At 44.0% G+C, this 103071-nt stretch overlaps 3 protein-coding genes across 16 annotated transcripts; 1 reads left to right on the top strand and 2 right to left on the bottom strand.

Annotated features, from left to right (window-relative positions):
* Window positions 1-5200: 5200 nt before the first annotated feature.
* On the bottom strand, window positions 5201-23420 carry SSR1 (signal sequence receptor subunit 1). 2 transcript variants are annotated; one of them, XM_061398920.1, is made up of 8 exons: window positions 23211-23420; window positions 20677-20789; window positions 17915-18002; window positions 16456-16718; window positions 14620-14696; window positions 13782-13860; window positions 12348-12441; window positions 5201-7458 (listed from the first exon to the last, which is right to left on the bottom strand). In XM_061398920.1, exons 1-8 carry the CDS (start codon window positions 23287-23289, stop codon window positions 7391-7393), a joined length of 861 nt encoding a protein of 286 aa, XP_061254904.1. In that variant the 5' UTR covers window positions 23290-23420; the 3' UTR covers window positions 5201-7390. The 2 variants fall into 2 exon arrangements, with proteins under 2 accessions (XP_061254904.1, XP_061254903.1); XM_061398919.1 differs by having other exon boundaries at window positions 7372-12065; window positions 23211-23399.
* Window positions 23421-29002: 5582 nt separating this feature from the next.
* Window positions 29003-66710, bottom strand: CAGE1 (cancer antigen 1). 10 transcript variants are annotated; one of them, XR_009733006.1, is made up of 16 exons: window positions 66622-66710; window positions 61597-62117; window positions 50865-51764; window positions 48019-48168; window positions 45696-45803; window positions 40097-40216; window positions 39543-39623; window positions 39246-39353; window positions 38028-38130; window positions 37657-37722; window positions 35805-35911; window positions 35137-35222; window positions 31637-31705; window positions 31033-31063; window positions 30106-30264; window positions 29003-29990 (listed from the first exon to the last, which is right to left on the bottom strand). XR_009733006.1 is itself a non-coding variant. In XM_061398902.1 (15 exons), the coding sequence occupies exons 1-15, from the start codon at window positions 66632-66634 to the stop codon at window positions 30552-30554; spliced, it is 2505 nt and encodes an 834-aa protein (XP_061254886.1). In that variant the 5' UTR covers window positions 66635-66710; the 3' UTR covers window positions 30284-30551. The 10 variants fall into 10 exon arrangements, 8 of the variants coding, with proteins under 8 accessions (XP_061254886.1, XP_061254890.1, XP_061254887.1 ...); XM_061398902.1 differs by lacking the exons at window positions 29003-29990; window positions 30106-30264 and adding an exon at window positions 30284-30593; XM_061398903.1 differs by lacking the exons at window positions 29003-29990; window positions 30106-30264 and adding an exon at window positions 30286-30593 and having other exon boundaries at window positions 35137-35207.
* Window positions 66711-66793: 83 nt separating this feature from the next.
* On the top strand, window positions 66794-90548 carry RIOK1 (RIO kinase 1). 4 transcript variants are annotated; one of them, XR_009733008.1, is made up of 18 exons: window positions 67128-67360; window positions 70082-70286; window positions 71094-71184; window positions 72038-72107; window positions 73458-73500; window positions 75238-75330; window positions 76516-76628; window positions 76735-76815; window positions 78017-78103; window positions 78502-78639; window positions 79044-79147; window positions 79357-79463; window positions 79704-79769; window positions 80974-81093; window positions 81876-81929; window positions 83143-83295; window positions 84322-85959; window positions 85996-90548. XR_009733008.1 is itself a non-coding variant. In XM_061398911.1 (17 exons), exons 2-17 carry the CDS (start codon window positions 70161-70163, stop codon window positions 84430-84432), a joined length of 1557 nt encoding a protein of 518 aa, XP_061254895.1. In that variant the 5' UTR covers window positions 66794-66875; window positions 70082-70160; the 3' UTR covers window positions 84433-90548. The 4 variants fall into 4 exon arrangements, 3 of the variants coding, with proteins under 3 accessions (XP_061254895.1, XP_061254894.1, XP_061254896.1); XM_061398911.1 differs by lacking the exon at window positions 67128-67360 and adding an exon at window positions 66794-66875 and having other exon boundaries at window positions 84322-90548; XM_061398910.1 differs by having other exon boundaries at window positions 84322-90548.
* The last annotated feature ends 12523 nt before the right edge of the window (window positions 90549-103071 follow it).

Raw genomic sequence — 103071 nt, 5'->3', positions numbered from 1 at the left:
AGCAGGGAGTGGGGGGAGCAAGTGAGGACCACATCGCCCGTGGGTGCCAGCCGCCTCCCTGTCCCCTCACCGGTCTGCCTGCGGGCACTGGAGGGTCTGGCATAGCGCCTGGCACGCACCCAGACGGCCATGCAGGTGGTTTATTAACAGCTGAGAAGCAGGCCTGGGTTCCTTCCAAGGAAAGATGCTTTTATGGATTTTCTACCCATCTACCTTAATTTTCTCTGAATGTGTAAAAACGACAAAAACGTCTAAGTTTTAAATGGGCTAACTTTCTTTATGGGCTACAGTGAAGCTGTCCGCAGCCACTGGGACTTTTACACTCATCATAGGGGGCTCACGTAAATTTAACACATATGTTTATTTTTTCCATTATAAAATATAAGCACATTACAAACACTTCGAAAAGAAAAAAATCACCACCACCCTGCCACAGAAACTGCTTTCGCCGTTTTGCATATTTCTTTTCAGACTTTGGCGTAACCTGACGTTTATTTAATACTGAGTATTTCAAGTGCTGTAGAGGAAAAATTAAAATGCTGGTTCTTACTGCCCTAATATTTTTTTAATTCATTCCTTTTAGCATACAAGACTGAAAATATTACATAGTTACAAAGATTAAATCCCCTAAATATGCACATCTTCTTATCCAAGGTTACTTTTTCTATGAAGAATACCATTAATTCAACAAATCCTGAAGGAAATTTTAGGTGATAGTGATAGTGAGTCAGTACTGACTCTGGTGACTTGGTGAAACCAGAGATGTATCTCGGCTTACTTAAGAACATTTGAACAGTCAGGGTAAGCAGTCTCTAATCTAGGAACCAAAACTTAATACACAAATGCGTGTACGTGTGTGTGTGTGGGGGGGGAGGTGTCTTATGGCCTTAAACAGTCACGCGGCACGTGTAAAGCTCATCTTCAACCATCTTCAGTCTCAAGGGAGACTCTGTAACTTGAAAGGTCTAAGTTTTAGAAGCTGAAAATATGTGAAGCTTTTTACAAATTCCAGAGGGAAGTGAAGATCAAGATTCTAGTTTTCCTTTTGCTCAATATTTTAGACGCACTTTGTGCTTCTCAAAGACCCTGAAGCCCAGCAGTGAAACTCACTGGCACTTTATCAATCATTTTGTATTGCGTGAAAATCCTTTCACAATCAGCTTGAATTAGGGATATGCAAATAATAAAAGGATGTGTTTTGACAGCCTATAAGACCAGTGCAGGGGGCAGACTGGACTAAGGGAAATAACCAAGGGAAAAATGGTGTTCTTGGGTTTACCAAGCTGGGAAAACTTCGACTTCCAGATGCTCAAGGAGCAGGAATTAACTCAAACGCTTCATGAACTAGTCAGTTCTGAAAGGTGGCCGGGTAACATTCTCAGACACAGTCACCGATGAAATGCACACTGCAGAAGAACAGTGTCATAAACAGCCTGACTAACACCCAGGGCTGCTGGGGCTAACACGGCAAATACCCGAGTCCTCCTGAGCTGAAGCAGGAAACGGAAAAAGAAGCGTTCTGAACCAGAGACATTCCCCCTGTACTGAGTGGATTCAGATTTCTTTAAAAGCCCTTAAATCTCTACAATTTTGAAATGGAGAGAACTGAGATCTAATTTAATTCATGTGTGCTCTCTGCTGAGTTGTGTCCAACTCTCTGCGACCCCATGGACTGTAGCCCACCAGGCTTCTCTGTCCCTGGGATTCTCCAGATGAAGCGGGTTGCCCTGCTTCCTGCAGGAGATCTTCCCGACCCCGGGATGGAACTGCGTGTCTCCTGCCCTGGCATGCGGATTCGTTACCACGGTGTCACTAGGCAAGCCCAATTTAATTCACAGCAGAGGTAGAATTATTAAGACTGTGTTAAATACTTTAAAGGCAAATCACTGACCTTGGGCCTGAGATCTGACGCTGGATAAACCCGTCATGTTACTGAAGAAAGACAAGAAGTCAGATCGGGAGATTGATGGAGGGGTATGGGGTGAGGAGAAAACGTTTCTGCGAAGGTGAGCCACAGGCGGTTAGAACAGCAGGGGACCTGAGGGCCAGGGGGCAGACTCGTGGGTCAAGGCCAGGAACGGACCGCACACGCGGCCAAGGGGCGAGCTGAGACCCCGGGAGAGGTCTCTGAGGTGGAAGCCGAGCTGACGGCCCAGCGAAGAAGGGGACCTGGAGCCAGAACCAGCTGACGCGAGCTGAGGCCGGAAAGTCTCCGTGCGGGGCGCCCTGGGGGGCGGCCATGTCCACCCAGCAGGCCGCCGGCCTGGCCACAGCCCACCCGGCTCCCCTGGGCGCCCCGTCAGGAGAGGCCCCCAGCCCGCGGCGCAGGGACGGCAGGCCTCGGCCTCGCCAGGTCGCACCTCCGCTCGCGGGCCGCAGCCAGCGCCGCGAGGGGCGCGCCCTCAGATCACAGCAGCGGGAGCCCAGCCGCGCGGTGGCTCCGAGAGCAGGGTGCGGCGCTCGGGGCTCCGAGGACGGCCCGCCAGGAGGCGAGGAGTCCCCCGGAGTCGCAGCCGGCGTCCCGGGCACCCTGACTCCCGGCCGCGGAGGAAGCGCCTTGACGGGCGTCTGGAGGAGGCACAGGAGGGACAGGCGGTGAAGGGGGCGCGTACGGAGGCGCGAGGCGGGGCGAGGGTCCCGACACACGGGCTGAGGCGGGCGCCTGAGGCCGCAGGGCGTTCCGCTGGGCTTTCAGGAGCGTTTTGGGGCGGCTACGGCACTCGGGGCGCTCGTGCTCAGCAAGGCGCGCAGGTGCGGACCCACCCGGGCCAACGACCAGAGCTCCCGGGGCGGCCCTTCACGGTTAAAGCCAGAGCTGGCCGCCCGACGCGTCCAGCTGAAGGCGTTCCCGCTCTCGTTAAGAACGAACACCGTTCAACTTCTGTCCTCCCAGACCTGCACCGTCAGGCCACCCCGGAGCACCGCCTCTCCTCAGCCTCGTGTCCCCACGACGCGGCAGCACCCGGTCACCTGCTGCGGGGCCTCAGCACCACAACCCTGGGGGCACAGGGGGCAGGCTCCCCAAGCCAGAGCCCAGGGCCCCCAACCAAGGAGGGCGATGGGATTTGAACCTAAGCAGACCCAAGGGATCCTAAACTAGTTTTAAAGAGAAAAAACCCACTGAACATTTAAGGACACAGGCCTGTGTCAGTCTAGGAAACCCGCTGGGCCTCGAGGGACGAGCTGCCGTCTCGCGGTCACCGCCGGCTCCTGGCCAGGGCCGCCTGTGTCCCGACCCCCTGGCTGGCCCACCACAGCGACCCCGACCCCTCCGAGGCACCTCGCGGAACTGCGAACTGGCTTATCCGCAGAACAACATCTGACCAGACGGCCAGGGAATGCTAGCCCCGTTTCCTTGTCTTCTTTAGACCCCATTAGGTTTCCACACGACTGTGAACTAGAAGCTGGGGGCAGCAGGCCAGCGGAGGGGCGGACCCCTCCACGAGGTGACCATCACAGACGCCTGCCTGAGGGACAGCAGACAGGGCCGTCAAGCCGTCTTTCGCTGGGATCTATGAACCGGAAGGCTCGTCCTTTACGTCACTCTAGGGGATGCTCGGTTTTCCTGGGAACCCCATCTGCACAGGGGACGGGACCCATGACTCCCTGCGCCCCGCCCTGGGCAGAGAGCACGGGCATCTTCACTCTCGCCTCCAACACCAAGATGAGCTTGTCAATCCCTGAAAACAAACATCTATCCTGAAGTGTTTTTAACCACCATGATTTTGAAATAAATAACCGTGAGGTTATCTGAACTTGCTAGCTGCCAGATTCTACAAAACCCAGTATTTGTAAGCTGCCCCAGTGCTTGGTTTGATGGCTTCCGCCTTGACCCCGGCACAGGGAAAAGGATGTGAAGGTCGTAGAGTCAGTCGGGCCAACCCCAGAGGCAGTCTGTAACCTCATGCGAACTTCTTCAACTCCGGAGGTTTGGTTTTTTCCTGGTGCGTAAAAGGAACAGCGTCACCTTTCAGCAGACTGTTGTGAGGGTTTAGGAGATGAACGGAAAGGCCCAGCAGAACACAGCATGTGGTTGACGTTTTCTAAGTTCTTTCCCTGCCGCCTTAATGGAGCCTAAACCCTAGTCGTATTCCTGTGTGAAAGTGAAGTCACTCAGTCGTGTCCAACTCTCTGTGACCCCATGGACTACACAGTCCATTGAATTCTCCAGGGCAGAATACCGGAGTGGGTAGCCTTTCCCTTCTCCAGGGGATCTTCCCAACCCCGGAATGGAACCCAGGTCTACCACATTGCAGGCAGATTCTTTACCAGCTGAGCCACCAGGGAAGTCATACTCCTACATGATTCCAAAGTCTGAAACTTCAGATTACATAATTAACTACTGTTGAAGTCCAGCCTTTTGTGTAAAAGGATAAAATCATAGGAATCCCGAAGAAATTTCAGATGCTGGCAAGTCAGTCTCCAAGTTTTGTTACTTTTGCCTGCTCTCTTGTAAGGATGACGATCTTAGCAATACCGATCAGCTTGACTAGAGAACCTAGAACGCTCCCTAGACAACCAGGGTCTCATTTATACATCAGGCTGCTCTTCACTAAGCTGGGGATACTAGTTCAAAGAAAAGTAGGACTTTACTTAACAAAATTAGAATGAATTTAATGGTTTTACAGTTACAAATGATGCTGTCCAAAACTCTGGTAAACTACTTCACATCTGGAAATGTCTTTAAATGGAAGGGTGTAATTTAGCAAAATCCTGTAGAAATGATGTGTACTGCCAAGTTCATTGGTTAAGAAAAATCACATTACTTAAATGCACTAGTCTTCCCTCATGCCATGGGAAGGGGGATCACCGATCCACACGAGACATGTGCTGTGCGAGAGCCGCACGTGTCACGGTTATCCACGCCTGCTCCTCTAGAACATCACAAGTCCTTAAAGAAGGGCTCCCGGGTCACCCCACTCCTGCTTCCGCATAGAACCGAAACGCAGCTTCAGGCTTGTGAAAGCGAGCACGCCTTTAGGGCAGGAGCGTTTTAATTTTTTAAGATCTAAATGTGCCTTTTTCTCCTATCAAAGTGACTATTTTCTGACACTTACTTAAAATTAAAAACTAAAGTCAATCAATGATCCTTCCCTTCTGATTTCTCCTATCCCCAGGCGTCTACCTCGGAGTTCACGGGAGAGGAAGTCTCTCAAGTCCCTGTAGTCAGAGCGTGAAATAAGCGATGCAGCTGCACACGTGAGGTGAGATCCATGCTTTATCAACACGTTACTCTCACAAGTCCCAGTGACAGGCTCGACACACAAGACTCTCAGTTCATTTTACAGACTCTGGAACCAAGGTGTTCAAAAGGTGAATTCTGAAACCATGGTTGGTGCAGCAAATTAATGTATCAAAACAAACAAAAGCTTCATCCAAATATTTACATTTAAAAAAGACATTTAAAAAAACAGGCTACTTATTAAGTGTGCTTGAACAAACCATGTGTGGAATTGAATTCCATTCATTATGGAGTTAGTTTCTGCTAAACACTGACACTACAGAGACCCCTGGCATCTGAGGATTTAAGAATTTTCAAGTGTTCTCAATCTATGCTAAGAAAATAAAACATGACAGATGGTTTCCGTGCGCTAATTTGGACCTCAGAAGTGGAAGGGCTAGTACATAAGGCAGGTTACTCACGAGCCAGAGGCCCGGCACCCGTAACTGGGCCTGGCTTTGCCGCTGCCTAAGTATCACCAGGAATTCAATAAAATGCTCCGTAGAGGTCACTGAATTTTGTAGTACACCTCACTTCATTATATCCCTGTAATTTCACAAACCTGGGACATTCACAAAAATGTTTTGAAATATATTCCTTCCGAAGGCGGAGGGTCTCCTATATTACATCAAAGTAAAACCCATGCAGTTTCTTAGAGCTCACAGAGCTTTTCCAAAGTAAACTATTGATCGTACAGCCCAATTAAAAACTCAAACACTGTTTCACAGGCACAGAAAGTCACAGCTCAGCACAGCCAATGCAGTTAATCTGACACCTCAGCCCCGCTTGCAAAGCGGTTCACAGCTATACAGTCACTCGCTTCCTTGACGTCAGCTTTGGCTCAGATGTTTAAATACTTAAGCAACTTGGAAAGATTTTTCATTTCTGTTCTGTTATTTTCTTGTGTAAGCATGGGTGTAGGGGGAATTATAATAAAGAGGGATTAAGTTCATTATAATGAAGACAGATCAGGAATAAAACAGCTACTAAAACTTCATTTACCATTTCCTTACAAAATATATGTAGAAGAATATGGCTTAAGGACAGAGGGGAAAAGCCTCTTATTTGTTCGTACTATTTTACTCTGGTGCTTACCCAGTCTGACAATGTCAAACTTAATTTACCGTCAAGGACAAGGGAGACTAAGAGGAATTTTATGAAGTCCAATTCATTTTGGTTTTGAGATTCTAAGTGCTTAAGATTTTGGAGTTTTTCAGATTAACTTAAAAAAAAAATCAGTAACCAAAATACCCCAAAGATTAGACAGAAAACAACTGGTTAACCATTAAAAATTATCCAACTCTTATTAGAATTTTGCTTAGTCTGCAGACCAAGGCAACGTTTCTTAAGCAAGACACTTCCGTTGAGAAAAACGATCTCTTAGGGGAAAAACAAAACCAGAGTGGTCTCAGCCACTCCACTGCATCTCTCGGGTCAGAAACAGAACAACGGACAACAACTCAGTCTCCACAAAGGTACCATTTTCTTTTTTTTTTTTTTTAAAAGACAGTGACGTTGGTTTTATGGATCAAAACCAGAATTTTCATGTTTCACAATTTTGGTGCTAGAGATCCCCAAATTGCCTAACTCACTGGGGAAGGTTTCTGAAGGTGTGCATTATAGTAAACAGCAGCAAAATACCCAACAACGTTACTGCTAAAAGCAGCTGCTCCTGCTTGCGCCTTTAGAATACTAGCTGTAAAACAGCAAAAACCCGCACATCTGTGTCAGCAGTTGGGATGTGAGCTATTCTAAACAAGAAACAACTGTTAACAGTCCAAGGCAGGACCTCTACAATCATACTGGGCAAGCGCTGAGTTGTGGGGAGAAAATGTCAGCACATGCCCAAGAGGAGACAATGCACACGTTTAGTATTCTAAAGGCTGCTTCAGGCAGGCCAGCAATGATTCTGCTAAGACCAACTGCTCACATACACACGCACGCACACACATAGATTTTAATGGTTTAAAAAAAACCAAATTTGTTACTTTAGAAAAATAAATGCAGTGCATTTTCAGCAATATGATCGCCACAGACTCTGATTGCTCAGTCCACACATAAGTAGTAGCCGCCTTCTATGGTGATATGGCTTCTCTGCACTAATTCCCATCAGGCCGAAAAACATTAGGGCGGGTTAAGTAAAGACCGAATTGTTGCACAAAGGAACATTTACTCATCAGATCCCACTGATCTCTTCTGTGCCCGTTTCCTGGGCAACCTTCTTGGTGAAGCTTTATCTGGAAGAAAAGAGGAAGTTTTAACTTGCCTGACTATATAAATGTGTTCAATAGCATTTTTCTTCAATTTTACCATTTAGTTCAAAAAATAACACACATGCAAGAAGACCATCACCAATAAACGTCTCTTACCCAGCACAGGTTTCTAAACTGAATGTTCAAGTCCTTCAAGAGGTTAACTCAAAATGAAAAGTCTACATACTTGTAAGTTGCTAAGTAAATCTTAGAGGTCATTACCACACACACACACTTTTCTGGGTAATCTTGTGTGGTGACAGATGATGACAAGGCTTACTGCGGTGACCACTTCCCAGTGTACACAGATCTCTGTCCTTAGCTGTACACCTGAAACTGACAGGCCAGTATGACTGCCCATTAAAACTCTGCAACTAGGGCGGGAAAGGTCTAACCCTGGTCACGGTGACAGTGAAGCTACCATGCAAAACCTTCCTGCAGTCTACAGCTGAGCATGTTTATACCTGCAAAAGGACAATCTTTACAAACAGCATAAACAACTGACACTGGTTACAAACTAAGACAGGATTCACAGACACAGCACCACGCACTTGGCACAATGTTCAGCAGTTTCACAAACCACCTGCAATGAACGGCAGGTTAGAGGAAACCACACAGAACAGTGTCAGTGTTAGAACCATTCTCCACAAGCAGGGTTTCGCCTCTTCTCTGACGTTAGTCTTAGTGTGGTCAATTAGACCAAACAACCTGGCGCTGTTCCTTTCACTTTCATCCGATGGGAGGAGTCATCCTGAAGTTTATTTAACAAGTAAAAGATTGTCTTCTCTCTGACCACTGTCCTTTTTATTTTCTAGGAGCACCTAACCTATTAGGAATGTAAGTTCTTTATGGAGTAAGTTACAAATTATCTTCCCAGTATAAAAAACACATAGTAAATGTTTACAACGAATGTTTACAAGCTAAAGACTGTGCTTAAGAATTAAACGCCTGAAGTATCACATGAGAGCTGGCCTCTGTGCTTAGGCAGCAGGTTGGTGATGAGGGGCTTCAGGGGTCGGTGCCTGACAGCAAGCACAGACGCACCTTCTGGTGAAGAAAGCCCACAACTTTCACCAGGTTTCCAAAAACGCCAGACTATGAATTAATTGCCTTTTCTACCTCTATTTTATTTTTTAAAATAAATAATAATAGCTAATTAATTAGTGTTCACCACCCCCACCCCCAACAACAAAAATACTTGAGAAATCAGCCATTTACGTGGACACAGCTGTTACTATAGATATGAAATGGTCATTACTGACTCCCAATGTCAACCCCTGCAGCAGAGTTTTAAATACAGAAGTACACGATAAAAGTCTCTAAGAACCTGCAAAGCCTATTTGTTCAACAAGTGAATTTCACTCCAACAGTAGAACGGCCCACTCCAGCTTACCTTTAACAGTGAGTCTAGAACCTTGCCCACCCACCTGTCTGCCCATCAGTTAAGCAGCAGACACATGAAACAGAGAGCGGCCTGGAGTCATCCAGCTTTGGGGAAAGCGGCTCCAAACGCCACAAAAGCCCAGAAAGTGGCGTTTCATTTCAGCAAAGAAAACTGATGCATATACCACGCCTCTCAGTCTCCAGAGGAAAACCACCACCTCACCACTCCCCTAACCCCCGCAAAACCCAGTGCCCAATCATGACACCTGAAGCCAAGCCTCATGTGTGCAGTTGCATCAGTCGTGTCCGACTCTGTGCGACCCCATAGATGGCAGCCCACCAGGCTCCCCCGTCCCTGGGATTCTCTAGGCAAGAACACTGGAGTGGGTTGCCATTTCCTTCTCCAATGCATGAAAGTGAAAAGTGAAAGGGAAGTTGCTCAGTTGCGTCTGACTCCCAGCGGCCCCATGGACTGCAGCCTACCAGGCTCCTCTATCCATGGGATTTTCCAGGCAAGAGTACTGGAGTGGGGTGCCATTGCCTTCTCCAAAGCCTCATTTTAACTGTAAATGAAAAATAAGGTACCATTCCATAGCATACTGATAGATTAAACATGTGGGAACAAAGCCAGTGGAGGTGATAGAATTCCAGTTGAGCTATTCCAAATCCTGAAAGATGATGCTGTGAAAGTGCTGCACTCAATATGCCAGCAAATTTGCAAAACTCAGCAGTGGCCACAGGACTGGAAAAGGTCAGTTTTCATTCCAATCCCAAAGAAACGCAATGCCAAAGAATGCTCAAACTACCGCATAATTGCACTCATTTCACACGCTAGTAAAGTAATGCTCAAAATTCTCCAAGCCAGGCTTTAGCAGTACGTGAACTGTGAACTTCCTGATGTTCAAGCTGGTTTTAGAAAAAGCAGAGGAACCAGAGATCAAATTGCCAACATCAGCTGGATCATGGAAAAAGCAAGAGAGTTCCAGAAAAACATCTATTTCCGCTTTATTGACTATGCCAAAGCCTTTGACTGTGTGGATCACAAGAAACTGTGGACAATTCTGAAAGAGATGGGAATACCAGACCACCTGATCTGCCTCTTGAGAAATCTGTATGCAGGTCAGGAAGCAACAGTTAGAACTGGACATGGAACACCAGACTGGTTCCAAATAGGAAAAGGAGTATGTCACGGCTGCATATTGTCACCCTGCTTATTTAACTTATATGCAGAGTACATCATGAGAAACGCTGGACTTGGAAGAAACACAAACTGGAATCAAGATTGCCGGGAGAAGTATCAATAACCTCAGATATGCAGATGACACCACCCTTATGGCAGAAAGTGAAGAGGAACTAAAAAGCCTCTTGATGAAAGTGAAAGTGGAGAGTGAAAAAGTTGGCTTAAAGCTCAACATTCAGAAAACGAAGATCATGGCATCCGGTCCCACCACTTCATGGGAAATAGATGGGGAAACAGTGTCAGACTTTATTTTTCTGGGCTCCAACATCACTGCAGATGGTGACTGCAGCCATGAAATTAAAAGACTCTTACTCCTTGGAAGAAAGTTATGATCAAACTAGATAGCATATTCAAAAGCAGAGACATTACCTTGCCAACAAAGGTTCGTCTAGTCAAGGCTATGGTTTTTCCTGTGGTCACGTATGGATGTGAGAGTTGGACTATGAAGAAGGCTGAGAGCCGAAGAATTGATGCTTTTGAACTGTGGTGTTGGAGAAGACTCTTGAGAGTCCCTTGGACTGCAAGGAGATCCAACTAGTCCATTCTGAAGGAGATCGGCCCTGGGATTTCTTTGGAAGGAATGATGCTAAAGCTGAAACTCCAGTACTTTGGCCACCTCATGCCAAGAGTTGATTCACTGGAAAAGACCCTGATGCTGGGAGGGATTGGGGGCAGGAGGAGAAGGGGATGACAGAGGATGGGATGGCTGGATGGCATCACTGACTCGATGGACGTGAGTCTCAGTGAACTCCGGAAGCTGGTGATGGACACGGAGGCCTGGCGTGCTGCGATTCATGGGGTCGCGGAGAGTTGGACACGACTGAGCGACTGATCTGATCTGATCTGAACACTTGAGGATGATTAGTGAGAGAGGAAGAGAAACAGGAAACATCATACACTGCTGACACTACCACCTTTGGGGAGGGAACAGGAATACTTTCCACAAAGACATACATATGCTTAGACCTAGCTATTCTTTTAGGAAATTATCCCGGGTGGAGAGTGGGCAAAATAGGAGCCTGGGGCCAGATGGTACAAGTGCCAAGGATCTGATACACGGAAGGCGACTGGGCTGCCACCTGGACACGGCTGAGACAGCATACCGCAAAAGGGTCTCATCTCATCATAAGGAAACACCTGTGTCGGACGGTGCCGACTAGGTGACACGATCACTTCATCAACACCAAATCATCATGGTGTACATGCAAAACTAACGTCCCATGTCAACTACACCGCAATTTGGAAAATTATCCCATCATCTTATTTTTAAGAATATTCATTGGAGAATTAATTTTAAGAACCAAAAAACCCTGCAAACAGAAACTGTTCTATCCTTCAACACGGAACAGGCTTAATCAATCCTAACACATTTAAATAAAAGAACTGTAAAAGAATACTATATGGTTGGTAAAAACGAGGTAAGTATGTAAGTAATCACCACAGAGACACCCAAGGCACGAGAACTCAGGCTATAGAACCATGTGCCACACGACCCCACCTGTGAACACAGACACAGAAGCACCAGACATGCACACTGACACGCGTGTAGAAACCGGCTAGAGTAACACGTGAACACAGTGACTCATGGAAAATGGGACTGGTGGAGCCAGCAGGTGGCGTGAAATTTTTCACCTTAAAAAAATGAGGTCATACTGCTTTTATAATGTTTTTTAAAAAGTCTGCTTACCACTGGAGAGAGGAAAAAAACTACATTCTCCTATACAGATTAGTATTTCACCAACTGCATATATAATAAAACTGAAATTATATTAGATAAACTCTCAGGCAGTATGGTAGGTTTATTCTTTCAAATACAATGGGTAGCTGGCAGTTTGTTTTCTAATAAACAGTGGTAGAAAACTGTTGTTCATTAAACTTACTATACGATATTCACATGCTGCACAAGAGCTCTCAATACTGTACCAAATACCATTAAAAAAATTAATTGCCTCACCTCTTCTACTCTGCACTGAAGCAACAGGAAAGAAAAAAAAGATAGGGAAAGGTTAGGAATATAGAGAACTCACACATCTGTACACAAACTGCAGATGTGGAAGTATTTCTAAATTAAAAGTATACATACAGCACACAGTAAAAATGTAAAGCATTCATTAATCACATCAGACTCCAGAAGTAACGAAAAGGTAAGTGCTAAGTAGCATCAACCAGGCTTTTTTTTTTTTTTTTTGCTAAATCTAAGACATTTACTTCCATTTAAGAGAAAAATTTCCAGCCAAATTTGAGTACTTACTGATCTGGTTCAGAGTTTCCTGAGGAATCCAGCTCATGTCGACGTCGTTTTGACTCGAGGTTCCCATCTCTACCTTCTGAATGGGCCTCTTGCGCTGAGAGAACACAGAAGCACCACGTTACAGGAGCCCCAGCAGCGTTTTATTACTGTCATTTAAAACGACCTCTATCAAGCTACCTGCTGAACTGTCTTTAGATAAACATGTTCTCTGCTAGTTCTAAAACGTATTCCTCAATTATTTTTTTAACTAGACAGGGGGAAACCATATCTACAGCAATTATAAAGAATAAGGAATAAGTCTTCACAATTATTTATTTCCAGTCTTTAACCTTTTCCTCTGCTCTAAGGCTTCATATGTTAATACAACTGGTAGACCAAGTAAGAACTACTATTTATACAATGATTTTTCTCATTTTGGGAATCTGAAGAATACATTTATTTTCACATTCAACAAAATGTGGGATAATTACTGAAATGTTGCATGCGGATTCCTGCATTGTATCTAAATACACTTAAATAGCTGGTATAAATAAAACAAAAACATGCAATCTCAGTTAAGCTAACAGCCTCAAACTTTGTTCCTTGAGTATTTGCAGCAAAACTGCAAGAAGAAAAGAGACGGAACTCTACCCTTCAATCCTATTCTTTAAAAAATAATAAACCCCATCTAATTATTTACATAAGAAGCCGAATAATTAATTACAGTCTGAAAACTCAATCTGAATACACAGAAAGACAACTGAAAAAAATGGTTTATCCCTAATACATAAATTTATAGCAAAAATGCTATTTTATGAAAATGAGGTAATGAACGTTTAAGCACTACTTCTCTTTAAAAGATAATGACTTAACATGTACTACCAATATCACAGAGATTTAACTGCCTGACTAACTGCTTAATAAATAACTGTCTGGAGCCAGTGGACATCAATATATTTGACACAAACCATGTTACACACTGAAAGGAACAGTATGGATTATTCCATTTTGGGGCTTTTGTTTGGAGGGTGGGGAGGAGAGGGAGATGAGGACGCAGGGGAAGAATTACCCACCGTGTTCAAAGCCAGGAGGCCATGAGCACACGAGGGCCTTCAACACTAACACTCCACTACTCCAGCAAGAGCAAAATTCGGCCAATCTCACTCTTTCTTTGTCAAACCAAGACTCATTTAACTGCTAATTAGAAATGGGCCCTATGATCAAGAAGCTGCATGGCTAATAAGTAAAGTAACACATCCATTAACTGCATGTGGCAGAAAATTCTAAACAAACCCAAACACACCCCCAAGGTCTCATCTTCAAGCTTCATTTTAAAAAGGTGTAAATCTATAAACCCACAGTGAGAGCAAGCAGGCACAAATACGGAGACTGTACTTGGCACTGTACCGACTTCGGAAGACCCCAACAGGAGCTGCTTAGTTCAAGCGTATTTACCTTTCTAGATTCCAGGAGCTGATGAAGGCCAACGACAACCAGCAGCCCGAGACCAGCCAGGAACATGTACATAAATATGCTGATGTCAAAGGAGAAGACAGAAACCTGCTTCAGTTCGTAAGAAATACCACAGCTAATTAAAACTACAACTGAGTTTAACTCAGAAGACCTGTGAGGTAACTGCAATGATAATTCTAATACAACGTATGTTTTCCAAACAATTTGTGGGGAAAAAAAGAGTAAAATATTTTAAATTCAACTAAGATGAAGGTAATAGTTTCATGAATTTACCTTTATCTTTAACATCAATTAGTCTCCCCCCTACTCTGCCAAAAGGCACATGATCTACAATGAATGACTTCATGATTTGTTATATTCTAAGCTCAGTTAAAATAAATGCATTAGGTTTTGTTCCTCACAGATTTTGCACGATTTTATTTAGAAACTACTCTTTGTGAATCACAAGTATACACTGAAAAATGATTCGGTATTCACGAAGAATACATTTTTCAAGATAAAAATCTCCTAATATATTTTCAGTAACAATTTTGGAGGCATGCAACTTCCATTAGGCTGTTGACTGTAAAACAATTTAAAGACAGGAAGAACAAAAAGTGAACTATCTTTCTAAATCAATTTTTGTTAGTTTTAACCACCTTTCCTAACGTGCTGTTATTAATCATTGTTGTGAGAATCATCTAAAGTGTGGAGTTAAGTGGTCAAGATTTCACCCCATCCACAGCAGGCTCCATTTTCACCATGAAACACCAGGATGAGACACGAGCCTCCCAGTCCTGCCTTCTGAGACCAAAATCTACATCCGGCAAAACTCACTTACGTTTCTCCATCTAACCCATCTTCTCTCTCGATAATTGTAACCGTTTGATTGAAGACAGCATCTTGGAAAACATTACCCTGTTAAGAAAAAATAAATCACAAAAATCTGGAATGCACTAGAATAATGAAAGCCTGTAAGATTTCTTCAAACTGTCATCCTAATATGCACTACAGCTCTCTAATCACTTACAATATCCTAAGACTCAACAGAGTCGTGCCTAAGTGTACTAAGTCAGGGACTCAACATTATGACGTTACTTTGTCCTACAAAACAAAGAATGACTCCAACTTTGCTAAAATTGTCCCCACTTTCTTTGAAACCAGGGAAGTGAATACACAGTAAAACGTACAGAAAGAAGCAGAGAACACAGAACACTCTTCAGCTAGAAGCCCTGGCTTCTGCTGTATGTAACCCTTCAAACAAGAAAGGAAAAGCATGAACGTGGGCATTCTGCAGTAGAGCCTTGTTTTAAGAACTAGACTTGAACAAAAGTCAAATCCATACTGAAAATGGGTTGGAAATCAATTTACATTAAACGGTCAGTGACATTCACAGTATCAAAATCTTTTTTTTTGGTGGTCTCGAAATAATTTTGTCAGCTCAATACAATTTCAGTTTTCAAATACATGAGACTCACTGAGACAACACACAGCCGTGCTCCGTGTTCTGTGTGAAGCACTGAGGTAATACTTTTCCAAACTGTCACTATTTATTGTTGAACTGTAACGGTTTAAGTCTTTTTTTTTTTTTTTTTTCCGGTTTAAGTCTTATTTCAAGATCTTTCGATTAGCAAACCAAGATGAAACAGACATTCAAACAGAACTGAAACTACAGGCATGCTTTTGGATCAAGTTTAATTCTGCTTAAAAACAAGATGAAATATATAATCCTGCAAGCTACTAAGCTGTAACATTGAGGAAATTTAGTACATTGTTTTGAAAATAAGGAAGGGGAATTCTTGGCAGTACAATGGTTACAACTCAGTGCTCTCAATGCCGGGGCCCGGGTTCAAACCTGGTCAGGGAACTGAAATCACAGAAGCCCAGGAGGTACAGCAAAAAAAAAAAAAAAAGATGGAAAAATCTTTTCCACATTCTACTAAGTAGTTTAAAAAAAAACAAAAAAGGAAAACTTAATGGTAGCATCAGAAATTTAATGCAGACGTAAGATAAATACACTGACACCAGGGTGATGAGAAGGTTGATTTATTCCACAAAGGATGAGATTTCCTTTCCTGAAAGCCTTTTAGATGTGCTCTCATCTGAAGGAGGACCTAACAGTTGGCATCTGGAGGTCAATTCCTGGCAGCAAAACCCTAGTGGGCTCCTCTCACTCACTCACTGGGCACACCTACACTATGGAGGTAAGACACCCGAGAGGCTATTTGGGTCTCATAAACCATAAGCCTTTTTAATATCCTAAAAATATTCGGTTATATTTTATGAATGTATAAATTGACAGGAAAATAGTCACAGAAAGTCCTTAAAACTTACACCCAGTAGTAGTAAAATGGGCAAAATGCAAGTGACAGAAAGCACAAAGATCACTGAATATGTATGAACACACCTGAAGAAGCCGTGGATTCCACTTTCTTTTCTAGAACTTTCCTAGCCTGCACTCACTCGTCTCCAGGACGCAGCACTTGTCACGCCGTGATGTCTGTTTACACTCCTCTGGCCCACTGCATTACAGACTCGAAGACAGATATGTGTAATCTACCTTTGCCTGCCCGCTGCCCATCAATTTCAACCACCAAACAGGCACTCGAACGAATAAACACAATAGTACTTAGACGTCAACTGTCCTCACGCACCCCTAACTTAAGGAGGGCCTTACGTTCAGATCCTTGTAGTTCAGGTTGATGACCAGACCGAAGGGCCGGCCCCCCATGGGCTCTGCGGGGATGAAGGAGTACTCAAAGGTTGCCTGTCTCTGGGGCGGCACGACCGTGTTCAGAGGAAGAGCGGTGAAATTCTGGATATAAAACTGGTAGTCCTGAGGGTAACGGAATGAGGCGTCCAGAGACTCGACGATAAAATCTTCTGTACCCTTGTTTGTAAAGCCTACCAGGAACTTCACAATGTTATTTGCTGGAAAATCTACGAAACAAAAAAGAGGAAGGTTAGAAAACATTTAAAAGGTGCAAAAGACACAGACATTACAAATGGATTCTGACGTCTGTTCCTGCTGTGTATGGAATTGGTTTCAGAACCCATTTCAGGAGAACATTGCAGCCGTGCTCCAGCAGCTTCAGTGTAAGCTGAAACCCTTGTTGACATGCCAGCGCTCCAACTGAAGAGCTCAATGGAGCTGCCAAGTCGCCAGGAGCAGCGGGCGCTGTGCTGCAGCAGTCAGGGCCCCCAGGGCGGCTGCGCGTGGTGCAGAGCTCACCAGCGGCGCCACTCAGGCTCTGCCGGCTGTGCAGACAGTGGGGAGGAGAGTGACAGGGAAGGGACACCTGAGATTCACCTGCAAACTGTAACGTCTGTCAGACGTTAAAAAAAAACCCTTATCTACTTTAGGCAGTTACTCAGAATGCAGATCTGAAGGTTAAGACCCACGGAGGCAGCTACAAAAAAAAAAAACTAGGAAAACAAAAACCTTTCAATCAAATCACACTTTCTGCAGACATAGAGCTGGAATGTACATGGGAATAAAACAGAGAGCCTGAGAAGGCCCCTCAAATGAATAATCTCCAATAAGTATCCGATAATCATTTACAGAGCTACTAATCCGCTGAAGCACAGGTTTGGGGCCAGATGGACCTGAGTCTAAACCGTCTTCACAGCCTGTTCACTGAGAGTGACCCTGAGCAGCAGTGACCTCTGAATCAGTTCAGCAACTCTTCTCTTGGGGTTCCCGTTAGGATTCAGTGAACACACACAAAATACTCAAAACGTCAGCTCTCAATAAATGTTAGCCATTTATCTTCTTCTAACGCAACACAGGCGTTAATAAAAAAAAAGATTTATTATTTCACTAGTATTTACACTCAAAATATGAATGTTAATTGTACTGTGGCAGTTTGGATAAAGTTTAAAAACAGTATCTTTCAAGGGGACATTTAATTTCTAGTTAAAATGGATAGTATTTATCTTCCCCTTTAGTTTCAAAGCCAGAAACGATACTTTACAGATACCCATATTCACACATATATTAGCAGATTTTTTTCCCCAAAATGTGTCTGCACTATATTTGCAGAAATAAAGATCTTTATCATTATTGCTTCCCCAACAAGTGAGCTTGTCATTTAAAACACTCCTGTGTCTGAATTACAACCACATCCCCTGCTCACCTTCTCCTTTCACAAACAGGATGGTTGTATCTGCACTTGGCGAAGCTTCAGGTTCACCCGATACATCATCTTCCTCTTTATCTTCAGCCTAAAAGAAATGCTGAAAACCGATTACTATGGGGAAAAGCACAGCATCATGTAAGAATAGTGACTTCACTGGATTTGGGACAATATATTAGTATACTGCATCTCCAAGGCTGTGCTGAGATCAGTAGTGGAATGAACAGTTACGTGCATATAGATCCCCCAGGGATTCTGCAACTGTAACTGAGAGTGAAGCCTGAGATTCTGTATTTCTAACAAGGATCCACCAAATGCCCATGAAGCTGGTACTTAGATTACACTCTGAACTGCAAGGTTCTAGAGCCCAAGTGGGTAAGTTTTCTATAAAGTCTGAAACTTTGAAAACCATATTTTTCAAAAGGACATATAATTTCTAGTTAAAATGGACAGTATTAATTTTCCCCCTTAAATGCCAGGAACACTACTTTCCAAGAAAAGAAGTAGTCTCAAACACAGTCTTCAATTCCCTCCCCAACAAAGGGGAAAGGAGGGGCCGGTCTAAGGACTCAGATATCAAATCCTTTCAGCTTTGGAACCGAGGTTCCCCCTGCGAGTATGCAGCTGCAGGCGCAGGAGGCGAGCAGCCAGAGCCAACATGGAGAAGGTGGCAGGGCTGGCGCGGGCCCGCGGGCTGCTTCTGCCGCCCCTGCTCCAGGCCTGGTTATGAGTCATCCAGTCCCAATTTACAGAACGACCTCCCTGTGAGAAGTCGGCACACCATTGGGAAGAAACGGTCTTTAAAAAAACGTGACTAGGGAAATAATGAGGTGGCCAGCAAGCGATCGCTCAGTTGTGTCTGACTCTTTGCGATCCCATGGACTGTAATCTACCAGACTTCTCTGTCCATGGGATTTTCCAGGCAAGAAAGAGTACTGCAGTGGGTTGCCATTTCCTTCTCCAGGTGATATTCCTGACTCAGGAATCAAACCCAGGTCTCCTGCATTGCAGGTAGACACTTTACCCTCTGAGCCACCAGGGAAGCCCCATTATGAGGTGGAGATGTCCTGAAATTCAATTAAATTTGCACGACTCAGAACATTTACTACTAATCACTGAATCGTATGCTTAAAGTGAGAAAGTATCATGATATGTAAATAATATTTCAATAACATTGTTTTAAAAAGGTCAACAGAGCAAAGACTATCTTACATTTTAAAATTTCTCCACACCCACCTCATATGTTTAAGGGAACGTAGTAACCATAAACTTGTCAAATACGGGGAAAAGGAGACACTTGAGAAACAAGAGAAATCACCCTATGACCTGATCACAGGAGTCATCAGCATTAAGAAGTGAGGAGGCAAAGGAGGCAGCGGAGCAGGCAGCAGCGGCAGAACCAAGAAAACCCGGAAGGGCCATGAGGCCAGCGAGGAGGGGCACTCAGCAAAGGCTCAGGGCGGAGACCGGGCCAGGAACCTGGCCAAGAGGCCACGGGCGCCACAGCAAGATGGGTTCACGAGATTCGTGGAGCTGAGCGACCACTGTGAGAGAACGAACGGGAAACGAGCAGAAGAGACAGCTGTACAAAGCGCTCTTCTAAGAACTGTGCTGGTAAAAAGGAAACCTGTTAGCAACTTAAGGTGGAGAACACCAAGTGGAGGGGTGTGGGCACATCTGTAGCTTAACAGAAATAAGTCACCGAGAAAAATCAACGCTGGAAGCCACAGGAAGAAAGAGGATAATAAGCAAGATCCCACAGGACCAGACAGGGAGAAGGTGGGATGGCCCACCCTAGAGGAGAGTAAAAACAACTCTCTGAAGGGAAAGACGCAGACAAGACGGTGAGTAATCTATTCAGAAGAACTCAAGTTCTACTTGACAGAGTTCACACTGATGGCCTTCACTCTGACGTCAAAGACCACATTGTTGTGAAGACTTCAAAGAGAAACTAATTTTGGAGTTTGAGAGTGGTTCAAGATTCTTCGTAGGATAAATTACAGTAGTCTGAGAGAGAAAATAAGCTAGAAAGTGGAGTGAAAGTGTGAGTTTCTGAGTCATGCCTGACTCTGTGACCCACGGACTGTCGCCCACCAGGTCTCAGCTACCAGCGTGCCACAGTGATCCTACTTGTAGCTCAATGTGTCTGCTGTCATACTGGAATTTTATAGTAAAAGCTTCAAAATCAGACAACTTCTAGATCTTTTCCAAGCCCTCTCTATGAGGAATCTTCATGGCACATAGTTTACACATTGTTTTTTGTCTACTCCTCACCCCTGGCAGCAAAACGCATACATGCTGTCCCAGAACAGAAAGAGCACGGGAAGAGAGAGGCTGTCTGGCCTGTTCACCCAGGGAATCCAGAACAGCGCCTGGTACACTGCAGGAACTCACAGATACACTGCTTATGGAGGGAAGGAAGGAGAGGAGAGGAAAGGAAGACCCAGAGAGGTAAGCTGCCCAAGGTCAGCAAGTTAAGCGGGGTATGTCCCAAACCCACCAACCGGTCCAGCGGTCCTACTCCGCTGCCTTAAAGACTCCTGTCCATGTCATCTTGGACTGTTCTGTTTCATGTCTCCTTCCTTCTGCCCAAAAATACTAAGGAATTATCCTCAGTGACTGGCCTCATTCTCCCAACTTCAATCCACTCTGATCCCAGTCACAAACCTCTAAAGGCAAACAGTTTAATACCATATTTGTCTATAGAAGGGATAAATTCTAAATACATTATATACATGTAATAAACCGAGCACAGCACTAACCAAATCTGTCGGTTCATCTTCTTCCACCTCTGCTTCATCGTCTTCATCTTCAATTATAGAATCTTCCACGGTTTCTTCATCTTCTGTAAGATCCTGCGCCACTGCCAATGAGCCTAACAATAAAACACGAAACAAGCAGTTAACCTTTACCCTGGAATACCAACTTTTCCTTTTGTAAAGGCAACAAAAATTTTCCCTCAGAACAACTCAATCTCCCAGTCCACTCAAGTGATGACAAATTACAATGCCTCTAAGAACATTCAGATGATCTTATCTTACTGCCAGTCTTACCAACTGCACATTAATTTTAGCGGGAAATGCTGTTTAACTTTAAAAAGCAGCTGGAAAAATGAATTGCTAAAACTACAGATGCCGTAAAGGCCAAATAAATAAATTCAGGCAATTTTGTTAAACATATTAAAAGTAACAAAGTAAGTTTGTTTTAAAACTAAAAAGCTCTACATTTTAATCCATCATTAACCATATAAAACAAACCAAAAAAAAAAAAAAAAATCCAGGCCTAAAAGAAAATAGCAATCTAAATATCTAGGCAAGAAACTGTTTATTAAAGTTCACAACAGCTCAAAACTCTTAGTACTTTATAGCATATAACTCCAAGGAACAAACATCTGTATGACACCTATGGTAAAAACTAGCTCTCATAAAACACATTTGATTTAGTAAAAACTATATCGGCAATTTCAGAGTTGAGAGCTGAGAAAGCATGCATTTATTTTTGCATACAGCTTCAAAAATGTTTTAAGATACTTCTTATAATCCCTACACTTAAAGTCATAGTGAAAGTTAAGCATAACTTTAATCCCAAAAAATTGTAAATCCTAATTTTATAGGCAAAAGTACATGTCACATTAAATCTATTTCAGGCAAGGCCCTCAGAAGAAATTTCAAAGTTTCAGAGACTCTTCCAACACTTCTCAGAAAGAATGATGATGTGGCAATTCAGTATAGGGGGGAAAATGAAAAAGCATGTGTACACGCTGTAAACCCAGAAGAAACAGTAAATTCTAAGAACTCTGCATTTCAAGCCTTTTCCACCTCCCTGAGTTCTTACCACAGTTAAGATTTAAGTCAACTGTTAACACTGAACCACATTTCATGAACTGAAAGTCAGCTTCTACTGCTTCTTGAACAAACCGAAACAGTGCATTCATAATTTACAATGAAACTAGTAAGAAGACTACATCTGACATGATAAAGTTATACTTAAATTTCAAGACTTCTCAATAAATGCACTGGCTTTCACCCAAAATTTATTGAACGTTTTTATGCTAACCAGTAACAATTTTGTGCCTTAAAAAAATCTAACACTTTTCTATTGGAAAAATTAAGAGAAAATATGTTTTGAAAGACAGACCCTAAGGCACCCAAAAAAAAAAAAAAAAATCAAAGATACCCAGTCAGATAACTGATGTTTCTTAAGAAAATGTTCTAAAGCCAGAAAAAATTCAGTCCAGATTCTAGACAAATATGATCACCAAATTTTCCTAAAGAAAATAAAAACAACAACCAGGAAAGCAACTCCTAAAGGAAAAGCATTCCTATTCAAATTTGCAAATGAATTAACAATTGTGGTTAATTCTCAAACTTGGTTTTCTATCCATTAAACAGAAATCAGTCAGTTCACTTTTCTTTGCAAAAAGAACACGTAAAGGGCTGTCACTATCATTCACTTTGCCACACAGCTTGCTTAAACTTACAGGAATTCTAGCGATCATATGGTCAGACTAACGTCCATGGAGAAAACTGCAGTTCAAGACAGAATCAGGGCAAGAAGCCAAGTCTCCACATTTTTATCGTCCCCTGTCACACCAGATAAACTGTAGGAATACATCCAAATAACGAAACAGACTACATTTTTTTTCAGGACTATGCGATGCATCCACGAAACAAACAAAAAAAGTTAACAAAAAAAGGGGCGCAAAAGGAGGGCTGGAATAATGGACGTGCCCAAGGATTCCGCAGCCCGTCTGGACGCAGGGCTGCTGCACTGGCAGACGAGCACGGGGGGTTTGGTGAAGCCAAGACACCCGGGGACGCAGACGGCTGCGCTGATACACGGGGGAAAGACCGGAGGCCGAGCAGTGTGCCCGGGCCCGCAAACACCCCGGTTTCGGCAAATGAATGGAGGACGCCTGGCCTGGAAGCCAGGGACACGTCAGCTCAGCGCCGAGGGGAGGGCAGGGCAGGGGGCGGAGCGGCAGCCGCGGGCGGTCAGCGGTCCCAGAGCGCTCCGGCCGGCCCGCCCGCCGCCCCCGCCGGCCTGGGCTCCGGGCGCCCCCGACCCTCCGTGCCGGGACCGGGCCCCTGCGGGGCCTGGCGCGCGGGGCCGCACTGCGCGCCGGGGGCGGGGATGGGGCCCACGGGCCACCGAGGGAGGCCGACGGGGAGACTCCGGCCCCGGGGGGACCCCGACCCGGGGGGCGCCGCGGCCGCCTACGGCCTCACGCCTGCCTGGTCCCACGGCGGCTCCCGCCCACCAGGCCGAACCCCTCGACCCACGGCCCCGGCCTCACCTCCTGGGCCGACTCGGAGCAGGAGGGTGGCGGGGAACACCAGCAGGAGAAGCAACAGCAGGCGGCGAAGGGAACTCATGGCGCGGCGGCTCCGGCGTCCAGGGCCCGACCGGGAGAGCTCTCGGCCTCTCCGGCGCGAATGGCGTTACTCTTCATCCGGGCTCCGGGGGAGGGGCGGGGCACGCACCGCGCACGGCCTTCGTCACGCTCCTCCTACGTGAGAGGGGCGGGGCACGCACCACGCATGGCACTCGCCACGCCCCTTCCCGACGTGGCGGCTGGGTCCCAGCGGTGGGGGAGCGCGGGCAGCCCCGGGAGTCACGTGACAGGTTGCTAGGTCCTCCGAGATTCCCGCGAGACCTCCGAGAATCCCGCGAGAGTCCGCCTCCCACCACGGCCAAGGGCTGGCGGCGAACTGCCCTTTTGCCGCTCACCGCGCCATCCATCCCTCTCTCCCAGTTAGCGGTTCCTTTATTTGACGATCAGCTTGGAAGTCTTTGTGCAATTGAAGAGTAATGCCGCTTAATATAAGGAACATGAACTGCCTGTTTTACAAACTATGCCAAAGCCTTTGACTGTGTGGATCACAATAAACTGTGGAAAATTCTGAAAGAGATGGGAATACTAGACCACCTGACCTGCCTCTTGAGAAACCTGTCTGCAGGTCAGGATGCAACAGTTAGAACTGGTTCCAATAAGAAAAGGAGTACGTCAAGCCTGTATATTGTCACCCTGCTTAATTAACTTATATGCAGAGTACATCATGAGAAACGCTGGGCTGGAGGAAGCACAAGCTGGAATCAAGATTGCCAGGAGAAATATCAATAAGCTCAGATATGCAGATGACACCACTCTTAAGGCAGAAAGTGAAGAGGAACTAAAAAGCCTTGATGAAAGTGAAAGAGGAGAGTGAAAAAGTTGGCTTAAAGCTCAACATTCAGAAAACTAAGATCGTGGCATCTGGTCCCATCACTTCATGGCAAATAGATGGGGAAACAGTGGCTGACTTTATTTTTTTGGGCTCCAAAATCACTGCAGATGGTGACTGCAGCCATGAAATTAAAAGACGCTTGCTCCTTGGAAGCAAAGTTATGGCCAACCTAGACAGCATATTAAAAAGCAGAGACATTACTTTGTCAACAGAGGTCCGTCTAGTCAAGGCTATGGTTTTTCCAGTGGTCATGTATGGATGTGAGAGTTGGACTATAAAGAAAGCTGAGTGCCAAAGAATTCATGCTTTTGAACTGTGTTATTGGAGAAGACTCTTTGAGAGTCCCTTGGACTGCAAGGAGATCCAACAAGTCCATCCTAAAGGAAATCAGTCTGATGTTGAAGGTGAAACGCCAATACTCTGGCCACCTGATGCGAAGAGCTGATTCATTGGAAAAGACCCTGATGCTGGGAAAGATTGAGGGCAGGAGGAGACGGGGATGACGGAGGATGAGATGGTCGGGTGGCATCACAGACTCAATGGACATGAGTTTGGGTAAAGTCCGGGAGTTGGTGATGGACAGGGAGGCCTGGCGTGCTGTGGTTCATGGGGTCGAAAAGAGTTGGACACGACTGAGTGACTAAACTGACTGACTGACTGAAACTGCCTGTGTGTGGCACTGAAAAGCAAGAATATGCTTGGAATATATAATTGTTAAAAAAATCCAAAGCATAAAAAATACACATTGGAAAATCTTGTTTCCACACCACCACCACCACCACCCCGCCCTTGCAGACACCCTCGTCCACAGTTAAACAGTAACAGTTCTTAAATTCTTACCTGACAGTCCAGTGCTAGAAGTCACCTGGTACAGTGCCTACCATAGAGCAAGTGTTTAGGAAATACATAATGTGGATGGCAGTGGCTGTACTCTTTGCTTCTCTTCTAGTGTGGACTTTGAGTTGCTGCCAGCAATCTGGTATGTCATGCAGTCAAACAATGTGAACTCCAGGTACCAGTGGACGAGACCTTCTGGAGAAGTCACAGGGATGATGAAACAAGCTAACCCTTGGTGTGCTCACTGTTGCCATTCCCTGTCATTCAGTCGCTGAAAATATTTATAAGCTGTGTATTGTTAACTGAGACACATTAAGCTTAGTAACTTCCCCAAGGCTTAAAAGCTAGTCTAGTGGCAGATGCTAAGATTTGAACCTGGCAGTCTGATTCCAGCAGTGGACACAGGACTGGAAAAGGTCAGTTTTCATTCAAATCCCAAAGAAAGGCAATGCCAAAGAATGTTCAAACTACCACACAATTGCACTCATATCGCACGCTAGCAAAGCAACGCTCAAAATTTTCCAAGCCAGACTTCAACAGTATGTGAACTGAGAACTTCCAGATGTTCAAGCTGGATTTAGAAAAGGCAGAGGAACCAGAGATCAAGTTGCCAACATCTGCTGGGTCATAGAAAAAATAAGAGAATTCCAGAAAAACATCTATTTTTGCTTTATTGACTACACCAAAGCCTTTGATTGTGTGGATTACAACAAACTGTGTAGAATTCTTAGAGATGGGAATACCAGGCCACCTTACCTGCCTCCTGAGAAATCTGTATGCAGGTCAAGAAGCAACAGTTAGAACCCAACATGAAACAATGGACTGGTTCCAAATTGGGAAAGGAGTTCCTCAAGGCTGTACACTGTCACCCTGCTTATTTAACTTATATGCAGAGTACATCATTGGAAATGCCAGGCTAGATGAAGCACAAGCTGGAATCAAGATTGTTGGGAGAAATATCAATAATCTCAGATATGCAGATGATACCACCCTTATGGCAGAAAACGAAGAGAAATTAAACAGCCTCTTGATGAAAGTGAAAGAGGAGAGTGAAAAGGCTGGATTAAAACTAAACATTCAAAAAACTAAAATCATGGCATCCAATCCCATCACTTCATGACAAATAGATGGGGAAACAATGGAAACAGTGACAGGCTTTATTTTCTTGGGCCCCAAAATCACTGCAGATGGTGATTGCAGCCACCATCACTGCAGATGGTGATTGCAGGTGCTTGCTCCTTGGAGGAAAAGCTATGACCAACCTAGACAGCATACCAAAAAGCAGAGACATTAACTTTGCCAACAGAGGTCCATCTAGTCAAAGCTCTGGTTTTTCCAGTCTTCATGTATGGATGTGAGAGTTGAGTATGTATGGATGTGAAAGAAAGCTGAGTGCCAAAGAATTGATGCTTTTGAACTTGGGTGTTGGAGAAGATCTGAGAGTCCCTTGGACTGCAAGGAGATAAAACCAGTCAATTCTAAAGGAAATCAGTCCTGAATATGCTGAAGCTGAAACTCCCAATACTTTGGCCACCTGATGCGAAGAACTGACCCATTGGGAAAGATCCTGATGCTGGGAAAGATTGCAGGCGGGAGGAGAAGGGGACAACAGAGGATAAGATGGTTGGATGGCATCACCGACTCGATGGACATGAGTTTGAGCAAGCGGCAGGAGTTGGTGATGGACAGGGAAGCCTGCCGTGCTGCAGTCTATGGGGTCACAAAGAGTTGGACACGACTGAACTGAACTAATTCCAGGCTGTCACTGGCCTGCTTTTTCCTGCACTGGCTCTGCTCAAACTGTTTGTCTCTATATGTCATCATGCTGTGTATTTAGAATCACCTCTTCTCTCTGTCCCTGGACCAGGGCTATCTCCCTGACTCTCTTCCCTTCAGAGGGCTCATTTCTGGCAGAGGACTGTCATTCCTGATATTAAAGAGATCCCTAGTAAGGTCTGTGGCTCCAGTTCTCAGGATGTGTTTCTCCAGAGACTGAACATACGAGGATAATGCAGTTTAGGCTTAAACTGGGACTTTGACTCTAGTTTTATTATTAAATGGTTACTAATAGATTTTTATTTGGGACTGGAATTTTAGACAGTTAGCCACTAAAGGTGCAACAGGGGCAAAGTGTGCCTTCTTGGGGTGGGATTGATGTGAAAATCAGATCATACAAACAGAAAACAGATCTGTGTGACTGTCCAACTGGCACAAAAATAAAACACAGTAGCCTATGGCTTATTGAAGTAAAATCCTAGCCCTGATCTGGGTACCCACAAATTGTGCACTGTTGCCATTTCCCTTCTCCCCGTAATGAGCAGTGTTCCCTGGGAACCGACCCAGAGCCCTCCCCCTCGCTGGATCCCCACACCTCTATGCTTTATTTCTCTTGCTTACTCATCTACCTCCTTGAAGATCTGTGTTTTCCAGAAATACACCGTACCCTGGTTATTCCCATTCTTATAGCTCAGGCAAACTCACTGTGGATTCTCCACTTCTGTTATTTTACTTCCTTGGCAGAACTTTCTTTTTCTTTCATTTCTTAAGATTTCCCTCAGCATCATTAGATGCTGTCTGTTAAACCTTGGTTTTTGTTCTGGGTGTTCCCCAGGTAGCAGAGTAGCTAAATAACTTTCTCCTGACCTTAAGTCTTAGCTCAAGGACCACGTCCTCAGTGAGGCTCACCCTCACTCCCAGCTTAAAATTACAACCCCCAGCCCTTCCCTTGCACTCTCCATTTCTTTTCTCTGTTCTCTCTCTCTCTTTTTTTTTTTATAGCTCCTTTTGTCTTCTAATACAATATACAGTTTATTACATCGCCTGTCTGTCACATGTTGGGACCAGGGATTTTTGTACCTTTAGTCAATGATATAGAACAGCATCTGACATTGGTGATAACTCAGAAAATATCTGTTGCATTTGTTGTACTATTACAAGTGACATCTTTCCCTCACAAATTTGCAACCTAAGTTCAATCGTAGACTTAATAAGAAGTGAAAAACTATCAAGCAAAAAAAAAGTTACATTTATTATATGCAAGCAAAGACTTCTGTGCTCTTTCACCCAGCAAGGACGTCCTAACCGCCTCCCTGTTTCACTCTCAGAGCTAAAGATCACCTATCCTTTTCATTTGTCTTTGAAATCGCTTTGCACACGTAACTTCCCTTTTGTTTCCTCTGTCACTGTTTTTGTTTCTGGCCTCCATTTTTCTTGTAGCATCTTATCTGGTACTTTTGATTCTAGCATCATCCACCATCACTACACTTCATACATCACTATTCAAAATGCATAATGTTTTTCTTTTTTTTTTTGACCATGCTGCATGGCTTGTGGGTCTTAGTTCCCTGACTAGGGATAGAATCCAGGCCGTTGGCAATGACAACGTGCAGTCCTAACCACTGGATTGCCAGGGAAGTCCCTCAAAATGCATAATCGACCACATTACTCCTACACGTAAAATCGCTCAGAGCTTCTCACAAGGACAAGGTTCACACTTCTTCACGTGGCATGGAAGACTATTGATGATCATGGTTATCTCCTGCCGTATGAAGAAGGCAGGTTTTAGATTTTACCTGTGGTTCAGAGAGTATCACAGGGTACCTCGGGCTGCTGTGCTATGTGAAAGGAGCTTCCTCTTCTGTCTACCTGGGGAACATCTAGTCAGCGAGAAGGATCGGGCTCAGGCATCATCACTTCTGCAAAACCTGCCCTGAGGTTTTCTCATCATCATGTCCAGGGCCAATTCATCTATGCTTCTAGAGCATCCCACATGGTCAGACCCATGTGCCAATCGAGAAAAGAATCAATTATCCATCTCTCCGATACATCGTGTGGTCCTTGGCCATCTCTGCCTGGCTTTTCATGATACCTTTGGCATCTCTCAGTTGGTAAAGAATCCACCTGCAATGCCGGAGACCCCGGTTCAATTCCTGGGTTGGGAAGATCCCCTGGAGAAGGGAAAGGCTACCCACTCCAGTATTCTGGCCTGGAGAATTCCATGGACAGTCCATGGGGTCGCAAGAGTCGGACACGACAGAGTGACTTTCACTTTCACTCTGGCATCTAACATAGAGGCTGTTCACATGGTTTGTTGAAAGTCACTAAATGTTTATAGGGAGAAGCCCTGGCTTAGATGCTGCATCCCTGAGCCGTGTGCCAAAGGAGGTACGTTCACTGTGAGACAGCCTGGAGGTAAAGGTCATGAACGTCTAGTAGCCCATGTGGTGAGTGCAGCACTTAGGCACACAGCCCTGCGTGTGGACAGCGTGTGTTAACCTGTCCCTTCCAAAGATCTCACCACGTGTGTGTGCAGAGTCCAGATGCTATGTTAGCCATGACAATATTTGTCTTTCTTGTAGCACACCTTAACTTTCCCTAGAGAACCCCATGGAACTAATAATAATGTCTCTTTTTAAAACTTGATCACTTCCAAAGCTTTCAGAGCTTACATTTTTCAAACAAAGCATGATTATAGCTGCAACTTCATTTGCATTTCTCATGGTTTGTCTTAAAGTGTATTGCAACTTCTTAAATTTGAGAAATTAACTTTGTTTCAACATTCATATAAGATGTCTTATAAAATTCCTCAACAAAAATAATATCAATAATAATACTTTTTTTTTAAATTATTCATCACTTCCTTTGGGGCCAGATTAGATTCTCCATATATTTCCCCCTTGTAACTTGCCTGCCTAATTTAAGTGCAAAGCTAATTTCAGTGAGATAAAATAATTTCTTCCCCTCCATTCAAGGTATATCTTCATTCAATAATTAAACCTCCACCCTGGCTCTGGGATTTATCAAAAAGATAATATATTTGTTATGTACATTCATTTTTCCAATACATATTACAAAATCAGCTTCTCTGGTTCATTTTTTTAAACTCGGAACTAATTCCTCAAAATATGTTAAGGTGGAAGTTACAAGGGTCAGATCTCCTGTCACCTGGGTTTTAATTCCAAACGATTTCAGCATTAGTCTTTTTAAATTTGATTGATAGTAGAGAGAGATGCCTGGCCAGAGAAGAAAAAAAAGTTGGGGTGAGAGAAGAGAACAATTTCATAATGTTATTAAAGGCCTGGCAATAGGCTTTCCTGATAAAGATTCAGTGGTAAAGAATCCACCTACCAATACAGGAAACGTGGGTTTGATCTCTGGGTCAGGAAGGTCCCCTGGAGAAGGAAATGGCAAGCCACTCCAGTATTCTTGCTGGGAGAATTTCACGGTCAGAGGAGCCTGGCAGGCTGCAGTCCATGGAGTTGCAAAGAGTCAGATGTGACCTAACGTCTAAACAACAATAATACAAGACTGTTGTGCTGTAGGAATGAAACTTGGCAGGTATTCAGAAAAGAAGACACTGTATCCACTTGTTTATTTTATATTAGAATATGTTTGATTGATCACAGGAAGAAACTAGAAGAAAAATAATCACATACTTTTGGATTGTAAAGTTTCACTACTTATACAGATTTTAATGTATCATTTGTGTGGATCGATCTGGGTACAGTACTCAGTAATGACTCTGCTCCTGGAGAGGCTGACAAAAATGATTAACTGTTAATCTTCAGTTCTGTTTAATCTAAATCATTTCTATTTCCTTCTAAAATAACTGGCATCTAAAAATGAAAGGAAAAAAATAAGTTTGCAGGACAGACATTTGGGAACAGAAGAGCTAACTCTTGATTACATGTGAATTCTTGATCACATACAGAACTCCTATTCCATAAACAGTGTGTTCTTGATTACATACAAAAAAACGGGTGCAAGGAAAACCTACAGATAAACTCCACAGATAATACTAATACTATATTTTAATCAACATTTTTGTTTCAAACTGTTGGGACATCAAGGGGACTAATACAATTAAGGGAGGGGCTTCCAATTGCGGGACCAGCTATAATCACAGCCCAGAGGCCCTTATCTGGGGCAGAGGGGTAAGCTGTGCTGAACATTACTGAAATATAACTTTAGGAACTCTTATTTAATCTTGTGTAATTTGACAATGACATGGAAACATCGCATTCTTTATAATGATCGTCAATCAGTATGACCTACCACGGTCAGGGGCTTCGGATGACTTCTCGGTCTGCAGGAAACAGAGAGAGCATAACGTCAAAGAAAACAGAAGCAAGTGGGGTGGGGGTGGAGGAGGGTTAAGACAGAGAACTGGTGAACGTCGAATGAGCATCTTAGGAACTGGACCAGAAAGAGTTCCATTTCAACATCCTACGATGGTTCTAATCAACCCCTTAGGGTTTGGGCATACACCTTGTAGCGTCGAATACTGAGAGCTGAGAGTCTTCTATTAATAACATAACAGATTATAAGATTTCATACCAGTGGAAGAAAATCTGATCATAAGATCTGGGTAAGCTGTTTTATTGTAAACTAAATCTTAGTTCATAATCTGCATAGTATTTTTCTTAGAAATGATCATAAGTTCCCTGAGGGCAGTGAACCTTGCTTTGCAATTCAGGTCCTACAAAAAGACATGAAGCAACTATTTCACGCTAGGCAAGATACCAAGCACTTTTACATAATTTATCTTGTTTGTCTCAAATTAAGACAAGGAGAAAGGTGTTTTTTAAAAATGTTTAACATTATTATGCATATATTCTAAAGTTAAAGACATTATCATTTAGAAAAAGAAACAACTTACCTTGGTTTTCTGACTCTCTCTCTGGACCTTTTAATTAAATCTTCCAACTGTTTATTTCTCTCTTCTAAACTGAAAGAAGAAACAACTGAAGTTTATGATTAAAATGGACTTTTCTAAGCTAACCTCACTGGAGGATTTGAGTAGATAAATTTAATGATGGTCTAGCTTTCTATACATCATCCACCCATCTTGTGTCTATTCAGGAGTTCAGTTGTGTCCAACTCTTCGGGACCATGGACTGTAGCCCGTCAGGCTCCTCTGTCCATGGGATTTTACAGGCAAGAATACTGGAAGTGGTTGCCATTCTCTCCTCCACATTTTCCCAACCCAGGGGTCAAAACTGTGTCTCCTGCATCTCCTGTTTGGCTGGCAGATTCTTTACCACTGAGCCACCTGGGAAGACAGCTATATGGGAACTTGGAATTCTTTCCTAGCAACTCAAATTATTTTATTAATTTTTCCCTTTAAAGGTTCCAGTGGTGAAGAAGGAGAGTGATCCCTCCTTCCCAGCCCTCTTTGCCCCCACATCCTGGATAACCACTCATCTGCTTTCTTTCACTATAGTTTTGCACCATCTAGAATTTTGTGTAATGAAATCTTACACTCAGCCTAATTATTTTGCAATTCATCCACACTGTTGCACCTACCCAGAGGTCATTCTTTTTTTTATTGTTGTATAGAATTCCACTGTGTGGCCATGTCACAATTTGTCTGTCATCTCACCATTTGAGGGACATTTAGGTTGTTCCTAGGTTGGGGCTATTACAAATAAGTAAGTAAGTAAGTAACTGTTAGTAGCTCAGTCATGCCCGACTGTTTGCAACCCCATGGACTGCAGCCCACAAGGCTCCTCAGTCCATGAGATTTTCCAGACAAGAATACTGAAGTGGGTACCTTGAAATTCTCTTTTGTGTTAACACATGTGTTCTTTCTTCTTGGATCCATACACAGGAGTGGGTTGGCTGAATCATACATTGGGTATATTTAACTTTTAAAGAAGGCACCAAATTGTTTTTTAAGAGGTTGCTCCATTTTACATTTCCACCAGGAGGCTATGAGCATTTCAGTTGCTCCATGTCCTGCCAATACCTGGTATGGTCAGTCTTTTAGGCACACTTATAGGTGTGTAGTGGTCTTCACTGGGGTTTAATTTGCTTATTAATGATGTTGACTATCATTTAATGTACTTACTTGTCATCCATGTATCCATCTTCTTGGTGAAGTGTCTGTTCAAATCTTTGCCCATTTTTATGGGGTTGCTTTCTTATTCTTGGGTTTTTAGAGTCTGTTATGTATTCTGATTACAAGTTCTTTAGCAGATATATGACTTGTACATATTCTTTCATGTTAGTCTTTTCATTCTCTTAATGATGTCCATGGAAGAGCCAACGTTTTTTAATTTTGATGAAGTACGATTATCAAAATTTTCTTTTATGAATCATGTTTTTGGTATCATATTTAAATCACTGCCTAACACAACATCAACCCAACATCAGAAACTTTTTCCTATATTTTGAGAATGTTTTACACTTTAGCTCTTTCATTTAGGTCTAGTATCCATTTTGAGTTACTTTTGCATGTGATACAAGGTATAAATCAAAGTGTTTTTGTTTTTTTTGTTTGTTTGCAAATGGATGGCCAACAATTTCAGCATCCTTTCCAAAGAATGTGTGTGTGTGTATATATATATGTATATACATATATATATGCATATATATGTATAACTGAATCACTTTGTTGCCCAGCAGAAATTAACAGAACATTGAAAACCAACTATATTTCAATAAAACATATTTAAAAGATAAAAATAAAATCTAGATCAGCTTGGGGAGAAATAAGTCTTAACAATATTGAATCTTAAGATTTCTGAAATAAGTACACCTCCTTATATATTTGTCTTTATTTTATCTTTATATTATTGAATGTACTATTTTATATTTATATTGTCTTCTTTATTTTTTTTACACATCAAAGATAATTGTTTTATTTAAAAACGGAAATATTTATATGTTTGTGTTGCAGCCCTTATGGAAAAAAAAATTTTTTTTAAGTCCTTTGATTTGAAATTCAATGTAAACAAGTACACAATCTTAAACCATAAATTCCAATTTTTTTTCCTCTGTGTTTAAATGATGTGAAAGCTTTTGTTCTGTTCAAAGGGATCTGTATATTTGAATTACAGCAACTTCTCAGTAACTTCTTCTCTGGTCTTGTCTGTTGTTTAGTCACTAAGTGGTCTCCAGCTCTTTGGCAACACCATGGACTGTAGCCCGCCAGGTTCCTCTGTCCATGGGATTTCCCAGGCAAGAATACTGGAGTGGGTTGCCATTTCCTTCTCCATTCTTTATTTTTTAGTGAGGTAAAATTGGTATATATTATTATATAAATCTCAGGTGTACGGCATTATAATTTGACCTCTGTATGCACTAATACCGGAGAAGGCAATGGCACCCCACTCCAGTACTCTTGCCTGGAGAATCCCAAGGACGGAGGAGCCTGGTAGGCTCCAGTCCCTGGGTTGCTAAGAGTCGGGCACGACTGAGAGACTTCACTTTCCCTTTTCACTTTCATGCATTGGAAAAGGAAATGGCAACCCACTGCAGTGTTCTTGCCTGGAGAATCCCAGGGACCGGGGAGCCTGGTGGGCTGCCGTCTCTGGGGTCGCACAGAGTCGGACACGACTGAAGCGACTTAGCAGCAGCAGCAGCAGCATGCACTACTACAGAGCATTACCACGGAAGTCCAGTCACCATCCGTCGCCACACAATCCACCCCCTTCACCCGTCTCCCCCGCTCACCACTCCCTTCCCCTCCGGTAACCACCAGCAGGTTCTCTGTATTGATGACTGCTTTAGTTTTGTGTGTGTGTTTTATCTACAATTTATTTCAGTTATCTTGTAGTGAGTTAGCACTATACAAAGCTCCTATTTTAGGGGGTGTAAGATTAGACCTTTTGCTTAAGCTCTAATGACAGCAAGCGCTGTACAAATGAAATTGGGAGAAGGGTGGAGGAAAGAGCATGTAAGAAATAAAGAGAATAAATAAGTGGAAAAACTTTGCAGAGTTTAAAACGCTAATTTTGGAATATTTCACTCTGAATCTCAATAAATGAGAAAATCTATTTGGTACATGATACGTTTCATTTGGGGTGCATTCAAAACCTTATATGGATAAATTCTAAGGATAGCAAGGTTATTTTACTCGAACACTGTGGTGATAATCTTCTAAAATTCTTGGATGTTTCTCACTAATTCCTTAACCTCGCTCCCCACCCACCCACCCCCACATCAAAGGGAGTTCTGAGAAGGAAGAGGAAACTCTGGGTGTTCAAGTAATCCAGACATTAAATAGAATAAACACATTATTGAAGAATGGTCTTCTTTACTTACAAAATGGCACATTTCCCTCTTTGTAGGAGTCTAAAAGATGAACTCAGCAAGTCAGAAAGTGACATACCAGCAAATGTTTACAAAATTAAAAATAAAGTTTTTTGAACTTACTGTGCAATCTGGGAGTGGGATATCACAAGTCTTTGGTCAGCACATTTGATTATTTCCTCATAAGATGTAACCTTGGGAAACATTAGCTAAAACAATTATTCTGTGATCAATTCTAAGATATTTACTTAGTTTTGTTCATTTTTTTGCTTTTCAAGAATCTGCACAAGTTGAAGTTCAATTATATGACTCCTGTGAATGAAGGTTTTACAACTGGCAGAACATCTTCCTTGTATTTTGAAATCAGGAATATGGATACAAATAGAACTGAAATGTGCCTGTTCACCATGCAGAAAAAGTATCAAAAAAAGGACAACTGTAGTGAAACAACTGTGATCCATACAAGTAGTGTATGTGTCAACCCAGGGTCAGAGTCCACAATGAGGTTTTAAAAGGTAAACCAGAACACTATGTTGGCGAGATTTAGAAGGACCCTCCAAGTGAATCGGTGAGGCTAAGACTAAGAAATTGCTGACAACAGAAGGCTATATGCACACATACAGTTCTTTGCTAGCTTTTAGCTAAAAGGAAAATAACACAGTCATGATGAAGTGAATGGAATTGAGACAAATGTGTTACGTCATCCTTCAGATCCCTTTTTTGCATCCAAATTCTAATGTTTTAATATTTGACATAGTTTAAAAAATATATGTGCATAAGAAAATCTGTACCTTATTTATTAAGTTGCCTAAATGTCTTTGATACGTGTCATTTTCTTCAGTGAGTCTGTTGCAGTGGTCTTCTTTTGTCTCTAGAAGATTTTCCAATTTTGCAATCTATGGAGCAACATCAGCAAAAATGATAACTTGGAAACTGCCATGAAAATCATGTATTGATGTTAAGAACAATGAGAACAGTGAGCTATACTTTATTTCAATATTCCCTTACACTGATTTGTACCATAGGTGAATTGAGAGAGGCTGTTAGTTAGACTGCAGTTAGAACACATGAACAGAAATTTAAACGGTGTTTCAGCTTTTCTACATTTTAATACAATGAAATAGCTTTGCAAACAACTAGACACTTACTAGTAAATACAAGTACTTATTAGTCCCAAGTCTTTTCTTTCCATTCATAACCAATGGATAGACTATCTTCTTTCCATATATAACCAATGGATATTTGATTGTCTCTGAAGCACTGATGTGCTGCTTGATGACACATTTTCAGGTTTCATCAATATTCTCACGTGTATAAATGAGAGTTTTTAAAAGGTCCAGCTCAACGTGTGTCACATTCTGACTTATGGTCCAATTTTTTAGGGGGGGGGTTTAAATTTTTGGGGGGTCCAATTTTTATTTGCAAAAAATTAACATTAACAATTTAAATATTGTATTCTTGCATTAACAATTTAAAGTTTGTATTTCTAAAAATGATATGTAGGATAAATTACCAAGAAAGAGTATTCACAAGTTCCCCCACAGTTACCTTAATTTTCAAAGCAATTATAGAAGAAAAAAGACAGAAATGTTCCCTTTAAATAACAATGTTAAGAGTGGCCGTTGATGTTCTAATGTTTATTTAAACATATTTATCTACATATGTTTACAAGTCTGCCCTACAGGAAACAATAGCGGAACAAGCTTTCTTGCTCTTTCCCTTTACATAGATATATTAATGGGGACAATATCAAATCGGGGTCCCATTCCTCTGACTGCACATGTTACTTAAAGCAGGGAGTACAGATATTACCTCAGTTTAACAGATAAACCCAAGGTGAAGAGAATTTAAAACGCTTTTTAAAGGACATGGCTAGAAGTAGAGAGAAGAGGGTGGCAGAGGCTAAGATTGTTAGCACCACTGACTCAACGGACATGAATCTGAGCAGAGTCCGGGAGACAGTGGAGGACAGGGAAGCCTGGCGTGCTGCCGTCCACGGGGCCGCAAAGAGTGGGACACAACTTAGCGACTGAACGCCATCACCTTGAACCTCTGTGTCGAGAGCAGCTCTTCCTTTCCTCTCCCTCCCTTTCCGTGTGCCAGTCCTTTAGGGACTAGCATTTCTCACGTTTGGAATTTTTATCACGGTCAGCTTGATGTGCTTCTTTACCCTCTCAGGAGTTGTGTGGTCTAGAAGCTTGCTTTCAGGTGGGTTCAGGTGAGACACCACGGACAGTGCCCGTTCCATGCCTCAAGCAGTCAAGGGCACACCTCACCTTTTGTGCGGTTAAGCTGGACAAGAGGGCTCTGCTGTGGGTCATTAAAAGTTTCTTGTAAGTCTTGAACTTACAGGTTTTAGCAGCCATTCTAAGTGCCTAGATGCCTTATTTTATTCAGGGATGCAAGATGTAATTTTCTATAGGTGTGTCTTCTGCTTTTTTTTTTTTTTTCTTCTGCTTTTTTTTAATGTGGACCATTTTTAGTCTCAGTTGAATTTGTTACAATACTGCTTCTGTTTTCTGTTTTTTTATTTTTTTGCCCGAGAGGCAAGTGGGATCTTAGCCCCCAACCAGGGATCCAACTGGCACCGCCCTCCTTGGAAGGCGAGGTCTTAACCACTGCACCATCAGGGAAGTCCCTCTTCTTCTGCTTTTAACAGCTTACATTCTCCAGCGAAGAACTCTCCCTCATGAGTTATTCGGTTCCTCTGAAATATAGTTTGTACAACAAAGTCTGCAGCACATGTAAGAGGCAACATAGTGTGTCTGAGATGCTGCCATTTGTGAGCGTTTTCTCACTTCAGCTTCCCACCCCAGGGGAGACCGCGGTCCATTCCAAACCTCTTTTGTGCCTGAAGCTCAGAAGCTGCTGACAGGGCCTGCCCCCCTTTCATCCGCCCCCTGCCAGCCCGTGGGCTCTCCTCTGCGCTTCTCCCACCTGGATGTCACGGGATCCTCCTCTTTTTAAAAAGGTTCCCTTTAGTCCTTGCAAACAGCTATCTATATATCTCATCTTTTCTAGATTCCTTGGAGGCAGGGCTTCCGTTTGATGTAACTTTCCATCAATATCTCCATACTGACTAGCCTTGCTTACCCTTTCAAGGAAGTCAATAATTACCTATATAATGAAGAAAATTAATGAAGTAGAAAGGAAGAAAACTATAAGCCCTCACAGCATCGGGCTTTTCCCTTTCTCCTATGCAATGAATTTAGTACAGGATGCTGACCTTTAACAATTTAGAAATACGATAGACTTCTCTAAAGATGAAAAAAGAAATTATGGGGGCTTCCCTAGTGGCTTAGTGCTAAGAATCCACCCGCCAGCGCAGGAGACATGGGTTCGATCCCTGGTCCGGGAAGATCCCACGCGCCGCGGAGCAACTAAGCCCATGAGTCGCAACTACTGAAGCCGTGCACGCCTAGAGCCCGTGCAGCCCGCGCTCTGCAACAAGAGAAGCCTGAGCACCGCAACTGGAGAGGAGCCCCGGCTCGCCACGACTAGAGAAAAGCCTGCGCAGCAATGAAGACCCAGCACAGCCAGAAATAAATAAACGTTAAAAAACCAATTAAGTTAATTAACCTCTTTTTCACTATATAGTGGGATCCAAATGGATTGTAACTTTCTAGATACCAAGATATTTTAATTTTCTTCCCACAGATTTTTCCTCTTTTAGCTGCTTTTATCTTCTTTTTTCCAGCTTTATCGATACATAACTGATGCAACCGTTGTGTAAGTTTCAGGTGTACAGCGTGTTGATTTGATACACTGATATATTGCAAAATGATTACCGCCATTAGCTCCACCCCTCCCACAATCACCACTCCCCTGTGATGGCTCTGGGTGCCATCCAAAGGACGTGTGCCATTTCCCTGGCACCCCCTTAATCGCGATTGCTGTAAACACCTACTGCTCTAAGAATGGTGGTCGTATGTGCCACAATATAAATGTTCTTCATTCACTATTAAAAACTTGCACATACTTGAAAATTTCTGCATTTTGAAAGAAAAAAAAAATTTTCTAAACAGAAATCATGTGGGACAATATTTAAAATTTCAAAACCTGAGAGTGCCAACTTCAGTTCTATATTTGTGGGGGTGAATAATACTGCTACTATGCCAGCGTGTGACCATTTCAAGGAGCAAAGTTTTTGAAGGCAGATCATTTCCACAACTCATTATTAAGACAGTGTTGTGAATAAAAAGGCTAGCAAAGCAACGAAAGGTGTTTCTTACCAAAAAATCAAGCTCCTCGTTTAGGTTGTGGGGCTGGTTCAGTTTGGCTCCCAGTACAACAGGCACGTCTCTGACATTCTTGGCTTCCTTGGAGTCAAATTCTGTAACCTGCCATGAAACATGTTTGTGTCCACTTCCAATATGTTCACTTTCCTTGGAACATTTGACAATGAATATGCTATCAGTTAAGCCATCAGAGAGCTCTCCAGTGGCTTCAATAACAGAAAGCTTTCAATGTAAGATCTAAAGTTGCATTTTTGTATTAGAGAAACAGGACACGGTGAATGTTTAACTCACCCCAGGAACCTGATGTTGACATGATTTTTCATTAGCAAGTAACTGTCTGAAAGCTGCGATTTTGTCTTTATGTTTCAGTAGCTAAGGAAAAAGGCATTTTCTATTTCAGAGACAGGAAATAAGACTACATTCAGTAACATTTCTAATAAAATCACCAAACCATGAACAGCCCAACCCCTGTCTCAAAGGTGTCTTGTATTTTGAGCTCCTGTGTAGTAGAGTTCACACAACATGCCTGAGACTGTTGCCCCCAGAAAGGCCTGCTCGCCAAGGTGCCCCCTGACTGGCTTCTAGGAACCTGGATCGTGGGAGAGTCTCCATCATTTCCCGGTATGAAGGCTCACTGCGTCTAACCTATTTGCACAGAGGATGTGGTTTATGCTGAACGCCTCCTTCCACTGGGAGAGTCTGGGGTTTTGGTACGTGGCAGGCAGAGGGTGCCTGCCTACACGACCAGCCTCAGATAGAAACCCTGGACACTCAGTCTCCAGTGAGCTTCCCTGGGAACTCTTCACATGGGCTGCACAGCTCACTGCCAGGGAAGGGAAGGGCACCTGGTTTCCTCTGGACTTTGCTCCATGTGCTTTTCCCCTTTGCTGGTTTTGTTCTGAATCCTCTCGCAGTAATAATACCTCATAACTGGGAGAATGACTGTGTGCTGAGTCCTGTGAGTCCTGTAAGTCACCAAACATGAGGGAGGGCTTGGGAGCTCCGCAGAGCTTATTCTAATACCCAATTGCTTTTACAGCCAGGCTATTAAGACTCTGCTTTAAAGAAAAAATTAGCCAACTTTTTCTAGATACAATTCAGTATCATTTCTTATATGTTCCATATAATAATAATAGATCTTTAATATTCAATATTTCTAACTCCTCCAAATATCAGTGATAAAGTATGCTGTACAGAATTTTTTATTATGAACAATTTCAAAAAAAGAGAAAAAACTAATGAAGCCCCATATAACTATTACTCAGCTCCAATTATTGACAGTTAATGATCAATCTTGTATCATTAATACCCCAAGCACTTCCTCCTCCCTGCAACTCCCTTCACTCAATCAAATGACAGACATCACATTATTTTGTCTGCCAATATTACAGTAATGACACAGAAATTTACCAAGAGAACATAAATATCTGAAATTGTATTTCTGAAACATCCCTCTTGGGCTTCCCTGGTGGCTCAGATGGTAAAGAATCTGGTTGCAATGTGGGAAACCTGGGTTCGACCTCTGGTTTGGGCATGGCAACCCACCCCACTATTCTTGCCTGGAGAATCCCCATGGACAGAGGAACCTGGCGTGCTACAGTCCATGGGGTGGCAAAGAGTCAGACACGACTGAGCAGCTAAGCACAACATCCCTTTTGAACCCTCAACTAGGCTTCTTTTTGAAGGTTGCTTTAAGAAGTGGAGACCAGTAGTTTTTCTGCATGCCTGTTTATTCCTTGGTCCTTTTCTCTATAGGTTAGCCAGAAGATAGGTTCTCCAGAGCACTTGCAACAAATTTCCTATCCACCTCACAGTTCAGAGAAGTCATTTCCTGCTAGTACAGTATTGAAATTGAATCCCAGATTTACTGTTCAGCCAGGTAAACTGGTCACTTCTGTTTTCCTCTCAGATTAAAAATGGCTCCTGTTTGAGTCTTATTATCATTTTCCCAACTGAGAGTCACAGCATGCTGGCATAAGTCCTTTGGAAGGAGGTCCCCATTACAGCCATTACCCCTATCATGGTTTGGCCTCAGGCCAAACTACAGTGAAGGAACACAGCCCCACCCATCAGCAGAAAATTGGACTAAAGATTTACTGAGCATGGCCCTGCCCACCAGATCAGATCAGATCAGATCAGTCGCTCAGTCGTGTCCGACTCTTTGCGACCCCATGAATTGCAGCACGCCAGGCCTCCCTGTCCATCACCAACTACTGGAGTTCACTCAGACTCACATCCATCGAGTCAGTGATGCCATCCAGCCATCTCATCCTCTGTCGTCCCCTTCTCTTCCTGCCCCCAATCCCTCCCAGCATCAGAGTCTTTTCCAATGAGTCAACTCTTCGAATGAGAGCAAGACCCAATTTCCCCACAGCCAGTCCCTCCCATCAGGAAGCTTCCACAAGCCTCTTATCCTCATCCATCAGAGGGCAGACAAACTGAAAACCACAACCATGGAAAACTAACCAAACTGATCACATGGATCACAACCTCAACTAACTCAATGAAACAATGAGCCATGCCATGTAGGGCCACCCAAGACAGACGGGTCATGGTGGAGAGTTCTGACAAAATGTGGTCCACTGGAGAAGGGAATGGCAAACCACTTCAGCATTCTTGCCTTGAGAAACCGAGGAATAGTATGAAAAGACAAAAAGATATGACCCTGAAAGATGAACTTCCCAGGTCGATAAGTGCCCAATATGCCATTGGAGAAGAGCAGAGAAACAGCTCCAGAAGGAATGGAGAAGCTGAGTCAAAGAGGAAACAAGACCCAGCTATGGATGTGTCTGGTGGTAAAGGCAAAGCCCAATGCTGTAACGAACAGTATTGCATAGGAACCTGGAATGTTAGGTCCATGAATCAAGGCAAATTGGAAGTGGTCAAACAGGAGATGACAAGAGTGAACATTGACATTCCAGGAATCAGTGAACTAAAATGGACCAGAATGGATGAATTTAACTCAGAGGACCATTATATCTACTACTGTGGGCAAGACTCCCCTAGAAAAAATGGAATAGGCCTCATAGTCAACAAAAGAGTCCAAAATGCAGTACTTGGGTGCAATCTCAAAAATGACTACGATCTCTGTTCATTTCCAAGGCAAACCATTCAGTATCACAGTAATCTAAATCTATGCCCCAACCACTATTGCCAAAGCAGCTGAACAGTTCTATGAAGAACTAGAAGACCTTCTAGAACTAACACCAAAAAAAAGATGTCCTTTTCATTACAGTGGCTGCTACTGATGCTAAGTCGCTTCAGTAGTGTCCGACTCTGTGCGACCCCATAGACGGCAGCCCACCAGGCTCCCCGTCCCTGGGATTCTCCAGGCAAGAACAGTGGAGTGGGTTGCCATTTCCTTCTCCAATGCGTGAAAGTGAAGTCGCTCAGTCGTGTCCGACTCTTAGCGACCCCATGGACTGCAGCCCACCAGGCTACTCCGTCCATGTCATTTTCCAGGCAAGAGTACTGGAGTGGGGTGCCATTGCCTTCTCCGTCATTACAGTAGACTGGAATGCAAAAGTAGGAAGTCAAAAGATACCTGGAATAATAGGCAACTTTGGCCTTAGAGTACAAAATGAAGTAGGGCAAAGGCTATCAGAGTTTTGCCAAGAGAACACACTGGTCACAGCAAACACCCCCTTCCAACAACACAAGAGAAGACTCTACATATGGACATCACCAGATGGTCAAAACCAAAACCAGATTGATTATATTTTTTGCAGCCAAGATGGAGAAGCTCTATTTAGTCAGCAAAAACAAGACCGGGAGCTGACTGTGGCTCAGATCATGAACTCTTTATTGCCAATATTCAGATTTAAATTGAAGAAAGTAGAGAAAACCACTAGACCATTCAGCTCAGTTCAGTTCAGTCGCTCAGTCGTGTCCGACTCTTTGCGACCCAATGAATTGCAGCACTCTAGGCCTCCCTGTCCATCACCAGCTCCCGGAGTTCACTCAAACTCACGTCCATCGAGTCGGTGATGCTATCTAGCCATCTCATCCTCTGTCGTCCCCTTCTTCTCCTGCCCCCAATCCCTCCCAGCATCAGAGTCTTTTCCAATGAGTCAACTCTTCACATGAGGTGGCCAAAGTACTGGAGTTTCAGCTTTAGCATCATTCCTTCCAAAGAACACCCAGGACTGATTTCCTTTAGAATGGACTGGTTGGATCTCCTTGCAGTCCAAGGGACTCTCAGGTATGACCTAAATCAAATCCCTTACGATTATACAGTGGAAGTAAGAAATAGATTCAAGGGATTAGATCTGATAGCCAGAGTGCCTGAAGAACTATGGTCAGAGATTGATTTAGAAAAGGCAGAGGAACCAGAGATCAAATTGCCAACATCAGTTGGATCATAGAAAAAGAAAGAGAATTCCAAGAAAGCATCTACTTCTGCTCCATTGACTACGCTAAAGCCTTTGACTGTATGGATCACGACAAGCAATTCTTAAAGAGATCAGAACACCAGAGCACCTTACCTGTCTCCTCCAAAACCTGTATGCAGGTCAAAAAGCAACAGTTAGAACCAGACATGGAACAATGGACTGGTTACAAATCGGGAAAGGAGTACGTCAAGGCTGTATACTGTAAGCCTGCTTATTTAACTTATATACAGAGTACATCAAGCAAAATGCTGGGCTGGATGAAGCACAAGCTGGAATCAAGATTACCAGGGGAAATATCAATAACCTCAGATATGCAGATGACACCACCCTTATGGCAGAAAGCAAAGAGGAACTAAAGAGCCTCTTGATGAAGGTGAAAGAGGAGAGTGAAAAAGCTGGCTTAAAACTCAACATTCACAAAACGAAGATCATGGCATCAGGCCCCATCACTTCATGACAAATAGATGGGGAAACAATGGAAACAGTGACAGACTTTATTTTCTTGGACTCCAAAATCACTGCAGATGATGACTGCAGCCATGAAACTGAAAGACACTTGCTCCTCGAGAAGAAAAACTATGACCAACCTAGACAGCATATTAAAAAGCAGAGACATTATTTTGCCAACAAAGTTTCATCTAGTCAAAGCTACAGTTTTTCTAGCATTCATGTATGGATGTGAGAATTGGATCATAAAGAAGGCTAGAAGTGTTAGTCGCTCAGTCATGCCCAACTCTTTGAGACCCCATGAACTGCAGCCCACTAGGCTCTTCTGTCCATGGGATTTTCCAGGCAAGGATATTGGAGTGGGTTGTCACTTCCTTCTCCAGGGGATCTTCCCAACCCAGGGATTGAACCTGGGTCTCCTGCACGTCAGGCAAATCCTTTACTGACTGAGCTACAAGGGAAGCCATAAAGAAGGCTGAGCGCTGAAGAATTGATGTTTTTGAACTATGGTACTGGAGAAGACTCTTGGGAGTCCCTTGGACTGCAAAGAGATCAAACCAGTCAATCCTAAAGGAAATCAATCCTGAATATTCACTGGAGGAACTGATGCTGAAGCTGAAGCTCCAATACTTTGGCCACCTGATGCAAAGAGCTGACTCATTAGAAAAGACCCTGATGCTGGGAAAGATCGAAGGCGGGAGGAGAAGGGGATGACAGAGGATGAAATAGTTGGATGGCATCACTGACGCGATGGACTCAAGTTTGAACAGGGAAGCCTGGCGTGCTGTCCATGGGGTTGAAAAGAGTCGAACACGACTGCACACCTGAACAACAACACTTACCTGGCTCTCCTAGTTCTCTCTCCACCTCTGCACCACTAGCCGAGAGACTGACTGAAGAAGTCCCAAGGGCCTTCCATTACTTGTCTCACTTGAGAAATAAAATCTGTTTCCAATGTATCCACTATTCCAAGTGATAAAGTTTGTAATAACTATGTCCTGTGCTTAGCTGCTCAGTAGTGTCTGACTCTGAGACCCCCAGGCTCCTCTGTCCATGGGATGCTCTAGACAAGAATACTCAAGGGGGTTGCAGTGTCCTCCTCCAGGGGATCTTCCTAATCCAGGGATCAAACCCAAGTCTCCCACATTGTAGGTGGATTATTTACTGTCTGAGCCCAGGAAAGCCCATGAATACTGGAATAGGTAGCCTATCCCTTCTCCAGGGAATCTTCCGGACCCAGGAATGGAACAGGGGTCTCCTGCATGGCAGGCGGATTCTCTACCAGGTGAGCTATCAAGGAAGCCCTATAGGAATGTCAAAATATACTTATCTTCAGGAATCAGTGGTACCATTAAAAGTGAACAGATACTCATACCAGTTTTTGGGTAGATGAATGGGATTTTCTAAGACATACTTAGGTTATAAAACAAGTCAAGTGTTGAACAAAAGGCCTCCTTAGAGTCAAAGTAAAGCTAATCTTGTCCCCTGAAATAATTATTTTAAAAAATCCAAAGTTTTTAGGAGCCTCTTTATACTTTTACACTAGCTTTTTTTTACTTCTTTTTTCACTAAAAATGATATAATTTTTAGAATGAAGAATACATACCTCTTTATCTAAAATTTTCTTTTTAAGATGAAAACTCTTCAATTTTTGTGGCATATCACTAACTTTCTCATTCTCTTTGAAATGTTCAGCATCAGGATTGATGATGTCCTAAGGGTAATGTTTTGAGAAGCTTTCTTAAAAAGTTTTCAATAAAATTAAAAGAATGAAGGGTAGAATACAAATTAAATGTCCCATGCAAAAGAAGAGGCCAAACAAAAGAAGGAAGAAAAATATTGAACTCAATTCTTCAGTTACTCATCATAAGACATCTAATAACAGGTTAATGTGGAAATAATTCATTTAGATTCACATTTGCATATAAATTGTAAGTGGGACAAATTAGGATAATTGCAAGAAGTTAATACACATTGATAGTAACTATAATGACTACACATTCATAGATACATCTCCTGTTAGCCTAGTCAGTTTACAAATCCAAATTTTAGACTAATTGTTATACCTGACACCAGAACAATGAGACATCGTTAATAATATTGAAACTCTAGACATTTCAGTGGCCCCCAGAATGAAGATACTTGTACAGTGTACTTGTACAGTGAAGACCCTTGTAACCTAAGGGTCAAAAGTGCACGCATTAGAGTCAGACTACCTGGGTTTGGATCTGAGTTCTGCCACTTAGAGCTTCCCTTGTGGCTCAGTGGTAAAGAATCTGCCTGCCAATGCAGGAGATATGGGTTCAATCTTTATGCTGGGAAGATCCCCTGGGGAAAGAAATGGTGACCCACTCCAGTATTCTTGCCTGGGAAATCCCATGGGCAGAGGAGCCTGGTGGGCTACAGTCCATGGGGTCGTAGAGTCAGACACGACTGATCGACTGAGCACAGTGGAAAGCCTCTACTGCAGCTCTGAAACGGAATGGAAACTCATTCTGCCACTTAACTTATGTGAGACTTTGAACAAGAAACTCAACTATTCTAGGCCTGTTTGTTTTTCCATGTTAAAAAAAAAAAAAAAAGCCTGATAATATTTTTTTTAATGGTGTAAGAGTTGAATGAGATAATCCATGAAAAGCAGAGTCAATTTAAATGCCTCCAAGGACAGGGTGGGCAGCCAGCAAATATTTGTCCAGTGCCTATTAGAGGCTTACCCTGTATTAGCAGAGGGCATATCACATATCGAGTCTCTGATCTTGAAGCCTTGAGCAAACAGGTATTTGTTTGGCCTGGAATGAGATCTACTAAGTAGAGGGTTGATGGATGGCTCACTGAGGGGTCTGGGAGAGAAGCAGCAGCCAGCAAATAAGACTGAGAAAGAACAGCAGCATCCGCTGAGAGAAGAGAAAATCAAGCAAATATGGTGAGAAAGCAGATGTCTGAAGGGCCAGGGGTGAGGGAAAGGCTGCAGCAAGAAGCGCTGGCGACACTTTCAAATTCAAACCTTATGAAGACAAAACTTCAGGCGGGCACAGTCTTTGGGCCGTCGATTGGGATCTCTGCTAAAATTACTTAGCTTGGTTTCCAGCCTTCAATAAATGCTGGCGTTCAACAAATTTTAGCTGAAAGAAAATAGTAGTGTAGTGTGTAGTGTGTTCCTGTGTCAGATCAGGAACACAGCAAACCCACGTTGCCAAATTTTGGCTCAGAGGAGTGCACTTAAGCTCAAAGAAACATACAATAATCAGAGGGAAGAGGAAGAAAGAGAGTTCAATAATTTGAGGAGCTGTTCCAAGCATCATGCCCTTCAAACTTGGGTCTGTCACTTCCCAGGGCAGCAGCGATACCACTGCAGCTAAGGCTGAGAAAGGAAAATTTCCTTGGCCAGGTCACACAGCCAAGAGGTGGAGAGGCCATGTCTGGAACTCACTGGACACCAACTTCATTTTTCATTCTTCCCATGGACACAGCTCCACACTGCCCACCCTGCCCCAGAGCTGCACTTCAGATCAGACTGGGTAAACAGCCCACCCATGTGAACTCATCACTAGGAGCAGCCGGGCTGGAGCCCAAGACTACTGCTCAGAGGGAGTTTTCCTAACACATGGAAAGCACTGAGGGACAGGTTTTGCCTGAAGTTCTTATTTTTTTCAGTCCTACTACATTATCTTACTGTTGATTTGTGGGAATTAGGTGATGAAAAAAGACAGGATGAAGCAGTGGGAAGAAGGAAGGGCTGATTGGTTGGTTTAAGCATCTGTATCAGTCAGTTCAGTCGCTCAGTCATGTCCAACTCTTTGCAACCCCATGGACTACAGCACGCCAGGCTTCCGTATCCATCTGTATCATTCCTTCCATTATTTTTCTTTCATAACTTGATTGTCCAACCTTGATATTTCTTAATAAAAATATGATTTTTGTATAATTACCTGATGTGGGAGAAGTTCTACCATCAGAGCCAGAAGACTGAGAATTCTGGACGTCGGCTGTGAAGTTCTTTTCATGTCTGGGGGGTTTGCGCTCCCTTCTTCACAAGGTGAGTGATTCAGGAACAAATTAGAATGTGTCATCTTTGTATCCTACACATACACAATTCAGACTTGTCACAATAAAGACACAGAATCTGGATTACTTTTTAGGTAAAATGCTGAATACCACTCTTAAAAACTCAAAGCAGCGGTTCTCAAACTTTTTTATTTTCAGGATGCTTTCATAGTCTTAAAAATTATTGAGGATATACCAAAGCTTTTGTTTGTTAGGCTGTATCTGTCAATATTTATTGCATCAGAAATCACAGTGTGAACATAAAAAATATTGATTTACAAATTCATTTAAATAACAATCAATATTTATTGTATTAAAAATACAATATCTACATTTATATTTATTGTGTTAGAATCTATTTTATATTTATCAATATTCATTGTATTAGAAATTACAACTGAGAACATTCAAAAATATTTATTTACTAATTCATTTAAACAATAAATCTATTATGTCAGTATAAGCGACAATTTAATACAAAATTACCACATTTGTCAAAATGAAAAACTAGTGAAAAGTGGGAAAGTTTACACTTTCTGCAAATATTGTTAATGCTGGCTTAATAGAAGACAGCAGGACTCTCCACTGTGCTTTCCATATTCCATCAATCATGAAAGCAATTACCCTGTCACATGCCACATGGCTTCACGGGAAAACTCCACTGTACACCTGGGAAAGAATGAGAGTGAAAAGGGCAATGGTGTCTTCATATTACCATGAAAATGCTTCGACATCAAAGATGCTCCCAGAACACACATTGAGAAAATGGACCTAAAGATTAATGAAAAGCAAAACTAGAAGTAAAAAAAAAAAAAAAAAACGGATTAGTCAAGATGGTGCAAAAGCTGCCTTTAAAAAAAGAAAGCTCAAGAAAAACATTGTATAGTGGATAAACTGCTGCACAGTAACACTGATTTACGCAGTGTTTACTAATTCAAAATTTGTCATGCTTTGGTTAACAGCCAAACTGAAGGTCATCTTTGCTTAGGCTGAAAGTGAAAATGAAAGTGTTAGTTGCTCAGCTGTGTTTCAACTCTTCTTGACCCCATGGACTGTAGCCCGCCAGGCTCCTCTGTCCATGGGACTCTTCAGACAAGAATAGTGGAGTGGGTTGCTGTTCCCTTCTCCAGGGGATCTTCCCGACCTGCTTAGGTCAGTACTTATCAAAGCATGACCTTGGGGCCAGGAGCATCAGTGAGTCCCTAAGATCTTCCTGGAGATGCAAATCCCCAGGCCCCACCTCACACCTGCTGAATCAGAGACTCTGGGGTGGTCCCTGCAATCTGCAGTTTCATAGCTGAGGCTGATGAATGCTAACGTTTGAGAATCACACTGGCTTAGATAATCCTTTCTTCTTTCTGGAGAAAAGATGACAGAGAGAATTTCCAGTCCCATGAGAACAGTATTTTTCTAAGAGCCATTAAAAATAATAGGATCCTGTCTTGCAAACAATACTTAATACAGATTAGATATTCACAAAAGTAAGTCTTCTAAGGACATCTTTGAGCAACAGATCAGTTCAGTTTAAGTTATTATGACAAATATAAAAATAAACATACATTTTCTGACTCAGATTAGCCTTCTAATAGAGTTAATAAGATTGCACTACAGATATTTTAAGGCAGGCCTACAAAACTGGAATAGAGCAGATGTGCTCTGGCTTGTGAGGATTATCACTACCAAGACAGGCTTCCAGTTGTCTGCCAAAAAAAGCCATCTGAGCTGCAAATACAAAATACAGGTTCTCCAAACACATTGATACGAGGCTCTCATGTTGTTCTTAACGAATGATCATTTTGCAATACATACAGATATTGAATCTTTATGCTGCACACCTGAAACTCGTGGATGTGCCATCTCAGTAAAAATGTTAGTAACTTTACAAGATTACTGTGTGATATGATGTAGGTTTTGCCTTGTAAACCAAATATGCAGCTGTATTATTTAGTTTTACTGTTGAATAGGCAGACATGGCATGAAAAGACTGAGATCCTCACTCAGAAAATCTTTTCTCGAGGAAGCTTCGGATGATTGGTCATGTACGAGTGCCTGCATGTGTGCTAAGTCACTTTAGTCGTGTCCGACTCTGTGCGACCCCATCCATAGACGGCAGCCCACCAGGCTCCCCCGTCCCTGGGATTCTCCAGGCAAGAACACTGGAGTGGGTTGCCATTTCCTTCTCCAATGCATGAAAATGAAAAGTGAAAGTGAAGTCGCTCAGTCGTGTCCGACCCTCGGCGACCCCATGGACTGCAGCCCTTCAGGCTCCTCCGTCCATGGGATTTTCCAGGCAAGAGTACTGGAGTGGGGTGCCATTGCCTTCTCCATACCAGGCTCCTAGGTACCCACAAAATGCCCACATTCATTTGCAACTCTACCAATATAATTGCAAGAGGCCAGGAATGGCTGTTCTTTAATGTGAGTATCTGAGACCCAAAGAAACTCGTCCAAACCTGTGGCACCTTCTCCATCATTTCTCTCTTTTTGGTTGTTAATTCTCTCCGCCGACAAATTAGGGTATGGGCCACGCCCAAATACGCCTCAGCAGACTATTAGAAACTCCTGAAATTCTGCCTTAGAGATTCTGAATTTGTGATAATACCTTGGCCACATCTGACTCTGTTACACCCTCTAAGATCTCCTTGAGTCGAGCTATCTCACATTTAGGGACACAATTTTGCTCCTCACTCCTTGCAACCTGCTGCTGATGTTTTGTGTTTTCATTTTTTACCTCGTCGATCTGCTGCTGGAGTTCTGCATTCTTAGCCTTTTCACTGTCGGATAGGAATTGCACCTTCTGAACCTGAGCGACCAATTTCTCGAGTTTAGATTTCAGATTCTCTCTTTCATCCAGGTGTTTCCTTTCACGTTTCTGAAATTCCTCCCGTAAAGACAGGACCTCTTGCTCTCTGGTCTCTCTCTCCCTTTTCAACAAGTCCAGAGCGGCACTGGTGGCCTTTTCCAGTTCTCCTTTGAGTTGCTGCAGTCTTTCTATCTCTTCTTCTTTCTTGCTCAAGGCGCTATCCATCTCCATGCACTGAGTCATGTACCTTTCCTCTAGACTAGCATAATTGCCCTTGAGTTTCTTAAACTCTAACTGTAAGGTTTCCTTTTCACTCCTGCATTCCTGAAGGTGGTTTTGGGTGGTAACTAAAATCTCATGCAAACTCTGCAGTGTCTTCTCTGTATCATTCTTCTCTAGCTTTATTCTGTACTTTTCTTCAATTAACTCTTCGACCTTCTCCTTTAGCTTATTGATGATGTCCACAAACACGTGCTGTTTAGTCGTATTCATCTGTAGTTCTTCAACCTTCTTCTCTAAATACGTGTTACGATGCTCTAGGTCTTGGATCCGAGTTTCCTGTTCTTTGTTAGCGAGTTTTAATTTCCGTAGGACTTCATTTAAAGCCATGTCCTCTTCCAGAGGTTGTAAGCTTTCCAAGCTCTGCTCTGCGTCAGGTATCAAGCAGGCCTCCTGAGACGCTCCATCGCTCCAACAAATGCCTGTAGGAGCCCAAGTTGAGACCATCTGTGGACTCCACCTGCCTTTTTCTGGGACTTCCTTTTGGTGTCTGACTGACATCTCAGGAATATCCATAGAATTCTGTACTCCTTTGGAAGAACCTGCAATCTGTAAATTACAGTAAGTAAAATAAGTCTGAAAGAGTAGAAATATCATGAGCTTTGAGGTCAAAGAGAGCTGCCCTTGAACACTGGATCCCTAAATTTGGTTTTCTCAGCTCTGAAATAATAGGGAAGACGTGTACGTCCAACACTAATATCTAATTAACAAAAATACTTAAGTATTAATTGCTGAATGTCATGTACTGCACTTAGCACAGCAGGTATGGTATCTGTATTATGCTTTTACAAAAAAAAATTAAATATTGATACTCTCACCATCTTCTATGACACAAACTTTTCTGGATACATATAAGATATTTCCTTTGACTTCAAATGAATTAAAACAAAGTTATTCATTACCCTAAATCTGCAAAGACATTTTTAAAAAATTATTTTTGAGGTAATGTTGGTTTTTAACATTATGTAAGCCTCATGTGTACGTTACATTTCTACTTCTGTTTACACTACAGCACACTCACCACCAAACATTTAGTTTCCATTTATCACCATACAGTTGATCCATTTTACTCATTTCATTTATTTTGTTCATTTATTTTTTGGTTTTTGTTTGGGTTTTTTTGTATCCCATATATGAATGAAATCATATTTGTTTTTCCCCACCTGACTTATTTTACTTAGCATGATACCCTCACGATCCACCCATCCATGTTGCCACAAATGGCAAAATTTCATCTTTATGACTGAGTAGTATTCTATTGTAAATATACGAAATACCTTCTTTATCATTTATCCATTGATAGGCACTTAGGTCAGAGAAGGCAATGGCACCCCACCTTACCCCACTCCAGTACTCTTGCCTGGAAAATCCCATGGACCGAGGAGCCTGGTGGGCTGCAGTCCATGGGGTTGCAGAAGAGTCAGACACGACTTCACTTTCACTTTTCACTTTCATGCATTGGAGAAGGAAATGGCAACCCACTCCAGTGTTCTTGCCTGGAGAATCCCAGGGACGGGGGAGCCTGGTGGGCTGCCGTCTATGGGGTCGCACAGAGTCGGACACGATTGAAGCAACTTAGCAGCAGCAGCAGCAGCAACAATCAGCAATGTTGAACATCTTTTCATGTGCCTGTTGGCCACCGGTATGTCTTCTTTGGAAAAACGTCTATTTGGCTCCTCTGCTAATTTTTTAATTAGATTTTTTTGTTGTTATTGAGTTGTATGAATTCTATATATATTTTGGATACTAACCCCTTATTGGTTATGTGGTTTGCAAACATCTTTTCCCAGTTGGCAGGTTGTCTTTGTATTTTATAGATAGTTTCCTTCACTGTGCAAAAACTTTTTAGTTTGATGAGGTCCCATTTATGTTTGCTTTTGTTTTCCTTGCCTGAGGATATATACCCAAAGATATTGCTAAGGCCAATTCACTAATTATACTGTCTATGATAGATTTATTGTTTTTATATGTCCATCTTTGTCTCTTGTTACCTTTTTTGGTTTGGAGTTTGGAGTCTATTTTGTCAGATATGAACACAGCTACACTCAATTTCTTTTAGCTACCATTTGCTTTGGACATCATCTTCATCCTTTCATTTTGAGTCTACGTTTATCTTTAAAGCTGAAGTGAGTTTACTGGAGGGAGTAGACAGCTGGATCTCGTTTTTAATATATCTCTTTTGGGGGCGGGGAGGTCTTGCTTTTTAATCCATCCAACCACTTTTTTTTTTTTTTAAGATTTATTTATTTTTGACTGTGCTGAGTCTTATTTGCTGCACGCAAGATTTCTCTAGTTTTGGAGAGCAGGGGCTACTCTTTGTTGAGGTATGAGGTATGAGGACTTCTCTCATAGCTCAGTTGGTAAAGAATCTGCCTGCAATGCAGGAGACCCTGGTTGCATTCCTGGGTGGGGAAGATCCTGTGGAGAAGGGAGAGGCTACTCACTCCAGTCTTCTTGGGCTTCCCTGGTGGCTCAGCTGGTACAGAACCCGCCTGTGAAGTGGGAGACCTGGGTTCGATCCCTGGGTTGGGAAGATCCCCTGGAGGACGGACAGGCTACCCACTCCAGTATTCTGGCCTGGAGATTTCCATGGACTGTATAGTCCATGGGGTCACAGAGTCGGACACGACCTGAGCGACTTTCACTCACGTTTACTTATTTTTGAGTGTGCTGAGTCTTATTTGCTCCGTGCAAGCTTTCTCTAGTTTCTCTCTGTTGAGCTGTGCTTCTCATTGCAGCGGCTTCTCTTACTGAGGTCCATGGGCTCTAAAGCACCTGCTCCACAGTTGTGGTACATGGGCTTAGTTGCTCTGAGGCATGTGGGATCTTCCTGGAGCAGGGATTGAAACCGCGTCCATTGCATTGGCAGGTGAATTTTCAACCAGTGCACCACCAGGGAAGCCCCAACCAATCTGCCTTTTGATTGATGAATTAAATCCATGTACATTTAGGATGATTCTTGACAGATGAGAACTTGGTTTTATCTTTTATTTTCTGATTGCTCTGTATGTCCACTGTTTATTTTTCTTGTGTTTCTGTCTGCTGTTCTGGTTTGGTGGTTTTCTATGATGTTTCTCTTTTTTATGTTTCACATCTTTGCTCTAGATCTTTATTTTGTGGTTATCATGAGGTTTGTATAAAACATCTTATAGATAAAACAGTCCTTTTTCTCTGCTGACAGCATCTGATCTTCATATGCCTATACAGGTTCTGTCCTTTTCCTCTTCCTCTTTTGTCTTTGCTGTCTCAAATTATCCTTTAATGTTGTAAATTTATTACCAATTTGAAGTAGTTATAGTTACTTTTTCTGCTCTTTTTTCCCTTGACATTTATGGTATAATACAGTGTTAATAATCTATTCTGACATAAAGTTGCAATTTTCTGACTATTTATCACCTTACTCAAAGTTTTGTGTATTCTGCATTTTTATTTTGGGCCTAAGAGCTCATTTCAACATCTCTTGTAAGCCAGGTCTAATGTAATGAACTCCTTCAGCTTTTGTCTGTCTGAGAGTCTTTATTTCTCCTTCATATATGAATGATAACTTTTTTGGATAAAGTATTTTTGACTGACAGTTTTTATCTTTCACTATTTTGAGAATTTTATTCCATTCCTTCCTGGCCTATAGTTACAGCTGAAAAATCTGCTGATAGCCTAATGGGGGTTCCTTTATAGATAACCATCCTTTTTTCCCTTTTTAAAATATTCTATTTTAATAAAACTTTTATTCTGGAATAATTTTAGATTTATGAAAAAGTTATAAGCATAAAGAGTACTCTATACCTCTCACCCAGGGTCCCTTAATGTTAATGTCTTATATACCATGGCACATTTAATAGCAAATTCCAGTCCAGAGTATCACATTGTATTTAACACCTCTTTGTCATTGATTTTTGACAGTTTTAGTACCACATGTCTTAGAGAAGATCTACTAGCAATGATTTCTTAGCTTCATAGATTTGTATATAGTTCTTTTCTTAGGTTTGCTATTTTTTTAGGTTAGCTATTAAAAAAAAAAAACCTTAATCTTTTTACATCCCTGATATGCTCTTGGTTTTAGTAATCCTTATTTCTATTTATCTTTTGGCTATCCCTTGTGATATGTGGGAATTGGTGATGGACAGGGAGGCCTGGCATGCTGCGATGTATGGGGTCGCAAAGAATCGGACACGACTGAGCGACTGAACTGAACTGTGACATGTGCGATCTTAGTACCCTGCCCAGGGACCGAACCCATGCCCCCTGCACTGGAAGGGTGAAGTCTTAACCACTGGACCACCAGGGAAGTCCCTTAGCTATTATTTAAACTCTCTGCTCCCTTCTCCTTCTCTCTCGTCTCTCCCTCTGGGATTTCCCATTACCCTACCATTGTCCTTCCTAAAAGAGTTGTGCAGCTCTCACAGAATTTCCTCACTTTTAAAGATTCTCTTTCCTCTTCTACCTGCATCACTTCTATTAGGTTTCTATCCCTAAGCTTGTTAATCCTCTCTTCCAAATAGTCTGCTCTATTTCCAAGGCTTTTTAATCCCTTCTTCATCTTGTTCATTATTGGGTCCTTCAGCTCCAGAATTTGTTTGGTTCTTTTTTTTGGAGTTTCAACACTTTGGTAAAATGTTCCTTCCGTTAATAAACTTAATTCCTTAGCTCATTGAATTGGCTTTCTGAGCTTTCTCATAGCTCCTCGAGTTTATGACACCTATTTTGAACGTACTGTCAGCTAGATCTCAGTATTCCATGGACGTTAAGTCTAGTTTCTGGAGAACCGCCGTTTTCTTTTCGTGGTAGTGTTACTGTGGCTAGCCCTTGTTGCCTTGTTGTTCCCTGGCACACTGAATCTGAAGTAGCAAAAAACCCTCCTTCTTTAGGTGAAGATGCTTTAATTTTTCTTGATTCTAATGACTCAGTGGGTTAGAAATTAGAGGCCTTTCTTTTGTTTGCCAGGAGGTGGCATCTATGGCTTAAGTCTTTGGTTTCTCTTTTCTGCGCTAGCTCTGGTTACCTTTGGCAGTTGGCACTACCCACCCTCATGGCTCTGATAGGCGCCCTTGCTGTCGCTGCCTGTACCTCTAGGGTGGCTGTGTCTTGCTGCTGTTGATGTCACCGCCTGAGGCTCTGGGGCACTGCTTCTGCCCTGTCCAAAATCTCCTGAGTCACAGGCTCTACCGCATGCAGGGAGGGGGAGAGCTGGGAGGAGTTGGGTGTCATCAGATTCCTGGGTGCTGCCACTGTGGGCTGGATTGATGGGGGGCAGTTATGGGTGCCTCTGGAGCTGGAGAGATGGTTGCAGGCCCCACTTCCACTGCTGCCAGTCACCCACGGTTGGCTAGCGGCCAGGAGGTTGTGGGTGCCGCCTCTCCTCCTGCTGCTGGGTTCTTTGAGGCTGTGGGCTCAGCTGCCACCCCGGGAGGACCACGATCTCAGGCACAATCTCCACAGTCCCCCAGTGCGGCCTCCTCTGTGTGCTCCAGTCCACCCTCCTTTAGATGTATGGATGTGTGGAATTCTCCAGCATCCTGGTGTGTTGGGGAGAGCCACATCTGTTGAGCTGTGGATGTTTTACTAATTGTAGATTGAAAAGCAGAGACAGAGAGAATATCTCAATCTACCATGATGCTGACAACCCTCTCTTGTGAGCCCCCCTTTTTTTTTGTCCTCTCTAAAGCCTTTTTTTAAAATTTATTTAATTGGAAGCTAACTACTTTACAATATTGTAGTGGTTTTTGTCAAACACCAACATGAATCAGCCACAGGTGCACGTGTTTCCCATCCAGAATCCCCCCCACCTCCCTCCCCATCCCACCTCCCAGAGTCATCCCAGTGCACCAGGCCTGAGCACCCTGTCTCATGCATCGAACCTGGATCAACGATCCACTTCACAAATAATACACACATTTCAATGCTACTCTCTCAAATCATCCCACCCTTGCCTTCTCCCACAGAGTCCAAAAGACTGTTCTTTACATCTGTGTCTCTTTCGCTGTCTCACATACAGGGTCATCATTACCATCTTTCTAAATTCCATATATATGCCTTAATATACTATATTGGTGTTTTTCTTTCTGACTTACTTCACTCTGTATAATAGGCTCCAGTTTCATCCACCTCATTAGAACTGATTCAAATGCATTCTTTTTAATAGCTGAGTAATATTCCATGGTGTATATGTACTACAGCTTTCTTATCCATTCATCTGCTGATGGACATCTAGGTTGCTCCCATGTCCAGGCTATTGTAAACAGTGCTGCAATGAACATTGGGGTACATGTGTCTCTTTCAATTCTGGTTTCCTTGGTGTGTGTGCCCAGCAGTGGGATTGCTGGGTCGTATGGCAGTTCTATTTCCAGTTTTTTAAGGAATCTCCACACTGTTCTTCATAGTGGCTGTACTAGTTTGCATTCCCACCAACAGCATAAGAGGGTTCCTTTTTCTCCACACCCTCTCCAGCATTTATTGTTTGTAGACTTTTTGATAGCAGCCATCCTCACTGGCTTGAGATGGTACCTCATTGTGGTTTTGATTTGCATTTCTCTGATAATGAGTGATGTTGAGCATCTTTTCATGTGTTTGTTAGCCATCTGTATGTCTTCTTTGGAGAAATGTCTGTTTAGTTCTTTGGCCCATTTTTTGATTGGGTTGTTTATTTTTCTGGAATTGAGCTGCAGGAGTTGCTTGTATATTTTTGAGATTAATTCTGTTAGTTGCTTTGTTATTATTTTCTCCCATTCTGAAGGCTGTCTTTTCACCTTGCCTATAGTTTCCTTTGTTGTGCAAAAGCTTTTAAGTTTAATTAGATCCCATTTGTTTTTGCTTTTATTTCCATTACTCTGGGAAGTGGGTCATAGAGGATCCTTCTGTGATTTATGTCAGAGAGTGTTTTGCCTGTTTTCCTCTAGGAGTTTTATAGTTTCTGCTCTTACATTTAGATCTTTAATCCATTTTGAATTTATTTTTGTGTATGGTGTTAGAAAGTGTTCTGGTTTCATTCTTTTACAAGTGGTTGACCAGTTTTCCCAGCACCACTTGTTAAAGTGATTGTCTTTTCTCCATTGTATATTTTTGCCTCCTTTGTCAAAGATAAGGTGTCCATAGGTGCATGGATTTATCTCTGGGCTTTCTATTTTGTTCCACTGATCTATATTTCTGTCTTTGTGCCAGTACCATACTGTCTTGATGACTGTAGCTTTGTAGTATAGTCTGAAGTCAGGCAGGCTAATTCCTCCAGTTCCATTCTTCTTTCTCAAGATTGCTTTGGCTATTTGAGGTTTTTTGTATTTCCATACAAATTGTGAAATTATTTGTTCTAGTTCTCTGAAAAATACTGTTGGTAGCTTGATAGGGATTACATTGACTCTATAGATTGCTTTGGGTAGTATACTCATTTTCACTATATTGATTCTTTGGATTCATGAACATGGTATATTTCTCCATCTATTTGTGTCATCTTTGATTTCTTTCATCAGTGTTTTATAGTTTTCTATATATAGGTCTTTTTTTTTTCTTAAGTAGATTTATTCCTAAGTATTTTATTCTTTTTGTTGCAATGGTGAATGGAATTATTTCCTTAATTTCTCTCATGGTTAGTGTATAGGAATGGAAGGGATTTCTGTGTGTTAATTTTACATCCTGCAATTTACTATATTCATTGATTAGCTCTAGTAATTTTCTGGTGGAGTCTTTAGGGTTTTCTATGTAGAGGATCATGTCATCTGTAAACAATGAGAGTTTTACTTCTTCTTTTCCAATCTGGATTCCTTTTATTTCTTTCTCTTCTCTGATTGCTGTGGCTAAAACTTCCACAACTATGCTGAATAGTAGTGGTGAGAGTGGGCACCTTTTTCTTGTTCCTGACTTTAGGGGAAATGCTTTCAATTTGTCACCATTGAGGATAATGTTTGCTGTGGGTTTATCATATATGGTGAGCCCTCTTTTGATTCCTCATCAAGCCATTATCTCACAATTCTATGATTTCTAATGTGAACATCAGAAAATCTGATGAACATATCTCATGACTGACTTTCTGCTCACAATACAGATTTGGGAGAAGGGGGTTAAAAAAAAACAACAGTATGTTGTAGGAAAGTGAAGGTGAGGTCACTCAGTTTTGTCCAACTCTTTGAGACCCTATGGACTGTAGCCTACCAGGCTCCTCTGTCCATGGAATTTTCCAGGCAAGAACACTGGAGTGGGTTGCCATTTCCTTCTCCAGGGGATCTTCCTGACCCAGGCATCAAACCCAGGTCTCCTGCACTGCAGGCAGACACTTTACCATCTGAGCCACCAGGGAGGCCCTGGGAAGTTGTAGGAAACACTAAAATGAACATGACAGAATATGCTAGTAAAAGATCTCTAAAGGGATGGGCTGAATAACTTTCCAAATAGAATTTAGGGATATTGGACCCTTATATTATAGTGCTTCTTCATCGTTCTGGGATAAAGACAACCATCCTTACTGAGGCCTGTAAGGTTCTGATACTGATCTTGATATCTAACCCGAGCTACCTTTCCATCCTCTACAACGTCCTTCCAACCCAGCAACACTAAGCTGCCTTCAGACCCACGAAGGAAGGGACCATGCTTCCTGCAGCCACAAGGTTTTCACACTAGTTGCTATCACTACTTCTGTGTGGAATGCTCCCCTACGCCCACCACCTAACTACCCCCATTCATCCTGCAGAGCTGAGCTCAGTTACCACTACACTTCAGGGAAGTCTTACCCAAACTCCCTGACCAGGGACAGGAAGACTCCGATCTTACTTTATAGTGCTTACCACAGCTGCAAGTTTATATGTAATTTTATAACATATACACTTTATATGTAACTTTTATTTGCAGCACTTACCAGTTGAAAATTCATATTTACTCATGTGATTATTTGATTAATGTCTGTCTCCTCTATGAGAGTGTTCTTGTCATGAGGACAGAGCCCACGTCTTTTTGTTTCTGGTTTTGTCAACCACTCTATAACCAACACATAGCACAGGGCTTCAGACATGACAGATGCCTCAAAGTATTTACTGACTGACTGAAAGGCTAGATGCAATGGAAATAGTTACAATCTTAAGAAATCCTAATTCAGCAGCTTTTTAAAATGTTATTTTCCAGAACTCAAGACAGGTAAGTAGACTTGTCTTTTAAATGCTGCTTTCAAATAAAATGAACAAAAAAATCCTGACTTTACTTGTAAATGAAATATAACAGCCATAGCTTTTCTCACTAAACTCACAATGAAAAGATACTCTTTATGCTACCTTTGGATTGTTATCTATTTGCCCACCCCAATTCTTTTTTTTTTTAATTGAGAGACTATATAGACTTTATACTGTTGGCATCTTCAGTGCTATTATGATACTGCTGCTGCTAAGTCACTTCAGTCGTGCCCGACTCTGTGCGACCCCTTAGACAGCAGCCCACCAGGCTTCCCCGTCCCTGGGATTCTCCAGGCAAGAACACTGGAGTGGGTTGCCATTTCCTTCTCCAATGCATGAAAGTGTAAAGTGAATGTGAAGTCGCTCAGTCATGTCTGACTCTAACGACCCCATGGACTGCAAGCCTGCCAGGCTCCTCCATCCATGGGATTTTCCAGGCAAGAGTACTGGTGTGGGGTGCCATTGCCTTCTCTGTCTTATGATACTACATACCCAGAATTAACAATTCAGAGACAAATTCATGTTTTCACTTTGGTAGAAAAATATTTTTTTTGCTTATCAGTAGAAATTCCACATAATAGAAAAGTCATGAGTTTTCTTGTCAAATAATTTAATGAATATCTCTGCATTTCTTCCTCTTCTCAACCTTTTCCTTACTGTAAACTTGAGTTCCAATCAATACAATTCACTAATTATAAAAACTTGAAAGGGAAAGTGTTAGTCCCTCAGTTGTGTCCAGCTCTATGCTACCTCAAAGACGGTAGCCCACCAGGCTCCTCTGTTCATGGGATTCTCCAGGCAAGAATACTGGAGTGGGTAGCCATTCCCTGCTCCAGGGAATCTTCCCAACCTAGGGATTGAACCTGGGTCTCCTGCATTGCAGGCAGATTCTCTATTGTCTGATCCACCAGGGAAGGCCATAAAAGCTCAGTATTGATATACTCAAGGCATCATGTAGATGTTGGGGTGCATAAAAGGATAAGTAAGACAGCACCCTGACCCTCAAAGAAATTATCATGTGGTAGAGCTAATCTCCAAGTATGGATTTTACTTCATTAGAAAGGATTGTTTCTAAATTGAGGAAGATCTCAGAAGGCAGTTCCCCCAGAGAAGCAAAGTCCCTCACACTGATGATTTAGGACTACTTCCAAAAGCCTCCGGTTATAAGCAGTAATTTTTTTTTTTTTTAAAACACTTCCTTTAATACTCTATGGACTAATCATTAAAAGTCTTACCTCCTCTGTTTCATAATTAGCTCTCAGATCAAGCAAGTTAAAGTTATTTTCTTTATAAAATGGTTGTTCAACATCACTGTGTACTTCTTCCTCACACACAAAGTCTTGAGACTGACTAGGATTGAGGGCAGATTCCGTGGCAGTACTATTAGCCAGTGGCATTTCCATGAATTTCAGTGTCTCTTCACTGCAGTGGATTACAGGTGGGCTTCTAGAAGGCTGTCTGACACATTCAAGAGCAAATTGATCTGTATGGGTGAAAGTGCTAGTTCCCATCGGGTTTTCTTCCTTAAATGAGTCTTCCTGTATATTGGTGTCTTCTGCATCATCACATACATAATGCTGCAATTCTGGCTCCTCTGTGTAAGATAAGCTTTCTGTCAGATCTTGAAATGCTATTTCATTATTAAACGAGTCTGTCTGATGAAACTGGCAAAGGGGTTCAAATTGTCTCAAGGAAGAAATGCTGGCGTCAATTGGCTGAGTGAGTACATTCTGTGAGTAATTTCCAATGTTGACATCTTATTAGAAAAAGAAAGATGGAAATAAGAATTAGCATTAAATTTATGCATTAACAGTTACATTCACACTTACGAAATAAATTGTTGGAGTCTTTTAAGAATTATAAGTTCAACCTTTTTCACTAAGTTTATTTGTGCTACCAGCTGCAACAAAACTTTTTTACATGAAGGAAAAAGTCAACAAATAACTACCACAAAGAAGCTTCTTACAGTTCATTTTTGTCAAATACCATTGTAACAAATTCTAAGGCATCTTCAAAATTCTTTTGTTGTACTCTAATTTTAAAATGCTTCAAAAGAATAAAACACACAGTGTATAGTAATAGCAAACACACATAGACATGTTTAACTTCACAACAATCTCATGAACTAGGTACTGTTATTACCCGTTTTTACAGATAAGGAAATGGAAACATAAGAGATGTTAAGTCACTTGCCGGGAAACAGCTGGCAAGCAGTGCAGCTGGGATTCTAGAATACTATTTATGTTTCTGAATATGACAAGTTATTCAGATTTAATATTTTTAAAAATCAGAAGCAAATAAAGACAACATGCAAAGAAGTGTTTCAAATAAATATCCCTTCCCTTCTAAATTCCTTCCTCTTCCCCACCCAGAGAGAACTGCTATACTGAAGCTGCTGCTGTTGCTCCTTGGTCAGTGAGTGGTGTCCAACTCTTTGTGACCCCATGGCTTTGTAGCCCACCAGGCTTCTCTGTCCACGGGATTTTCCTGACAATACTGGACTGGGTTGCCATGCCCTCCTCCAGGGGATCTTCCCAACCCAGAGATCGAACCCACATCTCCTGTGTCTCCTGCACTGCAGGCGAATTCTTTACCACTGAGCTATCAGGGAAGCCCCATACTTAAGTTGGTGGCCCTGTGCTTGGGTGTTTGTGTGTGTGTGTGTGTGTGTGTGTGTGTGTGTGTGTGTGTGTAGGGGGGGAATATCTAAAATGTCATTTGTGAAAGTTATTGGAAAAATAAAAAACTAGTCTGAGTATGGTACAAAGTCATAGTAACTTTATATGGTTGTTGTTGTTTAGTCCCTCAGCTGTGTCCAACTCTTTGCGACCCCATGGACTGCAGCATTCCAGGCTTCTCTGTCATTCACCATCTCCCAAAGCCTGCTCAAATTCGTGTCCATCAAGTCAGTGATGCCATCCAAAAATCTCACCCTCTGTCATCCCCTTCTCTTCCCACCTTCAATCTTGCCCAGCAACAGGGTCCTTTCCAGTGAGTCAGCTCTTTGCATCAGGTGACCAGAGTATTGGAGCTTCAGCTTCAGCATCAGCATCAGTCCTTCCAATGAATATTCAAGACTGATTTCCTTTAGGGTTGACTGGTTTGATCTCCTTGCAGTCCAAGGGACTCAAGAGTCTTCTCTAACACCACAGCTCAAAAGCATCAATTCTTCAATGCTCAGCCATCTTTATGGTCCAACTCTCACACCCATGCATGACTACTGGAAAAATCATAGCTTTGACTAGATGGACCTTTGTTGGCAAAGTAACGTCTCTGCTTTTTAATACGCCATCTAGATCTGTCATAGCTTTTCTTCCAAGAAGCAAGCGTCTTTCAATATCATAGCTGGCAGTCACCATCTGCAGTGGTTTTGGAGCCCAAGAAAATAAAGTCTGACACTATTTCCATTGTTTCCCCATCTGTTTGCCATGAAGTGATGGGACCAGATGCCATGATCTTCGTTTTCTGAATGTTGAGTTTTAAGCCAACTTTTTCACTCTCCTCTTTCACTTTCATCAAGAGGCTCTTTAGTTCTTCTTCACTTTCTGCCATAAGCGTGGTGTCATCTGTGTATCTGAGGTTACTGATACTTCTCCTGGCAATCTTGATTCCAGCTTGTGCTTCACCCACCCTGGCATTTTGCATGATGTACTCTGCATATAAGTTAAATAAGCAAGGTGACAATATACACCCTTGATGTACTCCTTTCCTAATTTGGATCAGTCCATTGATCCATGTCTGGTTCTAACTGTTGTTTTTTGACCTGCACACAGGTTTCTCAGGAGGCAGGTCAGGTGGTCTGGTATTCCCATCTCTTTTCCACAGCTTGTTGTGATGCACACAAAGGTTGTAGCATAGTCAATGAAGCAGATCTTTTTTGAATTTTCTTGCTTTTTCTATGACCCAACTGATGTTGGCAATCTGACCTCTGGTTCCTCTGCCTTTTCTAAATCCAGTTTGAACATCTGAAAGTTCTCAGTTTATTGAAACCCAGCTTGGAAAATTATGAGCATTACTTTGCTAGCATGTGAGACAAGTATGACTGTGCAGTAGTTTTAACATTCTTTAGCACTGCCTTTCTTCAGGACTGGAATGAAAACTGACCTTTTTCAGTCCTGTGGCCACTGCTGAGTTTTCCAAATTTGCTGGCATATTCACTGCAGCACTTTCACAGCATCATCTTTCAGGATTTTAAACAGCTCAGCTGGAATTTCATCACCTCCAGTAGCTTTGTTTGTAGTGATGCTTCCCAAAGTCCACTTGACTTCAAATTCCAGGATGTCTGGCTTTAGGTGAGTATCACACCATGGTGGTTATCTGGGTCATTAAGATCTTTTTTGTACAGTTCTTCTGTGTATTCTTGCCACCTCTTCTATTTTCTGGTTCTGTTAGGTCCATACCATTTCTGTCCTTTATCATGCCCATCTTTGCCTGAAATTTTCCCTTGGTATCTCTAATTTTCTTGAAGAGATCTCTAGTCTTTCCTATTCTATTGTTTTCCTCTATTTCTTTGCATTGATCACTTAAGAAGGCTTTCTTCTCTCTCCTTGCTCTTCTTTGGAACTCTGCATTCAGATGGGTATATCTCCATTTCTCCTTTGCCTTTACTACCTTTGTATGGTAGTAAATACTGATTTGTACAAAAAGAAGTGTTGGGACCCAGAAGGTGAAAGGATCTCTCACTTAATCAAAAGATACTTACTATTATCAGAGACCTGTTAATCAAAAGACACACTATTATCAGAGACCTGTTAGTGTCTGCAAAACACTGTTTCTATGTACTTGATACTTTCTATCACCTCATTACCAAGTGAAACTCAACATTACACTTCAGTTTTTCCTCCCTTCCCTACGCCACGCTTATCCTCTAAGGCACTTGGGCTTGAAAACCAGACGTCTTTGACATCCTTCTACCTAATCACCCATGGGCTAGTCAGTTACCAGGTCCTGTCCTTTTCTCCTTTAAAGATGTTTTTCATAACCCATGCTTTCTTTCCCTCACTGTAGCATCATCCTGGTCCACATTCTCATGACCTCCTCAGGTCTGTCAGGGTATGGGAGTAGAAAACTTGCCCAATCATATTACCCTGAATCCAATTCTTCTGTTTGACTTTCTAGGCCTTATGTAGCCTGGACCCACATTACCCACCCAGTCTTCTGCTCCAGTCAGATCAGGCTTACTCTCCTGCAAACAGATCATGTGTCTTACAACTTCAATAATCTGCTCTGGCAGGTGCTTCTCTTCCTAAAACTTTCCTATTTACCATTCATCTAGTTTTAAAATTCCTACAATGTCTTTAAATTTCTATCTCACAATTCAGCACATTGTTTGTTTGCTATTTTAGTCTTCACCATTGTTTCAAGCATGTTAGTGTCGGAACTCACATATTATACAGACCTCAAGAGGAGTCCTGGAGAAGGAAATGGCAACCCACTCCAGTATTCTTGCCTGGAGAATCCCAGGGACAGAGAAGCCTAGTGGGCTACAGTCCATGGGGTTGCAAACACATGACTTAGCAACTGAACAGCAACACAACAAAAAGAATCCACTTAAGGTTTTTCAATATCCCCTTCAGTAAAGCAACCAGTGTTTAGAGAATATGTTGACTAAATCCTGCACCCCAATGATATATTTCTATCAAAACAATTTAATAAATTTCCTGGGTTATTTTATTGAACTATCAAATTAATAATTCATTGAGGTTTTTCTCAAATCTGTCATCATTTGATGACAAGCCAGTGAGCCAAGCAGCCTAGTCGGGATTGGTGAAAGACCCGACTTTACACTCACTTTTCCCGCTGTCTTCCAAATATATAAAGGCTGTGTGGGCCGTGGTGGAGGAGGACTAAAGCATGCTTTTGCTCTCCAAGAACAAAAAACTACTAGGCCCTTATTTCTTCAAAATTTTGTCTGCGAACCCAGAACTTCAAATTATAACTTTTACAACTCTGTTCCTATGGCATGACCTACCAATTTGCCTTTTTTTGTTTTTTTAGTTAGGCTTACGTTTTTCATTTCATTCTGTCCTCACCCGACTTCTGCCACACATAACAAAAAAACTTATTCAAGTGATTGGATATATATTCCAGAGATACTTCTAAGCTGTTTTAGGACAGGAATGAAAAGAGGTGTCACTGGGGTTATTGGCAAAAATCCTCAAGTTTAATTTTCAGTCAAAGTTTAACTTCTGAAAAGCACTCATCCTACTTCCACCTCACAATATCGTAACAAATTTTTTAGGTCGCAAAAGTGTGCTCACTTCCAGGGTCCATAGTCTCTGATCCGAAATAAGGATTTCGGGCTTCCTCCCTGCGCACTGGGCTCTACCGCGGGTAAAACGCTTTCAACCTTTTTCTTCAACGCCTGGCCGCCTGGGCGCGGACACGCTGGAACGCCCCTGTGTGACGTCCGCCCGGCCGCGGCCGCCGAGTTCCGGCTCTCGGACCATCCGACGTCCCCTCAGACGTGCCCGCGGGCCCGGCGAAGGGCGCCTCCAGGTCTCCATTCACACAGGTAGGGGCTTACACGGCGTGAGCCCTCAGGGCCAGCGGCCCCGGCCGAGCTGACACACGTGCCTCCACGGGAGGAGACAAAGCGGCAAGCCGACTCGGAGACCTCCGGGAAGGAAGGCCAGCCCAGGACCCGCGGGGACCGACCACACCAAGACCGCCACACACCCCACGGCTTCCGCGGAAGCTCGATTTCCAGGGCTCAGCCCCCGCGCGAGGCGGGACTTCCGTCGGGAACACAGTTTCCGTTCGGGGGCGGGACTTCCCGTCGGGGCGGGCGTAGGTCCGGGCGTTCGGCGTGTGGTACCCGCACATGGCGCGCGCGTAGGGCGCGGCGGCCACTGAACGGTTCTGAGGCGGGCGTTAGCGCAGAGGCCGTTGGGCCGGCTGGCGGAACCGTCCCTGTGCTGCTCCCGCCATGGACTACCGGCGGTTGCTGATGAGTCGGGTGGTCCCCGGGCAGTTTGACGACGCGGACTCCTCGGACAGGTGGGCAGTCGGAGTGCGCGGCCGCAGCGCGCCGCTGCCGCCGCGGTCTCCTGGGGGGCGTTGACGCTTGTTTGCGGTTGAGAGGGAGGCCGGTCCTAAGCATCTTTCCTTGGGCCTCTTTTCACAGCCGTTTGGGGCTTTCTCCATCCCAACCGGGTCTTTCGATCCAGGTGACGGCAGTTGAACTTCGCAGCTCCCGGGTTGTCAGCATCCCTGAGGGGTTAGAATTGGGGAGAGCGACAGCGAAGCAGGTGCTTGAGCTTTTAACTACCATTTAGCGTTCCAGAAATGTTTGAGCACCTACTGTGTGCCTGTTCTGTCTTCGGCGCTGAAGAGGGTTATGAAAAAGACAAACTAAGCCCCTTCAGCTTGGGAAGGAGGCGGAGACATAAGTACATGGAGATTTAAATATATGGAGTTTTTTTTTTTTTTTTTTTAACACAGATGACATATACTATGCGAACAGTTAAAATCAGTTGATAGAACTAAGCAGTGACTTAACGGTCAGGGAACATGAAGTCCAGATGGGAAGGACAAGAAGGAGCTAATGTCTGGAAGCAGAGGGGGGAGAGGGGGCCGCAGGTGTGGTCCCTCCTGGCTGTGGAAGGAAGATCTAGGTCATTGTGCCCAGAGCACAGTGGAGGTAATTGAAAAGATTGGCTGGTGCAGAAGTGAGGAGCCAGAGCCTAAGACTGTGACAAGGAATGGAAAGGATCTGAGATATTCTTGATGCTGTAGAAAGCCACATTTTGAGCAGGGCAGTGACATCCCCCAGCATGTGATTGAAAGGAATCATTTTGCTATGGAGGAGATGGTTTTGGAGGGCAGGAGAGGACACGGTTTAAAAGGACTAAGAAAATTCAGTTCATAGATGATGGGTGCTAGACGGGGATGTTCTGGAAGTAGAAGGACAGGTTTCTAACCATAGAATAAATGTGAAGTGGGAGTCAAAAGAAACTGGGGAGAACTTCTACTTTAAAAGCAAAATGAAACATAGTGTTCGTTTTGGAATTCCGAGAAAATGGTTTTTACTTTATATTCATAGTAAGGATTTTCTGCGTGCAGACGGTATTGCTTTATTTTTCGGTGAATACAGGTTGATCGCTTTGTGTGTGACAGATCGCGTGTCAGTTGATCTTGATACATTGGTAAATGCTCCCCTGGGTGACAGAGCTTGCATTCTAGCAGGGGCAACCAACCTATTGAGTAACTGGACAAATTATTTGTATGCGTTTTGGGTAAGTAGTACAGAGGAGAAGAACCAGGCAGCCTTCCCTGAGCAAAGTTAATTGGATACTTCTTACATACTGGAAGGGTATGTAGGATTTAGCCAGAGAAACGAGGAAGGCGTTACAGGTCAGTGTTTTCAGGTGAGCGTGCAGCAGTCCCTAGGGACCAAGTCAAGTGGGAGGAAGAAACAGCCCATGTGACTGGTGAACAGTTACCGGTCATGAGTGTGCACTGGACATTGTGAAGATGTAAACCAGTGGGTTTTGCGACTCCAGGAACTTGGGATACATTGTCACAGCTGGGGGTGGTTGTGCGTTCGTGGCATCTGGAAAGTTTGGGCCAGAAATGCTGCTGCACAGGACCGCCGCCCACAGCAAGGGATCGCTCAGTTGAGGTGGGGAAGCCGAGGTGCAAGCGACAGTATAGCTTTAACGTGCCGCTGGAGGTTGTCGGCGGTGTGAAGGGTCAATTGATGGATTACGGTTATGAAATGCTAACAAACAGCAGGGGGTTAATGATTATTTGTTTTCTTCCCAGCCATATCCATGGAGATTTGGAGCCCTCTAAGCCTTGGCTAATTAATGAGTCGGGCTTGCTCATCTGAATTTACTTAAATTCCTCTCTGACTGCGTTGAAATGCATATCATTGTGTTTTTTAAGTGATTTCTGTACTTGCTCTCCACCTGATGGCTCAAAACTGGTAGTACTGCCTCTTTGGAATCTGACCTGCAGACATGTGTTGGCGTGCACAGTGGTTTGTTAAAATTGAACATACCAGTTAAGTGGGAGATTTTCCACAAAAGTGCAGAGTTCTGGCTTCTCTTGAAAAACTAAGAAGATTCAGTAACGCTGGTCTGAATTTTCACGTGGCAAAAACAGACCCTGTTAGTTGTGATTCCTTTCTCTGGGCCAGTTCTCTGGGTTTGACAATCCCTGCTTCTCCCATTTAGTTATACCCGGCCCTCTTCTCCCATTTGTGCTGCTTCTCATCACCATCCTTCCTTTCAGGAGCAAGGGTGATTTGAAGTTCTTTGTGTAACACAAGTCTTGATAAAGCTCTTTTCGTTGTAGAGTGATAATTGAGTTCAAGGTAAGGCTTGAAATAAAGCTTTAGACTTTTTCCCAAGTTTTGTCAGAAAGCCTCCCCTGTGTGCTCTTAGAGCAGCTTTGTGAGTGGTTTTCCTGGAGTTCAGGTCTGTTGTACTGATCAGAGCTAATTCATTCGGCAGAGAAAATAACAAAGGCAGGAGCGGATTTAACAACCTGATAACAACCTGATGAATACTACTTTAGTCGGACCTGGAGAATCACCCAACGGCTGAAATAGAACTCAGAAACAGGACAACTTGGCATTTGAATTTATTGGGCGATACCTGTTGTAATTGAACCTTTTTGATGTATCTGTATAGATTTGTCTACTCTCTTTTAAATAAATACATATGTAAGTCCAATTAAGAATGTGTAAACAGGCTAAAACATTGTTATTTCTAGTGAAAACATTGACTTGAAGACCCTCAAAGAGGAAGATGATGTTGTGTTTGAAGACCTTCAGAGTAACGCCAGTGAGAAGATGGGCGAAAGTGAGCCGGAAGAGGAGGAGGGCGGAGACTATGATGACGACGATGACTGGGCGTGGGGCGATGGCGTCGGAAAGCTCACCCGTTGTTACGCTTCAGGTGGAGGGAGTAACCCTCAGGTATTTTATACACAGTCCTGTGCGTCTTTGTGTTGTTTGCTTATGTCCTCTTTAGTTGTCTTCTGTTGTGGTAACAGTCACGTACTATACAGCACACCGAGTGTTCACCATGGATACCGTGCAGTTCCGCGTTCAGTGGCACCGCACGCTTTCACATTTGCGCAGCTCCACCAGGGTCCAGCTCCCGAGCTGTTCACTCTGCCAAGCTGAACCTCTGTCCCCATTGGGCACTAAGTGTCTCTCGTCGGTTCATAAGTGAAAACAAAGCACCTCTACATACTTAATCTGCTTTTCTTTATTTACTAGTTAAGCTGCATTTTTCTCTGTTTTGTTACTATTTGCAGTAAACTGCATATTTGTGTCTTTTCCCAGGCAGTTTTTTTAAGGCTCTTAATCTTATGATGATTTAAATAATTCTTTTTAAATTTACTGATTATGGAACGAATCCACATCATCATCAGAAATATGGAAATGATGAAGAATGAAAGTCCATGTAGGCTAGGACTGCAGGGCAACATAGCCTGCAAATCTTTCAGTAAATTCGAGAGCCACAAAAAGTCCTTTAAAAAAGAAGGCGTCTCTGAATGTCTAGAATATTTCAAGTGCATTTTAAAAAACCTCTTGGGTAAAAAATAAATTAAAAAAAAAAAACCTCTTGGGTAAATGTGATTGATCCTACCCTTCCCTTAGGGTACTCCCCTAAGTATTGATGCTTTAATAGTTAACTATGAACCAAGGGAAGATGTGATGAACTTTAGGCTTGTATGTAAATCTAGAGCTTTCATTTCTGAAACTCATTTCTTCCAGGCCAATAGACAGACTCCCAGCTTCAATGCAGCTAAAATGTCTACTCCAGCAGACAAAGTTTTACGGAAATTTGAGAATAAAATTAATCTAGGTGAGTTTTTAAGATATAATTCCTCTCACTAGGCAATGAGAAACTCTTCAAAGACAACAAAAAGTGTTATAAAATTTTATTAGATCAATCAATGGATATATTGAGTGTTAGAGGGTAAATATTAAAGCTTAGAGGAAATTAAAATTTGGTAGTTAAAAACATGACTTTAAGAAAAGACTCCAGCTTACACTTTTTTAGTCCTGTGTTCTCTCCTGTTATGGAAATACAAAGGTGCAGTATTCAAGTTATCATCGGTTTGTACTAGATTTTGTAGTAGCGTTATCTTGTAGTAGAATGGTGAAAACACTTGAATATAATCAAGTGTTGAATATAATCAACTATTGAATATAATCACATTTGTTTGACTTTTGGTGTGGCCTTAATCATTTCATGAGCCATCGAATGCAGGGAATCAGTGTGAATTTGAAGCCTCTTGGGAAACACGGGGTTTTCTTTCTCTCGTAGACAAAAGCTGTTAGGAGCATGGTATGACAGCTCTCACATCTGATCATCCCTAGCACAGACCTGTGATTGGAAGTGAAACTGACATTTTTAGAATTATAATATTTATGATAGTTGTACAAAATATTAAATGTCTGAAAGAGCAGATAAAATATTTTTTAGGGATTTCTGAATCTAGATTTCTCTGGCTGAGAAATGACACCTGTTATGATGAAAGTGATCATCTTTGTTAGTAAGTGCTTGCCCTTAAAAACACAAAACACACTTTTCGTTACTAAAATACATTGCTACGTGTAATAAAATATTTAAAAAGTAGAGAAGGGAAAGGGGAAAAGTATCCTATTCAGAAACTTTTTCTTATATGTTGTTTATGTTATGGATTTTTTTTTAGATAAGCTAAATGTTACTGATTCTGTAATAAACAAAGTCACCGAAAAGTCTCGACAAAAGGAAGCAGATATGTAAGTAATATATCAAGTGTATACAATAAAGTAAATAAAATGTGACTGATATGAACTAATTGTAGACAGATTAGTAGCATCTCTGTCATAATTCTTTTACAAAGGATGTTCTTTTTTACACCTAAATCAATTCTTAAGTTTAAGTTAGGATATCCTATGCCTTTGTAAGTTGAAAATATAGATGAGTTTTCTTAAGAAATCTGTGCTGAAACTATAATTGTGTAAAATTCATGAACGTGCTCTCAGGGTAACAGTGCTTGTAGATTTCAGTTTAAAATGTTAGAGTATAAAAAAATGTCCCGTTTTTAAAGCTTATTAAGGATTGGTCCCTTTCATGAAGTAATTTTTTAAAATGGAAAGTGAAAGTTAATTGCTCAGTCGTGTCCAACTCTTTGCAATCCCACGGACTGGACATGCCCAGCTCCTCTGTCCATGGGATTCTCTGGGCAAGAATACTGAAGTGGGTTGCCATTTCCTCCTCCAGGGGATCTTCCCTACCCAGGGATTAAACCCGGGTCTCCTGCATTGCAGGCAGATTCTTTACCAACTGAGCCCCTGGAGGAGCCTTAAAAATGTAAGAGCAGATTTAAAACTAAATAGTTTAACTGAAAACAGTTTCCATTTACATTTCTGTTCTCAAAACCAAATATTTAAGATTTGGCTCACCTCCTATTGCTAATAACTCTAAAGCATTAACAATATGTTACAGAAAACAACACTAAGATCATAAAAATAGCAGTGTTAGAACTGAACTTAAAACCCAGTTTTCTTCTGGTTTATTATTACGCGTAAGGGATACCAGCTTTTTGAGAAACAGTGCATCTTATTTCACTAAACTGCCTGTTTGGATATTTATTAGTTTAGGTTAGTCTGTGAATTGAGTCACATAGTATGTGAGCCAAAGTAATCAGAGTCTGTTTTTATACAGTAGCTGTGTTGAAATGATAAAAGCTTGTTTCTTTGTAGAAAAGGACTCTGAAGAGAAAGCCTTATAAATTACTTTAATTCTGTACTAAGAAAATCATTAACGGTCTAAGAAACAGTACTTACAGACTTGTTCTTTTTCCAGCGTAGTTTGTTTTACCGCACTGCTCTTATTTAATCCTTCTGAAATATGGACGGAAGTTTTTTTTTCTTACTGCAGATACGCTCCCTTTGCCCTAGGGAACTGAACGGCTTGTGAAAGGCAGTGAAGTTTCACTCAAGGGTGAAACTACAACGAGGTTATGAAATGTGTTATTAAAGAACTACCTGCTTAGGAATATCATGGAACGATGTACATTTAGAATCTTTAGATTTTGGCTCCTCTGAATTCTGAATGTCACCTTTACTTTTTTGGTTTTGTCTTAGGTATCGCATCAAAGATAAGGCGGACAGAGCAACTGTAGAACAGGTATGGTGTAAATGAATGTGTTGCATGCTGTTTAAAGTAGTACTTCTGTCTTTGAATCATAATTTGCTTTGATCCTCCTTGCTTCATGCTAATGTCACCTAGAATTGCTTCTGTGTAAAATTGCTCATCCTTATAGTTTTGAGTTTAGAGATCTACATTTTGCTTTATTTCTAACAGCACTTTAAATAGATAAATTAGAATCATGCCCTGCTTCTATGGCCCATGAAGCCACCCAGCAATGCTTTCATCTTCTTGGGGGAAGCAGAACTGCCTGTAAGACCAGGAATCTTTTCTTTTGTCTTAAACAAGGTCTGCGGAAATTTTGTGAGCCTTCTCAGGAGATGAGTCAGGTATCTACCACAAAGTGTGTGTGTGTGTGTGTATGTGTGTAGGTGTGTGTGTGTAGGTGTGTAGAGAAAAGGAGAGAGACAGATAATGCCTTCAGATATTCAATTAGAATCCCTTACTTGGTTTGGAAGTTAGACTTGTTTTATTCTTTATGCAGGAATGAGGGGGCAAACCCGACTTTCCCCACCATGTGTCAAAGCTTGTAATTGGATATTGGAATTGACCCAGGTATCTGATGGGAAGAAAGTGATGAAATAGGTCAGACCCTCATTTCTGCCCCCTGCCAGCCTCCTTACCCATCCCGTACACATAGCACAGACACAGTTTGGAGTAGTGGTATTCCAGAGCATTCCAAGTATTGAATTGAAGCCCTGTTGATCTACAGTTCCATGTCAGTTTCGGGTGTACAGCAATGACTCAGTCAGACATGAATCTTCAGATTCTCTTCTGAGTTACTGAACAGGCACAGCAGCCTTCAAGTTCATTGCCTTCTGTTCATTGCCTTCTGTTGTGTTTTACTTGAGACTGACTGCTTTGACCTTGAAGGAGATAAGCCTTTCCCCGATTTACCCACCTCTAGCAGGGGTCGGCCAGCTCTTTACAGAGCTAAATGATAAACACTTCTGGCATTGTGGGTCACAGTTCTCTTTTTTCTTGACTACATCATGCCACTTGAGGGATCTTAGTGCCCTGACCAGAGATTGAACCCAGACCCTCTGTAGTGGAGAGTCCTAACTGCTGGACTTCCAGAGAATTCCCAATTTTTTAAAATATTTCAATATGTAGAATCCCTTTTCGACTTGCAGGCTGTAGAGAAACCAGGCTGTGGCCGATTGGACTCATGAGCTGCAGAGTGCTGGTGGTCGCTTGGAGCTTTGTGTCCAGGGCAGCCGCCGGGCTGGCTTGTCGTGTGCTGGGATTGCACAGCACACCAGGCTTTGAAGACTGTGTGTGAGAAACAAGATAAGGCGCTCTCTGATAACTTCTTACTTTGCCGCTTGTTGAAATGATAGTGTTTTAGATATACCGGGTTAAATAGAGATTAATTTCACCTGTTTTCATGGCTGAAAAATACAAAGTTACCTCTGGTTTGATTGTATTTCTGGTAGTTGTCATGGGTCTGGAGTCAGTTTCTGCTTCCCTTGGACCTGTTGGCCTTTGATTTCCCCGACTGGGTGAACCTGCTGGTTTCTTGCCTCTCTGGCTCCTTTGGGTCTCATCTCACATTTTACTCACTGCGGATGAGTGGGTGAAACGCTGCCATCGCCACTCTCTCTTCGCCGAGCAGATCGCACAGTGCACTTAGTTCTGGTTTCGTGTCTAATGCTTCTGTGAGAGATACTCGGTCCGCTGTGTCTGAACATTCTACTTTTTCGCATTTCTTTTTAGGTGTTGGACCCCAGAACACGAATGATCCTGTTCAAGATGCTGACGAGGGGCATCATAGCGGAGATCAATGGCTGCATCAGCACCGGAAAAGAGGTGAGGCAGGCTTTGGATGTCTGAATGTTTCCATGTTCGCTTTCTTACTTCAGATACCAAAGTGGAACTACAGTGCAAGCGGCAGTCGGCAGTCACGTCCGACTCCCTGCAGCTCCACAGACCGCAGCCCACCAGGCCCCTCTGTCCATGGGGTTCTCCAGGCAAGGGTACTGGGGTGCGTTGCCTTTCCCTTCTCCAGGGGATCTTCCCATCCCAGGAATCAGACCCTGGTCTCCTGCATTACAGGCAGACTCTTCACCACGTGAGCCACCAGGGAAGCCCCCCCAAAAGTGAAGCTCAGGCAAACTTAGTAAATAAACTGTGCCAAATCAGGATGGTTGAATCAGTGCCATTTCTTAAAAATGGCTGTGTTGGTGTTTATGGCTGGGAGGAGCTATGCACAGAAGCGTGCCTCCCCCACGTGCCAGCCCATCCAGGCTTGCCCAGCGCTGGTTCAGATGGTCAGACAGTTATGATGGGGGCAGGGGTGGGGGTCTAGTCTCTCTGAGTCAGCACACGTCTTTCTCCATATGGCTGTGGAGAAAGACAGGCATGTTGCTTTTCAGTTAGCAACTTATTCTGTGAGAAGCAGTTCTCAGTGAAACTCACTTTACAAATCATGAGATATAAGAATGTCTTCAGATGTTTTCCACATACTTGAAATATAAAAATGTTTGAAACTACTCATGTGTGTACATGTATATATGTAGGTATTTAATTTGAAGACTTGTTTTTAAATTACTTTTTATTGAGGTATAGTTGATTTGCCATGTTGTGTTAGTTTCAGGTATACATCTGAGTGGTTCAGATATATATATATCTCGTGGGTCCTTGTTGGTTATCCATTTTATATATAATAGTGTGTATCTGTTAATCCCAGCCTCCTAATTAATCCTTCCCCTCTCCTTTCCCCTTTGGTAACCATAAGTTTGTTCTCTTTGTCTAACATATTTAAATTGTTCTTTACTATATATGTAAGTAGGAGGTATAGTTACTACACCGTTTAGTATTATGTTGTATATTTTAATTCACATATTCAAAAGAGGATGGTATTCTTTATGCATATTATTTCAGTTTACTGGACTTTTTTAACTTTCAAGGATAAGAGTCAAATAGATTGCAAAAGCAAAATATTTATATTTATTTAATACAGACTTAATTTATTTTGTTTTTGACTTAAAATAGGCTAATGTGTATCATGCTCGCACAGCAAATGGAGAGAGCAGAGCAATCAAAATTTACAAAACTTCAATTCTGGTGTTCAAAGACCGGGATAAGTACGTCAGTGGGGAATTCAGGTAAGCTCAGATTTTTTTTTCCCCAAGTGGCTTAATTTCTATATCCTAAAAAGTAAAAACTAGAATAATGGAATGATTGAAATAACAAGTATTTTTCTCATTCAAGATTTCGCCATGGCTACTGTAAAGGCAACCCCAGAAAAATGGTGAAAACGTGGGCAGAGAAGGAAATGAGGAACTTAATCAGGTGACTGTCGGGGGTTGGGGGGTGTGTGCGCTCGTGCACATGCATCACGTGACTTGGGGGTGTGTCTGTGTGTTCCGTGTCTGCCTGTCAGCCCTGGAGCTTCGCTCCCAGCAGACCTTGATCCTGCCAAAGCCAGGGACTCTCAGGGCTCGTCCAGTCCTTTAGATGTGAAGAGGTAAACAGGAAGTGTCTCTGGGCAAATAGGAACCACCTTCTCTCCAGGTCGTGCAAACCCATCGCGGAAGAGTTCTGCCATGACTCACGCTTACTGTGCAAGGCTGGGTCACGTGAAAGCCTTGGGAGCCACGTGAGGTTTCGAGTTTGCTGAGAGGGTGACAAAGAGCCAGTGGGATTTGGAGCAGGCAAGCGCCATGATGAGGCTGGGAGGGTGACGCGTCACCTGTGCGGGTGTTGGAGTTTGAGGCAGTTCGTTGGGCCCTGGGCTCTGTCATATTCCCTCGTCTTCAGTCCAACTCGGGACACGCTTGGTATTCTTTTGGCACCTTTGTATCAAGTAAAGGCATCTTAGGCCTCCTCATTTGAAGTGTTAAACATGCTTTAAATAATGAAGGTTTTCTATCTCTCTTTCAAATATTTTTTAACATTTTATTTGCTATATCTAGGTGTCATACACTGGGTATTTTTGTACTATGAAGTAAAGTCCGGGAGATAGTGAAGGACAAGGAAGCCTGACATGCTGCAGTCCATGATGTCCCAAAGAGTTGGACACGACTTAGCGACTGAAAAACAACCAAGTCTACTTGTTTGAAAGTTGTTTTGAAATCTTATGCTCAATTAGCGACTGGCCACGAGTCCACTATTTTTATTAATCATTGTTTACACTGATCAACTCAAAAGAGAATCGCAAACATACCTTCTGTGTTTCATCAGTTCTAAGGGGCCTGTGTCTTCACAGTTTTAACACCTCTGGCTTTGAACTGGGTGTTAGAGGCTGTGGGACCCAGTTCAATTGCCAGTGCTTCGCCATTCTTGGTGATGTGTAACGATGCCACTTAGAGTCCTAGGCACCTTAGAGTTCATGAGATGAAGTAATAAATGGAGAGGCTTGGGTGCCGTTCGTTCGTAGCCCTGTCTGTCTTGTAGCTGCAAGTAAGCACACTGTCGATTGTTTCAGAGTAGACGCTTTAGATCGTTTGTTTCAGCTTCTCATTTGTCCTTTTCTTCTGCCTTCATATCACAGGCTAAACACAGCAGAGATTCCGTGCCCAGAACCCATCCTGCTGCGAAGTCATGTTCTCGTCATGAGTTTCATCGGCAAAGACGACATGTGAGTGCATGGGAGAGCTCGTAATTACGTGCCCAGCGTTGTATTTTTAAGTGCTTTGAATCATCCAATATATGAATATTTCCCGTTTAAATAGTTCCTTTTGTCTTGGAATATTTTTTAATAAGTCTTTCCCACTCTATTAGTACATAGGGTTTTTAATTTGTTTAACCTTTTTAAGTCTCAAAATGCTTCAGAGCAACAGAGCTCACCTTGTTTTTCAGGAATGTCTTATGCTGGCAAAGCACCTGTGTGTGAACAGCTTTTTAGAACCGTATCTCTAGAGTGAACTAAACCGGTCAGTGATGAACCATAGAAGAAAACAATGTGTAACAGTGTAGCAGGAAGCAAGAAAAACTTGAGTCTGCTTATCTGAATTGTTCACTTTATTTTTGTTCAAGGCCAGCGCCACTCTTGAAAAACGTCCAGTTATCAGAGTCCAAGGCTCGGGAGTTGTACATGCAGGTGATCGAGTACATGAGGAGAATGTACCAGGACGCCAGGCTGGTGCACGCGGACCTCAGTGAATTCAACATGCTGTGAGTGGGTGGGCCACGTGACCCTCCACGAGGCCCCTCGGAGCCTGTAGGGAAATGAACTAAATCCCAATCCAAGAAGTCATCTAAATTCTCAGTTTTCAAGTTGCCTTCCACAGGGTCACAGGGTAGGATGTGTTTGGTGGCCTCAGTCACAGGATTGACTGCTCTGATCACTGGTGGAGTTAAAAGGACTTGGGAAATTTTCTCAGTTTTCATCTCTTGTTAGTCACAGTGGCTCTTCTCCTTATCCACTTTGGTCACATTATTAGTGTCTTCTGTTGCTCTTAAAATTGAAAGTTTTAAACAAGATACAGGCAAGCAGCAGTGTGCCTTAGGCCCCTGTGCCTGGCCCTGGGGCAGTGTGGTGGCAATGTGGCTCAGCCCCTGTGCCCTGGCCCACGCAGGTACCATGGCGGAGGTGTGTACATCATCGATGTTTCTCAGTCCGTGGAGCACGACCACCCACACGCCTTGGAGTTCTTGAGAAAGGACTGCGCCAACGTCAATGGTGAGTGGAGACTGGGCTTCTCCCTGGTTTGTTTGCACCTGTGGCTCTATGCTCTGCTAAGCTGTTGATAGAGAACCGTGGCACTGAATCGTTTGACTCAGTGATACTGACACCCTCGGCTCAGTGATGGTGAATTTTATCTGTCTGTGAAGAGGTTGGAATAGCAACCTTTTCCCTCGCAGAGCCCTCACAAGCGTCTTCTCTGGCAGATTTCTTTCTGAAGCATGGCGTTGCCGTGATGACTGTGCGGGAGCTCTTTGAATTTGTCACGGATCCATCAATCACATCCGAGAACATGGATGCGTATCTCTCAAAGGTGAGGTGGGGCCGAGACTGGGAGGAACAGGAAGCAGCGGTAGTGGTGGCGTTTCTGTGTCATTTCTGAGGACTCGGGGTTTAGCAGCATTTTTGTTCATCATGACAGCTTCCAGAGACCTTTTCCTTCTGATTTCACAGATGAGGGATCAAACTGTAGTGTAAAGCCAGGTTTCTGGGTAATGGATATATGTTCTGTGGGTTGAATGTGAAGGAAGGTGATTTTTGTTTTCTTTCCAAGGCCATGGAAATAGCATCTCAAAGGACCAAGGAAGAAAGGTCCAGCCAAGATCATGTGGATGAAGAGGTAAGATTGATTATCTGTTATAGCCTTGGAAACACTTGTGTCTTGAGGTCTTTTTTTTTTCTTTTTTTTTTTAATATATTGCTGGGGCATGATCTTGATTTTATTAGATATGCAGTATTTTAAATGATGATGATGTTTCCTTGAGATGTAACGTGTTACATGATTAAATTGACCCAAGTTGTGTAACTTAACATACCATTATATCCTTCCATTCCTGGCCTGTTTGCCCCTAGTCAGGCATGGAGAATATTTTTACAGAACCCACTGGAGGATGTGATTCAAGAAGGAAAAGCCAATTTTAGTCTGCTAATGTGAATTTTTTTTTAACTTTTTACTTTGTATTAGGGCATGGTCGATTAACAAACAGTGCTGTGATAGTTTCAGGTGAGCAGCGAAGGGACTCAGCCACGCATATACACGGATTCATTCTCCCCCAGACTCCCCTCCCATCCAGGCTGCCACATTGAGCAGAGATCCCTGTGCTATACAGGAGGTCCTTGTTGGTGACCCCATTGTAAATACAGCCGTGTGTGTGTGTCCATCCCAAACTCCCTAATTATCCCTTCTCCCCATCCTTCCCCCCAGCAACCATAAGTTTGTTCTCAGACCATAAGTCTGCAAGTGTGTTTCTGTTAATGTGAATTTTTAAGGGATCTAAATGTTGATTCCCATAACGTAGATTTTATATATTTACGTTTGGTAAAAAGGAAGACTTTTTTTAAGATGTTGGGAGTCAGTATGTTTTTTGTGAAAGTGACCCATCACAGGCTTTTTAAAAAGAATAATCCTCAGAGCTCTTGGGGTGATGGGTGAGTATAGGGCACCCCATACTTCCCAGCTGTGGCGCAGGGCAGACGATATTCCCCCACGGAAGACCTCTTCCTCTGCCGTTTGTAGCCAGGCAGTGCTTGCTCACAGCAGCTCCTTTCTCTCCCACTCAGAAATGCCACTTTCTGGAATACAGAAGGAAAGAAGTGTTACTCCAAGGGTAACCGTTTATCAGTCCGTGTTTTATCGTGAGTCACAGACTCCTGTGGCCCAGCACACAGCACGGGCCGCACCAGGTGTGCAGACAACCTGGCTGAGACTCTGCACCGGCTGTGTGACGATGGTGATGACCTCTGTGACTGAGGCGTGAGCAGGCTCAGTGCACGCGAGGAGCCGTGACTCAGTCTCCTTTTCACTTTTCTTCTGCATCTGTTAGGTGTTCAAGCGAGCTTACATTCCTAGAACCTTGAATGAAGTGAAAAACTACGAGAGGGATATGGATATAATGATGAAACTGAAGGAGGAGGACATGGCCATGAACGCCCAGCAGGACAATGTGAGTAGCTTGGTTTGTCTTCAGCGAGTTCACCAGGGAAGCCGTGGTCTCCAGTGTTGCCTTTGAACTAGTAAGATAGCTCCTTCCCTTTGCACAGCGCGCCCTCTGTGTACGTTGCTTGTGGAGGACGTCAGTCCACTGGTCTTTACGAATGGAAACGAGTGAGGCCAACAGGCTGTAATCGCAGGAAAGGAAGATGTGTATAGAAGTCCAGGCTATAAACGGTTACTGTGCTAGATCCATCGACACGTGTCTCAAGGACTGGAAAATTTTTTTCTGCTAAAGGACGAGATAGTAAATATTTAACGCTTCGCAGTCCAAGAAACAAAATTGAGGCTATTGTATGGATCATTATATAATGAGAGAAAAAATTTCTCCCAAATGTTTGATGACATTAAAAATGCTTATAATATTGAATACATACAGCTTTTCATGATAATGACAAAGGGATAGAGTTATTTGGGGGAATAGAAAACATTACACTTAGCTGAGATTCAGAGCTAGGACTGCCTGTCACTGACTGGTACAGCTGTGTATCCATAAAAGCCCCCAGGCTGCAGGTGTGTGGAGGCCCTGGCGGGTGTGCAGCCCTGCTGTGGTTATGGAGAAGAACCACACCCACCCTAGAGGCTGTGTCCTGTGAGACACAGCTTGGACACCTTTTTATACTCACATGAAGTATCATTTAGCTGGCAACAGTATCCTTTCTTAATATTGCAGCATATTTCAGTGTTGAGTTTTATGCTGATTCTCTTTTTTTTTTTTGTCTCTTTGGTTTTAAGATTCTGTACCAAACTGTCACAGGACTGAAGAAAGATCTGTCGGGTGTTCAGAAGGTATGAAGAACAAGTATTCATTTACATGAAAACTCAAAAGGATATAAAATTGTGTGTCAGGTATTATTAGCATTGAAATAACAAGGATGCGCTATTACTGGTATAGATACTTTCATGATCCATGGGCATCGTGTTCGTTCCTTTTAACCATGAGACTAAGCTGTGGGCATGCGTGGTTTGTTGTTTACTCTGCCCCTGAATCGGTCTGTTGTTGTAGCTGAGGCGTCGATCCTTTGTGTATCCTATCTTCGCTGGTGAAGCTGTTAACAGTAACCACGTGCTTCTAGATGTTTCTATAAGCAGCTTAAAATGCCAGCAGGGTCTGGTCTTGCCCTGGCGCGCAGTCTGCTGAAGACCAGGCTCACGAGTCCTGCCATCTCACGCTGCAGATTCCGGTAGTGATTTTTCTTACAGCAGCTTTGTTGTATCTTAACATTTCAAATAGCAGAGATTAATTCTAATTTAAGCAGTAATAAAGGTGGTTCTTCTTCTGATGTTCTTAATGGATGTTCTTAATATGAAGGTTTGTGGTTTACATTTTGAAAGTTGACTGTCTTGTTTGTGGGAAGAATTGGACTAGGAGAATTCTTGGATTCTGCGTTTCTGGTTTTTTTGTGGCAGGTGTGACAAGGATAGTTGCGCATTGAATTCCAAAGCAGGAAGATTCTGTTACCACTGCAGGAAGCCTTTTTGTACCATCACCATGTAAAGATCTGTTTGTTTGTTTTTTTCTTATGAAAAGAAAGCCTCGTGCTTTAAAAAATGCTTCCTGCTGCTTTAAAAACTGCTAACCTTCAGGGAAAAAAGTGAACATGTTTTTTGTTTAAAGATTGTCTTCCCTCTTGGATTAACAAATGTTCCACTTGAAATTTAATCTGCAGGTCGACAGCTGTGAAGTTATCCAGATATGTTCACTTTTCTTTCCTATCTGTGTTCCAAATCCCAGCTCAGCCCTCGGAATGTGCTGCAGGGGGTGGAACAGTCCTGCCGTTGATCTGGGTGGCTCCCCGCGTTGGGAGCGTCCTCAGCCATCCTGGAATGGCTGTTTCAGGCTTCCTGCCGAGCGTGGATCCTGTTGTTTTGATGTTTCAGTACGGGATGTCATTTTCAAAGTCTGTCTGTGAGGCTGAAATCTGAATTCTGTCATTAACTCATTGAATGCCAGTAGGTAACTGGCTTGTTGAGAATAACATGGTCCTGTGATGTTTTCAAGGTCCCTGCACTCCTGGAAAGCCAGGTTCAGGAAGAGACTCGTTCTGATTCAGAAGATGCAGGGAGCGCGGAGTGCTCTGATACAGACTCTGAGGAGCAGGGGGATCACGCCGGCTCCAGGAGGCCCCCTGCCGACCTTGAAGTTGATAGAAAGGTTAGCTGAGAGCGCACGTTCCCACGTTTGTCAACACAACCATGCAGTCCCTTGAGGCTGTGTGCTCAGATGTCTGGATCAGAGTAGCTGAAGTATCAGTTTTTGGTTCCTGAAGTGTGAACTTGGCTTTGGTGGTAACATCATCTAGAGATGGGGCTTCTTCTAGGAGCCCTTGGGCACTGCCCAGGGCGAGGACACACTAGTTTCAGTGCATTGATTAAAAGTGGTTGTCATGCACTTGTGCAGGTGATGCTGGAGTGGCCCCTGTGGTGAATACCAAAAAACCATTCCAGGGACATTTTTACAGCCAGCTCCCTATTTTCAGAATCTCAGATATTTCTTCCACTGCTGCTTGTAGACATAAGAGATGCTACTGATGCAATGATCCATGACGGCTGAGTAACTGTTATTCTTTATTCTTAGCCTAATCCTTTAAACCCTGGAGAGTGTAGGTTCCAAGACTTCCAAGAGACATCCCCAGCTCCCTAGTGCACGTTCTCCCTTTGTCTCCTGGAAATACGTATTTTGTCTCTCATTCCAACATTTATTTCTGTTAGAATAAGAACCATATAAAGAAAAGGAGTCGCATACATTTAATAATGTCCCCATGGGCATCTGTGTTGATGGTCTTGAAATGTCTGTGAATAAATTGTAAAGACAGTTTTCACCCCCAGTTCCACCACCAAGCCATAATCATTTTCAGTTTTTTCCTGTGACACTCACTTTTTATCTTTTTACATATATTTAACAATTTAGTTGTAATAATAATATGACTACTCAGAATGAATGAAATTTGCAGACTTTTTGCTTTTGGTTTTTTTCGAACTTTTTTTTTTTAAACCACTAATTGATTTATCGGTGTTGGGTCTTAATGGTGACACACATCCCATGGGCTGGCTGGCTGGGGCACATGAGGGACCTTCGTCCCCAACCAGGAGGGGGCCCCCCGCCCCTGGGCCTTGCACAGCAGATCGGTAGCCACTGGACCACCAGGAAATCTTCATACTTTTTATTTTTGTTTTACAGGAAAGAAAAAAGATGGTCAAGGAAGCCCAGAGAGAAAAAAGAAAAAACAAAATTCCTAAACACGTGAAAAAAAGAAAGGAGAAGGCAGCCAAGATGAAAAGGGGCAAATAGGACCAGGACCGTATCATGTTCAGTAATTTTCCATCAGTTACGTTTCGTGCCTGTGCACTGAGCTGCCTCTGGAGGACTGGTTATTGATTTTAGCCAAATGGTTTTTGCTGCAGTGTCCCAGAGGACCAGTTCTCATGTTTTCATGTAATTACGTAAACAGCTCTGAGCTCTATTGTCTAGGTCCATTCCCTAGCTCTATGTAGTATTGATAGAGGATTTACTTAAGTCATATTTTAATGACCTTTATACAATTTTATTTTTGTATATTTTTATCTTCTGCAATGTTGCTTTTAAAGCATTGTAATTATTTAAACATATTGAGCATTCCCGCCCTTTGTGTAAGTGTAAAGGCACTTTGGACAAATTTAGGCAAGTTGTTTTTGCTTTGTTTGTACCAAAGACCCACCTGGAATTATTGGACTAAAAGGCCATAGTTTCTACGAAAGGGAGATACACTGATACAGAGAATTCAGTTGGCTGTTGATCTCATCGTTCATTGCAGCTTCATTCTGTGTGTACTGACAATTATTTATAGTGTACTTTTCATCTTTACTATTCTTCTCTGAGCTAGCACCTCCCAGTTCATAAGCTATTTCACATTCAAATATGTGGCCCATTCATTCATTCATCAACATTTGGGAATTTAGGTTTGGGAGACAGCAGTAAATCAAAGGCAAATTCCATGGATAATCCTGCTGCTGCTGCTAAGTCGCTTCAGTCGTGTCCGACTCTGTGCGACCGCATAGACGGCAGCCCATCAGGCTACCCAGTCCCTGGGATTCTCCAGGCAAGAACGCTAGTGGGTTGCCATTTCCTTCTCCAATGATGAAAGTGAAAAGTGGAAGTGAAGTCGCTCAGTCGTGTCCAACTCTTAGCGACCCCGTGGACTGCAGCCTACCAGGCTCCTCCGTCCATGGGATTTTCCAGGCAAGAGCACTGGAGTGGGGTGCCATTGCCTTCTCCGTGGATAATCCTAGTTTTCCTTAAATTGAAGCTTGCACTGACTTGGATCTGTGGGTTACTGAGGGACAAGCAGGGTCAGCTGTGTAAAGCAGCCAGAAGTTACTGCCTTCAGGTAGTTTGCATTTTCATAGGCAGACGGTGTATCAGCCTAGTAAATTCCATGGAAGAAATAGCACTGCTTGGGGCAGAGGAGGTATGCACGCTTAGAAGAGGCCATATTTGGGCAAATACTTGAAGGCTGTGACTTGTGTGCCTGTCGGGAGAGAATAATGGTCCAGGCAAAGCAGACAGCAAGTGCAAAGGCCCTGAAGCAGAAGTGTGCCTGAAATGTTCAGACACCAAAAGCTAGGGCATCGTAACCACGTGGGGGGCGGGGGCGGCTCAGGGAGATGGGACATAGCGGCTTAGACCGGGTGGTGGTAGGCGCCTGGAAGGTTTTGAGCAGAGGAATGATGTGGTCTGACTTGTTTTTAAAGAATTGCAGTCACTCTGACTTCCATGGAGAATCGACCAGGAGGCAAGGGGTAGGGGCCGGCTGGGTGTTCATCGTGACTCGCGTGAGAGGTGGCGGTGGCTTGTTCATCGTGACTCGCGTGAGAGGTGGCGGTGGCTTGGCATAGGATGGTAGCAGTGGACACGGAGAGAGGCCTTTGGACTCTAAGTACAGGAGCTACAGGGTGTGTCATGAGAAACGCCGGTTTTAGCCGTGGAATCTCCCCTAAACTGGAGCTTGCCCTGCTTGTTTGAGAATCGGTGGGTTATTGAGGGAGGGGCAGGGTCAGCTGAGGTCTTAAATTTTAAGCAGGCAGCTTAAATTTTATCTTCATAATAGTGTCCCTTCTCGGCTTGAAGTTCAAATATGAAATTCCAGCAAAACACAGTTGTGCCTCCTCTGAAATATTCTACAGTGAACACAATGGAGGAGAAGACAGACAGGTGGCTGAGCGACGTAGTGCCCTTGTGAGGGGGTCACCTTCAGCACCCTCTGGCTTTGGCCTGGGCTGGGCCTCCTCCCCAGCCAGGTGTGCTTAATCCAGGTGGTCAGGCTCCTCGGTGCCATCTCTGCTGAATCGAGTGCAGTCGCTGGGTTTGGAATCAGTTTCCCTGGGCAGAGCCAGTGTTGCCCGGCTGGCCAGTCTTCATCCCAGGCTGCCTAGAGGAAGTGGCTTGTGGTGCGCTCGGACGGGACCTGCAGGGGAATTCTGGCTCGAAGCGCCTCCTTCCTGACAACGTGCTGACGTGGCCTTTTCCCCGTCTGGATTCTGGGCTGTAGCTGTGGCTGAGCGGGAACCACCAGTAGCCTTCTTTCGGGACGGGTCTGATGCCACTTCCCTTGTTTGACTCTCACCAGGAGATCTGGAAGAAGGAGCCCCGTCTTAGGTAAACGTCCAGAGCGCCTCTCTGGCTCCAGTTGCAGTAGAATTTGCACACCTGATGGGTTTGGTGTCCCTGAATTACTGGTTGTGCAGTGACTTTTCCCTTTGCAGGGGTGAGCTTTGGGGGTCTCTTGGCCCAAAGGCTGGGACATCATTTTGTCCACTTTGGACATAGCTGGTTTTCTGTCCTCTATTTCATCGATTTTCTAATCCCTTAAAAAAGTGCAGGTGTTTCTTCTCTCAAAGTTGACTGTGAGGGATCTGGGTGGTTTCATGGAAGCGCGGAGTCACAGTGGTCTCCTCTGCGGCTGGAGTCCTTATTTTTCCTTTGATGAAGCAGTTCAGGGACAGGCCCTTTCCCCCGCCCAGGAGCACAGCATTTGAGCCTGGTCTCAGAGTGAAGAGGTAGGTGGGTGCCACAGCCGACATCCAGTTTTCTTCAACTTTTGCTTCTCTTTTATGATGGTGGACTCAAGGTTGGAGAGTTTTGTAGTTTGGTACCAAGAATGGTTGGAGAAGATCTGTCCTTTGTGTGAGTTTCTACTGAGTTCAGTGCAAGCAGCTTGCTGTTTCTTGGTTGCGGGCCCATCCTGTTTTGTGGCTATGATTTCAAAGCTGAGAAAGTTCTTCTAGAAGCTGGTAAAAAAATTCAGTCAAAGGGCATCTTGAGTGTCATGGGCTCTGAAGGTTGACATTTCTAAAAGTCCTTTTTGTTTTCAAGAGCTTAACAGATCTTCTGATGTTTGGTTGTGTGTACACATAAAACATTCAGGGCTTGACTTGGACTTCTGGGGCTTGCTTTTTGATGATGTGAAGGTCACGTGAATCAGCAACTATAGCAGATCCTCGCTGTATAATTTCCTGTGAAGATTTCCTGTGACCCTGTCAGATAGATGAGGTTTTCAACCACTGGTGGTCATAAAACAGGAGTGCTCCATGTTTTCTGTTTCTTGAATCAGACTAGGTCGTTACATGCCCTGCATTTTGGTTGGAGTTTTTAACTTCCATATGCTTTGGGTTTGTGTTGCCTTGGACATAAGGGCATTTATTGGTGTTCCGGGGGCGGTTATAATATTGGGTGGGTCTGGAAGCATCTAAGCTGGTTTCCAAAGGAGAAGACAGCTCTCCCACAACCGTGCTCCCCAGAGATCTTAGTCCCAGCGGAAGCGCTGTGGGAACCTCTGGGCTTGAATTTGAAGAATGAAGACTTGTGGACTTTGTGACTTTGGTTTTCATCTTTCCTTCACTTTCTGTATCACTCTACTTCCTGCTGTGACGGCTGGCAGCCGCGGCCGCTGGGAGGGGGCCCTCGTACCACCTGGAGGAGCCACACAATACCCTATTTCCTTTTTTTCCAGAGTAGCAAGGGTGTCATCTGTGTGAGCACAGCTGTCTCCAGCTCTCTGAGCGCTTTCTGCGTTTCTTATCACCGGGTAGTAATTTCAAGGCCAAGCAACTTGATCGTCTCGGGGTAAAACTTGACCCTTTACACATCTGCCACGTCGCTCTCCTGGGGTCGTGAACCCGTCGTGGCAGGATGGCAGGTCCCTGGGCCCGGGTGCCTCAGCTGGAGGGGGGCAGGCAGGGGCGGCTGGTGAAAGCTGCCTGGGAGCAGGCGCCCCTGTGGCTCGCGTCTGCGGTATAGCGGGGGGTGTGAGTGGCTGCCTCGAGGAGTGGAGGGTATTGAAGGCTAGACAATCAGGGGACCTAGGCTGGCGTTTTGGAAGGACCGTCCTGGGTTAGGACAGGCCTGGTTGTCTGTGAGAGACATGTGTGAGTCTCCAGCAGGGCCGGGGTGTGGGCCGGCCACTGATGGGGGATGAGTGGTGTCTGATGACATCACTACCGTCCGGCCAGCCAACATTTAAATGGGGCAAGGAGAGGGGTCCCCCAGAGGGGCAGTTGAGGATACGAGGCGCTTTGCTGGTGTCGGACGCCACATGGGTCCCACACGGCCCTGAGGGAGCATCTCAGGGTGGTGAAGGTTTGGGAGCCTGACCCCGTGAAATAGGCACGTGCCACCAGCGTGTGGAGTTCAGCACTGTGCCTGCTTCGTGGGGCTCCTATGAGGGACGCTGAGAGGAGCCCCGGGGAGCTTGGCCAGGGCTGGATCAGGCCAGTGAAAGGGAACTCAGCCACTGACTCTTCAGTGTTACTGCAGCGGTGTGAAAAGAGGTTCACGGAATCACCTAGAAGGTACCTTGCCTCTCCCCAGAAAGGCTGAACTTCAACCTACAAAGCCTCTTGCTGTGGTTGGCAGGTTACAGGAAACACGAGCTCATAGGAGCAGAATCCACGATGCTGGGAGGATGTGGTCAGTGGAGTCAAAAAAGGCAGCAGGGAGGGAAGGAGCCAGACGTCTAATAAAAAGGAAAAGAGGTCTAAGAGACGTGTCCCAGGGCTGTGGACTTCAGCTGGACCCTGGTTAGATGAAACCAGTTGTAAAAAGATGGGCTGTTTGGGATTTCTTTTCAGACAAACAGGGAAAACTTAAGCATGGAGGAGGTGTCACGTGATAGTAAGGGATCGTTCGAGCAAGGGATCGTTTGTTTCACCAGATACGATAGTGGTATTTGTGCTTGAAACGGTTCCCTCAGAGCCTGGACGAAAGTCTCACTGGGTGAAATGAATAGGATGCCTGTGATTCAAAATTCTCCATCCTTCCTGACTCCCCAAAGGACAGCGGTGAATGGAGGAAGAATAGCAGGTCAACAGTTGCTGAGACAGAGTACTAAAGGGTGTCTTGGGATTCATTACACTCTTCTGTCTCTCACAGTTTCTGTAAGAAAAGAGCTGGGGTTTTTTTGAATCGAAGTCTATTAAGTACTTAAAACAGGGCCTGCCACATACTTGTAATGCCACATACTTGTACTGTATTATACAAGTGTCTGCATTTTTATTTTGTTTGTTCTTTTTAAGTAACCTTTTTTTTTTTTTTTTTGCCCGGTCTTTAATTGTTTAATCATCTGGGCCAAAGAGGAAGGCCTCAGGAGGACTGTTAGTGCCTTCTGGTACCGGCCCAGCTCGGTGTCCCCTGACATGCCTTTGGTTCTGAGATTCCGTTTCCCCTGGTGGAGGCAGTTCCAGAACATGTGTGCTGAGCTGCCCTGAGTCTCGGTTCTGCCCAGCCTGCCCGTCCCCTTCGCAGTGACCTGTCCTGACCACTCCTGGCGTGCGGTCTGCCCCCTCAGCTGAGGCCCCTGCAGTCCTCGTGACCTTTGCGTTTTTCTGAAGCTGCTCTGACAGGCTGGCCCCGTGTTTACCGCACTTCGCAGACACGGAGACTGTTTTACTGATTGAAGGGCAGTGGCAGCCCCGTGCGGCGCGTCTGACTGCCGTCCCTGGCGCCGCCTGCTCACTCGCACCCCTGGCCACGTGGTGGTGGTTCTCGCTTTCAAACCCTCTGCCAGCAAAAAGGTTACAGCTCGCTGACAGCTCGGGTGATGGGTAGCATTTTTTAGCAACAGCACTCAAGTGTGAGCATCACTCTTATATGCACTGGGAAACCAAACACTCCGTGTAATGTGTTTTCCCTCGATAGTCACTCTGTGTCACGGCTGGGAGCCGAGCACACGGTGCGTCCGTGATCTACCTGTGCATGCATGTCTGAGATTTCCTTACACATGTCGTGTGTCTTTCCCTCACCTCCCAGCCTCCTAGAATAAGCTCCACTTTATTAAAGACTGGGCAGGGGTTTTTACCTTTGTTCAGTTTTGTGTTCCCGCACCTAGAATTGTGTCTAAAATATCATAAATGCTCAATAAATACTTAAATGAATGAATGATATACTGTGTTTCTTAAAGATGGGGCTGTGACATCAATTGCGTCTCTCTCCCCCCACCCTGCCACTGCGATGACTAGGAGCTGATGTGGGTTGACTCGTGCCCTCCAGCCCTCTGTTCGGTGACCAGGTCTCGCCACTTTAAGGTGACCGGCCTGAGCGACGTCAGGGACGGGGCCGCCCCTGCAGCCTTCTGTCCCCAGAACCTTGGCATCAGCACAGCTCCCCAGCCAGGGGAATGGGTGCACCTTAACCTGGACTGTTGCTTTGACTTTGCCCACGTGAAACTGTTTGACACCAGTGTTAGCCAAGTGCTTGGGCAGCCGTGGATCAGCTGATGCGTGATTCAGAAATCCCAAATCACTGTAGCATGGGAGAGCGGGAGGCCTGGTAGAAGCCCAGGCTTCTGTGCACACGTGCCGCCATCTCTTCCCAAGCACAGACAGGAAGTTTGAAGAGGTACTGATTACAAGAGGTGGTTCTGGTGGTATCCTGTGAGAATCGTTCCAGATACAGATGTATTTTTGTGGGGTGGGGTGTTAGCGCCACTTCCTACTTTCCCATCTTGACCTCCTCCTCAAGGGAAGGTCCTAAGCTTGAACATGACCTCCGCTTCTCTGAGAAGCTGATGACCTCCCACAGTGACACACAGGGCATGCCCTAGTCCCAGGGGTGGGCATGAATATCGGGAAGCGCTTAGTCTGGCCCAGCCTGGTTTCTTTCACTGAATGATACCGAGACATCAGCAGCGACGCTGGGAGCCTGCCCCCTGCCACCCAGCATGTGAGCGTGGTCCAGGCTTGCTGGGGTGGGGAGAGGATGCTGGAATGGATAACCCACCTTGCTTCACAGGAGAATTTCTCATCACACAAGATGGTCATCAAATTTCTTCTTTACAATTCTGTTATTTTAAAAACCGTAGCCTAAGTGGATGACTTAACGAAGGGAGATATGAAAAATGTATTTTTTAGAAAAAGGGTCTCAGGAAGGCTTGAGGAAGAAGGAGTGAAGCACAAAGAAAGTACGTGTGAGGGCAAATAATTAACAGCCGTCGATTGTTAAAATAACTCTTTTTATGAGTCCTGGATATTGCTAAACAAAATGCTGTCATTTTATCAGGATGACCAAATGCGCCTCGGATTTCATGCTCAAAGACGTCTCATGTTTTTTGCATAGATATGGCACATTTTATACATCTACTTGATTTCTGGCTTTATATAAAATTGATAAAGCAACTGACAAAAAGTGCAGCAGATCAATATGTTAGAACAGGTCCTTCAGAGGCCAAGGGACCAGGTTACAATTACATCTCTTAAGAGTTTGTTTATTAAAAAACGCGCTGAATGGGCTTAAGGTGTCAGTTACAACACAGGCAGCTTCTCACTTGTTTCATAATCTCATAAGGAAGGTTTTTTGTGTTTTAACCCGTGCACCATTTTTTGTGATGGGGATTCTGTTCATTGTCCTGCAATAACTTTTGCTCCTCTGGAGGGAGGTGTGCGCCTACGTTCTCATCATGAACGTCCTGCGAACTCCAGGAACCTGCTGTGGGCTGTTGACTGCATAGGAAGCAGAAGGCTGGTCAAGTTCACGTCTTTCCATTCCTCTTAAAGAAGGATTCAGAGCTTTTCTCATAGCTCAGTCGGTAAAGAATCTGGCAGCAGTGCAGGAGACCTTGGTTCGATCCCTGGGTCAGGACAATTCCCTGGAGAAGGAAATGACAACCCACTCCAGTATCCTTGCCTGGAAAATCCCAGGGACAGAAGAGCTTGATGGGCTGCAGTCCATGGGGCTGCAAAGAGCTGGGCATGACTGAGGGACTAACAGTAAGAAGGATTAAACTAATGGATCCTGATGAGGGTGCATGCTTGATGGTTGATGTTTAAACTAGTCCTTTGAAAGAGCTGCTCAATAACTTTTCCTGAAAGTCTTTTTAATCAGGAGTTGTTTTACTTTAAAATTAGACACATACTTATAGAAAAGAACATCAACTACACACACAAAGACTTCTCAAGTTTTAGACTACAAATTAATAAAGAACTGTAAAACTTAGACTAAAAATAAAAATAAAGCAACTCCAATAAAAATTAATTTTAAAAAATGATGACCCAAACATAGGCACGTAGTATTCAGTATTAAAATCACATTTTAAATGAAGAGCCTTGGACTGGGAGTCTGACCTGTTGTTAACTGGGAGGCTCACTTCGCCTTTCTGGGCCGCAGTCTCCTCATCTGCGAGGTGAAGCCCCTGGTGGTTCCTGAGCTGTACTTGCCACGTGCGACCTCTGGGTCCTTGCCTTGGTGCTAGTCTGGATCGCAAGTGTAAAATACACAGCAGGTTTTGAAGACTTAGTACGAAAAGAATATCAAGCAACTTAGTAATGTTGGATACTGACTACTATATCAGTATAATAATACTCTGCATATATTGGGTGAAATACAGTAAATTGGAATTAATTTCACCTTTGTTTACTTTTTTGTGGGGTAGGTAATTTTAAATGGTGTATGTGACTATGTGGTGTGTAGGACAGAGTAAGGGATGAGCGAAGGAAGGAATGAGCAAAATTTTCCCCAGAATCTATCTCAACCAATCATCTGTAAGACAGTTCCAAAGTTTTATGTTCAAATGTGTGTGTGTGTATATATATATATATATATATATATATATATATAATTTGTGAAAGTAAAATTGCCATTCAGGTGGCTTAAATACCGATCATATATATAGTGTATGAGGGGAAATAGGGCTCTTAAAAAGTGTTAAACAAGTAAAAGGTGACATTAAAACTTGTTCCTACCCTTCCACCCCAGGATTTTGTGACCGTCTTGGTTTGCTCCTCAAGCTTTTCTACCAGAGGGATTCACTGAGGGGCCTCCCTGGTGGGCCCGAGGTTAAGACCTCACCTTCCAGTGCAGGGGGTGAAGGTTCAATCCCACATACCTGCGGGGCCAAAAGCCAAAAAGGTATAAAAAGTAATATTGTAAAAAATTCAATAAAGACTTTAAAAATGGTCCACCGTTAAAGAGGGAAGAAAAAGAGGTTTCGCTGAGACACAAGAACTCAGCCCGAAGCTGCCTTCCTCTCCGCCTCCAAACAGGACTGGTTTTTCCAGATCTCTTGTTTTAGCTTAAAAGACAAAATCCATGTGAGTTTTGCATTCATGATAAATTTCTGTTAACGTTTGGGAAAAGTCTTCAATTACTGTCAAGTAACGTCAGTGCTCTGGGAAGTGGTGCCCCTCGTTTAACCCGAGGTCCCCTTGATCCACGTCAGGACCATCGTAATCGTATCTGAGGACGATTGACTGCTAGGACGTCCCTGGTGGTACAGTGGATAAGAACCTGCCTGCAAGGGACACGAGCTCGATCCCTGGTGTGGGAAGGTCCCACCTGCCCCAGAGCGACTAAGCCTGTGTGCCCAACTACTGATCCCATGCTCCAGAGCCTAGGAGCCCCAGCTACTGAGCCCAGTGAGCCTGTGCGCCACAAGAGATGCCACCACACTGAGGAGCCCGCACACCACAACTAGAGAGGCTCCTGCTCACTGCAACCAGAGAAAACCCACGCAGCAGTGAAGACCAAGCAACCAAAAATCAAATACATTTTAAAAAATCCGTTGCTAGTAAGGCTAGTGTAGGAGGACTGTGGCTTGTAGAGTAACAGTGTCCATCTTCTTGCGGTAAGAATTAAATGAGATTTAATGCAGACAAGTCGTTTAGCACACAGTGTCGCTAAAAATTATTAGCTAGTTGCTAATAGATGGTGTTCCATATAAAATAGGACAGAGACTGAAGGATTGTCCCAAGAGGATTCTGACTCTACCAGGCTGGCTCACAGCAATGATTGTATCAGCACTGCTATAGAACCAACGGGATCACCCATTTTATTTACAGTTTTGTTCATGTTTAGGCAGGTCTTAGTAGGAGCCTACATGTTCTAACTGAAAAAGTCCCAGATCGCAATTAAGAAACCCTGAAATTTAATCTGGGAGCCTCCTTTTTATTTATAGTTTATAGCCTCTGAAGAATTGTTAAATGGTCTTTAGTAAACAGCATGTTCAATACTATCAATAAAAAGAACAAAGCCATTTGGAGGAAGAGAGAAGTGAACTAACAAAAACCTATAGGCTGATACGGGCTTCCCAGACAGCTCAGTGGTAAAGAACCCACCTGCCAATGCAGGAGCCACAGGAACGAGGGTTTGATCCCTGGCTCGGGAAGATCCTCTGGACGAGGAAATGGCAACCCACTCCAGGATTCTTGCCTGGGAAATCCCATGCACAGAGGAGCCTGGTGGGGGTCCATGGGGTCTCAAAGAGTGGGACACGACTGAGCAACTGAGCACGCATGCATAGGCTGATATACCTGCTGCCTGGCTGGATTTCCCTGTGTGTTGGGCTTGGGAAAGTCATGTGACATAAGTCCTTGCCTCCTCATCTCCTTAATAAGGGTGTTTGCTAAGGCCTCTTCCAGTTGCAAGTGTTGAACTTGCAAGTCAGACTGTCTGATTCCAAATTCCACCTCCCCATTTGCTAGTTGAATGGGCAAACCAAGCTGTCTGAACTTGCTCCTTCATCTGAAACGAAGACAGTGTACTCAGTAATTGGTTTCCTCTCAGAATTCGAGGAAATGTTAAGGCAAGTTCCCTGGCAGTGTCCGTATCTTGCTCTGTTTCCCTCTTCCAGAATGAATACGTTTTATTTCACAAGCAGGATAATTGGGAACTTAAAAGATGAGGACTCTAGAGCGAGTGGCCCAAGTCCACAGACAGCCTTGGGAGCAGAGAGGAGAAAATGGCCTTCACCACAACACGTTGCTTCCAGAAGAGAGTCTTAAGAGCAGACGAGGGGTGGGACTTGCCTGGCGGTCCAGTGGTTAAGACTCTGAGCTTCCCCTACAGGGGGCACAGGTTTGATCTCTGGTCGGAGAAGTAAGATCCTGCCCTCCACGCAGCGGCCAGAGGGGGAAAATCTAGCTATAAGCAATTTCTTGGAAAAAGAGCCAATGAGGGGTTTTATTTCATCTGAAGATAAATTCACACCAAACTGTACGTAGTGAATATCTGGGGCGCGAAACGAGGCGGAGGGCAGAGAGTGTCGGAGGGGTGGGGTGGGGAGCGAGGAGATGCTTAGAAAGGGGAGGGTGGAGGAGCCCGGCGGCCAAACTTCCTGACTTAGCAGTTCTGCGGGGCGGGCTCCGCCCTGGCTTAAAACGGTGGGAGGAGTCGGCGTCATCCTTTTAGGAAGCCGCTCCCGGCTTTGGGGCCTGGGATCTCGGGCGTGCTGCTTGGGGGCTCAGGCAGAGCTGGTTTGGGGAGCTGGCACCCACACCTAGCACCCGAGCCGGAGAAGCTGGCCTTCCCAGTCAGATGAAGGGGTGAGCGCTCCCCCCAGGAAGTGGGCCGGGGCCGAGGCCGCCCCTCTCCCCGGGGGACCCGAGCACCCCGGGCAAGCTGGCCACGTAGTCTTAGGATTCTCCAGGAGATCCGTGGGTTGGTTTGCAGAGTGGTTGCTTTCTGGTTTTGCTCTCTGGCTGGCTTTTGTTGGGTTGATTGGTGCGTTTGAGGCACAAGGCAGCCTACGGAGCATCTAGTTACCCAGCTTGGTATTGTTTAGTCCCTAAGTCGTGCCCAACTCTTGGTGATCCCGTGGACTGCAGCCCCCCCAGACTCCTCTGTCCTTGGGACTTCCCAGGCAAGAATCCTGGAATAGGTTGCCATTTCCTCCTCCAGGGGATCTTCCGGATCAGGGCATGTAACCCAAGTCTCCTGCACTGCAGGTGGATTCTTTACCACTGAGCCACCAGGGAAGCCCTGGTTACCCGGCTTAGTGGAAAGCAAAAAGCGGGGCCCTTGCTTTCCCTGGGAAGCCCCCCTCTGTTAGGACCTTCCCCGCCCCTCCTGCAGGAACTTCACTGCTTCTTCCCCAGTTTCTGAACAAGTCTGCTTTGGGTTTGCTGGCTTTTAGGCTGCACCTGCCAGCCTAAAGAAAGCGGCCTCAACAGAAAAGCAGTGAGCAGCCCTGGCCCTTAGCTGGATCCACTCTCCCAGCATCTCTGAATACCCTTGATCTTGGGGCGTGGCTTTGAGGCCCCAGGATGGTGCAGAGAGGGCTGGAGTCTGGGCCTGGGGCACAGAGAGCGCGTTTTCTGGGGACAGCTCGCCAGAATGAGGCAGTTTCGCAGGGTGTCAGGAGAAGGAAATCTGGCTCTCTTGACTGGAACAGGCTTATCAGGAGTCCCTGGAATAAAAGGAGAAAAAAAAACCCTTCAAAGATCTTGACGATGGGAAAACATTTCTGTGACAAAGAAAGGGCAAGGCCCTATGAGAAGGCAAATGCAGAAAAGACCCCTGAACCATTGCATTTGGAGTTTGAAATTTCAGCTGTTTCTGTCTTCAAGCCCCCGGAGGCCCCGCACAACCTCAGCAGGTGCTCCTGGTCCACCTGCCTCAGGCTGGGCTCCTGCCAGCCAGTATCAGCCCCCTGGCAGGCGCAGAAATCTGTTTTCCAGATCACGTGGATTGAGGGGAGAGGAATCCGAGGAGGCAAATTAGGGGTGCTTTGGATGCAGCTGTTGAAGGCTGGGTGTGTGTCCATGCCTTAAGGCAGTGTGAGCCCCGCCTGCACGTGATGGAAACCCAGGTGTCCCCAGAAAATAAAGGACAATGAAGGAGGTCACCCAGGCTTCCCAGGTGGCGCCAGTGGTAAAGAACCTGCCTGCCAATGCAGGAGATATAAAAGATGTGGGAAGATCCCCTGGAGCAGAAAATGGCAACCCACTCCAGGATTCTTGGCTGGAGAATCCCATGGACAGAGGAGCCTGGTAGGCTACAGTCCATGGCATTGCACAGAGTCAGATATAACTGAGTGACTGACACGCCTGAGATCCCGGGGCTGCCATTTCCCGCATCTTTTCAGGATCCTGGGCTAGAAGTCAAGCTGTGCTCAGCTTCCCTCATTGGTGACATTCAACCCTTTCACTTCAGCCAAGTTACTTACCATGGGTCCACCTTTTCCAGCTTCCAGAGTTTTATATTGTCTCCTCTCTCATTCTCCCTGGTCCTGCGCCACTTTTATTTCTTTGGTTTTTAGCATTTCAGGAGGAATGAAATGAGCTAAATGTGCTCATCATGGGTCTTTATTCAGAACCGCATCTCAGACTCTAACAGACTTGTCTGATTAAGGAAGGATACACAAACACCACAGAGGCGGCCTGGACATCTCTGACTTTGTTGGTGTGAGCTCCTAAGAGAAAAGGAAGCAAAAAATGTTACATTTGGATGAATGTGTAATTGTTTTATTGCTGTGTTATTCTAAGAGTCTTTTCAAAGCCTGCCAAGGAAAGTCAAGGAGAGGCAGAAATAACATGGACAGATCTCAGGTCTCTCTCTCTTATTGATAAAGCTTTAAAGATCATACCTATCTTCACCTACGATAACAAAGACAGAAACACGAGAAGACAGGCTTACTTGGTGGGCAGAGGACTGGCAGAATTTTATTATTCACATTGTTTAGAATTGCCAGCACATGGTGATAATAAAAAGCAGTTTTTGTTGTTTGGTTGATCAATCACGTCCAACTCTTTGCAGCCCTTTGGACTGTAGCCTGCCAGGCTTCTCTGTCCATGGGATTTCCTAGGCAAGAATACTGGAATGGGTTGCCATTCCCATGACTGCAGCCTGCCAGGCTCCTCCATCCATAGAATTCTCCAGGCAAGAATAGTGGTGTGGGTTGCCATTTCCTTCTCCCAGGGATCTTTCCGAGCCAGGGATTGAACCTGTATCTCTTGCATCTCCTGTGTTGACAGGCTGATTCTTTACCAGAGAAGCCCCAATAAAAAGCAGAGGGAGTTTTAATTGGCTTACTGCTGTCTTTAAAATCATTGCAGACAGAGCTGTCTCTTACTGTCTGCACCTGAGCTGACATCTCCCTCTCCTAAGACAGTGCTGATTGGAGGTTCTGGTTGAGGATCCTGGAAAAAGAAACCTGTTGTGATGATGTGGAGATATCAGACTTCAGGCAGAAAATGGCAAGTTTCCAGGCTTTCAGAAATTTTAAAACTTCAGAAACTGTAAAAATTATTGGTGGTTCTTCATGTTATTTCCAGAGAAGGCAATGGCACCCCACTCCAGTACTCTTGCCTAGAAAATCCCGTGGATGGAGGAGCCTGGTAGGCTGCAGTCCATGGAGCCGCTAGAGTCGGACACAACTGAGTGGCTTCACTTTCACTTTTCACTTTCATGCATTGGAGAAGGAAATGGCAACCCACTCCAGTGTTCTTGCCTGGAGAATCCCAGGGATGGCGGAGCCTGGTGGGCTGCCATCTATGGGGTCGCACAGAGTCGGACACGACTGAAGTGACTTAGCAGCAGCTGCATGTTATTTCATCTCTGTAAAATCCTGCAGGTGGAAAGAATGTGTTTCCTCGTGTTCCCCTTCCTTTAGTCCTGCGTTTGATGCCTATGTATTGAGACCCGATTGTATGCAAGCTCTGTGCTGAGACTTGCCTCAGGGCCTAGCTAGAGAGAGGGGTGTCTTTTTAAAAAATGCACTGGAGGCACAATGTGGCACGTGAAGGTTTTCTCCGCTACAAGGTTTGGAAGAGACCCAGGGAAAAACGGTATTGATTTCGCCTGGGGGCGCAGGTTGCCTTCAGCTGGAGAGGGCATTGAGTGAGCCAAGGGCTCTGGGCAGAGACGGGTTGTCCCTGTGGGAAATGAGATCATTCAGGATGGCTACTCAGGACAAGTGTCAGGGCCGAGGTGTGTCAAAAGAATTTAAAGTGGATTTTTAAGGCAAGTGATTTTCAAAATCAGGCCCAGCGCAGGGGACTACTCTCTTACTACTGGCTGGAAATCCCAACACGGCCTTTCTTGGATCCTCTGAATCTCCATTTTTTTTAAAAAAAAAAAAGCTCTCAGGTCCATTGACGTACATACACTACCAGGTGTAAACTAGATGGCTAGTGGGGAACTGCTGTATAGCACAGGGAGCTCAGCTCGGGGCTCTGGGATGACTAGGGGGCTGGGAGAGGGGAGGAGAGGAGACGTATATGCATACACAGAGCCGACTCACATTGTCATTCAGCAGAAACAGTTAAACTGTAAAGCAGTTACGCTCCAATTAAAATATAAATAAAATTTTAAAACGCTCTCAGGTCTATTAACCGGGTTTAGAAACCACTGGTTTAGGCGGTACAGTCCCACCGAAGGAATTTGTGCGGTCAAAGAACATAATCATATTGTCATCTGAGAAATATCCCTTTGACCAACATGTAGAATTTGGACTGGGCAAGAGACGAGGCAAAGGAGCCACTCTGGAGACAAAGGAGCCGCTTTGGAGGCTGATGAGGAAGTGGGCCGTGCGGAGGCAGTGGGGCTCAGTGTAGAGGGTCCCGCTTGACAGCAGGTGGAGATGCAGCTGTAGAGACGGGCGGGGGTGGAGCATCTCGCTGACTCCCAGGACTCCGGCCCTGGTGGCAGGTAGCAGGGGAGACAGCAGTTCAAGCCATCAAGATGGAAAAGGAGGGCGGGATCAGGCTTGGGGGGAGAGAATGAGATGCTTTGGGGATTAATGAGTTTGCAAGTGTGTGAAGAGATGTGAAGATCCGAGAGTTGCTACTTGGGGATGGGGGCAGGTGGGGGGTTTGACGTTATAGGAAAAACTGGGGTGCCTGACAGAGCGTGAGGAGTGGAGACCGGAAGAGAAACTGCCTTCAACCTTGAAGGCGGGTAGGACAGTGTGCGGGCCTGCAGGAGCAGTCAGCAGGGCTGGAGGAAGACTCCAGCTGCCTCAGCCAAAGAGACAACAGTGAATGAGTGCTAGAGGTTCAGTCACGTCAGACTCCATGGGCTGAGCCTGCCAGGCTCCTCCGTCCATGGCAAATACTGGAGTGGGTTGCCATGCCCTCCTCCAGGGATCGAAACCGGGTTTCCTGCATTGCAGGCAGATTCTTTACCAACTGAGCCACCAGAGAAGTAAAGAAATGGAGGGCAGCCTGAAAGAAGGGGGTGGTCTTCCCCGGGGCCGCCTCCCACTGCAGGCATCCCGGGAGCAGGGAGCCACAGGTGCCCAGAGGAGAAGGGTGGGGAGCAGAGCTTTGGATCTGCCTCAATTATTTTTAATCTCCTTGCACATTCAGTTAGGACTTAGCAGCCTTTTCTCCCAGAGACAAAAGCTGGCAAGTGCTTGGGGCCTGGGTGGAGCGTCCCCAGCCCTTTGCTGAGTGAGAAGCTGCTCCAAGGCTTCGGTGTCCTGGCTTTGAAGGAGCTGGGCTCTCCAGCTTCTGGGAAGAGGCCAGCCCTGAGCTGGGCAAGGCTGTGTCGTGTCTTGTGATTCTGGCCGCACTGCCCATTGCGCAGAAATCACTGCGCATGCACACATGCGCAGTCGCCTGAGTCATGTCCTACTCTGCAACCCCCATGGATGGTAGCCCACCAGGCGCCTCTATCCATGGGGATTCTCCAGGCAAGAATATTGCTGTGGGTTGCTATGCCTTCCTCCAGGGAATCTCCCCAACGCAGGGATCAAACCAGTGTCTCATGTCTCCTGCATTGGCAGGTGGGTCTTTTACCACCTGTAGCCACCTGGGAAGCCTCCAGAAATCACTCTAGACACTGCAAAAGAGAGAAGTGACATTTAAAAGGGGAACATACGTTTTTACCCTTATCCTATGCTCTCTGCTTTTTGTGTTTTCAGTTTAAATGAGACTTTATGGTTATTAAAGGAGGGTAATCAAGGCCCCCTTTTATGAGATAAATTTTATTTTATGAACTTTTTTTCCCAACCACCAGTATATGGTGGGTTTTATTCTTAATCAGATATCAGGTTGGCCAACGAGTTCATTTGGGTTTTTCTGTACGTATGTATGGAAAAACCCAAACAAACTTGTTGGCCAACCCAATATGTGTATTTCTATTGAAGTATAGTTGCTGTGCAATATTATGTATGTTACATGTGTACACTATAGTGATTCACAATTTTTTTAGTGATTCACAGTTTTAATAGGCCAATCTGTGGCTCAGATGGTATAGAATCTGCTCGCAATGAGGGAGACCTGGGTTCAATCCCTGGGTCAGGAAGGTCCCGGGGAGAGGAAATGGCAACCCACTCCGGTATTCTTGCCTGGGGAACCCCACAGACAGAGGAGCCTGGCGGGCTGCAGTTCATGGGGTCGCAAAGAGTCTGGTGCAACCGAAAGACTAACACTTTCACCTTTTTTACCTCATTTATAGTTATTATAGGACTTCCCTTGTGGCTCAGATGGTAAAGCGTCTGCCTACAGTGCGGGAGACCCGGGTTCGATCCCTGGGTCGGGAAGATCCTGTGGCGAACCCTCTCTGGTACTCTTGCCTGGAAAATCCCGTGGATGGAAGAGCCTGGTAGGCTACAGTCCATGGGGTCGCAAAGAGTCGGACACAACTGAGCAACTTCACTTCATTTCACTTCATAGTTATTATAAAATATTGGCTATGTGGCTTTCCTGGTGGCTCAGTGGTATAGAATCCACCTTCCAATGCAGGAAATAGAAGTTCGATCCCTGATTCAGGAAAATCCCCTGGAAGAGGAAATGGCAACCCACTCCAGTATTATTGCCTGGAAAATCCCATGGACAGTGGAGACTGGCAGGCTACAGTCCCTGGGGTCACAGAAGAGCTGGACACGTAGCGACTAAACAGCAGTGTTCCCTGTATTGTATGACGTGTCCCTGTAGCTTGCTTTGGATGTAGTGGTTTGACCCTCTCAATCCGCTAGCCCTGCTTTTCTCCTCCCCCTCCCTCTCCCCAGCAGTAACCATAGCTCGTTCTCTAGGTCAGTGAGCCTGCTAAAGATTTAGTGGTTTTGATCAGAAGAATTCAGGCCTCATTAGGGACACAGATGAATGAATCTATTCGGCATTCCCTGTAAAATAGGGAAAAGCAATCCTCTGTGCTTTATGGAGCTATTTTTTGGGTGGAGTTTGGATAGATAAGCAGAAGCTAGGAGGACACGGGCTTCCCTGGTAGCTCAGCTGGTAAAGCATCTGGCTGCAACGAGAAGACCCCAGTTCGATTTCTGGGTCGGGAAGATCCCCTGGAGAAGGGGTAGGCTACCCAGTCCAGTATTCATAGGCTTCTCTGGTGGCTCAGCTGGTAAAGAATCCACCTGTAATGTGGGAGGCCTGGGTTCAATCCCTGGGTCCAGAAAAGCCCCTGGAGGAGGGCATGGAGTCCACTCCAGTATCTTTGCCAGGAAATCTCATGGACAGAGGAGCCTGGAGGGCTACAGTCCACGGGGTCACCAAAGAGTCAGACCCGACTGAGCACACAGCAGAGGCCGATATGCATTCATTTACTCATTCAGCAGGTATTTATTGGCTGCCTACTCTCTACAAAACAGCGTGTATGGAACTCCACCCTGCCCAAAGGGACCCGGAGAGCTGGGGAGGCAAGACAAGACACGCACACCAAGTTTAAAAACGCTGCCCAGAACAAGGCTTAGGCCGAGGCTCCCCAGATGAAAGGCAGGAGGCAGGAGCTTCC

Source organism: Bos javanicus, chromosome 23 (genome assembly GCF_032452875.1).
Source record: "Bos javanicus breed banteng chromosome 23, ARS-OSU_banteng_1.0, whole genome shotgun sequence".
NCBI lineage: Eukaryota > Metazoa > Chordata > Mammalia > Artiodactyla > Bovidae > Bos > Bos javanicus.
The sequence above is the reverse complement of the archived record's forward strand: the minus strand, read 5'-3'. Positions and strand labels throughout refer to the sequence as shown.

Bases quoted from the DNA above. Each gene is read 5' to 3' on its own strand.
- CAGE1 (XM_061398902.1), bottom strand. The intron at 38,131-39,245 runs GTAAGAAACACC...TTCATTATATAG, and splicing joins ACGAGGAGCTTGATTTTTTG to GTAATTATTGACTTCCTTGA. The intron at 35,912-37,656 runs AAGAGGGACTTC...ATGTTGCTCCAT, and splicing joins TAAGCTGTTAAAAGCAGAAG to AGATTGCAAAATTGGAAAAT.
- SSR1 (XM_061398919.1), bottom strand. From the start codon at position 23,289: ATGAGTTCCCTTCGCCGCCTGCTGTTGCTTCTCCTGCTGGTGTTCCCC. The intron at 16,719-17,914 runs GTGAGCAGGGGA...TTTGTTTCGTAG, and splicing joins CCTGTTTGTGAAAGGAGAAG to ATTTTCCAGCAAATAACATT. The intron at 12,066-12,347 runs GTAAGTACTCAA...CTGTTGCTTCAG, and splicing joins GGAAACTCTGAACCAGATCA to TGCAGAGTAGAAGAGGTGAG.
- RIOK1 (XM_061398910.1), top strand. From the start codon at position 67,290: ATGGACTACCGGCGGTTGCTGATGAGTCGGGTGGTCCCCGGGCAGTTT. The intron at 75,331-76,515 runs GTGAGGCAGGCT...GACTTAAAATAG, and splicing joins GCATCAGCACCGGAAAAGAG to GCTAATGTGTATCATGCTCG. The intron at 79,770-80,973 runs GTAAGATTGATT...TGCATCTGTTAG, and splicing joins AAGATCATGTGGATGAAGAG to GTGTTCAAGCGAGCTTACAT.